At 46.2% G+C, this 117,241-nt stretch overlaps 3 protein-coding genes across 6 annotated transcripts; 2 read left to right on the top strand and 1 right to left on the bottom strand.

The window, feature by feature from the left end:
- Window positions 1-19,434: 19,434 nt before the first annotated feature.
- CIDEA (cell death inducing DFFA like effector a) lies at window positions 19,435-33,467 on the top strand. 4 transcript variants are annotated; one of them, XM_080686775.1, is made up of 5 exons: window positions 19,435-19,800; window positions 25,716-25,860; window positions 26,656-26,802; window positions 31,821-32,002; window positions 32,598-33,467. In XM_080686775.1, the coding sequence occupies exons 1-5, from the start codon at window positions 19,763-19,765 to the stop codon at window positions 32,743-32,745; spliced, it is 660 nt and encodes a 219-aa protein (XP_080542901.1). In that variant the 5' UTR covers window positions 19,435-19,762; the 3' UTR covers window positions 32,746-33,467. The 4 variants fall into 4 exon arrangements, with proteins under 4 accessions (XP_080542901.1, XP_080542902.1, XP_080542903.1 ...); XM_080686776.1 differs by having other exon boundaries at window positions 19,714-19,867; window positions 32,598-33,139; XM_080686777.1 differs by having other exon boundaries at window positions 19,746-19,900; window positions 32,598-33,139.
- Window positions 33,468-55,851: 22,384 nt separating this feature from the next.
- Window positions 55,852-66,567, top strand: TUBB6 (tubulin beta 6 class V). Its single transcript, XM_080686829.1, has 4 exons — window positions 55,852-56,061; window positions 56,438-56,546; window positions 58,484-58,594; window positions 65,065-66,567. The coding sequence occupies exons 1-4, from the start codon at window positions 56,005-56,007 to the stop codon at window positions 66,126-66,128; spliced, it is 1,341 nt and encodes a 446-aa protein (XP_080542955.1). The 5' UTR covers window positions 55,852-56,004; the 3' UTR covers window positions 66,129-66,567.
- A 7,052-nt stretch (window positions 66,568-73,619) lies between these two features.
- AFG3L2 (AFG3 like matrix AAA peptidase subunit 2) lies at window positions 73,620-116,921 on the bottom strand. The gene is made up of 17 exons (XM_080686828.1): window positions 116,550-116,921; window positions 112,365-112,464; window positions 111,902-111,979; window positions 107,343-107,449; window positions 107,034-107,186; window positions 106,268-106,342; window positions 101,848-101,972; window positions 99,293-99,566; window positions 97,935-98,072; window positions 94,340-94,493; window positions 92,593-92,700; window positions 92,374-92,499; window positions 89,346-89,456; window positions 85,686-85,801; window positions 81,085-81,285; window positions 78,348-78,542; window positions 73,620-74,424 (listed from the first exon to the last, which is right to left on the bottom strand). Exons 1-17 carry the CDS (start codon window positions 116,664-116,666, stop codon window positions 74,182-74,184), a joined length of 2,421 nt encoding a protein of 806 aa, XP_080542954.1. The 5' UTR covers window positions 116,667-116,921; the 3' UTR covers window positions 73,620-74,181.
- Window positions 116,922-117,241: the final 320 nt, after the last annotated feature.

Raw genomic sequence — 117,241 nt, 5'->3', positions numbered from 1 at the left:
GGTATGTGGTTTTAGTGTTTTTATAAAAGGGGTTCATGAATAATTTAGGCATACGGCGGCATTTAGGATTCCAATGAAATTACTTTTAGGATGAGTGAGGGATCTCCTCGTGTACTTTTTGGCTTAATGTGACAAATCCTGTAGTTAGTTAAGTTTCCTGCAATAGCTATTATTTGTGAAATCTTAATTATAGTGCTGTCTTCCCATGTATTAATGGAAAGAAAAAGCAGATAGCGAATAGGCAGGAGGGACAAAGGGTTCATATTGGAGAGGAAGATGTGGATCCATGATCTTGGAAGAGCAGTCTGCTTCAGGATGTCATCTGCTTCAGGGAGAACCCCACTGGTCAGTTTTCACTAGATCTCGGGCTGGTGTGCAGTTCAAGGGCCTGGAGGAGCCTTTTTCAACTAACAGCTGTGGACCCAAGGTTCAATCCCTAAAGTCTGGCTGCTATCTGGGTAGTGAGGAGAACCTGGTCTTTGTTCCTTCCAATGAGATTCAAGGGCAGTCTTTCTTTATATATATATATATTTTTTTTTTAATTGATTCAGAGGGGGAGAGAGATAGAAACATCCATGATGAGAGAGATCAGCTGCCTCCTGCATGCCCCGCACTGGGAATCGAGCCCACATGTGCCCTGACCAGGAATCGAACCTGTGACCGCCTGTTCATAGGTCGACACTCAACCACGGAGCCATGCCGGCCGGGCAAGGGGCAGTCTTTCTTAGGTGCTGTTTCCAGAAGACCCACTCTCCCAGTTCTAAGTTGTGGAAGGTTCAACCTTCTGTAGGAGGGTCATGGAAAGCTTCCTTTACCTGATGGAAAGACACTTTGGCAAAATGCATTAAAGCTTTAACTATTGAGTTATATCAGAATTTATGAGTACAGTAGGCACATATGGTTCTATCAAAGGTGTAGGTCTTCCTGCTACTATTTCATACGGTGTTAACTTACACTTTCCCATAGGTGTTGATATAATTGCCATCAAAAACCAGTGGTAGGAGTTTTGACCAGGGCAGTCCAGTTGATTCTGTTAATCTAGCTAGCTTTAGTTTTACATTACCATCTGTCTGTTCAACATTACCAGATGACTGAGGACGGACTGTAAGGATGATGATATTGCCATTGTGTCAGCAGCGCCTTATTTAATTGTTTAGTTATTTATCTGGTGAAATGAGTTCCCCTATCACTGGAGATTTCTCTGGGGATATCCCATAAAGGAAATACTTTCTAAAAGTTTGTCAACCATGGTTGTGGCATCAGCCTTTCTGCATGGGACGGCTTCAGTCCATCCTGAGAACATATTGATAACCCATTGCAGAGGCAATTAAATGAAACCCATTTTTTAAAAAATATATTTTATTGATTTTTCACAGAGAGGAAGGAAGAGGGATAGAGAGTTAGAAACATCAATGAGAGAGAGACATCGATCAGCTGCCTCCTGCACACCCCCCCACTGGGGATGTGCCCGCAACCAAGGTACATGCCCTTGACCAGAATCGAACCTGGGACCCCTCAGTCCCCAGGCCGACGCTCTAGCCACTGAGCCAAACCGGTTAGGGCTAAAACCCATTTTTAAGTGTTCAAATAGCCTAGTAGGTGGTGGGAATGCTCTATCTAATACCTTAATGGTCTTTCCATTAATGGTCTTTCCATTATGAGTTTGACAAGTCAGATGTTGGTCATAAACCAATTTTGCAACCTTGGAGCAGTCACTCTACCAATACTTTTCATAATTTGGGTCATTTTATCTGTGCCATGATGAGTTGCAGAATATAGAGCTTTTATTCATGGCATTTTCAAGGACTCGGCAAGAACCAGGAGGCTACCTGGGCCCTCAGTGAGTCTTCATTTAATATTAAATTTGCACATTGTTGGTGCCAACATTGTTGTTCCAGCCCAGGTGCCTGATTTTGTTTTTTATATAAATTACAAATAGTTTGGCTAGAATCAATCTTATGGAATTCATTCAAGTTCATATTGGGACCATCTTAGTGCTGGCTGATTTACCAGGGAAGTCTGCTAGAGCATTTCCTTGATACTCAGGTTCTATTAGCTTCAGTTTTAATGATTACAGTTCCCTTGGGTGATAGAATGTCAGAGAACAATTCCTTGGAATCCATTGAGGAACTCTTTCTGTTTCTGTAACATATCAAAGGCATATGTGCTATTAGTATGTTTACTGATTTCCCTTGGGATGCTGTCAAGCCTGAGCAAGAGCATGCAGTTCTGGTTGAGTAGACTTCAGTTGGGGAAAGATTGCCCTTTCTAATAGTTCCTGTGAAGTTGTCACAGCATATCCTTCTATGTTCTTGCATTGGACCCATCAACAAAGCGTATCAGATCTGGGTGTTCTAATGGTGTGTCCTGTAAGTCAGTGCGAGGCATCAACCACCGTGACACCACACCTGTACAGTGATAACGACCTGTGCCATCGTCGGGCAAGGGTAGCACGGTCACAGGGTTGAGCAAGTTGCAGTCTTAACAGGGAGGTTAAAGATGGAAGGAGAAGGATCTCCGAAGACGTTAGTTTACTTGCTGAAACATGTAAAGTCTGGTCGGAGTTTAATAGACTCTCAACGGCACGAGGTACTTGTAAGTACACGTCATATTCAATACCCACCTGAATGCCCACCCACTGCTGCAGAAGAAAGAGCACTGGCTTCGGGGCCAACACACCCGATTCGAACGATTCCAACGCAAGCCTCCTCCTGCCCGGCCTCAGATGCCGCCTGGAGACTGCCGTGCTGCCCTCCCAAGGTCGTTGAGGGGACCCGGCGTTTGCGAGAGCCCACTGCCCGTGATGCTCAGCGTGCACCAGCTCACCCCCGGCATCCAAAACTGTATCAGAGCTGCCCTCGACGACTTGAAAGCAGGATACCGTGCGTGCCCAGCAGCAAGCCGTGGCTCCAAGTTCAGGGCATGTTCAGTTCGCTTTGTTAAATGGGTGCTCAACAGCTGCTTTATGAATAGAACCGATTGGACCAGCTAGAGATTAGATACATTTTTTCTGAATTCTGTTTAGGCGAAAATATGACATTAAAAGAATGTTTTGTTTCCCCATTAATCCCAGCAGACTGGTACCTACTCCTCCACAGCCTCTGTCACTAGACAGTGCTCCGGCTCCAGCAGCCCTACATCTAGAGCTCTGAATGGGGCAGCGTTCTGCCTAAAAGAATAATCAGCAATCTGGTGGCGCCTGAACATAAATTCTTTTACTCTCACTTAAGAAATGCATACATTGCCGGGCCAGTGTGGCCCAGTGTTGAGCATCAACCTATGAACCAGGAGGTACAGTTTGATCCCCAGTGTGGGGCGTGCAGGAGGCAGCCAATCAATGGTTTCCTCTCATCATTGGTGTTTCTATCTCACTGAAATCAAGCTAAATATATTTAAAAATCCATACCATTTATTTTAAAAATGCCATTAAACAAAATGTATACAGGCAACAAGAGGACAAATCGAGCTATTTCCAGCGATGAAAGAAAGCCCAGTCTCCTCAAAGATGACTGTGACTTGCCTTTGGAACTAGTCAGAAGCTTGGAAAGACGATGAGGACAGAGTGCTGGGAGGGTGGGGGATTTCTCCAAGGTTCCGGGTCACACACTGGCCAAGCTCTATTTCTTCAAAGACGAAACTGTTACAAAATGTGATGAGACAGGGCTCACCCTAGAGTGGACTTATGGAAGCATGCACACATCCAGGGTAAGTGAAAAACAGAAGGTATTACTCTCACGGCTGGGAAACCCTCGCCCCTTTCCCTGCCAGGAACTGAGGTGAGGCACAGCACTTACTAGGTTCGCAGACCGAAGAGCAGAATCTGGAAAGAGCCCAGACAGCTCCATGTCCTGAAATGATTTGCCCAAGATCGTATGGCTACTTAGTTACAGCCAGGACTTGAACACAGAATTCTGACCTTATCCAGTGTGCACCCCAGGCTTCTGTACAACTTCCATTGAATCTTTAAACATTAAAAAGCTATGCCCAATAATCCACATCAATGTTTTCTTTTTCACCTGAGGATATGCTCTTTATTGATTTTAGAGAGAGAAAGGGAGAAAGAGAGACATCAATTGGTTGCCTCCCGACCGGGGAGCAAACCCAAAACCTTTCCGTGCAGGGGACAATGTTCCAACCAATGGAGCCACACTGGCTAGGGGTCCAATGTTTTCAAAGTTGCAAATGTATGCCTAAAAGATATTAATTTATGTTCAAAATGACATAAATCTTATATTTTGGTATTGCTTTTCTTTAAGCTTCTATTTTTTTCTTCCTATATTGTGGGTTTCACAGACGGCTCTCTTTCACTTCATTTTAATGGTATCTTCATAGCAGAAGTAGGTTCTCTTAAGGCCTTTGGGAAAGCCATGTAATGATTTTTTAGTTAAATGTAAGATGTAAGTTGGAGTTATACTTCTAGAAACTAACATGTACAATTTTGTGATGGTAAAGAGTATTGTCAGTGAAGTCGTTCAAGGACAGGGACGATGGCTTTTATCTTTCCATCTTCCCAGAATACTAAGAAAAATCTTAATTCAACTCAAGTCAACATGCTAACAATCTTTTATTTAATACATCCCAAAACATCACTTACTAGCTGTGTGAGGCCTGAGGTAGGATCCTCGTATTCTCTGTGCCTCAGTTTCATCATCCTTAAAAAAGGGAACAATAATACTTATTCCTAGGGTAAGGAGTAAAAGCTGTGTGTGTGTGTGTGTGTGTGTGTGTGTGTGTGTGTGTGTGCGCGCAAAGCTCTTAGCTCCGTTCCTGGATATACTGAGGGCTCATTTAAGAGTTTTTTATTATTTTCATATTTGCTAGTCAGGTTCTGAGCTCAGTGCTGGACTTATTCATAATAAGACATGATTCCTGTCCTCAAGAAGTTTACAATTCGAAGCAAAGGGAGACAAATGTACACAAACAGGTGTCTAAGGTTATAAAAGACCAATGCCATGAAAACACAACAAAGAGGGGAAATGCATTTGTCGGAGTGGGAGAAGAACTTATGGGAGAGGTTACATTGTGCTAGATCTTGAAGGATGAGTTAGGATTTCGACGGAGGAAGGGAAGTTTTCTTGGTGGAGTTGCATGAGCAATGGCTGAGCTAGCCTGACAGTGCAGGAAATTCAGCAGCAGCCAGTGGACAGCTTGGCTGGACAGTGGGAGACAGAGATGGGATCTGGGGCAACTGCCAGCCAGGGGACATTTGGTGAAGGCTTACCCACTGCCGGGCACAATGGCCTGGAAGAAGACCACGGGGCCTGTGAGCCATGTGGGATTTGTCTGACAGACAATGAGGGGCCATCAAAGATATCTGAGCAGTTCCCTATTTGCAGAAGGATGGTGCACACAGCAGGCTCCTGGCAAATGCCTGTTAAAATAAATTGAACTGGATGGTGGTAAAAAGAGTGTATCTGGAGGCAAGCCCCAGACAGGTACAAAAGGATATAAAATGGACAGCCTAGTACTGGCATCGTCCAGGTGTAGTTGATACCTAGAAGGAATGAGTTGGCACAATATTCAAGATGCATGACTTGTTTTAGAACCGATGAAAACTATGAGGACAGGTAGGGAAGCAGTTTCTCTCCATCCAGGACCCTGGCCCCACAAAGCTTGGACATAAGGAGCACAGAGCATCTGAGTGAAGGATCTTATGTCCGAGGCAGTGGGGAGGAGGAGATTACCCCTGAGCCAGGACAGACAGGGGCCACCCTGGGCCGGAGGGATGTGCATTCCGCATTCCTGTCTAAGGATTGTGGGAAATTTACTTAGTGGAAGCCAAATCCCTAGCTTCCCAGCCAAACTGTGAGTGCACCCGGAGCTGGGGTTTGCACTCTCCCGTGGACTTGGAAGGGAATGTTCAGGGCACAGAAGCTGTACCTGCGCTGGGCATGTGTGCAGGGCAGGCAAACAGGACCTCATCACTACTACAGGCTCCGAAAGGACCCGGATGGTTGGACTACAACCCACCACAATTTTGTCTCCTTTAGAGCTTTACAGAATGTATAGCTTGCAAAGCAACAGACGTAGGAAATAAGCCAGTGCTCCCCAGTGGTGTCACCAATTCACCTATTGACAGCTATGGCTGAAGAATCTTTGTGCAAACCATAGAGTGTAGAAAGATGGGCCAATTCAAGGAAGAGAGGACAGCAGGCCAGAGAAACACCGGCCAGTCACTAGTGTCTCACCTCTCAGCTGGACACCTAAGCCTGTCAGTGTGCCCGAGAGAGTGTCCTACTTACTGCCACCTGGTGGCTGGTGACAGAACCAATCTCCCTGCAGGTTTCCTGCTGTCCTTCCTGATGGGGGTGGAGGGCCATGCCAGGAGCCAATTGGGGCCAGGAGTCAGTGTTGTGTAAGAAAATTAGAGCTACTGCTCCTGACAGTCCAGCAGGGCTTGTGCCTGGCGCATACAAAAGGAGACCTTTGCTATCTTTTGGCTTGGAATTCCCTCCAAGTGTATTTCCACATTGCCTTCAAAGACACATTGTCGCCTTTGAGAAAAACACGAACTTTTGCTCACCCTGGGTCACTGTCATTTTCAATGCTTGGCATGGGTGTCATACATACCCTGTTGCTGCACTGGTCTCTGAAAAACTTCTAGTCATCAGCAATGTCAATGCAGGAGAGAAAAGGGGACAAAAACAGTATGTGACCCTGCTTTTTTATTTTTAAAAAACACGATGCCATATGTATACATCCATGTCCATAGCAGCATTTATTCACAATAAACAAGAAGTGGAAGCAACCCAAGTGTCCACTGATGGATGAATGGATGGATAAAAAAATACATGGTATATCCATACAATGAAATATTAATCAGCCATGAAAAGGAAGGAAATTTTGCAATCTGCTACGTGGATGGATAGACCTTGAGGACATTATGCTAAGTAAAAGAAGCCAGTCACAAAAACACAAATACTGCATGCTTCTATTTATATGGGTTAGGTAGAGTACTCAAATTCACAAAGACAGGAAGTAGAATGGTGGTTGCCAAGGCCTAGGGCAGGTAGGGGGAGGTGGGGGGGTAAGAAATAATTGTTTAAAGGGTATAGAGATTCAGTTTGCGAGATGAAGAAGTTCTGGATATCCATTGCACAATAGTGTGACTATATCAACATTACTGAACTGTACACTTAAAAGTGTTAAGATGGTAGCCGAAACCGGTTTGGCTCAGTGGATAGAGCGTCGGCCTGCGGACTGAAGGGTCCCGGGTTCGATTCCTGTCAAAGGCACGTACCTTGGTTGCGGGCACATCCCCAGTAGGGGGTGTGCAGGAGGCAGCTGATCGATGTTTCTCTCTCATCGATGTTTCTAGCTCTCTATCCCTCTTCCTTCCTCTCTGTAAAAAATCAATAAAAATATATTTAAAAAAATAAATAAATAAATAAAAGTGTTAAGATGGTAAATTTTATGTTATGTGTATTTTTTACCACAATTAAAATATTTTAAAAATTATTTTTAAACATATGCCTATTAGTCTGACTGTTCTCTCTTTTTTGCAGCATTGTTTATTTATTTTATATTTTTACATTCTTTTGTATTGGGGTATAGTTCACATACAATAAATTACATCATTCTTACATGTTCAGTCCAATGAGTTTTGACTACTTCAAACAAGACAAACATTTCTATGACCCCAGACAGTTCCCTTGTGCCCCCTTCCTGTCAGCATCTCCCTCCAGACACTTTCTGACTTCTATCACCATATATATATATATATATATATATATATATATATATATATATATGTATATATATATATATATATATATATATATATAGTTCATTGAGTTTATAATTACATAAAGTACATAATTTGTAGGATACTGTTTGTGAATTTTAACAAATGTCTGTGCCATGTAACCAACACTCTAATCAAGATCTGGGTCTTCTCCACCACTCTAGAAAGTTCCCTGTATCCCTTCCCAGTCGGTGACCTCCCCTGTCTGAGGCAGCCACTCTTCTCATTTCTGTCCCCACAGATTACTGCATGTCTTCTTGAACTTCACATTAATGGAGTCCTGCAATATGTGCTTTTTAATGGCTGGTTTATTTCACTCAGCAGAATGCTTTTAAGATTCAACATATATCAGTGCTTCATTCCTTGGTATGGCTAAATAACACTGCATTGTATGAATACATCTATCGCATTCTGTTTATCCATTCTAGTTTATGGATATTTGGGTTCTTTCCACTTTTTGCTATAAAAAAACAATAGTCATGTACAGATTTTCTGTGTGAGCACGTTTTCAATTCCTTTGAATATGTCCCTAGAAATGACATTGCAGGGGCTCTGGTAGCTCTATGTTTATTTAGCTTTTGAGGACCCGCCAAACTGTTTTCCATAGCAACTATCCCACTTCACATCGCCACCAGCAATGGAGCAGGTTTCCATTTCTCCATATTCTCATCAACACCTATTATTTTCCATTGGTGGTTTTTGTTTTTCATATTATAGCCATCCTAGCTGGTGTGAGGGGGTACCTCATTGTAGTTTGATTTGCATTTCCCTAGTGACTATGTCGAGCATCTCTTCCTGTGCCAATTGGTCATTTGGACATATTTTTTGGGGGAAAATGTCTATTTATATCCTTTGCCGTTTATTTATTTATTTGTTTGTTTGTTTGTTTGTTTGTTAATCCTCACCTGAGGATACTTTTCCATTGATTTTTAGAGAGAGTGGTAGGGAGGGGGAGAGACAGAGAGAGAACACCAATGTGAGAGAGACACATCGATTGGTTGCCTCCCGCACACGCCCCAACCAGGGCCGGGGATGGAGCCTACAACTGAGGTATGTGCTCTTAACCAGAATCGAACCCAGGACCCTTCAGTTTATGGACCCTTCAGTTTATGGGCTGATGCTCTATCCACTGAACCAAACTGGCTAGGGCTATCCTTTGCCATTTTAAAATCAGGTTATTTTTATTGTTGAGTTGTCAGAGTTCTTTCTAGATATTCTGGATAATAAACCCTTATCAGATATATGATTTACAAATATTTTCTCCTATTTTGTGAATTGTCTTTCCATTTTCCTTGTTAGAATCCTTTGACGCATTAAAATATTTAATTTTGATGAAGTCCAGTGTAGTTTGTTCTTCCTTCCTTCCTTCCTTCCTTCCTTCCTTCCTTCCTTCCTTCCTTCCTTTCTTTCTTTCTTTCTTTCTTTCTTTCTTTCTTTCTTTCTTTCTTTCTTTCTTTCTTTCTTTCTTTCTTTCTTTCTTTCTTAGGTGTCCTTAATCAGATTGAGGAAGTTCCCTTCCATTTCTAGTTTGTTGAGAGTCTTTATTATGAATGGGTGTTAAATTTCCTCAAATGCTTTCTCTGCGTCTACTGAGATGATAGTGTGGCTTTTCTTCTTTAATCTGTCGATATAGAGAATTGTCTTGATTAATTTTTAAATGTTGAGCTGCCTTGACCAGTAATGACCGGTAATGCTGAGCACCTTTCACGGATTTACTGGCCATGTTTCATGAAGTGACTGTTTAAGTCCCTTGTCCATTTTTATTTGGGTTGTTCATCTTTTTGTTGTTAATTTGCAGGAGTTCTCTAAACACTCTCGCTAAAAGTTCTTTGTCAGACATATTTTCTTCAAATATTCCCCCCCGGTTTGTAACTTGACTCTCAATGTCTTTAGTTTATTTTTTATTAATCTTAGACAGAGGAAGGGAGGGAGGGAAGGAGGGAGGGTGGGAGAGAGAGAGAGAGAGAGAGAGAGAGAGAGAGAAACATTAATCGATTGCATCCCATAAGCCCAGACTGGGGATCAAACCCACAACTTAGGTATGTGCTCTGATGGGGAACTGAACCTGCCCCATTTTGGCGCACAGGACAATGCCCCAACCAACTGAGCCACACTGGCCAGGGCGCCTATCAATTTCTTGAGATTATTGTTTGATAACTGGAACATTTTTTAATTTAATGATGTCCAATTTATCAAATTTTATTTTGCAATTCATGCTTTTTGTACCATGTCCAATAAATCTTGTCTGTCCTAAGGTTGCAAAGACTGTTTCCTGTTGTTTCCTTCTAGAAGCTGTATGGCTCAGACTCTTACGCTGAGATCTGTGATCCATCTTGAATTAATTTTTGTAGATGAAGTGAGATAGGGGCCAACGTTTACTTTTTTCTATATAAATATTTAGCTGTCCCTGCCTCATTTGTTACAAAACACTTTTCTATCCCCCATTGGATTGACTTGACCCTTCAGTCGGTTTTCTTTCCCTTTTAAGAATTCTCCATAATTATATCTGTATATTCACAGAAGCAACTAAGAACTTTCTGAGATAATTTTTAAGAAATAACTGATTGATTAATATTTTGAATTGGTAATATATGTACGTGGCTTAAGTTAAAAGGTACAGCCCAGCCGGCTTGGCTCAGTGGTTGAGCATCAATCTATGAACCAGGAGGTCACAGTTTGAATCCCGGTCAGGGCACATGCCAGGTTTGTGGGCTCTTCTCCAGTAGGGGGCGTGCAGGAGGCAGCCAATCAAAGATTCTCTCTCATCATTGATGTTTCTCTCTCTCTCCTTCTCCTTTCCTCTGAAATCAATAAAAATATATTAAATTTGAAAAAATATATAGATTCAGTAAGATAATTTCATCTATAGACAACTTTTTTTAAATATATTTTATTGATTTTTTTACAGAGAGGAAGGGAGAGGGATAGAAAGTTAGAAACATTGATGAGAGAGAAACATCGATCAGCTGCCTCCTGCACGCCCCCTACTGGGGATGTGCCCGCAACCAAGGTACATGCCCTTGACCGGAATCGAACCTGGGACCCTTGAGTCTGCAGGCCGATGCTCTATTCACTGAGCCAAACCGGTTAGGGCGTATAGACAACTTTTATTAGTGGGGTCCTGATTTCTTCTCTTCTTTAAGCAATTATCACCTATTCGCATGCTCCTTGGAATCCCACCATTACCTATTTGCTTTAATTATAAAATGAAAAGGTAGGACCTACCTGTCCCTGGGGGCCAGTCCTGGGTGTTATAAAATAATGAAGTAGTGAAGATCCAGGTGGCATTAACGCAATTTCTTTTTTATAAAAGCTACCCTTTTTCTGAATTCTGGGCCACTGAATCCAGACACATCATTTAACAACTGTGCTTACTAATTCATAAAATGAGAGAGCTCGAAACACATGCTCCATTATTGCTCTACTATAAATCCTCCTGAAATGTCAAAACTTCACCCTTTTCACACAAGAACTTTTTGTTTGGTCCCAGAGCAGCAGTCAGTTTGGCTCACCCCACCTATAAAGGAAGAGTGGGTCCTGGGAACCTTACCCAGCCCATAAATGTGCGGGAGCCCTGAGCCCTCACAGCGAGGGTGCATCCCATTTGGAGGGGTCACCTTGAACATGCAGAGGCTCAGTGACCCTGGCCCCCAGGTCACTGCGCTCCATCCACCCGCTAAGTCACTGAACCCTGCCACAGACAGGTGAGACTGGCTTCCAGTTAGGGCCATTCCAACCCGCAGAGGAACATTCCCGCAGAGTGGAAGCGCAGGCGCCAGGGAGAACAGAAGAATGAGTTCGCGGCTGGAGGCAGCAGAGGGCAAGGCCGCCATCAGCACCAAGGCAGGGTGCACTGGAGGGAAAGAAAGGGACAGTTGAGGGGAAGGAGCAAACATTTAGAACCACGTGACCTGGTGGCCTGGACTGAATCCTCCTGATGTTCCAGTTCCATGTGAGAAACACAGAGTTAACAGACTGAGAAGATAAAACCCGCACAAAGGATATTGGTATTTACCAGGATAGATTCTCCGAGGTAGGATGAACAGAACAAAGCTGATGGCCATTTCTCCTGTGTGTGATACATACTCCTGATTTACTTTCCAAAGAGGTAGACCAGTTTATGCTCCCACCAGCAGTAAGAGACTGAATTCCTATTTTGTCACACCCTCATCAGTATTGAGGTTTGTGGGGTTTTTTTTAATTTACTAAAGGCTAGGCAAAAGGTGGCATGAGGTAATGTTTTGATTTCTGTTCCTTTGATCATTAGTGAGCCTGGACATTTTCTCAAGTATATTTCTTACAAGCCACTTGTTTTTCCACTTTTGAAAACTATTTTTATATTCTTTGATAAAGGTAAATTCTAAATAAGTTTTGAAGGAAGCACAAATGACAGCTATCTACACTAATAAAAGAGTAACATGCTAATTGACCATACCTTCACGACACCCACCAGCCAATCAGGATTGAGTATGAAAATTAACCCAACAAAGATGGCAGGTTATTTTGCATACGCAGGCGCTGGGGGCGGGGCGTTCCGCACCACCCCAGCCGCTCCGGGCCTCTGGGCAGCATGGGAAGGCGGAAAGGTGGCTCCAGGCCGGAGCAAAAAGACGGCTCCAACCTGAGTGAAGGCGTGCCAGCAGCCAGGGGAAGGAAAGCCCATTCTTTCACGAATCTTCGTGCATCGGGCCTCTAGTCAAATTATAATGGTGACGATGACAATTTAACAGAAGAGAGGAAGAAGGACATCCCAGAGAGATCTGTCAGCCAGCTTCCCAGTCAGCACAGTCATTGGCAGGGAAAGGGCCTGGTGAGGTACCAGTAAGCCTGCATGCCTGCCAGGAAGAAGCAGCGAAGCGGTATCTCTTTAAAAACTTAAATGCACATACCTGCAGAACCAACACGGTCACTTCTTAGGTTATATTTCCTATCCCAGAGAAACACACAGGCACACAGGGTGCACTTACAGCACTCTTCATACTGAGGAGCAGCTGGAAACAGCTCAATATTCGGCAAAAGGGGAAAGTTAACTATGTTACATAAATGCTATGGAATATTATGTAGCAGCTACAATGTCTGAGTTGAGTTGGATGTGTGCTAAGAGAGGAAAAGCTACATTTTATTCAGTGACAAAGCAATTTTCGGAGCATTAAATAAAATATGCAATTTATGTGAACAAACCGCACAAAGAAATACTCATATTTCGTGTGCATATAATAGCATAGAAAAGGGTGTGTAAGGATTTAGACTGAGCAGAGGAACTGGGCAGGAAAGAAGCCAGAACTGGTGACAGTGGTCTGAGAAGATTTTTCCTTATTCTGTAATGTTTTAAGACAAAAATGTCTCCTAATGACAGGGTATGTGTGTATTATTTACAGAGTTAAAACCTACTGAGAACTATGAAAAGTCCAGCACGCTTCGCAGGAAGAGTCGGTGCTGGGCTCCACAGCCATGCTGTTGACGTTGGCACAGCCGCTTGCGCAAAGCAGAGTTCCGCGGTGCCCTCCCGCCCAGTTGGGAAAGGCCACCGCTCGCCCTGGAATTAGCCCCAAAACGCAGGCTCCTTTGGGCACTTTCTTTGAGGAGAACGATTCACATTGAAGTCAGTGGAAAAGAACACCACCTTTGTTCCTACATTTGGGAGGAAAGAAACATCCGGTAACAACCACCAAAACGAGAGTGGGGCTGGGCCCAGGGCCCATGACCCCAGGTTGCGCACAGCCCAGCACGGCCGGCTCAAGCCAGGGCTGGGCGCTGGGCCGGCCTCCAGCCTGCGCACACGGACCCGGTGATTGCAGGAGCCTTTCTGGAGAAAAGGCCTTCGCTTTCATCACATATTTAGGAGAACTTGTGCCCCAATAGGTGAAGAACCAAAAGGCCTCATTGACTAGCCTAGGCACGGAAGAACTCAATACTGCGTTTTGTTCTCTTCTCAGTCCTCGCGGAGAATGTGTTTTATTGGTGTGGGGGGCGGGGTGAAAGAGAGAAACAGTGACCTGAGAGGGAAGCCAGCGTCTCCCAGGCACCCTGACCAGAGGTGGAGCCGGCCCGAAGGCACCCGCCACCTTTCCCAAGCCCCGGAGCCGGAGCCGGAGCCGCGCCGGCCAGGGCTCACACGGCATCTGCCCCGCAGGCTCCACCTGCAGCTGTGCACACCTGAGTGTGCTGAGCACGATGCCCACTCCAACTGGGAGGCGCTTGCTCTTCATCTACTTGGAGGCTCGGTTGTCCCGTCTGAGGGCTCCTTGCGCAAGTCCCCGGCCCGCCTGGCCCTCGGCGCCGCGCTGCTTCCACGCTCACGCCCAGGGCTCTGCCTGGAGACCCGGTGCGGAGGGAGGGGCGCTGCCACGCAGCCCTTCCCACCGTGTGGCGGCTGAGCCTCAGGCCCACGGGGTGACTTGTCCCGGGTCCAGCCCCAGGTTTCGGGGCTGGCTCCCGCCCAGCTCCGCCGCCGGCCGCCCCGCGTTCTGTCCCATCGGGGCCCTGCGCGGGAGCGAGACCACCGGGCGCTGCTGAGAGACTGTGCGCCCACTGCCTGAGCTCCCCTCCCACCCAGGGTCTTCTCGGCCCCTGGGCCTGCGAAGTGTGGCTCGGCTACTGCCCCCCGCCCATGGGCCCGCCCCTCCTGACTATGAGCTGGGCCCCTAGCTCCTCTTTCCTAATCGTGGTCCCCCGACCTCATTCATTAGTTAACCCATGTGGGGGGCGGGGGGGGAAGACAGCTTAGTCGGTCACAAGCAATGCTCCCCAATTTTAGGAAAATTCACCTCAAATGTTGTTGCTGGGCCCACGACCAAGGCTTCGTTCTGTGTGTCTGTGACTTGGGTTCAGGGGTGCTAGAGCCCAAACCTGCGCTGGGGGAAAGGCAGCCCAGGCCGGGCCGGTGCATAAGCCTAGGCCAAGCCTTCCACCCTGCTCTGGAGAAGTGACTCTCTCAGCAGAACCACATTCCTGAGATCCTTCCACACTGCTCTGGAGAAGTGACTCTCTCAGCAGAACCACATTCCTGAGATTTGCTGTTTCCCTCTTTCCAAATGTGTCCCCTCCCCAACATGTCCTTCTCAAATAAAGAATAGTAACAGCCTTATTGCTGGTGGAGGGCGGGGAGCTCTCCCGGGAAGGGGCCAGAGGGAGCCCACTTGGGTGTTGCAAATATCCTTCCTCTTGATCTAGCTGCTTAGACACACAGACATTTTCTGAGTTGTACACGAAAGAGCTGTGCACGCTACCGTATGTATGTTATTCTGCGACACAATTGTTTTAATTCTTTAAAAAGCCCACCCGTGCTTCTCTTTAATGAAACCAATTGAAGCCAAAGGGCAAGGCGCCTCTAGTGCAATCCCACAGTCTGGGCAGGGAATGGACTGGGGGAGGGGAGGGGAATAATTAGCATCGTGCTCAGTAAACGGTTGCTGTGATAGCAATCATTTACACCTTAGTATGAATAAATATGTAGACTTATTTTAACAGTAAACTTTGCTGGAAAGCAATACGGAAGTAGAAGGACCCCGAGAACTTTGGCTGTGGGAAATTGTGGCGCAAACGGAAAGAAATTCTTTGCCTTGTTGATGATTCTGTGGAAGATACCCTCGGTATGAGGTCAACAATAGCTGAGTCAGTACCTTTCCAGGGCTCTATTCCCTCATCAGTGTTATAACAAGACCTAACACTTGTTAGCGTTGACAGCTTGCAGTGTATTTCAAAAGCACTATCTCATTTAACCCTCATTGCACCCCACTGAGAGTTGCTACGGAATACTGATCCTCGGGGATTATTAGAAATAAAGAGCCTAACAGATTTGGCTCAGTGGATAGAGCGTCAGCCTGCAGACTGAAGGGTCCCAGGTTTGATTCCAGTCAGGAGCATGTGCCTTGGTTGCGGGCACATCCCCAGTGGGGAGTGTGCAGGAGGCAGCTGGTCGATGTTTCTCTCTCATCGATGTTTCTAACTCTCTATCCCTCTCCCTTCCTCTCTGTAAAAAATCAATAAAATATATATTTAAAAAAAAAGAAATAAAGAAATTGGGGGGGTGGGAGTGGCTGGAAGAGGATAATGGGGGAAAAGGAAGACCTATGTAAAACTTTCAACAATAAAGATTTTTTTAAAGAAATAAAGAAATTGAAGCTCATTATAAAAAAGAAGAAATGAAAAGAAAACTTGCCCACAGTCAAAGGATCTGAAAGTAGCAAGGCCAGGGTTCAGACTCAGTGTTCATTGTTTAATCTATTTTGTTCATAAAATACAGAAATAGGTTTAGAAGGTCGGGAAAGTGTCTGAGCTGAGGCAGGTATGTTCTCTGTAACGTAGCCCCATACATGAGAAGCAGTTTCCGTATCAGGTACTCCCCTCCTGGCTAGGAGCTGGAGGCCAGCTGTCCATCACCTGCATGGCAGCCATCTGCACTCTGGGCTGGGCCCTGGGTGAGCCAGCCTGCCCCTCACAGGATTTGATTCCCCCCCATGCAATGAGACAGAGAACCCTGTGCCTTTTTATAGATGAAATCCGAGGCTGCGTGAGGTCACCCTGCTGGAATGAGGTAAAGCCGGGCTAGGAACCCAGGTCTCTGTGCTCCAGAGTATGCACTCTGCCAATCACCTGCCAGGACTCTGAGAGGACGGAGGAAGCCCTGCCTTGGAGAAGGGGCCAAGCCAACTGCAGCATCCACCCACAGACAGCTGCAGGGAGCCGGAAGGTCAGCATGCTGGAAGTCCTCCCGCAGGCACCCTGTCAGCAATCGATGGCTGAATGAAGCCCAAAATCCGGACTCAAGATCTCTAATCTTGGTTGCACACGAACACAGTAGTTGCTGAATAAAGGTACTAGTATACTAAGTGATGTTGAATGAGAAAGGAGTTTGTGTGAGAGCCAGACGATAGACATGGGCTGGAAAGGCACCCTCCCAGCACAGCTGGGCATGCGCTGCCTCTTAACCCCTTTTCTTTGTGGCCGTTTGTTGGAGCACAAGATGCCCTGTCCTCTCTCCCCTCCAGACACCTTCCTGGAGTGAACCAGCCACTCATGTGATACAGATCCCCCCTTAGGAGCAGGCAGGTAGCTGTCTGGCCTTGACGTCAGCTATGGCCTCTCCCCAAGCACCAGCCCACACATCTGAGTGTGGCCCACAGGCCCCTGGGTCCTGCTCCACATCTCTGTCCAGTGTGGCCCACAGCCCCATGCGTCCTTCTCCGCATCTTTGCTGAGTGTGGTCCACAGGCCTATAGCTTTCAACATAATCTCAATCCCAACTACAAACTTGTTTTCCCATCTATATCTATCATCTTAATTAAGGCATGCCACCTCTTCAGTTACCCAAACTGGAGATATTGGAGTTGTCTCCAGCTGCGTCCCTGCTTACTCATCACCACATCCTACAAAATCTCCTCCTGCTCCTTGCTCCTCTCTATGCCACTGTCAGTGCCCCAGTCTGAATCTTGACTCTTTTACTTGGATCACCTACAGGCTTCCCCAGATGTCCTTCTCAAATCTATGTCTCCACAGGCCACCCTGCCTTCCTGGCTCATTCCCCACTGAGAGCAACTCCCACTGTGTGTTCAGGCCTATACAGGTTTGCTCCAACTTGGCTGCCTCACTGGTTCCCACCATTCTCCTCCAGAACCCCTACACCCACCCAGCCCTTCCAGACATGCCATTACTGTCTTTGCCTTTGGTCTTCCTAAAAGCAGTGCAGAGTAGTCACAACCACCCCCACACATCATTCACCTCACTCATCCCTGGCCCTTCCCGGACACCTTTTAGCAAAATCAATTACTTGCTGTTCCCTTTGCAATTTGCATTCATATGTTACTGCTAACATAGGTCCTCATTCATATTCAGCCATTAACAAGCCTTCGAATAGCCGAGGAATTCCTCTCCCTAGGAATAAGTGAACGAATAACACCCATTGCCCTGATTGGTTATTGGTGTGTGAGAATCGTCTGTGATCTTGACCTTCACTGCTCCAGGTCTAATACACTGCATCTCAGGCATGGGTATGCTGCTTTATACATAAGGTGTCAATAAATCAGAATGGTTGGGGAGCTTCACTACAGACTATTGGGTGCTACTAGATCATTTTTATTTTGTTAGGAGTGATAATGTCACTACAGTGTATAGTATATATTTCTCCGGAGATGCAAGTTAAAGGACTTTATGTGAAGGGGTTCAAATAAAAATATTCATAAAAAATAAGCAAACATGTCGGAATGTTAACAGTGGTTGGATCCAGGCACTGGGTGTAAGGGTGCTCATGTAATGTCTTTATATTTGAAAATATTCACAACAAGAAGTTTTTTAAAAGGTGCATTGACTTGAATTGACTGGATCCATTTTCTCATCTATCAAATTGGGGAGGGGGCGCTTAGTCTGATCCGCCTGCTCTAACAGAATACTATAGACTGGGTGGCCTGTAAACAACAGAAATGTATGGCTCATAGTTCTGGAGGCTGACAGTCCAAGCTCAGGTGCCAGCACAGGCGGGGCTGGTGAGGACACTTCTCTGGGTCACAGTTGGCTGTCTCCTCACTGTGTCCTCACGTGGCTGAAGTGCCCAGGACCTCTCTGCAGCCGCTTTTATAAGGCGCTATTCCCATTCCTGAGGGCTCCACCCTCCAGACTTAAGCACCTCCCGAAGGCCCCACCTTCTACCACTATTACATTGGGCCTTGGGATTGGAACGGGAGTGGGGAACACAAACCCTCAGGCCACAGCAGGATATCAGTGGGGGGCAGCTGACACCCCGTCCAGCCCTAGTGCCTCTGGGCAGGAAATGCCCCCCAAGAGCCCTGGAGCTGGGCAGGTCCCAGCAGGCCCCTTGGGGTCCAGGATTCTGGGAGGAAATTGCTTTTGGCTTCAACTTCCCTGCAAGTCAGATGTGGCTTGTTGGCACGGTGACCCTGAAGGGGAAGAAGTGTGTGCTTGTTTCTGTGAGTTCAGTGAAGGAGGAGGAAAAGCAGAAGTGGGCCCGGTTTAGTGATCAAGTCAATGTGCTAAAACCGAGCTGAGTGGGGAGAAGTGAGCTTAGGGAACACGGCTCACCACAGGCAGGCAGTTGCTAGGACCCGTGGAGCCAATCACTTGCTTATGTGCGGGAAGTCTGCATCCTTTAAAGGGCTGGAATTAAGGGTCTGTTCCAATCCTTAACCTGCTCAAGAGACTTCTGCTTCGCTTTTGTAATTAAGGGTTCTATTGGCTCCACCCCTACCCGCCTTCTTCAGAGGTCTGAAACAGGCGGAACTGTACCTTCCCAAAGGGACATCTGTGCAAGAGGGAGATGGATAACCACCACCACCACCCACCACCCCCCTCAGCCCTGGCTCGGTTCCCTCGTTCCTTCCTTATTCTGAGCAAGTCCCTTGCCTTCAGCTAAAAGATTGTCAATGAAGCCCAAACGGTTCCCTTACTCCTTCATTCTGAATGCCTTTCGTACTGCCCCGGAATGTCCAGATGCAGCGGAGGCGACCTAACCGGAAGGAAGCCAAGGCGCCTCCGGCGTGTCCGAGTGTCAGCAGCAAGGTCCTCACCTCTGCAAGGAACTTAGAATCGCGCGTCGGGGCCCAGCCCCAGCGCTGGGTGGGCGCGGCCTGGGGGTCTCCATTGCGCACGTCCTGCGCCTCACTTTCCCCACCTGTGGCCGGGTTCAAACAGCACCCCCGCCTTCCCACAGCCCAGGCCATTCTGTCGGGGCTGAGGATGTCCTCAACTGCCCCAACCTCCAGAAAGCGCAGGACAAACAGGCTGACGCGCGACCATCAAGTGGTCCGTGGAGCATCGCGGGTCCAGGGTCGTGGGCGCCGTCCCCTGCGGCGGCCTCGGAGAGCCGCTCCCTGGAGGGGCCCGTGAGTCTGGGCCCCGGCGCGCTCCCAGGTCGCTAAGCTATGACCTTCGGCAGAGGCGAGGCCATTGCCAAGGCCCTCGCCCTCGTGGTCAGACCGAGGCGGGGCGGGCGGGGCGGGGCGGGCGGCGGCGCTTTAAGAGGCGGCGCGCGCGGGTAGAGGCCGCTGCCCGCTACGGCGCCGAGCGATGGAGATGGCCCGGGACTACGCGGGAGCCCTCATCAGGCGAGTTCCGCATTCGCAGGCTGAGCACCACGCCGGAAGCCCCGCGTCCGGGGCGCCCCGCATCCCGGTGTGCACCGCAGGCTCCTTTGCCCGGCACCCCGTGAGCCCTCATCCCCTCCCCTCCGCGACCCCTCCCCCCTACACCCCATGCGCCCTCATCCCCACGCTCCCCGAGGCCCCGGCTCCCGCGCATTCCCCCACTCCCCTGGCGCCCACGCCGCGGCCAGCTGGGCAGGCGCGCGTCCTCCCGCCTCCAGCTGCAAGTGTCAGGTGTGGCCTCCCGAGTGCGCGGGCGTCCGCGGAACAGGTGACAGTGGTCAGTGCGCGGGTGGCCGCATCTCTTGCCTTAGCGGCGGACACCGGTGAGGGCGCCGTCCCGGGGACCCAGGGCAACTCTTCCATGGTGCATGGGGCAGAGCTTCTCGGGGTCCTGCGGTTCGCGACGGGAGCTGGGGCGTGGGGAGAAGCGCTGGCGGGGGCGCTCGGCGGCCTCCGGGCGGCCCAGGCTACGCTGGAGCGAGCGCGGGCTGTGGCTCCAATGGGGGGCGGGGGGCCTGGTTGGCCCCGGGAGCGGGGTGCGCCGGAACGCTCGCCCCGCAGCCTCTTGGCCCGGCTCCACTCCTTTCCCTGTCTTGGGTTCATTTCACATCCGGACATCCAAACCAATCCTTGCTGATAAATCCTAAAGATTCTGCATGGCAGTAACTTCATAAATTTAAAGGAGAGATCATGTTTCTCGGAAGATCTTTAAAGTGCTTCAAAGAGGATGGAGAAACGCTTGCGGACGCTAACATGCAAGTTTTCAGAGATAATGGATCCCATTTGTACCGAGGGCTAAGGGCAGGCTGAGTGAAAGGGAAGGGAGAATCGCTTTACAAACTAGTCTGACCCATAGGCTCTGAACTTGGGTCCTCACGCAGCTGTGTGTAATACTGAAGGTTAGAAAGACAGCTGCCCAGATGTACGGGGCGATCAGTCTGCACTGTGCTGGCTTTCTCTTTTAAAACAAACTAACAAACAAACAACAAAAAAGGAAGTTAAGTGGTGGGATCCCGGGAAGGTGAGAAATAGACTTGACTCGTGCATCTTCCCCAACATGGTTTAAGCATAAAGGGAAAGCCCTTTGTTTCTCTCCTGTCTTTCTTCTCTCTCCAGTGCCACCCACCCCACACTCCCACTCCCAGACGTAATAACTGGGAACAGTTTGGAGTGAATCCTCCAAACTTTTCTCCCAGGAACATCCAAACACCCACTCTCCAAGTTCCTGGGAGCGCTGAGGAGCTGGAGGGCTGTGTTAGGGAAGGGTGAGAGGGCACGGACTCCTCCTCGCTGGCGCTGACATTGCCTGGGGCAGGAGGAGGAGGCCACACCTGCAGAGCTGAGGCTGGCCCTGCCCTTGCCCCTGACCCCTGCAACAGGGTCCCCAGATCCAAAATGTATCTGTGTGAGGTTTCCACTGAGTCAGGTGTGCGGTGGAGGCCACTGGCTTATGAAATATTGGCAAATCAAAGCGTCAGGAAATGTCTTATCTCCTGAAACATGTTCCTGCTGAGCTTGGCAAGCTCTCGCTGGGACTGGCTCCTTGTTGCCACAGTTCTTGGGAATCAACCTGCTTCCAACTTGAGCTACTATAATTCTTTGTAATCTACCTGCTTCCAAACTAAACAGGAAGAAAACCATCTGTTCTGCTTGTTGAACGGAACACACTTTTCTTCCTGGCCCTTCTGAAACACCACGTCCAGGCTACAGAGCCACGTGAGCCAGGTGGCTGCCACATTTGTAATTACGGTCTCGCAGGACCTCTGTCTCCCCTCGATGCGCCTTCATTCCAACTAGCTGTTAGAAGATGTCCTGACTCTGCCTTTTGTTAGTAAATAGCTGAGTTTTGCCCAGGAAGTAACCTCATCACATCTTCTTCGAAGATCAGCTATGTGTAGGCAGGGATCAGATCTTAAGCCAGTCGTTAGCTCCTGAACCCTGTGCAATCACTAAGGGCCGCCACCAGAATGAGTCTCCTAGCACACTCTGGACTTCAAGGATGCCCGCAGGTGTGAGCTGTCCAGAGAAAGCCAGCCCTGTCTTTGTGTTCTGCCCGTGATAACATTCATGCCACCTCTGACGTTCTTCTAAAGCTGATGTATCATGGTTTGTGCAAAATGGCTCATTTTGTAGCTGTTTGGACATCTTTCCTTTTCTTGAACAAGGAGCTCTCTGTCTAGCTGCCATTGCAGTACAAATTTCTACCACAGTGGTCGGGGATAGAAGCAAGGAACCGAGTTTCCTGCAAGTACATTTCTACAGCTCACGGAGACCTCGCCAGGGCTGATGAAGGCTTCCCAAGCTGCCTCATTTCTCTGCGTTCCTATATTCGCCATCAATACCTCCCTTCTTAACATTGGCTTTGGGGGTAGTACTCAGTTGACTTATATCCTACCCCTGTCTGTGCTTTACTACTTCATATAGATTCCCCTTTTTCCACCTAGCAGCCAAGTGTGGGGTTCCCTTAGTCACTGTTTCACTCTGAATAGTTCCTGGGCAGTGTCTTACCCTCATCACTGCTAATACCAAAGTGTTTCTCTCTGGCTGTGAGAAACCTTGTTCCTGGGCCTGCCTTCTCCTCCGGCACTTCCAAAATGAACAGCAGTCCACGGGGTGCCATACAAAGACTCTTTCCTGGGGCCTGTGGGGTTTAGCTTTGTTTTACTGGAGTAGAGTTCACATCCACTGTCCGTGTGTTTGTTGCTCTATTTCACACACTTGTGTATGTTCAGGACGCCTCAGTTCCCTTGAGGAAAAACCCAAAGACTCTCTGTTTTCCTCACTTCGGAAAGATATGTCCCTTCACAGTTTTCAAGATTAATTCTATGAAGTCTGGCTTCTCTTACTGACTTGATTTCTCCGAAATGATCTATTTCCTTGAACAGGAAAGCATATTTCCTTGTGTGTGTTTTTCCTTTTAGTACGCTGTTTCCCTTCCTGCTTCCTACGATTGCCTGCGCTTTCCCAGGAGTTCGAGGTGACGGAGGTGTGCTGTACCTAAAAGCAGAATTCTCAGGCTTCTAGCGCTCCCGTTTCAACATTGACATATTAAGAAATTGAGGGGGAGGTGGCAACATATTTTCGGCCTGGTGTTAATGGCCGGTGACGTAAATTATTCTACTGAAAGAGAACAAAAAATGAGTTAGATTAATATACAGGGTGGGGCAAAAGTGGGGTTGTAATTGTTTGTATGGAAAATAATACAACAATAAATAATAATGCAAGAATACACTCTGTTTCCCGTGCTCACAACTGTAAACCTACCTTTGCCCCACCCTGAATGTCTTTGCTCATGTGGTAGCTGGTTCGCCCTGCTGTTCATTTAGCTGCAGCAGATAAGCACTCGTGTAGTATTTGTTAAATAGGTTGAATGTGTGTAAAATTTCATTTAACCCCTTTTCACGTTGTATAAGACAGTCTTGATTTTTATATAAGTTGGCACATCAAATCACTCATCCAGTTCCTTGAAAAGAAGGGAGGGATTTCATTTTCATGTCTTCAAACATTTTTTATATGTGCTCTCCAAGCCTTTTCTCCAACAATGACCCAGTTCTTGTGTAACAGGTAAGAAGAACAATAGCCTGTATGTTGTTTTAAAAAATCAAGGATGACTATCTTGAGGGCAGTGTGAAGAGGGAGGACCAGAAGTGACTGCCAGTTCTTGCCTTGTCAGAAGTCAAAGGATAATCAGCACTTTGTATAATCAGCTGTGCTAGGTCCCTGGTGCATCGGTGCTTACTAAGGTGTGAGCGTTTGTGTCCTATGGGGAGATATGGGGCCACAACAACCAGGTCAACGTTGTTCGTGCCCACAAGACATGCCATTGGCCACCAGGGCCTGGACCTACCATTCCAAGACATGAACTTTGCTCTCCCATTTCTCTGATTTTGTCCCAGCCTATCTTTTACTCAGTGACTAGGTCATGTGCCAGCAGGGGGCGAGGTGCTGTGGGGAAATAAAAAATGTACAAACAGACTCTGATCTCAGTTGGCATAGATTCTAGAAGGCCTCGTGGGCAATGGCAATGACTTGCCACTTTGGGTGAGAAGAAGCTTGCGGGTGAGGGTCCAGGGTTCCCCTCTGCTGTACGAGGGTTTGTACCTGGCAGGGCAGACACCATGCTGCGAAAGCACAGCTGGATTTGAAGCCCTGTGCTAGCACTTGCCAATTCTGATCTTACTAATTTCTTTCTTTAAAATATATTTTTATTGATTTCAGAAAGGAAAGAGGGAGAGAGAGAGAGAGAGAGAAACATCAATGATGAGAGGAATCATTGATCGGCTGCCTCCTGCCTACCCCCCCCCCATGGAGGTCAAGCCTGCAACCCGGGCATGTGCCCTGACCAGGAATTGAACCATGACCTCCTGGTAGAGCGTTCATAGGTCAACGCTCAACCACTGAGCCACGCCAGCCGGGCTGATCTTATTAATGCCTTAATGTCCTGAGCCTCTGTTTTCCTCACCTGTAATGCTTGTCCTGTAGAGTTGTTAGGCAATGTGCTAAGGCAGTGGTTGGCAAACCGCGACTCGCGAGCCACATGTGGCTCTTTGGCCCCTTGAGTGTGGCTCTTCCACAAAATACCACGGCCTGGGCGAGTCTATTTTGGAGAAGTGGCATTAGAAGAAATTTACGTTAAAAAAATTTGGCTCTCGAAAGAAATTTCCATCGTTGTACTGTTGCTATTTGGCTCTGTTGACTAATGAGTTTGCCGACCACTGGGCTAAGGTATATAGTATTTGGCACAGAGTGGAACTTGTATCTTTCTCTCTCTCCTTCTCATAGGACTTAGCCAGTGAGTTTGAGTTTCAGGTTGAGAACAAAGCCAGGTTCTAAATGTAAAGCATAATATGGATCATCCTCGCCGCCCTGCCCACCGGGTCAGCAGGGATGAGACTGTGAGCGAATCCTCTGTAGCATCAGCTCAGCAGAATGTGGGCATGTTGTTCATCGTGTTGCGTAACCCAGGGACCTGGTTTAACTCCTGAGAATCAGGGCAAAGGTTCAGAGGCTGATGCCAGTGCCACTGCTGCCTGGGTTCCGGCTCTGACTTACTCAGGGTCTCTTGTCCTTCTGGTGGGGAGCCCCCACCGGAGACCCTGACCTGGCACCATCCCTCGCAGTCGCCTCCCTGGAAACAGAGGATGCAGAGGCTCTGGTGGCCTAAAGGGAAAGGGGCTGGGGGTGTGACCTGGGAACCTGCCTCCTTCCAGCCATGAAGCAGCTCTTCCTCTCATGCTTCCGACTGATGCTTAGTGCTTGAGGTTTGAAGTTCAGAGAGATGACGTCCCACCTTTTCCTTTGTAACTGGGTGTCCCTGAGAAGCCACTCTGAGCCTCGGTGTTCTCATCTGAGAAGTGGGTAATACTTAGCAGGTGCTCAGACACGAGCACTGATGAGGCACTAATGTGATGCTGGCTGAATATATTTCACGCCCGATACTTGCTGATAATCCAGGCTGTTCCCAGAATGCCAGGTTGTCCATGAGGCATCGGGAGGAAGCACAGACACCCACTCTCAGAGGCCCCTCCTGAAACTGCTGGTAGCAGGAACTTAACTGACAACGTTGGAAAACTGGTTCCTTACGATACAACCAGTTTTTCACAGAGCAAATTACTTGGTGCGTCATTGAACTTACACTTATGTTCATTTATAGAACTTCAGTTTAGACAACATACTACGTACAAGTTCTATGCCTCACACTAAGCTAGGTATTATGGGAGATGCAACAAAGAAGGCTTTGTCCATAAAGAAATGCCAATCTAGTTGGGAAAATAAAACATAGATAAATAAATGACTCTGTGTGTGTGTGTCTCTTTAGAGACTCTCTGAAAAAGTAATGTCAAATATATTTTTTTAATTTTCTTCTCCATTTCCAGGCCCCTGACTTTCATGGGTTCACAAACTAAGAAAGTCCTTCTCACTCCCCTCATGCAGTCCCCTCGCCCCTTCCGAGTCTCCAACCACAACCGAAGCAGCCGGCGGGGAGTGATGGCAAGCAATCTGAAGGATCTGCTCAGCAAGGTACCACCAGCGCTGTGTCACCCCACCAGTGCTCAGAAGGCCCAGGCTCTTGGGTAGTAAGCCAGTGCAGAGACAGAGATGTCCATGTCGTGTCCTTGAAAAGCCTAAGCGGGGGTGGGAGAATGGGGAGGGTGCATTTCTAAGGGAAAAGGTGAAAGGAAACATTATTGCATCTTTGTACCATAAGAGATTTAGGCGCAGAGACAAAAACCTTAGAAACAGCCATCAGTGGATAATGTAGCTTTATTGACTTGACAAGAGAAAATATAGGGAGGCAGCAGACCTTGGAAATCTGTTTTTTGTTATAAAAGCCAGGGAAGAATAGTCCTTAATCTAAGTGACCTAGATCACCTAATAAGGAAGATTCTCATGGAGGCTTAATCTAGACGCAGGCGCCCATGCAAAGGAGAAAAGCATGCAACGTGCAGGCTCTGACTAAGAGAGACATTCAGCTATGCCACACAAGACCCACGCTCCTTAAATACCACAGGCGCAAGGTTATTCTTTTTATTTGTCAAAATAAGTAGGCAACTTTAGAAACTATAAATATTATGAAATGTAATCATGTATCTCATGTCATTGAAATCTCTGAAGAGGATAGTTCCCTGAAAAATCTGAACTTCTCTTTTTCCAAGCCAGGACTGAATCATAGACCCCCCATTAAGGTCTATCTTGACCATTAACATTTTATCAAAACCAGCCAGCTCTGCTGAAACTATCATGTAAGCCAGGGCTGTGAGTGGTCAAAACGGAATCCCCCGCTCATTCTGTGTCTCTGATGTGTTGCCCACGCAGACCCTGGACGCCCTGCTCATCACCAGCGGGCTGGTCACTCTGGTGCTGGAGGAGGACGGCACCGTGGTGGACACGGAGGAGTTTTTTCAGACCTTAGGAGATAACACACACTTCATGATCTTGGAAAAAGGCCAGAAGTGGACACCGGTAAGTAAGCACACTCTTATCCAGCTACTGGGTAGACTTCTTACCTACGAAAGTGAATTCCTTACTCTGGCGTTGATTTGCCCACTTTTAAAATAGATCCTTTCTATCCCCGAATAACTGGATCTACTGCCCTCGAAGGGATTCTTATAAATATTTCTAGGAAATGTAGCATCTCTGTGAACGTGGGCTGTTTGACTTAAAGCAAATAATACTGAGGGACAAGCTTTGGGCAGCAAGTAGCTCACGATCCTATTAAAGCCTGTGGATATGACCCAGTGACCATTCACTGTCTCTCTCCTTAGGAGGCCAGCAAGCTAATGAAATTAGGGTGTGTGTGTGTGTGTGTGTGTGTGTGTGTGTGTGTGTGTGTGTATGTGTGTGTGTGTGTGACTACAGTGATTTAGAAAAGTTAAGATATAGAATAAAGTTTTCTATTTCTGGGAAAACTATAGATTACATATCTTGGAAAAGCCTCCCACTAGAAATGTACAGCAAATATGAAAACATCTTTTTATATGCCTAAATGTCCTTCAGGAAAGGGACGTCCTCCAAGGCCACATTTTTTATGGGAGCCAGAATCCAGAAAGGAAAGCAAACACTGAAGCTGGCTCTCCCCTCCGGGGGTCTCACCTGTGGGCCTCCGCTGACCTCAGTGACTCAGAGCTTCAGTTTGATGGCTGCTGAGAGGACAGGAAACAAGTCTTGGAGGGTAACAGAAAGGGAGTCGGGTTAGAGACACCCACATAAAGCAGAGAATGGAACGGTTTCTCCTGAGAGTCTGGCCGACAGCTGTCCTTACTGCTTATAGGGACTATTGATTCTAAAATCACCCAAGCCCGAAGTTTAGTTTACAGAGACCCAGGGAGGAAGCATCAGAGGGAGGAGCTTACTCATTAAATTCTCTTCATTCAATCAGCCTCTCCCAGCCGTCCTAGTGATCCAGGGTTGCTGTGTCCCATGTAACCAGCAGGAGCAAATAGGCTCAGAATGGACATGGACCTAGGCCACAGGGAATCTTTGTTCCTAAAGTTCCAACAAACGTGAATTTACAATAAAACATAAGTACTCCAGGCACTAAATATGAGAGGAAGCAGAAATAACAAAGTCAGGCCTGCAAAACCTCAGATGTGGGATCATCAGAGACAGTGTAAAATAGCTATACTTAAAATGTTCAAAAAGATATAAAAAGTAATCTAAAGTAATAGGGAACGAGAAGCAATTTTTAAAAACTAGATAGATTTGGAAGAATCAATACAATTTCTAGAAACAAAAAAGATAGCAATTCAAGTAAATGAAAACTCAGACAGGATGTAGATGATGATAAAAGACCTGGAAGATATATCTAAAGAAGGTGCCCATGATGTAACACAGAGAGAGGAAAACTGGAAAGCAGCTGGAGATGTGACTGAGGAGACCTAATATATGCCTGTTTGGCACTCTCGGTGTGATATTTTTTAAAAAAGAAAACACAATAGACAAACGATTTTTTTTAAAATGATAAATTCAACTCCGTCCAGAATTCTTTTTATCAAAAGGTACTATCAAGGAAGTAAAACAACAAGCCACAAGTGGGGAGAAGGATTAGTGTTCCACAAATATAAAGGACTCACACAAATCAATCATGGAAACAATAGACAATCCAATGGGAAAATGGGCAAAAACAGGGACAGGCATCTGCACAATAAATGGACAACGAAACACAGGGGCAATATGCAACCTCACTGGTGACTAGGAAAACCTAAGTTAAGACCACAATAAGGTACTTTTTTACACCCTATTAGATTTGGTATTGTTAGGCTTTTAAACCTTTCCCGTTTTTAAGATATGGGACAATGAACTCTCTTTTGCTCCCACCAACTACTATTTAAAACAACCTGCCTTTATCCCGTGGAGTTGAACTGAGTAAGTCCATTCCTAGACATATACCCAGCACAGGATACCCAGCCATGTGCTTCCATGTAAATACACATAAATAAACACCCTGTTGGCCCAGCCAGCATGGCTCAGTGGTTAACATCAATCTATGATGCAGGAGGTCACAGTTCGATTCCTGGTCAAGGCACACGCCTGGGTTGTGAGCTCGATCCCCAGTGGGTGGAGCGTGCAGGAGGCAACCATTCAATGATTCTCTCTCATCATTGATGTTTCTATCTCTCTCCCTCTCCCTTTATCTCTGAAATCAATAAAAAAATATTTTTAAAAATAAATAAAAATATACACATTGTTGTATAATCATCAGATGGAATACCCTTCTGCTGTGAAAATGCACGAAGTACAGCTACAGACATCTATGTGGATAAATCGCATCAACTATGTTGAGTGGAAACATGGCAGAATACTACATTAAGCAAGTGGTCTTCAAACTTTCTTATCTTTCCTTCCACTCTTAAAAATTAATGAAGACCCAAACAGTTTTATTTCTTCTATCAATAGAACCTATAGATACTCATCAATCAGGGGTTCTCAACTGGGGAGTATGTTGCCCCTCAGGGGACATTAGGAAATGTCTGAAAACTCTTTTGGTGTTTACGACTGGCATCTAGTGGGTAGAGACTAGAGATGCGGCTAAATATTCTACAATGCACAGGACAGCCTCTACGATGAAGCCCCGGAGTGGGTAGTTGCTGGGATGCCAAGCTAAAGTACAGGGCGGTAATAGAGTGTATTGGATACAAATAATGATGGTTCAAAGAGAGGCCTGAAGCCGTCTCGGTCTAGTAGTGGTTTGGGTGACATGTGAGCTTGGGTTGGAGTCTTCTCCTCCTCCCCCTCCTCCTCTCCTCCTCCTCCCCCTCCCCCTCCCTCCTCCTCCTCCTCCTCCTCCTCCTCCTCCTCCTCCTCCTCCTCCTCCTCCTCCAATATAGATTGTACGGCCCTAACCGGTTTGGCTCCGTGCAACCGGTTTGGCTCCATGGATAGAGCATCGGCCTGCGGACTGAAGGGTCCCAGGTTCGATTCCGGTCAAGGGCATGTACCTTGGTTGCGGGCACATCCCCAGTGGGGAGTGTGCAGGAGGCAGCTGATCGATGTTTCTCTCTCATCGATGTTTCTGGCTCTCTATCCCTCTCCCTTCCTCTCTGTAAAAAAAAAAAAAAAAAAAAATTATATATATATATAATTGGTAACTCTATTGATATATATAGTATGGTTTCATCTTTTTTAAAAAGCATAATTCTTTTTTTAATATATTCTATTGATTTCAGAGAGGAAGGGAGAGGGAGAGAGATAGAAACATCAATGATAAGAGAGAATCATTGATCAGCTGCCTCCTGCATGCCCCCCACTGGGGGTCCAGCCCACAACCCAGTCATATGCCCTGACGGGCAATTGAACAGGTGACCTCCTGGTTCATAGGTCAGTGCTCAACTACTGAGCCATGCTGGCTGGGCTGGAGCCTTTTCTTGACTTCCACTTTCCATCCATCTTCTCTCAGGGTGGAAATGTGCACCTCCAGCCGATTATACATCCTACCCCACTTGGAAGTGTGTTTTTTTAACCAGTGAGGCCAATAGAACTTCCAGCCCAGAAATAGCCACCAGGGGTCTCCCTTCCTCAGTCTAAATGCCTAAAGCCTGTGAGGAAGTAGCTGCTTAAAGCACGCTCAGGAAGAGGTCAGGGGGGCAGTCATTTCCTCCTTCCTTGGTCAGCAGCACAGAGCTCCACAGGCCCCGGGTTAGGTCACACGCGGATTAGCTTTGTGAGCACGTCTTGATTTTGATTGAAGGCCAAGACTCCAGGCAGACATTTAGGGAAAGTAAGATAAAACCTTTCATACCGCAGGAAGGAACACAAGGCAATAAAAAAGAGTTGTGGCAGGATTATAGATGAAAACTCCTTTTGATTCTGCAATCTTGGTTTTTTAAAATGTTTCCTAAATGATGGAGAGTTTGCACCCCCTAAAGCAGTGATCGGCAAACTGCGGCTCGCGAGCCACGTACGGCTCGCAAGCCGCGGTGTGCCGCTGTGTTGACTAACGAGTTTGCCGACCACTGTCCTAAAGTAAAGAGGCTGCAGGGCCTCTTGGGCCTGAAACATTGGGCAACAACCAGGAACTGTCCCTGTGCATGTTCCGTGTGGGAGGACAGAGTGGCTCCAGCATGAGGGGTTTGAGTACTTCAAGGAGAACTGGGTTTAACTTCAAATATAGTAGATTATTATCATTAGGAACTTAACAGTCATAGTCTCAACTACTCCCAACCCCAGAGGTTCACGTGACTTGGTAACTCTATTGATTTATGTACATTTGAATCCTAAACACTGTAAGGTCCATGTGAGGGGCAAACCCACAGGAAGCGTAGCCCGTGGGTCTGGCATTTGTCCCCCAGGGCAGCTCTGTTCTCTTGGGTTTTTTTTCAAAGCTCTTGGTGGGGGAGATTATATTGCAGTGCTGTTTATAAACACTTTCTCCTCCCAACCTGAAGGGTCTATGATGTTTCGGGGAGACTGCGCGTGGATACTGTAACCAAACAACTTACCCCAGGAACTCAGGGTTCACCCAGGGCAGTTACTGGGAAAGAGGGGGCACCCTAGGAAAGTTCTCACACTGCCCCTGCGGCAGCCATGTGATTCTGAGACTCTCTGCCCAGAAGCCTCTTATCAAATGGAAATAATGCTGCCTGCTTCTCTTTGAACAGACTGTGTCATAGTCATGAGACTGTCCATGTCAATCAAGTAACTGTGGTCACCCTCAGTGACGAGTGTGAGTGCCTCTCAACACCATGTGCCAACAGCACAGCCATTCATTAATGTCTGGGTCCTGGCACCAAGGCCCCACCGCCGAATCACAGTCATCCGGAGCCACTAAACTCAGCGGATTCAGGAAGGATACTTCCTGACGGGTGTGGACCTGGTAGCCACATAAGCATTTTGCTCCGCTGAAAAACATTCCTCAAATAACTAGCAGCTTAGTCACTACCAGATTTTAAACCAACAGCGTGGAAACTAGCATAAAACCAGAATCACAGGACATGCATGTCACAGTGGGATGCTCCTTACCGTCTTCCTCCCTTACTGTCTAGAGCACTAACTACATCACCGCCCGCCAGCAACCAAAGAAATCAGGAATAGCGAGAGTCACCTTCGACTTGTACAAGCTGAGTCCCAAGGATTTCATCGGCTGCCTCAACGTGAAGGCCACCATGTATGAGATGTACTCAGTGTCCTACGACTTCCGCTGTACAGGGCTCAAGGCCCTGGTGAGGTAACAGACTTCGGGGTCAACTGAGGGGTCTGGAAACTGCACGTGGCTCGGTCCACGCCACCCGTCCCCAGGCGGCCTGTCCCCCGCTTGCTTCTATACACTCCCAGGCCCCGCCCCTCGGAGGCCCTGACCTGGCCCGTACCCCGTTGAAGTTCACGCTAATTCACATTGTCGCGCAGCAGTTTAAATCTCACCCCCCGGCTCACCCCCTCCCCTTCACACACCCAAGGCCTCCAGAATAAGCAGGTGGCTGAAGGATAGGACGTGAGGGTACTCCCAGGAGCACAGTCTGCCTCCTCAGCTCTTTCTAGCCGCTGAACAACATTTGGCAGTGGCTAGTGGAAGGGTAGTCCCAGTCAGTGTCATCAGCATCCCCTGGAAGCTCACCAGAAATGCAGAGTTCCAGGTCCTGCTCGGACCTCCCGGGTCCTGTGTGTTAGCTAGCCCAGGCGGGATGGGCGGGGGGAGGGGCGGGGGGGTGGAGTGAGCATTGCCCACTCTGGGGGGAAGGGGTTGTGAAAAATTCCCACTCCGTCTGTTCTTCGCTGGCTCAGACCTCCAAGCCTGACGCGTGTCCTTGTCCCTTCTGTGGCAGAAGCATGCTGCGGTTCCTGTCCCACGCTGCCCAGGTGGCCGGGCACTTCCTCATCTACGCAGGCAAGCACATGCTCCAAGTGCTGGGTGACACGGAAGAGCACACGTCTCCCGGGTTGCGCTCCAGGCATAAGTTCACCATTGGATAGGGCTGCCGTGTGAGGAGCTCAGCCGGCCCTGACGTATATGCTCCTTTGCAAATGACGAATTCTGAAGATGCTTATGTTCACTTATGCATTATACACACACATGTACTTGTAGGCTGTCCATCACTTCTGCTCTGGAGTGGTACCCAGGTGACAGGAAAGGGGCCATCAGCAGGATGCCCGGAGGAGGAGGAGAGGTGTAGGTGCCCCCGGGTGCGGTGGGAGGGACCCAAGAGCAGGAATGTCTTGGGTGGCTAAGGAGCAACACCACATGCATTAGGCCCCTTTGACTCCTCACTTCCTGCAATAAACCAATCACCAGAATTACTTTTAATGTGTGTAATACTTTCTGGTGTCTCTTTCATCTTCCAAAAAAATAAAACTTTTATTTAGAAGCAAAACTCAGCCAGACATTTTTTGCTAACAGATATAACTACTTTTTTTGGGGGGAGGGGTTAATCCTCACTGGAGGATACTTTTTCCATTGATTTTAGAGAGAGTGGAAGGGTGGGAGATGGGGAAGAGAGGAAAGAGAGAGAGAGAGAGAGAGAAACATCGATGTGAGAGAGCCATATTAATTGGTTGCCTCTCCCACGTGCCCCAACCAGGACAGGGAACCTGCAACCCAGGTACATGCCCTTAACCAAATCAAACCCTTCACCCTTCGGTTCTCAGGTTGATGCTCTAACCACTGAGTCACGCCAGCCAAGACAATATGATCACCTTAAAAAAAAATTCTGTATATGTATTTTTATTGATTTCAGAGAGGAAGGGAGAGGGCAATAGAAACATCAATGAGAATCATTGATCAGCTGCTTCCTGCACACCCCCTACTGGGGATCAAGCCCACAAATCGTGCAAGTGTCGTGACCAGGAATCGAACCTCCTGGTTCATAAGTCAACACTCAACCACAGAACCACACTGGCCGGGCAATATCACTTTTAAGTCTTTATTAGTACTTGGTGCAGCAGAAACAAGGAGCTGGTAAATGTTACTGTGGGTGTGTGATTTTTAACGTGGGTCCTGAGTGAGCTCAAAGGGACCCCAAAGCTTAAGGATGGTCTTCAAACAGCACTTTCAGCCTTTTTCTTAAAAAACAAACAAAAACAACTTCCCACCTAGACCTGATGTACGGTGCCAGCGGATCATGTCTTTACTCCCTAATGTCACCTGTGTTCTCAGTTGGGACCCTCGGTTACAAGTGACAGAACTCTGACTGGGGCTGCCCTAAACCCAGAGGCAGGCTGGAGAGCAGAGCTGCAGGCACAGCCAACCCGGGCACTCACCAGGGTGGCCAGGAAGCTCTTCCTCTGCTTTCCCTGAGCTGGCAGCTGGCGTCATTTCCCGCAGGCCCTCCTCACATGCAAGCAAGAAGTCCCATCCCGCTCCGGAGCAGGATGTCCTGGGCTGCTGCCAGGGGACCCTGCACGGGCCCCTCACTGCAGACACTGCAGCTGGTGACACACAGGGACACACACCTGATCCTGCAGACAGAGAAGGCAGCCCCAACCACATGGGGCTCCCCAAGGAAATGGGGGTGCTGCTACTAGAATAAGGGTAGCAGATGCTAGGAAACAAATCTACCCCTGCTCAGATTTGGGGGTTTCCTATTAAGAAATGTTGCCACAGGCCTGCTGGTGTGGCTCAGTGGTTGATCATCGACCAACCTATGAACCAGGAGGTCACAGCTCCATTCCCAGTCAGGGCACATGTGTGGGGCGTGCAGGAGGCAGCGGATCAATGATTCTCTCATCATTGATGTTTCTCTCTCTCTCCCTCTCCCTTCCTCTCTGAAATCAATTAAAACGCACATTTTAAAAAATGTTGCCACAATACCTTTCTCCTTTGCTGGCTGACAGCTCCGACACAGTATAGACACTTACAGGCTGTCCCGGAACCCTAGGGGTTCCCTGCGCCCCAACCATTTCTGCGGCTCCTGCCCCCTGTCAGCCCTTCCCCAGTGAGCCTTGCTGGTTCCTCCCTGCAAACACAGCCCAGAGTCCTGGGCTGGCTCTGTGCAAACTGCCTGCTTGGAGCAGTGGGCGGGACACAGCGGCCCGCGGGCGGGGGGCGCCGCGGGGAACCGCCAAGGCCCAGCCCGGCCTGCGCTGTCGGTCAAGGGAGGTGCACGCGCGGCGCAAATGCAACCCTGTGCTGTCAGGAGCCTCCTTTGTGCAGCGGTTGCTATATAAGGAGCCCGGCGGAGAGCCCGCCCCGGTGCGGGGCGCCGAGTCTGGGACTCAGCGCCCCAGCAGCGCTCACACTCGGGCGGGGCCTCCCGCGGCTCCGCTTGCGTCACTTCCCCGGGAGCCGCATCCCGGACCGCGACCGCCCGGCTTCCAAAAAAGGAATTTTCCCCCAACTGCCCATCCCTGACTCACCGCTGCGCTCCCTTGGCGCCTCCTCTTCCTCGCGGTGTCGGGGGCACCCAGGCGCGTTTTAAGGGGGGTGGAGTGAAAGGAGAATGTGCAAGAGCCATCTCTCCTAGTTCGGGGAAATTAATTCAGAAGGACTCTTCAGAATCGGAGCCTGAGTACCAGCCAGCCTCGGGCCGGGGGCGGGGGGCGGGGGGCGGGGGGAGGGGAAGGCCCCTCCAGAACTCTGAAAAGCTCGCGGGGGGTCCAGGCTCCGGGGCACAGGGAACAGCGGGGAAAGGATGCGAAGGCTGGTTCTGCCGACACCAAAGGCTTTGGGGAGCCCTTCCGAGGCCTTGGATGGGAGAAAACGGGCAGAATTGAAACCTGCCCCATTTACGGGAAGGGTCCCGACAGGTGCTGCTCCCTCCCGCCTCTGGTTCAGATTAGGCGACGTGCATTCCAAGCGTGACACTTTCTGGTGCTAATCTTAGTTTCCCTATAACCCACATTTAGCCCTCTAGCTCAGAGGAAGGCGTGGTCCCGTGGCTGGCGGGGGTGAGGGGTGGGGATGGGGGGCAGGGGCGGGGGGGGGGGGGCGGGGCTGGCTTCAACTACAGTCGCACCAGTTGTGCAGCCAAGGGCAGCCAGGCGGACTCCGAGGAGAAGGCGCTGGGGGTGTTAGGGGTCACCAATAGCTGAGTCCGTGCTGGTGGCATGTGTCCCTTTCCAGGGTCCAGGGTCTTTCTGTGTGCCCTCGAGAGGCCAAGTTCCAGAGCTCCACTTCATTGACTTCTGGGATCGTAATTCAGAAAACACGAAATTGTTCCTATGAGCTCAGTGTTCGTGACCCTTCCAGGTCTGGGTGCACCTTGATGTTTACCAGTGTGCCCCCACATGTCCTGGTGTGGGCTAGATTCAGGGCCACTTTCTGTCGTGAGCTGGGCGCCGAGTACTGGCCTGGCAAGAGCTAAGGGTGTTAGAATGGGATCTTCTAAAAGCCATTACAGGGCTGGTTTGGCTCAGTGGATAGAGCATCAGCCTGCGGACTGAAGGGTCCCGGGTTCGATTCCGGTCAAGGGCACATGCCCAGGCTGCGGGCTCGATCCCCAGTGGTGCAGGAGACAGCCAATCAATGATTCTCATCATTGATGTTTCTATCTCTCCCTCTTCCTTCCTCTCTGAAATCAATTTAAAATATATATAAAAATTTAAAATATATATAAAATAAAAGCCATTACCTCGTGGCCAAAGACAGACTCTGGTTGAAATCATCCCGAACAGACTTCCCTGCCACAAGTCTCCTCCTCCATCTATCAAGTTAGGATCAAAATGAGGTGGTTCAGGAATTCCATCCCCAGATGGGTTTTCTCAGCACCATTTTCAAAAATATAAACAGAGTGCCTTTGCCAGCCTGGTACTCTTCAGCTCTCCCGGGGGCCCAAGTTAATGACATTAGAATCCGAAAACCTGGGATCCATTTCCGCAAAGGGAAGCTCTCCTTCTCCTCACACGGGGCAGCTTCTACCTGCTTTTTTTCCTACACAGAGACTTAAGGTGGGCATATGCATCCACCCTTCAGAGTTGCCCCTCTCACAGAGCCATGGCCTGGCCTTGCCTGTGTGTGGCCCACCTGGTTCACGGGGTTCCCTTCCTTCAGAGTCCTACACCTGCGGGACTGTGGCCTTTCTCCAGGGAGGGGCCCAGCCTGCTCACAGCCCAGGAACCAGCCACAGAGTGACCTGCCTCCTAATCTAAGGAGCGCTGCTCCCACTCAGGGCGTCTATCTCCTGCTCCTACTGCTCTGTGATAAACAGCTCATATGTGAAGAAAACTTTGGGCCTTAGCCAGGTAGCTCAGTGGGTTAGAGCGTCGTCCTGATACACCAAGGTTGTGGGTTCCACCCCCAGTCAGGGCACATTCAAGGATCAACCAATGAATGCATAAATAAGTGGAACAACACATCAATGTTTCTCTCTCTCTCTCTCTCTCTCTCCATCCCTTCTTCCCTCCCTCCCTAAAATCAATTTTAAAAATCTAAAAGGATGCTATTTTGATTCTTTCCTGTACCTAACTCACCGGGGTTCACTCCAAATGGTATTTTGCTTTAGAAATCATCGCCCCTTGCCTGGCCAGTGTGTTTCAGTGATTGAGCATCAACCTATGAACCAGAAGGTCACTGTTTGATTCTCGTCAGGGCACATGCCCAGGTTGCAGGCTCCATCCCCAGTGTGGGGTGTGCAGGAGGCAGCCGACCAATGATTCTCTCTCATCACTGATGTTTCTATATCTCCCTTCCTCTCTGAATATATTTTTTAAAAAAGAAATCAATGATCACCTCTCTCATCAAAGACTAAAACATACCCAGATGGCACAGCATTTGGGTCAGGGGCTCCCAAGGGCCAAGCTATTGCTATAACATGAGTCACAGATTCTGTGTGTGTGTGTGTGTGTGTGTGTGTGTGTGTGTGTGTGTGTGTGTGGTAAAATATACATGACATTTAAAGAAGATTGTCAGTGTACTACTCTTTATTTCAAACCTCCCACCCCACACGGGACCCCTGTGCTCCCTCTAAACCCTTGGCATGAGCACTTTCAGGGGTGACAACCCTCACAAAAGCAGCTCATTCCACTTGTGGACAGTTTTGTTAGTTTGGGGCGGGGGGGCTGTTTGTTTGTTTGTTTGGTCTGGGTCCCTAACACTTCTGCCCACAGGTCCTACTTCTGTGCTCTGGAATGACAAAAAATAAATCCTATCTATTTCCCCAGACACTGCCTTTAATTTTCCCCAAAGTGCCCTTCCCGGTGCCTCCCATCCTCCCACCAGTCGCCTGGGTAGCACGGGGCTCCCTACACTCTCTCCCCCAGCAGCCAGTGTTGAGTCCCTCTTACTTCTGAGCACCGGCTCTCCCTGCTCCACCCTGTCCGGACCCCCAAACTTAAAGGAAGCCTGTCACTCATTTCTTTTGCTTCCCCTGCCATCTCTGCAGTGTGGTGGACACGTTAAGTAACACAAGCTTTCTGTAGGAGCAGAACGTAGGGAGCCCGTGTCGCTGACTGTGGGGGTCCCGGCTCAGAGGGTTGCTCAGGAGGGTCCTGGGTGTGCCACCTGGGGAGGCTGCTGGGGGCAGAGCTGGCCCGAGGCACCTGGCCCTGAGCCAGCAGTGGGGGGAAGGGTCTCCCTAGGATCTCCTCCCTGGATGCTGCACCTAGCTTCCTGCGGTGACCTCCTGGAGCGACCTCTAAACCCTGCGAGGGCAGGGAGATCCCCCGCCAGGCTCCTCCTTCCTGGGACCTGGGGACCCTCACACGCAGGATCCACCTACCTCTGGGCAGTGCTGGGAACAGTGAGGCCCTGAGAGTGTGAACTTGTTTTTTGTGCATGCGTGTGCCCACATGCTGTGCATGCGTGTGTGCATATTAGCAAGTGCCTGTGTTAGGGAGAGACGTGAAACTGCTGAAGAGTTATGTGAGAGGTAGGAGGGGAGGAAAATCCCCAAGAATTCTATTTTTTTTTATTGTCTGAAGTTTTACATATGCCTCCTTCCCCCCCCCCATTAACTCCCTCTTCCCAACTAAACCCCCCCCCAGCCATTCCCACCCCAGGCAAGCCCCCACTGCCCCAGTGTCTGTGTCCATTTGTTATGCTAATATGCATGCATACAAGTCCTTTGGTTGCTCTCTAACCCCCCAGAAGTTCTATTATCTATACAGTCCTCAAACTTTTTAAACAGGGGGCCAGTTCACTGTCCCTCAGACCGTTGGAGGGCTGGACTATAGTTTAAAAAAAACTATGAACAAATTCCTATGCACACTGCGGGCCTGGGACGAGTCAGCTGCTAAGCAGGACAGGCAGCGGCACCCGGCGGGCAGGATAAATGTCCTCGGCGGGCAGCATGTGGCCTGCGGGCCGTAGTTTGAGGATGTCTGATACTAATCTATACTAATAAAAGAGTAATATGCTAATGAGACTGGGAGACCTTCAGGACATCCTTTCAGACAAAGCCATGGTGGTGGGGCCGAGGCAGAGGCAGTTAGGGGAGATCAGGCTGGCAGGGAGGGACAGTTGGGGGCTATCAGTCCAGCAGGGGGGGCAGTTGGGAGTGATCAGGCCGGCAGGGGGGGCAGTTAGGGGTGATCAGGCTGGAAGGGGGTGGCAGTTGGGGGCGATCAGGCCAGCAGGCAGAATGCTTAGGGGCAATCAGGCAGGCAGGCAGGTGAGCGGTTAGGAGCCAGCGGTCTCCTTCCATCCTGCCTTGGAACAAGGCCCACTTTGTCCTTACAAAATACTCTGGTGGTTTAAAGATAGTTGTATTTGATTTTCATAATAATAGTTAAGATCAACATGATCATGATTACACATGAGGAAGCCTAGAATGTAGAATTTAATTGCCTTCCTCAAAGTCCCACCAGTGCCAGCCCAGGGCTCCAGGCTGGACCCACCTCGTCCTGGCCCTTCTGAGCGGGCAGATGCTCTTCCATGATCCCAGCACACAGCCGGGAAGGGGGCTTGGCACACAGCAGGCGTCCATCAGTGCGTGGCAGTAACACCCTTCACCTAAGGAAAAGAAAGGAAGCTGTGACAGAAACTCAACATCCTAACTTCAACGTACTATCAACATAGACCTGACCTGCTTCTCTTCCCATTTCTTCCTGAAAGGAACACATTAAAACAATAATCTGGCACAAACACACCCTTCTATTTTCTTTCCTTTTATTAGGACACAGGTATACTGCTCACATTTAAGATCTGCTTCTACCGTACATGAAGCTGGGGGATGGATACATGGGGCTTCATTATCTATCCTAATCTCCAATTTGTGTATGTTTACCATGTCCTATAATGAAAGGGGGGTTTTATTGATTGACTTTAATGCTTCCTCCTGCCCAGAGCACTGTGAATGAAGTATGCCCATCCTCTAACCACGCATCTGACGGCAGCCTTGCCGAGGCCTGACTGCTCCAAGCTTAGCTTCCAGAGACACCCAGGTCTTCTTACAAGCAGAGGCCCCGGCTTTCGTTGAGGGCCCCGTCTCTGCAGAGCATTTGCAATGCCCTCTCCTCTGGTTGACTGAGGTCAGCAGCTGGCCAAGGTGTCCCACTGGTGCACTGTGCTCCCCTGGCCACGGCAGGGCAGAGCTCAGCTCCTTCTAGAAAGAGACAGTGAACCAAGGGCACACATCACCCCACACTATGACGTATAAAAGGCTTTCTTTCTCCTCGTTATCCTCACACCTCACTTCCAGTGTCCCCAAGACAGCAGTCAGGAGCAGGGCTGGGTGTCCTCAGCTGTCAGGGTGTCGCCCACCTGCTGTGGCATTCCTGGGGCTTGTTGCTGCCTGCCAGGCCTGGTCTGGAGGGCAGATGGCTGCATAAAAATAGTAGGGAGCCCTTGAGGTGCCACTTCTCCAGCTGTTCTGTTGAGTGGGAGCCAGATGAGAAGGTGGAGAAGTCTTGGCCTCTCTCAGGGCCTTGGAGAGAGGCCAGCTACTCAGTGCATCCCCTGTGGGGTGAGCACTGGATAAAATGCTTCTTTCTGTTTCATCAGTTTCCAATCAATTCTGTTGCAGCTAAGAAATTCTGTTGAACTGTCAGTACACATATAGCCCTGCTTCTTCAAGAAATTAGGGTGCATGGGGAGCCACTAATCAGCAAGCATCAAGTCTCAGTTGAGCAAGATGAGTAAGTTCCAGATGTCTGCTGTGGAACACTGTACCTGCAGTCAACAAGCATAGAATGGATGCTTCCTTAAGAGAATAGATCTCATGTTACATGTTCTGACCACATTACAATACGATGTTTAAAAAGAAGAAGGAGAGGCTAGAGTCTGCATGTGTGACCAGGACAAGTTTCTTGGCCTCTCTCAGACTCGGCTTCCTCCCCTGTAACTGTGAGTACTACCTGCCGGGGGAAGGGTGATCATTAAGTGAGATCCGGCTCCTGCCTGGAGCACCGAAGACTCAGCACCAGATTGCTTTGCTTCTGCCCGATTTAACGAATGAGCCATGTAGCTTCTATTTGGGAGCTGGTCATAAATATACTTCAGGAGGGAAGGGCCAAAGCATTGGGGGACGAGCTGCTAGGGCGGGTGGGGAGAGATGTTTTCTGGATCACTGAGCCAGCTGAGAAGGGAGGGAGCGGCTGCCACAGAATTCCTGAGAACAGCTGAGACAGCTGGGAGGGGTGGGCTCAGCCTCAACAGGGTGCAGCTCTCTAAATAGCTGTAATTTTACTGGAGAGGAGAAGTAACAAGAACTTTGCATCAGTTTGGCTTGGCAGTTTGCAATTTGCAGGCATCGTTACCGACATTATCTCCACAGGGAGAGTGCCCACCCACCCAGAACCTCTAGGCTTGTCAAAGGGAAGGCAGGGCTGGACCGGCTCTGGCCTTCCCACCTGCCCCACCGCCCCTGCAATGGAACATTCAGGGCCAAGACTACAACTAGACACAAGACTAGTTCCTGCCCTAGCTGGTTTGGCCCAGAGCATCGGCCTGAGGACTGAGGGGTCCCAGGTTTGATTCCAACCAAGGGCACCTGCCAGGTTGTGGGCTAGATCCCCAGTAGGGGGCATGCGGGAGGCAGCCGATCAGTGATTCTCTCTCATCATTGTTGTTTCTATCTACCTCTCCCTCTCCCTTCCTCTCTGAAATCAATAAAAATATATTTAAATTAAAAAAAAACTAGTCCCTACCCAGACCAGCGGGGAATGATGAGGAAAGGATTCAGGCAAAGAACTGGTTGATCAGAATCAGTCGTGAACCATCATCCTGACTCTGTTTTTAAACCGCCATCTGAATTTATACTTTCCTTGGAGGAAACCCTGGTTTAGGGAGGCAGTAAGACCTTTCTCCTTGTTTCCCACCACAGTACCCGGGTGCTCCTTTCAGAGAGGGGAGTCCTTCTGCCCCGCAAATGCTCTGCCATCCTATTTGCTCACTCACAGTCCCTCGCTAGGTGCAGCTGCACAGCATGTACTGTGCTGAGTATTACGGACAACATACAGGAAGTCTAGTCGCAACCTTAGGAGTTTACAATCTGATCCAGGTAGGATTCCTGAATGTGGCACACCTGGGCAATCTGCTCGCGGGCGGCGCTTAGTGAGGGCATGACAATGTGGTTGGTGCAGACCTGGGGCAGACGATAAGCTCAGTTTTGTCACCTGTAGGGTGATGTCATGTCCAACTGGAGTCTGGGACCAGAACATTTGTCTATTACACACACACACACACACACACACACACAAGCAATTACCTTTTAAATCACATAATCACTTAGATCAGCGGTCGGCAAACTCATTAGTCAACAGAGCAGTAAACCGAGAGCTGCATGTGGCTCTCGAGCCGCAGTTTGCCAACCACTGACTTAGATCAATTTCTATTTTGCTTAATGTGGGGGATTGGATGTTGTCTTTTGTTTTTTTTTTCAGTCTTTCCAATTTTTGTGAAGCTTGGTTGTGACTCCCTTATCCTTTTTTAAAAATTAGGGTTAAAAAGTCCCCTCTTAACCATCTTTAAGTGTACAATTCAGTAGCATTAGTATATTCACATGCTTTGCAACAGATCTCCAGAACTTTTTATCTTGCAAAACTTATTAGTTTCTAATGAAAAATAATATAAAGACTATTTTATAAAATATAAACTGCTCAAGACTAGTCCTGAAAGTTGCCCTGCTTAAGCTTGTCTTAAAAATCCCACGCTGAAGGGCCTCCCCTTCCTTCCACCCTAAATCTCCTGGTGGGGCTATTCCAGACCCTGTTCTCTCTGGGAGGCCCCCTCATGGGGCCTCTGCCCCGCCCCCATCCCAGTCTCCCCCTGGCGTGCCTCACAGCTCCTGGGCTGATTGGTAGGGCTTGGCCCCCAGGCCCGCACAGCCTGTTGTGTGTGCTCAAGATACGGGGCCAGGGTGAGGGGAGGTGGAGGTGGACCGTCCCTGAGCGTGGCCAGGGGCTGCTGGGGAAGCTCTGATCCTACGGGCTGGAGGGTCCTCGCATCTACTCCACTCGACCCCCTCATGTTGCAGAAGAGGAAACTGAGACTCAGAGGTCACACAGCTTGCTAAGGGTTCATCATAGATCCCAGGGTGCTGTCACCTCCTTCAGCACCTCTAGAACGTGCTGAAGGCTATTGTACTGTGCACGGCATCAGAGAAAATGGTCAGTGTTGGACTTGATTCCGTGACTGGGAAAATAAATGAAGAGTTAGGTTGCGCTGAAAAAGGCCATTTGGCATGCTGGCACATTTTTGCCTCATTGCTGTACAACACGGTAACAATTCTGTTATGATCAGATAATTGTCAAATCATATTTGTTATGAACTTGGTTTACTATACTCAGGTCTATGCTTGTGACAAAGAGAAAATTCTGAAATGCCTTATATTAAATTATAGCAAGCCTGAAGGTGGAAGGAAGAGAAAAAGGGGAGTGGGGGAGGATCAAGCTTTCTCCTACCCTCAGGGTTCTTCTGGCTGATCTAATAATCAATAGACATGAGACAGATTAGCAAGAGCAAGCAGCCAAATTTAACGATACCTACGAATGGGAATGCTATACACACGAGAGAGCCGGAGACCCCCCATGCAGGAGCGGTTCAGAGAGAGAAAGGGGGATCGAGGTGTATAGACATTTGAGCTAGGGACGGGGTAAGGCGCCTTGGGCTTCAAGGGCCACTGCAGTGAGAGCGCATGTTGAGAAGGGCGTGGCTTGCCCTGCCACATGTAGAAGACGGGTAAAAAGTCATTCCTGCTGATAACGCTTCTCGTGAGCCAGGCTCCTGATTCACATCATTGAATCTAGATACTCAAGCGGGGAGCAGAGGTTCCTTTTCAACCCGCAGGGTCTCGGTTGCCCCAGCTTAAAATCTTCATAGCACTGAGGCACAGTTCGGGGTGCTCATTCTACAGGTGTCAATCAGTTAACAGCTGAAGCGCAAACCAACAGAAGACTGCTCCCGCTCTTTAGAGTCTGAATCAATCAGTAAAGTAACTTTTCCAGGTGGCTATTTCTGAGATGACCTAAAAAGAGACAACAGCCGAAACCGGTTTGGCTCAGTGGATAGAGCGTCGGCCTGTGGACTGAAGGGTCCCGGGTTCGATTCCGGTCAAGGGCATGTACCTTGGTTGCGGGCACATCCCCAGTGGGGGGTGTGCAGGAGGCAGCTGATCGATGTTACTCTCTCATCGATGTTTCTAGCTCTCTATCCCTCTCCCTTCCTCTCTGTAAAATATCAATAAAATATATTTTTAAAAAAAGAGAGACAACAGGCAGGTGCCCTGAAGCCCCTCGGGCCTCTTTGTTTAGCTCCTTCCAGGCCCTGCTGCAGAGGGTGCTGGCCTGTCCCAGGGCTGGGCCCCTGCCCCTCCCCGCTCCCCTTTGTCTGGAGCTAATGTAAATCCTTTCAGAACGGCTTACATCTCTCTCTCCCCTACTTGACATACAAAAACGCCTGCAAAACTCAGGGTGGTGTGGCGGGTGGAGGGGGGACGGGGTGGAGGGGCGGTCATCTTTCCTGCCTGGCTATGCTGCTGGTGGTTTAGACTCCGCGTCCCATGGCGGGTCTTCTTTTTCGGCCAGCAGTGGCCTAATAGACCCTTTCTATTAAAGACTTTCGGCAGAGGAAGTTAATTTTTTTGTTTAACACATGGATGTTCATTCTTCTTTGTGTACTTCATGTGTATCTGCTCACCACTTTCTTAGAAATAGAGGAAATGGGACCATCAGGGTGCATTTTAGATCAGCTGAGGTTTGCTTCAGTTCGAGCAGGTGTTGATTAGTCACAGGATGTGAGAGCTGCAGCTAGGGAATGTGAAGATCACCGTTCTTCCTCACCGGCTAAGGAGGACACTGATCTCATCTGAGCCTAGAACTCCCAGGATGCAGGGCGGAGTCACAGTTAACTTCCCGATGCATTTCCCCTGCAGAGCAAAACAGCCACACTCCACGTGGGCCTTGCCTGGCACGGATGGGGCGGGGGAGGGGGGGACAAATCCATGACAACAAATACAGTTTCTAATCCAAATCTCTGTGAACTCTTGTCTAGGAAGGGTAAATAAAACAGGGTTTTTCTTTTTATTCCCAACCCTACACACACGCAGCCCCTGGGGCAGCAGGAGGAGGTGTGCCCATCACCACTGTCCACGTGAGCCCAAACACGGAAGCTCAGACGGGTGGGGCCGAGTCCAGGGGCCTCGGTTTTGGGCCCTTCGGTTCTTCACCTTCCCCAGTGAGGCGGTGCAGCAGCTCAGCTTCCCAACCAGAATGGTGCCTGACACACCACGGATGCGCAGTGAATCTTGGTGGGGCTGAATTAGATCCAAAGGCTGTGCCCACCTGCCCAGCAAATATCCTGGGGGCACCTCAGAGCTCAGAAATGAGCAGGGATTCCCACCTTCCTCCCTCTTCACACCTGGACTCATAGTGGGTCCAACAGACCGAGCTCTATGTCCAGAGGCTCCAGCCTATGGAGGCCCTTCCCGCAAGTCCGCCTCCTCCCCTGGAGCCGCCTCTCAGCCGCAGGCCCCGTGCGCTCACCTGTCCCTTCTCCGTCCATGAAGGGAGAAGGCCATTGCCACGCCTGGGCAGCAGCTTCTGACCCACAGAACCTGGCGCTGTAGCCAGGCTGTCTGCGTCCTCCACTCACTGAGCTAAATCATTGACAATTCACTCCATTCTGGAAGTTTTCAAACCTACAGGAAAGTTGAAGGAATAACAATAACAAAACGAACACCTATACCCTTCATCTAGAGTCACCTATTGTTGACATTTTGCCACACAACACACGCATACATCCTTTTTTATGAAGCATTTGAAAGCAAGCTGCACACTATGTCACTTCGGTGTGTATCTCCTACATGGCCCCAAAACCATCACACCTTAAAAAGTCAACTAGGTATCATTTAATTTCCCCAATTGTCCTCAAAATGCCTGTTAGGGAATTTTTTAAAAATTGGGATCCAATCAGGGTTCATGCTTGCATTGGGAATTTTGTCTTGCTTATATGTCTTTTTAAAAATCCTGAGCAGAGCACCCAAATACATAAAAAACTCCTGGAGGATATCAAGGGAGAGACTGACAGCAATACAATCATAGTAGGAGACTTTAATACCCCACTATCACCATTGGACAAATCCTCTAAACAAAAAATCAGCAAAGAAACATCAATCCTAGCCCTAACCGGTTTGGCTCAGTGGATAGAGCGTCGGCCTGCGGACTCAAGGGTCCCGGGTTCGATTCCGGCCAGGGGCGTGTACCTTGGTTGCGGGCACATGCCCAGTGGGGAGTGTGCAGAAGGCAGCTGATGGATGTTTCTGACTCTCTGTCCTTCTCCCTTCCTCTCTGTAAAAAATCAATAAAATATATTTAAAAAAAAAAAAAAAAAAAAAAAAAAGAAACATCAATCCTAAATGACTCACTAGACCAGATGGAATTAATTGACATCTTCAGAACATTTCACCCCAAAGCCACAGAATATACATTCTCAAGTGCACATGGGTCATTTTCAAAGATAGACCATATATTGGGACATAGGCAAAGTCTCTTCAAATTCAAGAAGATAGAAATCATATCAAGCATCTTCTCAGACCACAGTGGCATAAAACTGGAAATCAACTACAATAAAAACAACCCAAAGAAATCAAACACATGGAGACTAAACAGCGTGCTATTAAACAATGATTGGGTTACCAGAGAGATCAAGGAAGAAATAAAAAACATCATGGTAACAAATGACAATGAAAACACTACAATCCAAAATCTAAGCAGAAGGAAGGAAATAATAAAGATCAGAGCGGAGATAAACAACCTAGAGACCAAAGAAACAATACAAAAGATTTACAAAACCAAGAGCTGGTTCTTTGAAAGGATAAACAAGATTGATGAACCTCTAGCCAGGCTCACCAAGAAGCAAAGAGAGAGGACCCAAATAAACAAAATCAGAAATGAAAGAGGTGAAATAACAACAGATCCCGCTGAAATACAAAGGATTGTTAAAAAATACTACGAACAACTCTATTCCAACAAACTGGACAACCTGGAGGAAATGGACATATTCCTAGAAAAATATAACCTTCCAAAACTCAATCAGGAAGAATCTAAACAGCTCAATATGCCAGTAACTATGGAAAAAATTGAAGCAGTCATCAAAAAGCTTCCGGCAAACAAAAGCCCGGGGCCAGACGGCTTCACAGGAGAGTTTTACCAAACATTCAAGGAAGAACTAAAACCTATCCTCCTCAGACTATTCCAAAAAATTCAAGAGGAAGGAACACTTCCAAGCTCCTTCTATGAAGCCAGCATCACCCTAATACCAAAACCAGATAAAGACAACACAATGAAGGAGAATTACAGGCCAATATCCCTCATGAATGTAGATGCCAAAATCCTCAACAAAATTCTAGCAAATCGGATCCAGCAGTACATCAGAAAGATCATACACCATGACCAAGTAGGGTTTATCCCAGGAATGCAAGGATGGTACAATATCCGCAAATCAATAAATGTGATACATCACATAAACAAATTGAGAGATAAAAATCACATAGTCATATCAATTGATGCAGAAAAAGCATTTGACAAAATCTAACACCCTTTCTTGATAAAAACTCTCAACAAGGTGGGAATAGAAGGATCATACCTCAACATAATAAAAGCCATATATGATAAACCCACAGCTAACATCATACTCAATGGGCAAAAACTAAAACCATTTCCCCTAAGAACAAGAACAAGACAGGGATGCCCACTCTCACCACTCCTGTTTGACATAGTACTGGAAGTATTAGCCAGTGCAATTAGACAAGGCTAATTGCATCCAAATTGGAAAGGCAGAAGTAAAGCTGTCCTTATATGCAGATGACATGATACTGTACATAAAAAACCCGAAAGACTCCATCAAAAAAACTAACAGACTTAATAAATGAATTCGGCAATGTAGCAGGATACAAAATTAACGCCAAGAAATCTATTGCATTTCTATAAAAATCCTGAGCAATCTTGGTGGTTTATTTTGAACTGAGTTTTCCAGATCTTCTGTAATTAGGTTTACACAGAAACCCCAGCGGGAACCATGCGGAACCAAGGGGGGAGGGCACTGCCGGCACCTCCAACGGCCTGGCAGTCGCCTCCTTCAGAGCAGAGAGAAGCCCTGAGGCGCCTCTGGTCCTGCCGCCCCGCCGCTCCCCGCTCCTGCAGCAGGCGCTCCCTCTGAGTCTCCTCTGCAGACTTGGGAAAGGGAGGCTGTGCATCTTAAAAGTAAACCGGCAGTGACTCCTGCCCTTTTTTAAAAATGGGAGGAACTAAAACCCCACGGCCTGTGGGCCTGGAGGGGCGTCCTCGCAAAGCAGAGGGGCCTTCTTGCCAGCCAGGTGCTTCTTGCCCTGGACTGGGAGTGCCAAGGGCAGCCGGAGAGGGTGGTTCCTGGGGATGTGGAAGGCAGGGAAGTGGGGTGGGGGCCCCAGCCAGAACACACCTCTTTTCCTCTCCCTCAAAACCCTGCCCTAGCTGGTGTTTCCAGTGGTTAGAGCATCTTCCGTGCACCAAAGGGTCTTGGGTTCGATTCCCAGTCAAGGGCAAGTACCTGGGTTTCTGTACGCTCCTGGCCCCAGTGGGGGAGTGTGTGGGAGGCAACCAGTGTGTCTTGCGCACGTCATGTCTCTCTCTCTCTTTCTCTCTCTCTCTCTCTCTCTCTCTCTCTGCCTCCCTCCCTCCCTTCTTTGAAAAGCAATGGGAAAAATATTCTCAGGGGAGGATTAACAACAACAAAAAACACAAATGGATAGGTTTTATGGCGTGTACACATGCATAAATAAAGGGAGAAGGACAGTTCAGAAATCAATTTCAGAGGTTGTGACAGCATTTAAAGAACGGGATAGACTCAGCAAGAAAATATGGAAGTATGAATAGAGTGCCTAGTAAGGGTTAGATTATTCTGTGAAGCTTCTATTCCAGTTCAGTGTGTGTGCCCATGCGCTGAATCACAAATATGTTTGTTACAAGTGAGTCAAGTCCAAAAAAGCTCAAAAGTCACTGATTAAGGCTGATTTTCTTGGAAGAGTGCTGTCTTCCACTTCAGTTCTTTCTTCGCTTTTCCCAAAGCTTTTGCATCTATTTAGTCATGTTCTCCACCTTCCAGCTCTAGTCCCATCAAGTTAAAGAGATTTTCTGTCCATTCTCAGAACAAGCTGTGTCACCTGGCATGAATATTTGACCAAAGAGAAGGATCCTCTTCTCCATCAGCTCTCTGACAAAAGAGGGGAGGACACCATGGCACTGTGGGAGAAGGACAGTTCAGAACCAGGAGTTTGTTGGGAGCTATTCAATAGCTATGTTACCTGCAATGTTGGCTCTTGGTTCTTGAGTTTAGCAAAGAAAGAACTTAGAGCCAAGAGCTCTAGAGCAGAAGGAAGTCTATGGAGCGTGCAAAGTGAAAGTGCACGCGAGGAGAAGATTCCAGTGGGCTGCTTAGAGAGCTGCCCCGGCCTTTTATTTTTCCGGTGGTCCTTAGGCCACAGCCAGCCTATAGCCACAAGTGGTTTGTTTTTTAATTTATTTTTATTGATTTCAGAGAGGAAGGGAGGGGGAGAGAGAGATAGAAACATCAATGATGAGAGAGAATCATTGATTGCCTGCCTCCTGCATGCCCCCCTACAGGGGATCAAGCCCGCAACCAGGCATGTGCCCTTGACTGGAATCGAACCTGGGACCCTTCAGTCCGCAGGCCAACACTCTATCCACTGAGCCAAACCAGCCAGGGCTGCCCTGGCCTTTTAGAAAGGTTACAGAGGTAGAAGAAGTGAGCCAGCTGGGCTGTGCGGACTCAGAAAACAAATTACAGAGGCAAAAGAAGGGCCCTCAGAGACAGGTTCAGGGGATTAGCCTGGAACGAGCTGCCACTGACCACTGCTCCCCTGGTCTTGGGGACCCTTAGAGTTCAGGAGAAAGAAAGCAAAGATGCATGCCTGAAGAAAGAAGGCATGGGCATGCTCTAGAGACGGAGCACACACTGGGTCCTCTGTCTTAAGGGTTTTTATCTGTTTTCTAAAGGCAGGAATTTTATGGAGAGTCTCAGAGGAGGATCTCAATAGAATATTCATCAGCTTTCCAGGTGTGTCCTTTCATATGCTGATTTCATCAAAATGAGCATATTGGGTCAGCATTGTGGTCTCTACTGATTGGTCAGTACTAGGGTAGGAGGTCATTGGTCATTGCATCTGGTCCTGATGTCAGCCATGTCATCGTTTTGTCTGGTTTTGCTGCTTTTCTGTGTCTGGAGCTGAAACACAACTGAGGCCTAGATGTTATCTCTAGTTTGAACATTACTCTGTCTCTGTGTTCAACAGAACCCAGGCTCTGTTCCTAAGATTATTAGATGCTGATCAGAACCTCATTGTCCTGAGGGCTTAATGCTTAAGGGAGTGGTCGTGCAAGGGAGAAGGAGGCAGGTGAGTCAGGGTGCTAGAAGGGTTGTATGCCAGAGCATGGTGTCTCCAGACGGACCAGGCAGCTGTTAGAATGGGAGTGCCTGAATTGTAACCTTTTAATTCTATTTTAAAACATACTTCTGTAGTTTGTGCCTTACTTCTTATAATTACAACACCCTCCCTGCATAAGAATGTCCCTGCTGCCTCCTGCAGTAATGTCCTAACCTCCCTCATGGTCCCATCCCCTCCATCCCACTGCCACAGTCTTCTTCCTAAAATTCATTCCATGCTTTTCCTAGTTTCTCTCTTAGATGAAATCCCTCATCTGTTCATGTATGTTGCTCACCTTTTCCACTAGATCTTTAATATATTAATCATGGTTATTTTAAAGCCCTTACCTAATAACTAGAGGCCCAGTGCACGAAATTTGTGCACTGATAGGGTCCCTAGTGGCTGCCGGCCAGGGCCTCCCTCCCTTCCCCCTTCCAGCCCCACCCCCTGATTGAACTCCTGGTTGAGGGTACAATGTGCATACTACACTTTTATTATACTAGTAGCCCTGTGCATGAATCCGTGTGCCAGTAGCTCTCTGCCACCCTCCTGTAGCTCTCCACCCGCTGCCCCGCCCTCCTGTAGCTCCCCCAACCCCCCTTCCCCCCCCAGCTTGCTGCCCTGCCCCCTCCTGTAGCTTTTCGCCACCCACATGTAGTTCGCTGCCCCACCCTCCTGCAGATCCGTGATCTGGCCAGTACAGGGTTGGTTGTTACGCCTCAAGGCGTAACACATAATTAGCATATTCCTCTCTTATTATATAGGACTAGAGGCCCGGTACATGAAATTTGTGCACTGGGTAGGGGGGGTGTCCCTCAGCCCAGCCTGCACCCTCTCCAATCTGGGACCCCTTGGGGGATGTCCGACTGCTGGTCCTCAGGGATCGGGCCTAAACCAGCAGTCAGACATCCCTCTCACAATCTGGGACTGCTGGCTCCCAACCACTCGCCTGTCTGCCAGCCTGATCACCCCTAACCACTCCCCTGCCAGCCTGATCGACACCTAACTGCTCCCCTGCTCGCCTGATTGCCCCCAACTGCCCTCCCCTGCCAGCCTGGTCGCCCCTAACTGCCCTCCCCTGCAGGCCCAATCACCCCCAACTGCCCTCCCCTGCTAGCCCGGTTACCCCTAACTGCCTTCCCCTGCAGGTCCAGTCACCCCCAACTGCCCTTCCCTGTCAGCCTGGTTGCCCCAACTGCCTGGGCCCCCTAACTGCCCTCCCCTGCTGACCATCTTGTGGCAGCCATCTTTTACCACATGGAGGCGGCCATCTTGTGTGAGGGCGTGAGGGTCAATTTGCATATTACTTCTTTATTATATAGGAATATAGGATAGGATTCCAACACCTGGGCTATGCCTGAATCTGGTTCTGCTGATTGTTTTACCTCTTTTAAATGAGCTCGGTCCTTTCTTTGACTTTTTGGATACTGGGCCATTCCTGGGCCTGGTTCTACTGATTGCTTTATCTCTTTAAAATGGCTGGGGTTTTCCTTGACTTTTTATATAATTTTTGTAGAGAAGCACAGTAGAGACGGAGGGAAATAAGATTTCCCTTACTATCTTGCCTCAGCTGCAGCACCCCTCTGCCCACTGAGAGGGCATGCCTCTTCTCTTGTCAGGACATTAGTGTAAGAGTTTGTTAAGCTAGTCAGTGGTTGAACTGGGTTTGGGTTTTATTGTTGCTATAGTAACCCTCAGGGCAGCACAGCTTCAAATCCCTCCAGAAGGGTTTTTTAAAGAGCTTTATTGAGATATTACTCACCTAACATACAATTCACTCATTTAAAGTGTTCAGTTCACAGCTTTTCAGTATATTCCCAGAGCTGGGCATCCATTCTCATAATCCGTTTTAGAACATTTTCATCACCCCAAGGAGGGACCCCACTCCTCTTAGCCGTCACCTCCTGCTCCTCATCCTCCCCAGACCCGACAACCACTTACCCACTTTCCGTCCTCCACATAAATGGCATCACACACTATGCGGTCTTTTCGTCCAGCTTCTTTCACTGAGCACACTGTTGGCAGGGATCCTCCACACGGAAGCATGAGTCCGCACTTCATTCCTTTCGACACGGAACACTATTTCACTGTGTGAACATGTGCCAGAGGGTTTTCCTCAGCGTTGCTCCTTCCTCGGCTGTCACGTCCCTGCCCGGCTGCGCCAAGGAGGAGTCTCTGTGCTTCTGCTTGGTATTTGATGTTAGCCTTGTGGTGGGACATGCCCCCGTCTCCTGGTCAGTCTCATGAGCCTGGGCCTTCTGGAGAGCTGCTGGCAGTTTCACAGCCAGCTGGCCTAAGCTCTTCATGCGGGAAGGATCTGGGAAGTGGGTGGCACCTGATGGCGCCCCAGAAAAGAGCGGCAGGTTGTGTTTGGGGCTCCAGTTCCTCTGCCACACCACAGAAGTTATTAACAGAACTTGCTAGCATTTTAGTTACTGGGTTCTTACCTCCTCCTAAGGATGACTGTGACACCGCCCGCTGTGCACCAAGGGGTGGGCCAGGGGTGTGGGTGGGGAGGGTGAGCTTGAGCTGAGGACTGCAGTGTCCACAGGTGTGTACAGCGGACCCTTCCCGGTATGGGGTGGAGTTGGGGGGCGGTGGGGAGACAAAGGGTGGCAAGCTGAACCTTGGGGCTGGAGGCCAGCCTCCCCCACTGCCACTCCTGATGCAAACCCCCAGGAGTCAGAGTCTTTTACCGGAGCCTGGCTTTCCAGATAGGAAGGCCCGTCTTTAAGGTAGGAGGACCGAAGGCACTCTGTGATTTTGTAAGCTTGATCTCTAACTTCCTTAGACATTTGTGCACCCTGGCTCTGGTCCCAGCAATATTAGGGACAGGCCTCAGCCTCCTGATGGAAGCCTTTCACCCCTGCTTGCCAGCAAGGTGGCAGGGCCCGCTCTGGTCTTCTGTTTTGTCATCTGCAATGATACCTACCTTGCGGGGGGGGGGGGGGAGGGGGGTCACTGTGATGACCCCGAGTTCTGTACAAAAGAACCCAACAACGAGCCTTCGTCACGTCAGCTACCTCCCCTCACGGTGTGGATGGCAGGCTGGGTGCCAGCCCACAGGGGGTGTCCACCAGAAACCAAGAGATCAACTTCTCCCACCAAATCCAGCTTGCAGCCACACTGGCACTGCTTCCTGGCACATCCATACCTTGGATTCAAATTCCTGCCCAAGGACTAGCACTGAAAAGGTGGCTGCTTCACAAACCACAAAACTGCTACTCAGTGGCTTGACCCTTCAGGAACCGAGGGAGCAGAGCTGAGGCCCTCCACTCCCCAGGCTCCCCGCACCAGCTGACAGATGAAGGGGGCATGTACTTGGAGTCAATAATTACATTGTGTGACGACAACAGTCTAATCAGAGTGCTGAGTACTCCAAGGACGCAGCGGCTGCATGGGCAAAGCTCTGGCCTCACCTGCTTCCTGGCCAGCGCCCTGTGTATAGAGATGCGGGCCTACAAGAGGGCAGAAAAGCAGCATCGAGGGAGACTCAGAGGGGGACAGGGGCAGGCATCCAAAGGTTAAAGGATTAAGACGTAAAATGGGAAACGTTTGAAAAACTCCAAAAGAAATTTTTTTAAAACGTTCTTCACCTCTTTCCGACCATACACACACTCCTTGGGATTTCCCCAAAGTTTTTGCGTATCTAAACAGAAACTGCTGGTGCAAATGACAGAACTCTCGACCTGCCAGGGGTGCAGCCCGAGGCTCCCATGAGGTGTTCACATGGGAAAGCACGTGCAGAAGTCCTCGGTGGTGCACATTCGGACAGCAGGTGCCCCAGAGCCAGGTCCCTTAGGGAAATCCTTTCATTTTACAGACGAGCAAACTGAAGCCCAGAGAATTCAAATGACTGAACACAGAGCTAACTGGAAAGAGACCGGAATTGAAGTCCAAGTCACCCTGACTCACCAGCCAATGGTCATTCCTTTCTACCACATTAGACCTCCCAGAAGAGGGACTATTGGTCCCTCAGGACCGAATGCATGCCCAGAAGTAGCCATGATTTACACCTGCCAGACATTAAGGATTTGCTGAGCCCCGCCAGCTGGAGTTGCCCATAGGAGTGGGCTGGAGAGCGTTCCAGGTGTCTGAGTGGTGGAGCACACCTGGGGGAGCAGGGCCCAGGTGGGGGAAGGGCACCTGAGCATGGAGCCGAGGGAGCCCAGAACCTGGCGGGACCTGGATGCAAACCACTAAAAATGAAGATTTTATTTACTTGCTGGAATGCCTGCCAGTAACACTGGGAACTGGGAAGGCTGGAGTTCAGAGAGGTCAGGGCTGCATGATGTTATAAAAAACTCTGGAGGCATACTTTGCAGAGCAGAATGGTCCCCAAGTCCTCAGGGAATCACCCCTCTTTCTGTGGCCCCCGGAGGAGAGACAAGAAAGACAAGCTGTGTCCTCACTCCTTCAGCACTGCACTTACCCAAACAGCACTCAGCGCACACCTCCCTGCGAACAGCGAAGGAAGTCCCTGGGCTAGGACTAGGGAAGCCCGGAGCCCAGACCTCTGAGCCCTCCCCGAGGGGTGGGCAAAGGGCGTCCATCGCCGACTCCTGCTGGAGAGACGGCCTAGCCGGCAGTGCAGGGGTGTTCATTCTCAGAGCCGGCCACGGACTCACTGAGCCCCTTTGCAAACGGGCCAGAGTCGGCAGGATGGAATGGTACCTGTATGTTGAGACGGCAAGGCTCCAGGAGGGCAAAACCTAAGGACGTAAGCCGGCGGTGAAGACCCTGGGGGTCAGAGTCACCGTGAAAAACTCCCCTTCGTGTCCCACAGCCCTTCCACCCGCCGGGTTTGAGCCCGGGGCGCGCGCGGGGACCGTGTGCTCCCTCCCAGGCCCGCGGTCCGGGAACTCCTCCAGGGGCCCAGGTGGAGCGCGCCCGCCCGCGTCGTCGGCTCAGCGGGAACTCTGACACCACAGTCCCCAGATTCCCAAGCGCCAGGGGTCTCCGGCCTCCCTCCGGCGGCCGGCAACGGAGGCAGCAGAATAGGGGTGGAGAGGGACCAGGGCGGCGGTCCTTTCCTCTGCCTCCCACGAATGACCCGCTCCGGGGGGCGCTCGAGGGACCGCTCATTTCCCGGCCCAGCCTCCCCGCCAGGGGCCCAGCTGTCCCGTCAGGGCCCCCTTCTAGGACCGCGCAGGGGCGGGGGCCCCGGGAGGCTGGCCTTGGGGAGGGCGAGCGAAGGGGGGCGCAGGCGCCGGGGCAGGGAGGCCGGGGCGGGGAACGATGAGCGGGGCGGGGAGGAGCGGAGGGAGGCGCTGGACCGCGGGGCGGAGGGGACGCGGCCGGGAGGGCGAGGCCCGCAGCCATTGGTCCCGGCGGCGGGGTGGGGGGTGGGGGTTTGGGGGCGGGAGGAGGGTCGAGTCCCCGAGCGCGTCGCCGGCCCGCAGTCGCAAGAGCGAGCTCTCCGAGCGCAGAGCCGGCGCCCGCCATGAGGGAGATCGTGCACATCCAGGCGGGCCAGTGCGGGAACCAGATAGGCACCAAGGTGGGTCGGGCGGGGGCGCGGGCGCGGGCGCTGGGCTTCCTGCGGGGCAGCTTGCCGTCCGGGTGTCCGGGAGGGACCCTCGGTGCGGGCTGCGCGGCCTGCCCGGGTGAGCAGGGGCGCTGGGTCCTCGGCCCCTGCCGCGCAGTCCTGCCCGCGCCGCACCCGGGACGGGCTGGAGCGGGGCGCTGCCGTGGAGGGGCGTCCCAGCGGGGCCTCTGCCCCCTCCCCACTCCCTCTGGGAGCGGCCGCCGGGGCTGGGGCGCGCCTGGAATTCCGGCCCCCGCCCCGCCAGCCCCCGGTTAGCCGCGGGGGGGCGCCTGGGCTCCGGCTCTGACCTTGTGCCCCCACCCCCACCCCCGCCCCGTCCTGCCTGAAGTTTTGGGAAGTGATCAGCGATGAGCACGGCATCGACCCGGCGGGAGGCTACGTGGGGGACTCGGCGCTGCAACTGGAGAGAATCAACGTGTACTACAATGAGTCATCCTGTGAGTAGCGCGGGGCGCCGGGCCCCCGCCACCTCTGGGCCCCCCGGCCACCTCTGGGCCCCGCCCGCCCCTGCCGGAGCCCAGCCATACCCCAGTCCCCCCACCCGCCGCCCACGGTCCCCCCTCGGACCCTGGTCCGCTCCCCTCCTCGACCACGCCCTGCCCCGCCGGAGCCCGGCTGTCCCCTTCCCGGGTCCGGGCCATCTCCTGACCGGACCGCGGCCATCCCCCCTCTGGGACCCCGACCAACTCGGCCCGGCCACCGCCTTCTGGACCTTCCTGTCTCTGGGACCCCGGCCTTCCCTGTCTCCCCCGCCCCGGCGTCCTGCTGGGGCTCGCCTTCTCCGGAGGGTAGTTTGCTGCCGGGAAAGTTCGCCGGGGACTCAGCAGGATGCCCGGCTCCTCCCTCGCTCCCGCTGGGCGGGAAGGGCTCGGTCAGTGGATTTTGAACTGCCCAGTTCCGCGCCGGTCTGAGCTTTTGAACCAGACTACCCGCTAGTGTTGTGAAATCAACTTCGTGGGTGATATCCGGCTTTTTCTTTCTTTCCAGTTTAAGATGCATCTCTCAGTGGAGATTCTTGGCTAAAAATTTGCAAAGGACTCCCTTAAATGACTTTCCGGGCCCTTTGCAGACCTCCAAAAAGACTTGACACTCCCTGGAAACGAGTAAAAATCCAGGCTGTGGTTTATCTCCGTTTGGAAACAGCCCTGACCTGGATACCCACATATGTATTGTAGTTACATGTACACAGTATTGCTGTAACAATTCTTTTTTATTATAAAAGTGATACATGCCCTTCAAAACAACAAAAAACTAAGACATTGAAAGAATGCCCAGAAGGTGACAAATACTACCCTTCCACAAGACATACATATTCCCAGAGATGATCACTTTCGGTGTTTCGGATTCATATGCTGCTTGTCCACATAAGAGCTGAGAAGAGCAGGACGCATAACTCCCCGGGTTTTATTCATTAAGCAGCTATGACAAAAGGTCTGGACAAGTAGGGCCTCGAGGATGAAATTTCTAGATAGCATTTCGGGAAATTCCAGTACATATGGCACTTCCTGTTAACCCTTAGGGCCAGCTCGGTTACAGCCTTCTTCAGTCTGGGTGTGTGCAGAGCAGGCCAGGAGGTGAAGAGCAGACCTATTAACCCCATCCTCACTGGGAACCATTTCTTGCCCAACTGGCACAAGAGTGTACTTTCTAGTATATATGAAAATGCCACACAGTAGCACTCATTCACAAATGAAAGTGTCTTGGAAAATGGCCCATGGAATGTAGCTTGGGTTCATGTTCATGTGTGCGTGAGGGAGGTGCCAAAAAGCAGAAAGAATGTCACGGCAGCACGACAATTTAAAAAATAGATATTTTTACTGAGTTCAGAGAGGAAGGGAGAGGGAGAGAGATAGAAACATCAATGATGAGAATCATTGATCGGCTGCCTCCTGCATGCCCCACACTGGGCACCAAGCCTGGGCATGTGCCCTGACTGGGAATCTAACCAGGACCTCCTGGTTCATGGGCAGACGCTCAAACACAGCCACACCAGCCGGGCACAGCACAATTTGCCACCACAGACAAGGTTTATTTCCGTGGACCTAAAAACGTAAACTGCCCAACAGGAAAGAGGTGTTAGGGTGAACTGGAAAATCCAGGAGGCAGGAAGTCAGGAGACTTGATTTCCCACCCTGCTTATTCCTGGAGCGTCCTCTGCCCGTCCGTGCCTGGGCTGGTGTCCTCATCTGAACAGTTCAGGGGGGGATTATGTTCTCCCCGTGCTAGGAGTCTGTGATTCTAAGAAAGCCAGACACCCTCTCTGAAAGCCTGCCTCATACACGCCAGGCAGCTGAGCTGGTGGGACTTGCTATGGGGAAGTCCGTTACTTTAGAAACCAGAGAATGACCTCTGGGTGGGTTCTGTTCTCTTCCAGCTCAGAAGTACGTGCCCAGGGCTGCCCTGGTGGACTTGGAACCTGGCACCATGGACAGTGTGCGGTCCGGGCCTTTCGGGCAGCTCTTCCGGCCTGACAACTTCATCTTCGGTACGTTCCCTCTTCCCGCTCTCTACTTCTCTCTCAAACGTCAAACTAATCTGTGTGCAAGATTAAAAACATCACATGGCACAGGACATCTTGAATGGAAATGCGCAGATCCCAAACTGATCACAGGCACCTCTTGTAATGCTTGACTTTTTTTTTTTTTAAGGAAAGTAACCTCTGTATTTCTAAATGAAATGCTTATCCTGATAGTTCTTTATTTTAAAAAAATTTTAGACATTAACTTTTCCCCCCTTCATAAATTATTATAATATGATAATAGTAACTTATTTTTGGTTCCTATATTGCTCATCTTTTAACTTCAATACGTTTATGCCTATATTTCTTTCTCATTATCTGTAGAGAGTTCTGCTTTCTTTCTAAAGACTGGGGCCATATGAGTTTTTTCTAGTAGAATGGGCAAATCCTCCCCTCCCTTCCTCTACCTAAAAACAAAACAAAACACACAATAATAGCACCCGCTCTCTGTAAACTTCTAAGGAGAATTATATAAAATTAAATAAATTGTGCCTAGCTGGTTTGGCTTAGTGGAGAGTGTCGGGTTGTGTACTTGAGAGTCCCGGGTTCGATTCCGATCAAGGGCACATGCCCTGGTTTCGTGCTCCATCCCCAGTAGGAGGCGTGCAGGAGGCAGCCAATCAATGATTCTCTCTCATCATTGATATTTCTATCTCTGTCTCCCTCTCCCTTCCTCTCTGGAGTCAATAAAAATATATTTTAAAAAATAATATATTAATTAAATAAAATTAAAGTGGCACCGTTAGTGTTACCAGCCTCCATCACCCTGTAGCCATAGGTTTTAGAGTCAAAGCCACAGGGGGATGGACCATCTCCCATTCATAGACAATTTTGACTCTACAAGAGGACACAGAATCTGGAAGATTTTATTGGTATATGAATTAATGACCTTTTAGCAGAATCAGGCAGTGACTTGTTAGGAAGAAGACAAGTTCACAAAGACTTTATGTGTCCTCTGGGTATCATCCACTTCTTATCACCATGACAACCTACACAACCAATGGGACAGGTGAAGCTTCTAATAATAACTTGTTCAAGAGTTTTCTTTCACCCTTAATATTTCAAATAGATCGGGACTCTGGTGCCCCTTTTCTTATGTTAGAAAACCTAAATTGCCAATATTTTTATTGTTCACAAATGGGAACATTTATATTCTTTACCTTTCACTGAACTAGAGACCATAATTGGCCCCAGGCACACATGAACAGGACTCACACATAAAAACACAAAGGTTCAAATGTAACTGGTAAATCCTGTTCCCATGGTGGTTGGAGAGAAAATAGAAAAAAAGTATTCTATATTGTTTAAATTTAAGATGTTCTCATTTATATATGTTCTATTGGGCTTCATGCAACATTGGTATGTTTTATTTCTTGAAATGGGTGATAGGTAAGTAGATATCCACTACATTGCTCTTCATATCCTTTTACATGCCTTCAATCTGTCATAAGAAACGTCACGGATGAGGCTATGGCACCCGTGGATGCACTTTCTGGGCAAGGTCTCTAGTGGGACGCCAGAGGCCATGCACCCTCTCTGCCTTCCTCTCTTCCTCTCCCAGCCCAGACGTCTGCTCAGGAGTGAGGCCTCGCCCTCAGCATCCCTCCTGCACAGCCAGGGCATTTGAGGTTTCAGAGAGTCGAAACCGTGAACCAATTTTTATGTGATTGAATTATCACAAACGATTGAAGTCGTCATGTTAAACTAGATTCTCAGGGCAGCAAATTTAGCAATTGTGGAAGTTTGCTTTGGTTTTATTTAATTGAACTGAATATTAAAATGTAAGAAAGGTTTGATCTCATCTATGTAAGTGTCAATAAATGGGATCAAAATGTTTAAGAACAAATTAAGATAGACCTATAATAACTATTATCTAAGTTACCTAATTCACTGTCCGTGTAAACTTTGAAAAATGTTAGAAATGATGCTTGGCATTTACACTGTCCCCAGGATTATTTCTTGCATCTTTGCTTCTTACCAGAACATGCATACCTGTCTTTGACTCAGAATATTTAAAATTTTTAACACATTGTACTGATGTGAAATAACGTTATTCTTTAGTAATTTTTAAAAATTGATGTTCTTTTTATTAAGAATTTTGAATTGTTTAAGTGAGTATGCTTACTTTGTTAAACATCTGTTTTGTGGAAGGGAGGGGCGTCCAGAATGTAGGAACATACTATATTGTTTGGCTGAGCAGTTGTTTTCAGGACATTTTCCAGTTAATAAAAGAGGCAGAATTGTCTGAGTGGGAGATGGTTCATCCCCCTGTGGCTTTCTAGCTCATTGTCTCCGAGGTGGCAAATTAAAATAAGCCGGAGTCAGTCCATTTTCAAATATAGTTTGAAATGTTTTCTTTTTAAAAAATAGACTTGAAGTGTGTATAATTCTAAAAGTGAAAATGATCTGCATTTGAGTTTTAAACATGAAAATACTTTTAAAAAAAACACTTTTTTCCCAATGAATTGCTGGCTGCATAGCCATCATGCCTATTAGATAGTGGGAAACAGTCTTGCGGGAGAAGATGAAACGCCATAGAGAGAAACTTTCCTTTAAGCCTCTTTCTGCATTTGCACTTTTTTCTTCAAATTTTAGTGCTAGGAGAGGGTCAGAGAGCGCACACACCACTCACAGTGTGAGCTCTGGAGGTACACCAGAGGGCGGACTCTGAGAAGACCCAGGGGATCTATTGCAACCCGACTGCCAAGCTTCGAGATTGCAGCCTTGTGTTCTACACTCTGGAGCCGCTGATTAATGTCACAACATTGCATTATGGAAGATGTTCAACTCATGACCCCAAATATTTAACTGGCAACGTCTGTTGCTATGAGACAGTGGCAAAATATTTTCAGAAGTCACCAGCTTCCTCCTTTTGACACGAGCAGAGAAAACCTTATGGCTAATTATGTTATAAACACCGAGGGAGCCAAGTGCATGGTGTGAGCTGAAGGAAGAGAAAGGGTCCAGTCAGAATCTCTACACTGACCACTCGGGCAAGCTTGATTCACTGTGGCTGTATGTCTGCCTAAAGCCACCTGCTTCTTTTCATTTACGAGTTTCTAGTCTAGTTTAAGGAAATAAGTCCTCGTCTCTTTGTAACAATTACACTCAGTCTTTCCTTTTACAGGTGTGAGCCCCAGGCGCAAGGCTAGCCCTGAGTAGAAGGCTACCCCGAACTTGTTCTTCCCAGTGCCTCTGCTGTGGTCTGGCCAGCTGCTGGCTGCTGGGTTGGGTGGGGAGGGGATAGACAGGAGTTAGTAGGGGCATAGGAAGGACAATGATCATTTTTGATCCCAGTAAGAGTAGGCAGCCAAGTTTCACTGTGCGACCCAACTGGGCGGGAAGAAAGAGAAGAGAACACAGTCACCTCCTGGCCAAGGTGATGACCACCTGAGGGGCTGAGGGGTCAGTGCCCGCAGGGTCTGAGGCAGGCACGGAGGGAACGTTTCTATAGTTGATCATTAGATAGATAATTTCTGCAATTTACTTTGAGCCACAGGTCCTGTCATGCCAATAGCCTTGGTGCCTTTGACCAGCCAAATGGGGTAAAGAACACAGGAGTGAGGCTGGCCTCGCTTGTAAGGGGGGGCTAGGACATTCAGCACAGCCGTGGTTTCAGACGGGCGGTCCGCTCTCCTGGAAACCTCACTATTTAATATTTAAACATATTTAATGTTTTCATTACAAAGTTAAACTGTTTCCACATGGGTTTTTTTCCTCCTTTAAATATATTTTTATTGATTTCAGAGAGGAAGGGAGAGGGAGAAAGAGATAGAAACATCAACGATGAGAGAGAATCATTGATCAGTCAATGATTCTCTCTGCACGCCCCACATTGAGGATCAAGCCTGCAACTAGAGCATATGGCCTGACTGGGAATCGAACCATGACCTTCAGGTTCATAGGTCAACGCTCAACCACTGAGCCACGTCAGCCGGGCTCCACATGTATTTTTTCAAACAATAAGCAAGTACATAGTGTAAACACAGAAACCCCCATCCTTCCACTGATGGCCCCTGAGGACAACGGAATGCTGTAGACAGTGGAGTGTCCTGCCTGACCTTTTCCATGTATACATGTACCCACGACCTCTCACACACACGCACACACACACAATTGATTTTGTTTTTTGAAAATGGGATCATGCTACACATACTATTTTATAGCTTTTTGGAAAAACTTTATTAACATCTCTCAGACGTCTCCCATGACGGTCACTGCCTATCCGTTGTGTGTGTCTCCTCATTTGGTAATTCCCCACTTATTGGTGACACTTTAGAATTTTCCTTAAAGGCAGGTTTCCATAATTTTCTTTTGATGAACATAAAATACATGTATGTTTAATTAAATTTTTATAAGCGATATATAATGTTGAAACTGAACTGCTTATCATCCCTTCAGAAACAATCATTTATTAGTTCAGTGTGTATTTCTCCAATTTCTTTCCAAAATGCATTTTTAAATGTTTTAATAAAGTTAAGAACATTCCTTTTTGCTAGCTAGCCAGGTGAAAGATGTGCATGGTCCGGGATTCAGCAGGAACCACAGGGTGTACAGTGAGAGCTGGGTCTCCTTCCTACCCACGCGGGTGCCCCAGGCTCCTTCCCAGAGCAGCCACTCTCCGACTCGTGTGTATCCTTTCAGTGCACATCCCAGCAGGAACATGTCTATTACATACATAAGTTGATCGTCAACTATATGCACCGTTTAGTACTCGGGGTTTTTTCCCACTTAGAATATATTTAAGAAAATTTTCCCATCTCAGTACTAGGTTGATGGCTGATAGTATTTGCACAGGTACTAGCCTCTTTTAACAGACACTTCAGTTGCTTCCCTTTTTCTTTACTATTGCAAACTGCTCTTCAGGAAGTACGTGTCTCTGGGGCATTTTGCGCACGTGGGTATATCTATCTAGGAAAACGGATAGAAGTAGAATTGCTGAGTCCAAGGGGACTGATTTGACAGGTATTGCTCCATTGTTCTCCAAAGAGCCTCGTTTTCTTAAGCCTCCAGCAGCTGCCATGTATGAAGGGGCCTTTTCCAAACCCTCGCCAACCAGTGTTATCGAACTTTTCCCCTCTGTCAACTCCATAGGGGAGAAACCGAATTTTCGTGTTTTAATTTGCATTTCCCTTATGAAGAATATGTCAAATACTTGTTATTTTCATTTCCTTTTCTGTGAGCTGTCTGTTTATATCCTTAGCCCATTTCTCTAAAGGCGGTTGTTTTCCTTGCTGATGTGTAAGGCTTTGCGTATTCAAGGAGGGTATCCCTTTGTATGTGATACAAGTCACTAATAGTCCATTTTAAAATTGCTGAAGAATCACACAATTAGGGTTGTTTCTCTTGTTTTAGACTTCCTGTAACGCCACAGTGCTTAGCACTGATAATTGCTATGGAAGATATACAGACATTTAAGACGACTCATTCGCCCTCGATGAAGGCCTTGAGAACAGAATCCCGGGGTGCTCGTCAGCAGACCTCAGTGTGAGGGGCCCCCATCCCCCAAAGTGCACGAGAGCCTCTCAGCTGATGCAGCACCAGGCTGGTCTCAAGGGGGAGCCTTGGTGGGGTCACTGCTGCCTACCTCAGTTTCCCCTGTGGTGTGCAACATCAGGCATGGACCTGTCCACACAGAGCAGAGAAGCTGGTCTTCAGGCTGTGGTTGTGAATTCTTGCCACCAGCTGGGTGTAGGCAAAATTCAAGTTAACTTCTGGAGAAAAAGTGGATATTACCTGGTCGAAACATACGTCCATCTTAAAAATTGATGGGAGTGCCCAGCCGGCATGGCTCAGTGGTTGAGTGTCGATCTATGAACCAGGAGGTCGCTGTTCAATTCCCGGTCAGGGCACATGCCCAGGTTGTGGGCTCAGTCCCCAGTGTAGGGTGTGCAGGAGGCAGCCGACTGGTGATTCTCATCATTGATGTTTCTGTCTCTCCCTCTCCCGCTCCCTTCCTCTCTGAAGTCAATAAAAACATATTTTAAAAAAAATTGGTGAGTATTTAACTTGTCTAAAGAGGTACTAATACGTGTACTCACCAGCAGTATTGGTGGTGCCTGTTTACCCACCTGCTGACTTCGGCTAACACCTTATTATCTAATCGATAATACATCTTTTCCATCACCATTTAAAATGTATCAATATCAATGAGTGGGTCCTATGGTCTTGCCCTATTTATTTATTATATTTCTTTTTATCCTCACCCAAGGAAATGCTTATCAATTTGAGAGACAGAGAAACAATGATGTGAGAGAGAAACATCCATCAGTTGCCTCCCTTATGTGCCCCCAAATGGGGATCAAACCCACAACCTAGGTATGTGCCCTGACTGGGAATCGAACCTGCAACCTTTCAGTATATGGGAGGATGAGCCAAACCAGTTAGGGCCTGTCTTGCCCTGTCTAAATGATATGCTACTCTTTTGCTTATTCCAGGACAAACTGGTGCCGGGAACAACTGGGCAAAGGGGCATTACACAGAAGGAGCAGAGCTGGTGGATTCGGTGCTCGACGTGGTGAGGAAAGAGTGTGAGCACTGTGACTGCCTGCAGGGCTTCCAGCTGACCCACTCCCTGGGAGGAGGCACAGGGTCAGGCATGGGCACGCTGCTCATCAGCAAAATCCGGGAGGAGTATCCCGACAGGATCATGAACACCTTCAGCGTCATGCCCTCCCCCAAGGTCTCGGACACGGTGGTGGAGCCCTACAATGCCACCTTGTCAGTCCACCAGCTGGTGGAGAACACGGATGAGACCTACTGCATCGACAACGAGGCCCTGTACGACATCTGCTTCCGCACCCTGAAGCTGACCACGCCCACCTATGGGGACCTCAACCACCTGGTGTCGGCCACCATGAGTGGGGTCACCACCTCGCTACGCTTCCCGGGCCAGCTCAATGCTGACCTCCGCAAGCTTGCGGTGAACATGGTCCCTTTCCCCCGCCTTCACTTCTTCATGCCCGGCTTTGCTCCCCTGACGGCCAGAGGCAGCCAGCAGTACCGGGCCCTGACAGTGCCCGAACTGACTCAACAAATGTTCGATGCCAAGAATATGATGGCGGCCTGTGATCCAAGACATGGGCGCTACCTGACCGTCGCCACCGTCTTCCGGGGCCCCATGTCCATGAAGGAGGTGGACGAGCAGATGCTGGCCATCCAGAACAAGAACAGCAGCTACTTCGTGGAGTGGATCCCCAACAACGTCAAGGTGGCCGTGTGTGACATCCCTCCCCGGGGCCTCAAGATGGCCTCCACCTTCATCGGCAACAGCACGGCCATCCAGGAGCTGTTCAAGCGCATCTCGGAGCAGTTTTCTGCCATGTTCCGCCGGAAGGCCTTCCTGCACTGGTTCACGGGCGAGGGCATGGATGAGATGGAGTTCACAGAAGCGGAGAGCAACATGAACGACCTGGTGTCTGAGTACCAGCAATATCAAGAAGCTACGGCCAATGATGGTGAAGAAGCTTTTGAAGACGACGAAGAGGAGATCAACGAATAGAGGCGCGTCCCTGTCTCAGATACGACAATTCAGACTTTCTTGCTTTATCTCGGATGTGTCTTAACTCCAACGGTTGTTCAGTGATGCACTGGTCTAAATATATGGGTGCAGGCCCCTCCCAAATGCAATAAAATTGTACTCTCGGTCATCTAGAACAAAGAAAGTACATTAAAATAGCAGAGAATTGGCAGTCCTCCCCAATCAGATCAGACGAGGGACATTTTCTACTGGAGGACTTAAAAGAACGTGTGGGCCATCAGTAAAGGGCTAAGTGAATAAACCTCACCTTCTGTTCAACCATGTCTGAGAATTAGCAGGGAAGTTAGAAACAGTATTTTTTCATCCTTTGTGAAATGAAGCTGTGCCGTGTTGCCTTATCTTGAATATGCAATATTGAACCTTTGAAACGGTTTATTCGTAATAAAACACTAAAACTGTTCCTTCGTCTCTCCCAGCTTTTGCTTATGTTATAGGTTTGTTACTTTGCATCCTTACGATGGTTGCTCAGATCTCTAGTCCGCCCTGAGTGACCTGCCCCTGCAGCTCACTGAAAGGAGAGAGGCTTTTCTTGAATTGCAGGCTTTGCCGGTGTGAGCCAGAATTCTGAGCCTACAGGTTGTGCGTGCATAAAGAAAAGCCCATCAGCCCCGTGTGCAACAGCGTTTAGACTTCCCAGAGAACTTCCCATCTCCCTGGGCTAGTGGGTCCCAGCCTTCGCTAACAACTCCGCTGAGATTTGCCAGAGGAGCCACCAATTACCTTCAGGCTTCCAGCTAGCTCTTGGTGGGTGAGGAGCACCGGGTAGGTGGGCTCTCAGAGCAGGACCCTGGGCCAGCAGCCTGGCCCAGCACAGAGGGTGAAGGCTCTTGTCTGTGTAATAAATGATCACTTTATGGTTCCTGTAAACTAGCCACTTCTGTAACAGGTCTTGTAAAGTCAAATTCCACAGGACAGGACCAGGCTAGTTTTACTAGTAATTGGCCAGCACTGCTAAAGTTAGCTGTGAACGAGTGATTTTGCTTTAGCCAAAAGAACGTGGTGATATGTCACTTCTAGGTGGAAGCAAATGTTAGTGCTTGGCCCTCTGCTCTGACTCCCAAGTGGGGGACCTCGATTCCTCCTGTAAAGATAACCCAGCTTCTCCATCAGTGACTGTGGAGCAAAGCTTCCTGGCCTTTATTGGACAAGAAGGAAGAGAAGTGAGTCTTTGCCATTTGGAGTCACTGAGATCTCGGGCCACCTCAGTGTGACCTAGCCCCACCTGGTGCTGTGATGCCATGGCTCATACCCACTAACTGCATTTATTTGTGTTAAGCCCTAGCCTTTTTTTTTTTAATTTAATAAATCTTTATTGTTCAGATTATTACAATTGTTCCTCTTTTTCCCCCCATAGCTCCCCTCCACCCAGTTCCCACCCCACCCTCTGCCCTTAACCCCACCCGTCCTCATCCATAGGTGTACGATTTTTGTCCAGTCTTTTCCCGCACCCTCCCACACCCCTTTTCCCCCAAGAATTGTCAGTCCACTCCCTTTCTATGCCCGATTCTATTATATTCACCAGTTTATTCTGTTCATCACATTTTTTTATTCACTTGATTTTTATTTTTTAAATATATTTTTTATTGATTTTTTACAGAGAGGAAAGGAGAGGGATAGAGAGTTAGAAACATCAATGAGAGAGAAACATCAATCAGCTGTCTCCTGCACACCCCCTACTGGGGATGTGCCCGCAACCAAGGTACATGCCCTTGACCGGAATCGAACCTGGGAACCTTGAGTCCGAAGGCCGACGCTCTATCCACTGAGCCAAACCAGTTAGGGCTTCACTTGATTTTTAGATTCACTTGTTGATAGATATGCATTTCTTGTTCATAATTTTTATCTTTACCTTTTTCTTCCTCTTCTTAAAGAATACCTTTCAGCATTTCATATAATACTGGTTTGGTGGTGGTGAACTCCTTTAGCTTTTTCTTATCTGTGAAGCTCTTTATCTGACCTACAATTCTGAATGATAGCTTTGCTGGGTAGAGTAATCTTGGTTGTAGGTTCTTGCTATTCATCACTTTGAATATTTCTTGCCACTCCCGTCTGGTCTGGCCTGCATAGTTTCTTTTGAGAAATCAGCTGACAGTTGTATGGGTGCTCCCTTGTAGGTAACTGTTTTTCTTTTATTTATTTATTTATTTATTTATTTATTTATTTATTTATTTATTTTAAATCTTTATTCAGATTATTACAATTATTTCTCCTTTTTCCCCCCATAGCTCCCCTCCACCCATTTCCCACCCCTCCTTCTGCCCTTACCTCCCCGCCACTGTCCTCATCCATAGGTGTATGATTTTTGTCCAGTCTCTTCATGAACCCCCCATACCCCTTTCCCCCTGAGAATTATCAGTCCACTCCCTTTCTATGCCCCTGATTCTATTATATTCACCAGATTATTCTGTCCCTCAGGTTTTTAATTCACTTGATTTTTGGGTTCACTTGTTGATAGATATGTATTTATTGTTCATAATTTTTATCTTTACTTTTTTCTTCTTCCTCTTCTTTAAGAATACCTTTCAGCATTTCATATAATACTGGTTTGGTGGTGATGAACTCCTTTAGCTTTTTCTTGTCTGTGAAACTCTTTATCTGCCCTTCAATTCTGAATGATAGCTTTGCTGGGTAGAGTAATCTTGGTTGTAGGTTCTTGCTATTCATCACATTGAAAATTTCTTGCTACTCCCGTCTGCCCTGCATAGTTTCTGTTGAAAAGTCAGCTGACAGTCGTATGGGTGCTCCCTTGTAGGTAACTAACTGTTTTTCTCTTGCTGCTTTTAATATTCTCTCTTTGTCTTTTGCTCTTGGCATTTTAATTATGATGTGTCTTGGTGTGGTCCTCTTTGGATTCCTTTTGTTTGGGGTTCTGTGCGCTTCCTGGACTTGTAAGTCTATTTCTTTCACCAGGTGGGGGAAGTTTTCGGTCATTATTTCTTCAAATAGGTTTTCAGTATCTTGCTCTCTCTCTTCTTCTGGCACCCCCATAATTCTGATGTTGGTACGCTTGAAGTTGTCCCAGAGTCTTCTTATATTATCTTCAACATTTTGGATTTTTTTTTTTGCTTTTTGCTTTTTCGGTTGAGTGTTTTTTGCTTCTTTGTAATTCAATTCTTTGACTTGATTTTTGTGTTCCTCTTGTCTGTTTTTGGGTCTCTGTATAATATTTTTTATTTCAGTCAGTGTATGTTTAATTTCTAGTTGGTCCTTTTTCATATCTTCGAGGGTCTCGTTATATTTATCGGCCTTTTCTAGGATATTCTTAAAAAGCCTTATAACCGTGGTTTTGAATTCTATATCCAGTCGTTTGTTTTCCTCCATTTCTTTCGTTTGTGATCTGATTCTTTGACGCCGCATTTTCACTGCTTCCCTGAGTTGGTAAGGTAGATTTGTGTGCTAAGTTTCCAATATGGCCCAGTGGGTCTGCCTCCCCAGTTAACCTGAGGTGGACACTCTTGGTGCACCCCTTTGTGGACTGTGTGTACAGCCTTGTTGTAATTAAGTCTTTATTGTTGTTGGTATCACTGGGAAGAAATGACCTCCAGGCCAGTTGGCTGTAAGGATCAGCTGTGTCTATGCTGGGAGAAGTTCGGTGCTGGAGACAGCCTTATAGGATTAGACTTGCCAAATTGCAAAAGCCTCTGTGCTCAGCTTGGAGGGGTGGAGTCTCAGTCTTGGCTTCCCGTCAGCCTTGCCCTTGCGCGCACGTGCGTGCCTTCAGACCTCTGCCTTCCCAGCTCCCAAGTCTCCGCCCGAGAGTCCAGACTCCCCCCACAGGAGCATGGGTCCCCAGGGGCTCGCCTGGAACTGGGGTTCACTGCAGTCAGAACTGGGGCTCAGTGCATTCAGGAGCCTCTGACTCCCTTCCACTAGGGAAAGCCTGTGGCAACTTCCGCAGCCTTTGTGCGCACTGGCGCGCGCGCGCTTTCAGTCCTCCGCCTTCCCCGGCTCCCGAGTCTCCGCCCGAGAGTCCAGACTCCCCCTGTAAGAGCGTGGGTCCCCAGGGGCTCGCCCGGAACTGGGGTTCAGTGCATTCAGAACTGGGGTTCAGTGCGGTCGGGGGCTTCTTTCCCCCTTCCGCCAGAGAAAGTCAGCCAGGCTCTCAGCCGCCCTTCCTCTCTGCACGCACAAAGACCCTTTGCCGTACCTCCAATTTTCTGTGAGCTTTTCTCTTTCCTTCTAGTTGTAGAATTTTCACTCAGCCAGCTTTCCTGTGGTTCTGGATGGTGTCCGTTCTGTCTTTTAGTTGTAGTTTTGAAATTGTTGTGCGAGGCAGCAGTTTAGGTGTTTACCTATGCCGCCATCTTGGTTTCTCCCTGTTTTTCTCTTGCTGCTTTTAATATTCTTTGTCTTTTGCTCTTGGCATTTTAATTATGATGTGTCTTGGTGTGGTCCTCTTTGGATTCCTTTTGTTTGGGGTTCTGTGCACTTCCTGGACTTGTAAGTCTATTTCTTTCACCAAGTGGGGGAAGTTTTCGGTCATTATTTCTTCCAATAGGTTTTCAGTATCTTGCTCTCTCTCTTCTTCTGGCACCCCCATAATTCTGATGTTGGTACGCTTGAAGTTGTCCCAGAGGCTCCTTACACTATCTTCATATTTTTGGATTCTTTTTTTTTTTTTTTTTTTTTTGCTTTTCCAGTTGAGTGTTTTTTGCTTCTTTGTATTTCAAATCTTTGACTTGATTCGTGCGATCCTCTAGTCTGCTGTTAGATCTCTGTATATTATTTTTTATTTCAGTCAGTGTATGCTTAATTTCTAGTTGGTGCTTTTTTATATTCTTGAGGTTCTCGTTAAATTTATCGGCCTTTTCTAGAAAATTCTTGAAAAACCTTATAACTATGTTTTTGAACTCTATATCCAGTGGTTTGCTTTCCTCCATTTCTTTCATTTGTGATCTTTTTCTTTGTCTCCGCATTTTGGCTGCTTCCCTGAGTTGATAGAGTGGCTTTGTGTGCTAGGTGTCCTATAGGGCACAGTGGCTCAGCCTCCCCAGTCACCTGAGGTGGACACTCTTGGTGCACCCCTTTGTGGGCTGTGTGCACAATCTTGTTGTAGTTAAGCCTTGATTGCTGTTGGTATCACTGGGAGGAATTGACCTCCAGGCCAATTGGCTGTGAGGATCAGCTGTGTCTAAGATGGGAGAACTTCTGTGCTGGAGACACCCTTATGGGAGAAGACTTGCAAAAGCCTCTGTGCTCAGCTTGGATGGGGCAGAGTCTCAGGGAGGAGCAGACAACATTGGTTTCCCATCAGCCCTGCCCTAATAGGCCCCTGGGTCTCAGTGTCCCGTGATAATTGCTGCAAGCGCCTCTGAGAGAAAGCCGCCCTCGAGTTCTGCCCGCTGCCAGACAGTCCAGTTTCTCCCCGAATGAGTCTGGGTCCCCAGTGTCACATGGAACTGGAGTTCAGAGCCGTTGGGAGCTTTTGTCTCCCTCCCACTTGAGAAAGCCAGCCACGCACTCAGTTGTCCACCCTCTCGGCGCACGCGCCTCAGTACCTCTGCCTTCCACAGTTCCTCTGAGTCTGTGTGCTTTTCTCTTTCCTGACAGTCCAGTTTCACCCCGTATGAGTCTGGGTCCCCAGAGTCTCGCCCGGAACTGGAGTTCAGCACAGTTGGGAGCTTTAGTCTCCCTCTCGCTTGAGAAAGCCAGCCACGCACTCAGTTGCCAGTCCTCTCCGCGCACGCGTCTCAGTACCTCTGCCTCCTGCAGCTCCTCTGCATCTCAGTGTGCTTTTCTCTTTCCTTCTAGATGTAGAATTTCCACTCAGCCAGCCTTCCTGTGGTTCTGGATGATGTTTGTTTTGTCTTTTAGTTGTAGTTTTGAAATTGTTGTGCAAGGCAGCAGTTTAGGTGTTTACCTATACTGCCATCTTGGTTTCTCCCCTAGCCTTCTTTTAAGGGTTTTTGTTGTTAATCCTCACCCGAGGATATATTTCCACTGATTTTTTTAGAGAGAGAGGGAGAGACAGAGAGAAAAAACATCGATGTGACAGAGATACATTGATTGGTTGCCTCCTGCCTGCAACCAAGGTACATGCTTTTGACCGGAATCAAAGCCGGGACCCTTCAGACCATGGGCCAACACTCTATCCACTGAGCCAAACTGGCGAGGGCAGCCCTAGCCTTTTTTTTTTTTTTTTAAGTTTTTATTTTTAGAGCGATAGATAGAAACATTGATGAGATATATCCTGCATGCCCCACCCTGGGGATCCAGCTCAAAACCCAAACATGTGCCCTGACCCAAATCGAAACCAGTGACCTCTTGGTTCATGGGTCAATGCTCGACCATTGAACAACACCAGCAGGCAGCCTGACTGGGGTAGACAGCATGACTTGAACTGAGGTGAGAACATATTTTTTGCAGAAGTCTGAACTATTTTGTGAGACTACCATTCCCATCTAACCTGGAAATGTGCTAGGTTTGATTTTCCCAGAGCACCTGCTGTGGGCCAGGCTCTATTTAGGCCGCAACATAGGTAACGCTCACTACAGTGCCTAGAGTGCAGGTGTGACCACTCTGTGCAGACAAGTCCTGCCGAGTTGTGGGTTACCATCCGAGTCTCCCACACAGCTCTGTCAGTTTTCTTACTGAATCAAACATGACTCATACTTGGCACACCCCACTTTATTCTGCCCAGACAGAACCGCACACACTGGCGCCTCTGCAGTGGGAAGAGGAAGGAGCACTGAGCATCTCGTCACTGCTTAAGTGGAGCACAGCACCTTAACACCCTGATGGCTGAGTCCTCCTACAGCCTTAAAACAAGTCTTCACTCAGCTGCTTCCCACAAGCATCCCCTGAGGGAAGAGGGCAGTGTGACTTCTGCAGTCACCGCCTGAGCCACCTCCCATCCCATCAGCCCAGTGCCGCTCCAGATGCCACTGATTCTGTGTCTTAAGAGTCACTATTCCCACAACATACTTAACTACATCAAGGATACACAGGCAAGTGGAACATTAAAGGAAGCTGCTAAAAATATATATTAATAAATGCAAAAATGTATGGTACTTCCAAATCCAAATAGTGGCTTTGTAAGGTTTAATCCATCTACGTTTGCAACATTACAAACCTCCACTTTTCTGGACCCACACACCCTTCTAATAGTAATGGTCACAGCTTACAATTCAGAGCAGGCAAGTCATGGGAGACCCAGGGCACAGGGGCCTCTCCAGCTTATTGTCACTGCCCTTCTCTGAAGTCCAGGTAGGTGATGGCTTGGGACAGCCTGCCACACCTGCTATGACACACCGACTCCCAGTCCCGACAGTGTGACCAACACGTGGTCATGACTGGTCTAGTAAGGGTGTAAATCAGATTCTCGCCCTGACCGAGCTGGTATCCGAGTTCATCATTCCAGGACACACAAACCTAGAAGTTCCTCATCCTCGTGTAGGAGATGAGAACCAGAGACTAAAAGAAAGTATCCCAAGCATAAACAGTGGCCCTGTGTGTGGTCAGGAGAAAAAAGCAAAATGTTTACACTTTATTTCTGATGTAAAGAAGCCGTATTTACATAATACATTCATATTTTTTAAGTATGTTACAACTCTCTGTAGAAAATCATTCCAGTAAAACAGCAACATGTGGTCTGGATTCGATCTTCAAAGTACTAGTCAAATTTAAATATTCTTATCAGGAATTCAATTTAATTTCACAGCCTCTGAAGGGAAATGGGAATGAAGGGTAGGGCGATGGAAAGTGAAATACAGGCCTCTCTCACGCTGGCAAGCTTTCCGATTCTCTCCCCGACATGTTCTGCTGGCTTCACTGATGGTGCAGCGGGACCAGTGCCAGGCACCAAGTTCCACTCTCCCAGCCACTGTCCAAGAGCCCAGGGCCTGGGGAGATCACCCCGCAACCCTACTGGGACTGCTGAAGCTGAGGATTAAGTACTCCTCTCCCCACCACTTCAACTGGTCAGCAGCTGGTTAAGATCAACTTAGCAGTGTTCTCATTCTTCTGAGAAAGCCAGAGTTGAAAATAACGTGCAAACTGAACCCACTGACACAAGCTAAAACGGCCTCCCTCCTCGGATCTGATTGGCGATTTTCTCCTCTGGGGACACCTCCTTCTCCTTTTCCCGGTCTTTGTTCCAGTCCTTCAGGCCCTCTGGAAGCGAAGTGTCCTCATCCAAGCTGCCAGTGCCTTCCACAAATTCTTCATAGGTAGATTTTTCCGCAAATGGTCTGGGGCCCAAAAGTTCAACCATATCATTCTTATCTAATACTTCTTTTTCTAATAATAGAAGAGCAACCTGAAATATGAACAATACAGTTACTCAACAACGTTTATAGACAACCCCACCCCAAAAAGGGTTTAAGAACCACTGAAAAAGATATGTATAAGGTCACATAATTTTCGTGTGCAAAATACTATAAAAACAAATGTCCAGCACTAAGGGAGTGGCTAAATACATTTGGTATACCCACACAATGAAAAGTGAGATGCATAATGTCTGTAGTTTACAATATTTGTTTTTTAAAAGAGGGAAAATACATCTTTCATTGATGAATCACCTTCTATTTTTATTTTTTAACTAGAGGCTTGGTGCACAAAATTCAGCCCAGCCTGCACCCTCTCCAATCTGGGACCTCTCAAGGGATGTCCCTCTCACAATGCAGGACTGCTGGCTCCCAACCACTCGCCTGCCTGCCTGCCTGATTGCCCCTAACCACTTCTGCCTGCCAGCCTGATCATCCCCTAACCACTCCCCCTGCCAGCCTGATAGCCTAACTGCCCTCCCCTGCCGGCCTGGTCACCCCTAACTGCCCTCCCCTGCTGGCCTGGTCACCCCCAACTTCCCTCCCCTGCCGGCCTGGTCACCCCTAACTTCCCTCCCCTGCAGGCCTGGTCACCCCTAACTGCCCTCCCCTGCTGGCCCGGTCACCCCTAACTGCCCTCCCTTGCCAGCCTGGTCGCCCCTAACTGCCCTCCCCAGCAGGCCTGGTCACCTTATATATTTTTGTCTACATCTTTAAGGGATAAAATCTCTTAAAAAAACATAACCAGAATACTAAAATGATCTAATTCTTTAATATATTATGTATAGAAGATTTGAAGAAATAAAAGCTTTAGGATTTCTTCTTAGACCATCTTTAATTCTCAAATTTGCCTATTTACAGTTACGAGAAACCACTTAAGTTGTGATATTTTACTTAACCCAATATGTAAAAAACATTGTCATTTCAGCATGTAATCATTTTAAGAATTGATATATTGTACATTCTTTTGTTCATTCTAAGTCTTCAAAACCAGCATGCATTTTATGCTCATAGTCCATCTCAACCTCCCAGATCAGTCACACTGACAGGTACAGGCTTGGTTAGGAGTTAATGGCAAGGGCTCTGCAGACTGGACGTCTGGGTCCGAATCCTGGTCCTGCCGCTTACCAACTACCTGCCTGCCTGATGACCTTAAGCAAAGTTAAGCAACATTGTTTCTTTTGTTTCTTTAGGTATTAGTGTCTTCATTTGTAAAATGGGGATAATAATATAGTTACTTCATGAGGTTGCAGGGGGTTTTAAAGAAGTTAGGCAGTAACTGGTATACATATTGATACTAAACTAAGTGAATGCTAGCTGATTACTCTTATTCTCCTAAATCTTGGCCCTTAGATGGGTAAACTGAGGCCCAGAATTTGGAAGGCATTTGCTGTAGCAGCAAAGGCTCCAGCCACTTCTCCTTTTGATGGCTGCTGGCTGGCTACACATTATTCTTTTTTTTTAAAAAATATATATTTTTATTTATTTTTTACAGAGAGGAAGAGAGAGGGATAGAGAGTCAGAAACATCGATGAGAGAGAAACATCCATCAGCTGCCTCCTGCACACTCCCCACTGAGTATGTGCCCGCAACCAACGTACATGCCCTTGACCGGAATCGAACCTGGGACCCCCAAGTCCACAGGCCAACGCTCTACCCACTGAGCCAAACCAGTTAGGGCCACATTATTCTTAATGGACTTAATTTTCTGATGGACCAGGCAGAATTTCAGAACTCTACGGTGTTTCAAGATCTGAGGATTACTTTTCCCTTCACAAACAGTTACTTCTTTGTTACCACTGTCAGTACACATACTGCACATATGGAAGGGTAAATAACTGAGTATAATTCTCTGGACCCATTTGAGCATCTATGGTGTGCATGTGGAATCCCCGAGCTGGTCATCTCATTTTGGTGAGCACTTCCACTCTCTATTGTCTTTTACAGCTCATTTTTCTCTTTAACCACTGGCTGTAGGGGAATAACCAACAAATCCTTTATCTGGTCTGGACCTCCTATCCATATATCACTTGCAAATGCCTACTGCTTATGTCCTCTTGCATGTCAAGGCTGAATCCCTCCCCGTTCCCACCCCAGGCTGTATTTGCCAGTAGGAGGAGCCCTGGAGTCATTCCAAGGGCTTCCCTCCCATCCATTCTCCACTTAATAAATCTTACTAACTTTAATCAGCAACTCTTGGTTTTTTAGATGTCACCACCAGCATCATCTCAGGAATGTTACACATGCCTGCAACAGCTCTGAGCTGGTCTCTGTTCTAGTCTCTTCCATCCCACTGCTGTCACATTCTCCTTTTAAGTGATGAACTTGAATCATTTCTACTTAAGATTCTTTAAGGACTCCCTCCCATAAAACAAGGTGGTTAGATTAGACCATTTTGAAAGTCACTTTTATGCCTAAAATTATGTTTCTAAATTTTCAACCTGGCTTTTGAGGACCTGGGTACTGTAGTCTCCCTTTCCCCCATTATAGGCTCCAGGCAGGCCGGCCCACTCCTGCCTTCCTCCCCATACCCTTCTCTGCTCAGCAGGCCTCCATGCTGAGCTCCTTTCCCATTGACCGGAACCTGACTATCCCTCCAGGTAAAATTAAGCCCTGTGTTCCATACAAAGCCTTCTCTGACCACTGTTCTCTCTCAGAGCTTCTGCTGCTTGCTTTCTGGTGTTTCACAGATACAAGCTCTCTCCCAATTACACTGTGCAGTTTTGTGAAAAGATGTCATGGATTTTGAGAATTGCACAGCACAGCGCAGTCTCACAGAAGGCCTCTCTGAAGACTTGCTTATGAATAGTCTACTTTAGAATATTCTTTTATCTGTGTCAATCCCTTATCAGGCTTTTTCATCTGTGTTTTTCTCATTAGAGTGAAGAATGTTCAAAGAACAAAAAATTATAATTTTGGTGGCATGGAGTCTGAATAATTAAGAGTTTACTAGAAGCAAGAAATCCACTGAATTAAAAAAGGATCCGTGCCCTAACCGGTTTGGCTCAGTGGACAGAGCATCGGCCTGCGGACTGAAAGGTCTCAGGTTCGATTCCGGTCAAGGGCATGTACCTTGGTTGTGGCACATCCCCAGTAGGAGGTGTGCAGGAGGCGGCTGATCGATGTTTCTATCCCTCTCCCTTCCTCTCTGTAAAAAAATCAATTATATTAAAAAAAAAAAAAAAAAAAAAAAGGATCCGTGCCTTTTGCAGGTGCTATCCAAATGAGGAACAATGAAACACATGAAGCATGCTTATCCATGGATGCTTATAATTAAGCCAAATGTAGTCTTCATGTGTTGACTTCCTGCTTATCAAGTTTAGCTAATTCTCTATGTGCCCTTTCATCTGTCACTTACTACTTATTCCAGAGGTGAGAAACAATGGTAAATTTCTATTAGTCCATTGTGTTCCTTACTTAGGAGTACAGCAGGGCCTCAAATAATGTTGTTTCGTTCAATGCTGTTTTGTTATAACGTTGATATGAGGCCACAGGAACTTAACTCTTGCTTATATTAATTAGCCTATGGTAAAACTGGTTTCATTATATGTCATTTCACTTAAGGTTGCAGAAACTATCAATGATATTAACCGAGGATTTAATATATTGGTAAAATAGCTGGTGAGGAAGAGTACAGATTCAATTGTTTATTGGGTAACTATTAATAGACTTCATGAATCCCTCACTCATATTCTTAAGAGCCACAAGAGCTGGGATCATGCCAACTTTTGCTTATCAACATATTCCTACCACCTCAGAAGCAAAAGAGACACAGAAACATCAGAATGAAGGAAGGAACCCAAGAGTTAGCCAGATACAAGAAATGCTGACTTCTATAAACCCACCAAGCGTCAATATCACTTTGAACTTTTCCTGCAAAACTGTGTTCAGAATTATTTGTACGATTGGCACCTACCTTCTCCACATCGGCTTTCTTTTCTGTGAGAAGAGCTACTGTTCTTTTATAAGCATCATTAATAAGTATTCGTACTTCATCATCTATCAGTCTTGCTGTGGCTTCACTATAAGGTTTCTCTAATACCATGTCACCCTGACGTGGGAGGTCAAAGGAGATTTGCCCAACCTTTTCATTCATGCCAAACTGAACAATCTGAAAAAGAATACATGATTAGTGGTGGACATCCATTTTTGCTGACAGGCTAACACAGCCATGGGCAAACTACGGCCCGCGGGCCAGATCCGGCCCATTCGGCTGTTCTATCCGGCCCGCGGAGCCGAAAGAGCGGAGGGTTCTCTTGCTCTCCCCTCCGCTCCTTTACTTTGAATTTATATTAGTTCACACAAACACTCCATCCATGCTTTTGTTCCAGCCCTCCGGTCCAGTTTAAGAACCCATTGTGACCCTCGAGTCAAAAAGTTTGCCCACCCCTGGGCTAACATATTTTCAAAAAATGCCCGTAAGTCTTTAGAATTAACTCCAAACATTTCATTGTAATCTACTCTTTAACCTGGCAAAATCTACATGGAGCCTGAAGTAGGCTGAACGTTCTGTGTGCAGTGGCAGCAATGAATAGTGCTTCAAATTCCTCAGTAAGGAATACCAGACCAGAAGCCCATAAACAACAACCTACAACAAAATCAGGTGAGAAAGAGGTGGGGACAAATCCCAAAGCTGTAAGACCTGCATGGTACTCTCTGAACGAGGGGAAGTAGAAAAGAAGCTTCTGACAGACCTGAGAGAATAAGAACCCCAAACCCTCCAGGTTCTTCCTACAAAGAGCGTCATGTCAACCTGAGAACAACTGACCCTGGAAAGGGCATTGCATTTCCTGTTCCCTGAGCCCACAGGGCCAGAAGACTGTGTGAAGTAGTCGGTCCAATCTGGGCCATAAGAGCCCCAAAGCTAACAAGAAGAAGCCCCACGTTAAGAAGCAGCTTCGGGATTATTAACAAGACAAGTAATAACAAGTAATGGAGAGGCTGTGGAGAAAAAGGAACCCTCATTCACTTCTGGTGGGAATGTAAATGTATGGAAAACAGTATGGAAGTCCCTCAAAAAATAAGAATAGAATTACCATATGACCCAGCAACCCCTCTTCTGAACATCTATCCGAAAAATTTGAAAGCATTTATTCACAAAGATATATGTACCCCATGTTCACTGCAGCATCACTCACAGTGGCCAAGATATGGAGACAAAGTGTCCTTTGGTAGAGGACTGGATAAAGAAGATGTGGTACTTACATGCAATGGAAGACTATTCAGCCATAAGAAAAGATGAAATACCGCCATTTGCGACAACATGGATGGACCTTGAGAATATTATGCTAAGCAAAGTAAGTCAGAAAAAGCTATGAACCATATAATTTCACTCATGTGTGTGATATAAAACTGAAACTCATAGACACAGACAATAATATGGTGGTTAGGGGGGAGTCATACAGGGTAAAGGGGGCTAAATATACGGTAATGGAAAATGATTGGTCTTTCGGTGGTAGGCACACAATGCAATATACAAATAATGTACCACAGAAATGTACATGTGAAACCTATATGATCCTAGCAACCAAAGTCACCCCAATAGATTTAAATTAAAAAAAGAAAAAAGAGCCCTAACCAGTTTGGCTCAGTGGATAGAGCGTCGGCCTGCGGACTCAAGGATTCCAGGTTCGATTCCGGTCAAGGGCATGTGCCTTGGTTGCGGGCACATCCCCAGTGGGGGATGTGCGGGAGGCAGCTGACTGATGTTTCTCTCTCACTGATGTTTCCAATTCTCTTTCCCTCTCCCTTCCTCTCTGTAAAAAATCAATAAAAAATATATTTAAAAAAAGAAAAAAGCAGCTTCTAGAAGTAAAATCCAAACTGACTAGAAAAGGGAAGGCCCAGATAAAAGTGAGGAGAAGGAACTGAGCCAGGAGGACTCCGAAAGTAGTAGGCCATGTTTTTTAGTATATGTGCTGCCGAAGCAAGCACAGTAGGCCATGTTATTAAAACTTCATGAAAATATCAGAAAAGGGAATTCTAAAGCTATCAAAATAGAAAAGCTAGCTGTCCTAATCTTCCTCCTTCCTAAGAGGCCAGGAAAACAAATTTAATGTAAAAACAAACAATAGGAAAATCCCTTATGAAGTTATTCTGAGAAGAAAAAAAGAGCAGCAAAATAATGTCTCCATAGATAAGAAAAGCAAGATGGAAAGACGTCCATAAAACAGATGAAAGCTATAGCCTAGACTCCAGAAAAGGCTAAATCAGAAAAATGATAGAAAATGTAGAATACCATAAATCAGAATCAGAAAAGCTCAGATGAGGTGCTAGAACAAAGGAAAAAAATATAAAAGAAAAATTATTTTAAAAACAAAGATTATGCCAGAAACAACACGAGCAAACAAATATAACAAATAATGTCCTAAGAAATAGAAGGTAAAGACAATAGGAAAAAAAATTATATGCATCATTAAAAGGATTTGAGAAAGTGACAGACCCAGAAGAGCTGACATATGAGGAACAGGAGTGCCCCCCAAAAGTCATTTCTTTTCTTAAGTTTTGATTGCTTTACAGTGGATTTCTTTTAAGAAATAATCTTGGCCTAAGAAGCCTAAACCAGTCAAACACAGTGTTAATTGTTTCAGAGCCATTCATGACTATTTCTCATGCAAACGTGAGATGAGGAAGAAGCACCATTTCATACTTACTTGGGCATATGCACTCTGAGTCACTTTTTTCAGGTCATCTTGAGCACCAGTTGTAATTTTTCCAAAGAAGATTTCTTCCGACACCCGGCCACCCAGAGTCATGCACATCCTATCCAAGAGCTGCTCTTTGGTGTACAGGTATTGTTCTCTGGGTAAGTACTGAGCGTAACCCAGACCTTTGCCCCTTGGGATGATAGACACCTGACAAATACAAAACATAAAAACTGTTGGAGATTCCACCACCAAATGTAGACTTGATCACAGCATTTACAGATAAATAAACTCACTTCGGAAAAAAAAGCACAGCAGTTGGGCAATCCATCAGCTTTGGCTAAATGAGATCGAGCAGGAGTGACTGTGCGGAAGTATTTTCTCTTAGGATAACTTCACCTTAAGAGTTCTAGAAACTGTCTTTTTATAAACTCAATTGAAATGATTCAGTCTTGACAAAAAGGCTGCTGGCATGTGGTGACTCCTCCTGAGAGCCTGAATACAGTGAAGGCTCCATTCAACTTGACTGTGAGCCATGGCCATGCTCTCTTTGTACAGGAGGCAGGTATGGCTGACCAGGGCACTCAGCAGCTTTCATTTTCTTTTCTAGACCTCTTTTTGCAATTGAGTAAATTCCTTTAATTTTCAAAAAATCCACTTTATTTAAGGGATGATTTACATGTAAAAAAAATGCACCCATTTAAAGTATACAGTTCAATGTGTGCTTTTTTTTCCCCATTTTGGAAGCGCTTTTACTTATTTTTCTTTTTAAACATTTTTATTGATTTCAGAGAGGAAGGGAGAGAGAGAGAGAGAGAAATATCAATGATGAGAGAATCATTGATTGGCTGCCTCCTGCATGCCTCACAGTGGAGATCAAGCCCGAAACCCGGGCATGTGCCCTTGACCGGAATTGAACCTGGAACCCTTCAATCCAAAGGCCGATACTCTATCCACTGAACCAAACCACCTAGGGCAGTGGTTCTCAACCTTTCTAATGCCGCGACCCTTTAATACAGTTCCTCATGTTGTGGTGACCCCCAACCATAAAATTATTTTTATTGCTACTTCATAACTGTAATTTTGCTACTGTTATAAATCGTAATGTAAATATCTGTGTTTTCCGATGGTCTTAGGCTCTACAGCATTGGCCCACAGGTTGAGAACCGCTAGCAGGGTCGCCTAAGACCATCGGAAAACACAGATATTTACATTACAATTCATAACAGTAGCAAAATTAGTTATGAAGTAGCAACGAAAATAATTTTATGGTTGGGGGTCACCACAACATGAGAAACTGTATTAAAGGGTCGCGGCATTAGGAAGGTTGAGATCCACTGAGCTAGGGCAACTTTTACTTATTTTAAACAACTCTTCAGTTTCTGAAAAATTTGGGTGGCTCTAATTATACCTGAATACTGACATATAAAACATGAATTGTAAGGCCTGCAGAGAACACATCAAAACTGATGGAGCTGCTTATTTAGAGGTATCCTATATAATAAAAGAGTAATATGCAAATTGACTGTCACTCCAACACACAAGATGGCTGCCCACAATGTGGTCAAAGATGGCCACACTGCAATCAGGCCTGCAGGGGAGGGCAGTTGTGGGCAATCAGGCCAGCAGGGGAGAGCAGTTGGGGGGGACCAGGCCTGCAGGAGAGAGCAGTTAGGGGTGACCGGGCTGGCAGGGGAGGATACTTGGGGGGGACCAGGCCTGCAAGGGAGGGCAGTTAGGGGTGACCAGGCCTGTAGGGAGGGCAGTTAAGGGCGACCAGGCTGGCAAGGGAGGGCAGTTAGGGGTTACCGGGCCAGCAGGCGAGGGCCGTTGGGGGCGACCAGGCCTGCAGGTGAGGGCAGTTAGGCATCAATCAGGCTGGCAGGGGAGTGGTTAGGGGGTCATCAGGCTGGCAGACAGAAGCGGTTAAGGGAAGGCAGGTAAGCAAGCAAGAGGTTGGGAGCCAGCCGTTCTGGATTGTGAGAGGGATGTCCGACTGTCCGAGCAGTCGGACATCCCTCAAGGGGTCCCAGTTTGGAGAGGGTGCAGGCTGGGCTGAGGCACACCCTCCCGTGCACGAATTTCGTGCACCGGGCCTCTAGTGAATTAATAACATGCAGTAGTGCAAAAACTTGCTCTTGAGTCATCAATTTCTAAGATCAATGCGTTTTGACAAATTTAACCTCTTACCACAATGAAGGTACAAAATACTCTTCATTCTCCCAAAGTTCCCCTGTGCCCCTCTGTATTCAACCCTTCCCCCACTCCCAGGCAAACTGCACATATCCTTTCAGTCCTTGTGGATTAGTTACAATTTCTAGAATTGCCTATCAATGGAAGCATACAGTATGTGCTTCATTGTGTCTGGTTTCTCTGTTTCTGAGATTCATCCCCACAGTTGTGTGTTGTTTCATTTTTACTGCTGTGTAGCACTACATTGACTAATCATACCAAATATACATTTCATTCTTGAACATCAGGATTGTTTCCAGTTTATTGCTATTATGAATAAAGAGGTGTAAGTCTTCGTGTGGACATTATGTTTTAATTTCTCTTGGGTAAATATCTTTGATCATATAGAAGCATTTATAAGAAACTGCCACACTGTTCCCCAAAATGACAGTACCATTTCACATTTCCATCAGCACCATATGAGTGTTTTTGTTGCTCCACCTTCTTACCAATCCTTCAGGACGGGATTTAAGATTATAACCATTTGGTATTTCCTTGAGGTTTAATTTGCACTTCCCTGATGACTAATGATATCGAGTACCTTAAGGTGCTAATGTCTATTCATATACTATCTTTTGTGAAGTATATGCTCAAATCTCTTGCACAATTTATTAGGTTGCTTGTTTTGTTATTATTGAGTTGGTGTTTTTTTAATCCTCACCTAAGGATATGTTTATTAATGTTAGAAAGGAAGGGAAATAGAGACAGAAAGAGAAACATTGATCAGTTGCTTCCTGCATGTGCCCCAACAGGGGATCAAACCCACAACCTAGGTCTGTGCCCTGACTGGGAATCAAATTCACAGCCTTTTGGTGTATAGGACGATGCTCCAACCAACTGAGCCACCCGGCCAAGGCATTATTATTGAGTTTTAAGAGGTTTGTTGTTTTTTTAATATATTCTAGATACAATTCCTTTTTCATATGTGTGTACTGCCAAGTATTTTCAGAGTGTGTAGCTTGCCTTTCATTTTCTTAATGGTATCTTTCAAAGACCAAGTTTTTAAGTTTGATGAGATTCCATTTACAACTGTTTTTGTGGCTCATGATTTTGTGTCCTATGAAATTTCTGACTACCCAAAGTTACAAAGACTTTTTCCTAACTTTTTTCCCTATAAGTGTTATAGTTTTAGTTTTATGATCTATTTCAAATTATTTTTTTACATATGATGTAAGGGTCAACGTTTACTTTCTTTCATATAAACATTGAACTGCCAGAACCATTTGTTGGCAAGACAATCCCTCCCACCTTCAATAACCTAGGTATTTCTGTTGAAAATCAATGAACCAATTATGTAGGAAGGTCTATTTCTGGACTCTATTCCATCTCACTGATCTATGTGTTAAATTCTCTCATCAATACTAGTCTTCATTGCTGCAGCTGTATACAAAGTCTAAAATCAGTGAGTGTAATCCCTTCAACTTAATTGTTCTGACTATTTTAGCTGATACCTTCAATTCCATATAAATTCCTACCCTGTATTTTGATAAATTTATCCCTATGTATTTCATGCTTTTGGATACTGTGTAAATGAAATGAATTTTTTAAATTTCATCTTTCAATTATTCATTGCTAATATACAGAAATACATTTGAACTTTGTATATGGAACTTAAATTCTGCAGCCATGATAACTCCACTTATTAGTTCTAGCGACTTCTTTTAGATTATTTAGGATGTTTTGTGTACACTTTTAATGTTGTCTTCTCTGTGGTCTCGTTTCAGGGACCCTCTCCCACTCAATTTCCAACTGTCCCAACACAGGAAGTCAGTTGCGTTGTTTCCTGTTATCCATGCAGCACCAGTTTGGGGAATACACTCAGTTGAAAAAGCAGAAAACGTAACAGTGTTACTTGGTGCACCACGGTTTTGGTCTCTGCTTACTTTCCTAGGCTCTCTGGGAATCCCTCTGCAAACATAGTTTAGCAGTCAGCCAGGGCATTTTTACTTGGGTTTCAGTCTCACCCCCTCTGTAGTGTCCTTGCTTCCAGGATTTCCCTGTTAAATTTCAAATTTTCTTCAAATCCTGAACTTTCTCCTCTGGCACCTCAACATGGTAAAGCCAGCATTTTCCAACACTGGTTGTGGAAAACCCTCAGGCAAGAAAGCCACAGCACCCAATTCTAAGCCATTGTAGCTGCTACTTTCTGAAAGTAAACTCTCCTCAGTTTTAGTCTGCTTTTGGAAACTTTTCAGTCCCTGTGAATAGTAGTTTTCTTTCCAAAACTTTATAACTTACCTGTGGGAGAGTTTGTGTAACCACTTTGTTCCTCTGTTATTACTAGATGTTTTTGCTAAATTTCTTTAAATTTAAACATCTCATCTATTTATCCTTTGAGGGAGTGCAATTTTCTCCTACTGTTCAAACAACTTCTTTACCTTTAGAAGTGGGTCTGCATGTTCCAGATACCAGCCGGCAACCGCGTGGCCTGCCTCATGGTAGGCCACAGTTTTCTTCTCCTCGGGCTGCAGAACCTGGGTTTTTTTCTCTAAGCCTGACAAAAACCAAAAACCAAAACCACTTTTATGTTAGTGACACTGACATAAAAAGAGTTATTCAATATTTCACATTGCCTTATCCAAAAGGTGATTTAGAGATTAAGATGCTTTAACAATCCAAAATTTATCCATCAAGGTCAGAATAAAAATAAAGGATCAACTTCAAAATAAATCCAGCTACAGGGAAAATGCAGTCACTACCCCTACCCCTAGGCCCACTTTTTTCCTAACTTTCCCACTCTTCTGAGCCATATACATTGTTTAGGGACATAATAAAATTCAGCACTTAAGTCAACGTAAAACACACAATTCATAGAACACAAAGTCCAGGAAGAACTCACTGATATTCAGGCAAAGTGCCTGCTCTGTTCCTGATGGAGGGTAGACGACAGATCAGGACACACTGACTCAGAGTTAGTTAGGCTGCAGCACCCAACACACTCAACAAACAGCCCAAGGGGTTCCAAGAGCCAGACACAGCAGCAGCAGGGTAGACCAGAGAAGATGAACCCCAGGAGACCGGAGCTGGGCCTGTGTGCCCACTACAGAGCTGAAGGGCCCCTAACCTATGCACAACTCTTCTTTGGCCTGGATAAAAGTGGGTGCTGAACCTCGTGTGCACCTCTGTAACGTAGAAACTAACTACACAGTTTGTACTAATACAGATCATCACACCAAGACAGAAGTAGTTTTGTTGTGTTCAAGATAACTGGAATTTCTCAACTGATAACACATTAATGAGTCTAAATGATTAAAAAAAAAAAAAGAGCTATGTTCCTGATAACACAACATAAGACAAGTACATATACCACAGGTGGAAAGTATATACAAGGATGGGAAGTTATAAAGGCTGTGTTAACAAGGCCTTTGTTTTCCAGAGATAAGCAATTCTTACTTACCTGAAAAACAAAAACTCCCCCCATAGTTTATCATAGGAATTTTTCATTTTTAGTATATTATTACAGAACAAGGACTGTCCATGGCTGGTTCACAGTGGCTGAACTTGAACCAGCATCCACCCACCTCAGAGCAAGGCCTCCTACTCCACCTGCCACAGTTTTCTTTCACACTCTCACTTTGTACTAAGCACTGATAGCATCGCCCTGACTTAAAAAGGCACAAATAGCCCTAACCGGTTTGGCTCAGTGGATAGAGCGTTGGCCTGCGGACTGAAGGGTCCCAGGTTCGATTCCAATCAAGGTCATGTACCTTGGTTGCAGGCACATCCCCAGTGGGGGGTGTGCAGAGGGCAGCTAATTGATGTTTCTCTCTCACTGATGTTTCTAACTCTCTCTCCCTTCCTCTCTGTAAAAAATCATTAAAATATATTTTTTTAAAAATAAAGGAACAAATATGCAGGTTTCACATGTTTCTGTAGTAATTTAATTCCATCTACAACTCTACATTTTAGATTTTTTGTTTTCATTAACACATTTCTAGAATATATGGTCTACTTATTCATTCAATAGTTATTTAGCACGTAACCCAGGTTGAGCACAAGGCTATTCTAAATAGCTCTAGATCCTCACTGTAATCTCCATTAATATGGCTTTGTATTCTACACTCAATTCAAACTGTCACATCAAAAGTCACCAAGAACAGTCTTACTGCCAAATCCCAAGGTCTGTCTCCCTAACATCCCATCACTCAATCCTGCTGCCAACCCTTCCTTAATAAGTAGGTCCTTGCCCTTGGCTCCCTTCTCCTCCACCCGAGTCTCCTTTAACGGTACGTCTCCCTTGTCTTATGCGTCGATGCACCTTCTGGGTCTGTATCATACAGCTCTGGTGACTTTGCTGACTCACTTTTCTCCCCTCTGCTACCAAATGTGAACATCTGGCCATGCTTACTATGTGGGTCCCTATTCCTCCGAGGCACCTGCTCCCTGAGCCTCTCATCCACCTTTGCACCACAGGAACACGGCCTGAACCCATGTAGTGCTCCAGAATTCCACTGGAAACCCTACAACTCAGACTCAGCACATCTCATTTTCTGCCAAACCAGCTGCCTGAGCCCCTGCAGCCTGTCAGGCTGTCCTTTTCTCCTGCCTCTGTCCACTGGGACTACCCATGCTAAAGCCTGCTATCTCACATGAATGACTCCAAGGTTCTGTCCCCAGATGCTTCCCTATTCTTCAGAGTCAGACTCACTTTCCTAGACTACTATTGATTATCATATTACTCAGTGGCTCAAGAAAAAAACCCAACTGGCTATAGGGTATTTAAAAAGTCCTTGAGGGCCGAAACCGGTTTGGCTCAGTGGATAGAGCGTCGGCCTGCAGACTGAAGGGTCCCGGGTTCGATTCCGGTCAAGGGCATGTACCTTGGTTGCGGGCACATCCCCAGTGGGAGGTGTGCAGGAGGCAGCTGATCGATGTTTCTCTCTCATCGATGTTTCTAGCTCTCTATCCCTCTCCTTTCCTCTCTGTAAAATATCAATAAAATATATTTTATAAATAAATAAATAAATAAATAAATAAATAAATAAAAATAAAAAGTCCTTGAGGTTAACATTCAAGGCTTTCTAAAATCTAGACCAGGGGTGGGCAAACTTTTTGACTCGAGGGCCACAATGGGTTCTTAAACTGGACCGGCGGGCCGGAACAAAAGCATGGATGGAGTGTTTGTGTGAACTAATATAAATTCAAAGTAAAGGAGCAGAGGGGAGAGCAGGAGAACCCTCCGCTCTTTCGGCTCCGCGGGCCAGATAGAACAGCCGAACGGGCCGGATCCAGCCCGCAGGCCATAGTTTGCCCACGGCTGATCTAGACTTAAATAACGTTCTTCAACCTTGCCTTGCTTTCCACAGAAACTTGAGTCTGATCAGTTTACTTTCCCTCCAGGAAACACAAGGTGTATATAACACTATTTCCAAACCACCGTCTGTTCATGCCACTTTCACACCGTTTCCCATTTGTCTACTGAACCCAGTTTAAATCCCACCTCTTCTGTGCAGCCCTCTTGACTGCAGTCTTTTCTCTCCTTCAAATGCCTAAGTTTTTTAATTGCTAATTATGTTTTTATGAATATTACGTTGCAAGCATTCTAGAAAGCAAGGAAAACATATTATATGCATCCCCCACCGTGCTGGCAGGGTGAGCATTTCCTGATTAAGTCATTGGAGCTGTTTATACATCACCTATATCTAGCATAGAACACATTTAACTCATGAGATGAACTTTTTGGAAATAGGAAGGTTGTAAGCATTTATAAAAAACTAGATTGGAAAAAAAAACAAGAAAAAAACAACAACAACCAGATTGGTATAATTCAAGGGAAGACACCTCATTCACTGCTAGCTGCCCGTGTGAGTGAGGCTGCCATCGCCATCTCAGACTCACCCAACACCTACACCACCCATCTCCTTGTAGACCGCAGAGGAGGGAAGGGGTTTGCAACACCAAAGGAACACAGCAAGTGCACGGTGAGCTCCACAGCTAGGGAAATATACCTTTCTTTGCTTCTAGATCTTGCCAAAAAATCCTTGGCCTCAAATTCATCTTATCAACCTTTTGACTTAAGTTACATTCAGTTGCCTTACCACCAATCACTCTTTCAATTGCTTGTTCAAAGTGTTTCTGGTTTATGGACTCTGAAAGGTGTCTCGCAGCAATCAAAGCAGCTTCATTACAGACATTAGCCACATCAGCTCCTACAAAATGAATATACAGAATAGCTTACCCACCAAATGTGTATACTCAAACTGATTAGTCACACATTACAGACAACCAAATCCACAGTCAATTTCTCAACCAGCAGATTGAATAAGGGTTTTATGTAAATATATTTCAGTTTCATTGATGATAACCCTAAGGTATTCTAGCATTCAGTAACAGCCTGATAACCCTGGCCCACTGAATTAAGGTAGAAGTATTAGCAGTAGTTAAATAGCTAATGATAGGCAAATATTTACCTTTACCAGTATAAACAATATGGCTCATATAAACAAAGATAGCCCTCGCCGTTTTGGCTCAGTGGATAGAGCATCGGCCTGCAGACTGAGGGGTCCCAGGTTTGATTCCAGCTAAGGGCACATGCCTGGGTTGCAGACTTGATCCCCAGTGGAGGGCGTGCAGGAGGCAGCCGATCAATGATTCTCTCTCATCATTGACGTTCCTGTCTCTCTAACCTCTCCTTTCCTCTCTGAAATCAATAAAAATATTTAAAAAAAAAACAAAACAAAACAAAGATAGTATTTTAAAATGCTCATTAACTAACTTAGTCCTATCTCTGTTGGGAAAATTACTTATGTGGATATTACAGAGTATGATGACATAAAATAAAAAACAAAAGCATTAAAATAACCTAGTGCATTCAAACAATTTGCTCAGCAAATAAATATTAAAATGCTATAAACTGCAAAGTCCAAAAACAAAAAGCAAATAAAAAGTTAGCACCCTGAGACGTTTGAGATATCTATCTTCCTCTAACAATGAACTTGTTATAATCTCCTCATACTTTTCAAATGTTCCTTTTTGAGTTTGGAAGAGGGAGATAGGGAATCATTCTTGCATAAATGTTTTAAAAACATTTTGCATTTAAGAATTCTTGGAAAAAGCACATTAAAAGATGCTCAACATCATCTTTACTACACATTACACAAATACACATCAAAACCTTGAGATACCACTTCACACCCACTAGGATGGCTATAGTAAAAAAGACAATGACAAGTGTTGGTGAGGATGTGAAGAAACTGGAACCCTCATACACTGCAGGTGGGAATGTAAAATGGTGCAGCTGCTGTGGAAAACAACTTGGCAGTTTCTCAAAAAGTGATTCAGCAATTCTACTCCTAAATACATAATCAAGAGAAATGAAAACGTATGTCCATATAAAAATACGTATATAAATTTTAATAGCAGCATGATCCACAATAGCCAAGACAAAAAAAACCCAAATGTCCATCAATTGATAAATGGATCAATAGTATGTGGTAGCCCTAGCTCAGTGGTCGGCAAACTCATTAGTCAACAGAACCAAACATCAACAGTACAACAACTGAAATTTCTTTTGAGAGCCAAATTTTTTAAACTTAAACTTCTTCTAACACCACTTCTTCAAAATAGACTCGCCCAGGCCGTGGTATTTTGTGGAAGAGCCACACTCAAGGGGCCAAAGAGCCGCATGTGGCTCACGAGCCGCAGTTTGCCGACCACGGCCCTAGCTGGTTTGGCTTAGTGGACAGAAGGGTCCCAGATTCAATTCCAGTCAAGGGCACATGCCTGGATTGTGGGCTCAATCCCCAGTGGGGGCTGTGCAGAAAGCAGCCAGTCAATGATTCGCTCTCATCATTGATGTTTCTATATCTCTCTCCCTCTCCTTTCCTCTCTGAAATCAATAAAAATATATTTTAATAAGTGGTATATCCATATAATGAAATGTTATTCAGCCATTAAAAAAAACCATGAAATTCTGACATGTGCTACAACATGTATAAAGTCTGAAAACATTATGCTACATGAAAGAAGACAGATACAAAAGATCATCCTATATAATAAAAGGCTAATATGCAAATTGTTCCCTCGACTGGGAGTTCGACCAGGGAGCGGGGCTGGCCGGCCAACCATCTGTGGCCCCTTCCCCTAGCTAGCCCCCCCACATTGGGGCTGATCGGGGGCGGGCTGGCTGGACCCCACCCGGGCATGAATTCGGCACCAGGCCTCTAGTCCTATATAATAAAAGGGTAATATGCAAATCAATCAAATGGCAGAACAACCAGTCGCTATGACGCGCACTGATCACCACCGGGCAGATGCTCAATGCAGGAGCTGCCCCCTCGTGGTCAGTGTGCTCCCACAGGGGGAGCACCACTCAGCCACAAGCCGGGCTGATGGCTGGCGAGCACAACGGCCTGCCTCCATGGCAGCACTAAGGATGTCCGACTGATGGCTTCCAAACTGCGAAAGGGCGCAGGCCGGGCTGAGGGACCCCTCCTCCCCCGAGTGCACGAATGTCATGCACCAGGCCTCTAGTGTTATATAATTCTCTATATCTGAGAGTCTAGGGTAGAAAAACCTATAGACACAAAAAATAGATTAGGGGTTGCCTAGGGCTAGGAGTGGAAGGAATGGCTGGCTGCTTATGGATTCTTTTGGGGTGATGAAGATGTTTTATTAAGTTATAGTGATTGGCTTCAAACTATACTTAGTGAATATACTAAAAACCACTGAATTGTACACTTTAACAGAGGTGAATTTGATGGTATCTTAATTTTATCTCAGTAGTGAGTTGTTTTTAAAAAACCCAAATAATTTCTGTAACATTAATGGATAAAATGATATGCTGTCAAGGAATTTGTCACAAGTTATCCAGAGACAGAGGGAAGAGGGTGAAGGTATAGACAAAGTTAGATATGAATTAAGAATTGTTCCCAAAGCTAGGTGATGGGTGCAGAGGGATTCATTACACTATTTTCTCAACTTGTATGTTTGAAATTTCCCAAATAAAAAGTAAAAACATACACCTAGGAAGCCCCAAGATGTGAAGTAACAGAGTAAACTGGTACTTGGCAACTGTCATTGATTTAAAGGACTTAGAAACAGGACAGCAGGTTATTTTCCACTCACCTGAAAACCCTGGGGTTAAGGATGCAAGTTTTCTTGCCAGCTGATCCCTTTCCAAGGTACTGTCCAGTTTTAGTGGTCTGAGGTGAACTTTGAAGATAGAGGCTCTTCCTTTTATGTCCGGTGGTCCTTGAGAAATTATTTTTAAGAGGGGAAAAAAAAAATCAGTGAAACAGTGACATCTTCACAAAAACTAGACTAACCCAACGAAAACCATCTTACCAATAAAGATTTGCCTGTCAAAGCGCCCTGGCCTCATCAGTGCGGGATCTAGGATATCTGGTCGATTGGTGCCTGCCAAAATGACTACATTTGTTGTTGTGTTAAAACCTGAAAAGATAACAAAGATGCAATTATTAAATGACATGAGGCGGAAAGTAACAGTGTGCCTGTGAAGAATGTATGAGCACTACAGACATATGCCACTTAATATTTTTTCCAAACTTATTATCCAACGTCTTTTAAGTCACAAACATAAATGATCTTTCTTACTATTCATCTTGTCCTTAATGATACTACTCATATATACTAGTAAGACTCAAAATATTAAGATCAAATTTCTCAAGACAAATGATCAAAGATTTTAATTTAACTAAAAATTCAGATTATATTGTTAATTTTTAAAATGTTTTATAATCAGTAAGATTAAAATTTGCAAATGATGTGTCTAAACTCCCTGGGCCATGGGACAGCCATTGCATAATTGAAGACACCTCCAACGACTTCTACAGGCTAACCTTGCTCAGTTTTACTGGCCATTTCTCAAATGTCAAGGCCATGGCTGCAGAGCCTGTCAAGGACATAGCTGCAGGACCTTGGCACCTCAAGTTCAGAAGCTAATTTCCCCCAAAGATGGCTCGCTGGTTGAAATATGTGGTGCTACTCATGGACTGACCACCTTCTGATTCTGGATACAATGCCCACTCAGTAATGCAAACTGGCTCAATACTCGACACTGTGCCTCCCCTTTCCGAACACTCAAGAGCATCCACATATCTTATAGCATGAAGGAACTGGCACATCCTAAGAATTGGCTTTCCCAAATAAATTTTAAAAAGCTTACTACCATGGAAAGATTGCTACTCTCTAAGTAAAAGCATTCAAAATTTGCCAAATTCACATGTGGTTACAAATGGGTTTTCCTGATGCTTCAAAATCATAAATAGTTTTGAGAATGAGACTATAAGTCTTTTGTAAATCATTTCACCAATTTTTCACTTATTCAGCCCAGATACAAATATCAGCCTTTAAAAAGAGCCTTTAAAAAGGCTATTTCTTAAAGAAAATGCTTTTTATCTTTTTGGTACTCAATATGAGCACAAAGATTCTCCTTTGAGGTACCATATCTAATAAAGAGGGAATATGCTAATTGACCATCACACTCTCACAAAGATGATGGCACCACAGCCAATAAGGAGGGAATATGCTAATTGACTGTCACACCCTCAAAGATGGCAGCACCCACAGCCACCAGATGGCAGCGCCCAGTCCCCTCAGCCCTGCCGGGGCAGCAGGCACATGGCATGGCTGGGCCCGCCCCCCGGCAGGTCTGGCCACTCTGCGTGCCTGCCTCCAGAGTCCCCCAGTCCCCTCAGCCCCCCAGCCGCCCAGGGCCGGCCCGAGGCGCAGGCAAGCCTTGGATGTTGGCTGCCCAGCCGCCCAGGGCCAGCCCGAGGCACAGGCAAGGCGCCAATGGCGGCTTCCCAGCCACCCAGGGCCGGCCCAAGGCTCAGGTAACCAGGGCCAGCCGAGGCTTGCACTGCCAGCAGTGGCAGCAGCAGAGGTGTGATGGGGGCGTAGCCTTCCCCTGACGGGCTGGGTTGCCTCCTGCCCCTGAGGGCTCCCAGACTGTGAGAGGGGGCAGGCCGGGCTGAGGGACCCTCCCTCTAGTGCATGAATTTTCATGCACCGGGCCTCGAGTAATATATAAAACAGCGTAGTTTAAAATCCAAAAGACTTGAAAATTCACCATCCATTTCCACAAGCAACTGATTAAGTGTATTCTCCTGTTCACTCTGCCCGCCAAAGTTGCCTCTTCCTCTCTTCCTTCCCACGGCATCTATTTCATCAATGAAGAGAATGCAAGGGGCATTCTTCCGAGCAAGGGCAAATAAGTCTCGAACCTGAGTAAAAATATAAATAATAGAGTCAGTTGACAAATGAATACTATTTATCTTCCTAATAAAAAATAAACATCAAGTTTCCTGTCCCACAGGAAGAAAATTTTTTTGTGTGTGCTATACTATACAGAACGTATTTTAAAAGTTACAAGCAGCAAAGAAGTGGCAAGTAACTTGGTGGGTAAATGATTTAAGGTGAGCAAATATTATTTCTATAATCTCATAAATTCTTTTATATGTAATAAGCACTAACAATATCTGCTATTTTTATAATACCAGCAAATTAATAATACATGGTTTTGGCCTACAAAAAGATAACATAGTAGCGCTGTAAACTTTATATTCAGTTTGAAAGTTCAAACTACTCTTGAGGTTCACATATCATGCTTGAGGCCATTACTAAGAAGCAGGGACTTACTAAAAGATCTAGGCAAAGTTTACACAGAAAGCAAAGGGCCGACCTACCCAAGTACACCCACAATCGCCCCAGGGTGTCTGACAGTGCCCTCCCTTCCGCACTGCTGCAACAGGAGCAACTGCAAGGTCCCTGCGCCCACATTCTGTCCTGCAAAGCATGACCCCTCAGACCACTAGTTTAGGTGGATTGAAGAAGGAATAGCCATCCCCATGCCTCACTATTGCTGAGAGAATTCAGGGTCTCACCCTATTACCTGCCCCTATGGAGAGATTCAGAGACAAACTCCCTATGCCTCATATAACTTTTACTTCCCTCACCAGAAGTCCAAGTCTCCCATCATCCTCCCTGGCCTGGACTTCTGGGATTTTCATGCCTACACTGCTCTGAGCATATCCCTTAACATAACTCATGTCCCTCTACAGCCTCCCCTCTGAACTCCAGATCTGTGATCAACAGGCCCCACCCTCTCAAGCTCTTCCCTGAATACTTCCCTCACCTCCTTGTCTAAACGGAAATTTGGCTGTCCCTGCAAAGCTCTCAACTATAAGGGTTTTTTCTTTGTTTATTTTTAAATATATTTTTATTAATTTCAGAGAGGAAGAGATAGAAACATCAATGATGACAGAAAATCATTGATCAGCTGCCTCCTGCACGCCCCACACTGGGGATCAAGCCCACAACCCAGGCATGTGCCCTGACCGGGAATTGAACTGTGACCTCCTGGTTCATAAGTCAATGCTCAACCACTGAGCCATGCCAGTCAGGCTCAACTAGAAGGTTTTTTATCTTTCCCTCCAGGCCAGGCGGAGTCAGGGATCCACTTCATACCTCATCACTACTGCCAAAATAATTCCTGATTCCCTACTTCCCCATCCACACACCCCACCAGAACTCTTTTCCTAGTGATTTCCACATTCTTGTGGGTCTTGGTCTCTCAGTTCCCTGACCCACCTCTTCGATCACTTTTGCTCCACTCTGACATGATCAGCAATGGCAAGGTCCCCTCTAAACAACCAGCCTCAAGCAATCTACTCTCTAACCACCCACCCTCCTGATGACCCGGCCCACCCAGATACTCAAGCACCTACCACAACCAATTCTTCACCTACTTCTTAGCTCTCCATCCCATTGGGCCCACTGCTTCCCTTCCACAGCTCCTCTCTAATCTTTAATTCCCTCCTTGCCCATATTAGATTACATATAAATACTAAACTCCCCCATGCTCCCCTATTCTACTAAGACTTATCTGCCTTACAAAACCCATATGAATCCACCAACTCCACTTATCATACATAGTTCATCTAATCTAAAATGCCAATAATGGTAAGACCCGTCATTACTCTGCTTACCACTGAGAACAGAAAAAAATGCTGCCCACTGATAACACAATACTTTATTATTGATTGCAAGTTGTATCCCAATGATTAGAAAAGTAATTATGATAGCACTGAGCATTTCTATTTGCTTTAAAAAAAGTCAACATTTTAGACACTGGTAAAATACACAAGAGTAAAAATTTAAGTGTTTCTTTAAAAATTAATCTACATTCACATTTCCTTATTTCAAAACTTACTACAAAGCAAAGTAATCAAGACAGTGTGGTACTGGCATAAAGACAGCCATATAGGTCAACAAGGTAGAATTGAGAGTCCAGAAATAAACCCAGGAATCTATGGTCAAGGATGCCAAGACCATTCAAAGGGGGAAAGAACAGTCTTTTCAACACATGGTGCTGGGAAAACTGTATATAGAAATGCATAATTAAGTTCGACCTTTTTATCACATCATATTAACTCAAAATGGATCATATTGATTTGAAATAGATCATATATCTAAATTAAACCATTAAAACTATAAAACCCTTAGAAGAAAACATAGGAAAAATATTTACAATCTTGATTTGGCAATAGATTCTTAGTTGACACTAAAAGCACAAGCAACGAAAGAAAAAACCCCCAGATATATTGGACTTCATCAAAATTTAAAACTTTGGTGCTTCACTCTCAAGAAAGTGAAAAGACAACACACAGAAAAAAAGAAAATATTTGGCCCTAGACGGTTTGGCTTAGTGGATAGAGCACTGGCCTGAGGACTGAAGGGTCCCGGGTTTGATTCCAGTTAAGGGCATATGCCTGGGTTGCTGGCTCAATTCCCAGTGTGGGGTGTGCAGGAGGCAGCTGATAATGATTCTCTCATCACTGATGTTTCTATCTCTCTCTCCCTCTCACTTCCACTCTGAAATCAATAAAAATATATATTTAAAAGAAAATATTTGCAAATCATGTATCTGACTAGGCAGTTAGTATCCATAATATATAAAGAACTGTTACAACTCAACAAAAAGAGAACCCAATGGCCCTAACTGGTTTGGCTCAGTGGCAGGCGTCCTCAAACTACGGCCCGCGGGCCACATGCGGCCCACCAAGGACATTTATCCGGCCTACCAGGTGCCGCTGCCTGTCCTGCTTAGCAGCCGACTCGTCCCGGGCCCGCAGTACGCATAGGAATTTGTTCATAGTTTTTTTTTTAAACTATAGTCCGGCCCTCCAGCGGTCTGAGGGACAGTGAACTGGCCCCCTGTTTAAAAAGTTTGAGGACCCCCTGGGAGCATCAGCCTGCGGACTGAAGGGTCCCAGGTTCGATTCCAGTCAAGGGCATGTACCTTGGTTGCTGGCACATCCCCAGTAGGGGGTGTGCAGGAGGCAGCTGATTGATGTTTCTAACTCTCTATCCCTCTCCCTTTTTCTCTATAAAAAAATCAATAAAAATATATTTAAAAAAAAAAAAAGAGAGAGAGAACCCAATGAAGAGACTGCAATCATGGTCAGAGTGAGGGAAGGTGGGGTGAAGTCACAGGCCTTGCTGAGGCTTTTCCCTGGAAGAGTGTGCAAGGCACTGACTGCGGAGGGGTCACTCCACAGGACTCCAGGCAAAGGGCCATCTTTACCAAATCCCCACTTCAGGGGAAGAAAGGAGGAGAAGGAGGAGGAGGAAGTTGCACCATCAGAATAAAACAAAAGACTTACTCTAGCTGGACCCACACCAACAAACATCTCTAAAAACTCGGATCCACTAACGGTGATGAAAGGGACATTGGCTTCTCCGGCTGTGGCCTTAGCCAGCAGTGTTTTCCCGGTGCCTGGAGGACCAGTAAGAATGGCACCCTTCAGATATAAAAAAGAGAAAGTATATTTAACTAGAATTTCAGAAAAGTTAATTCCACATCTATAGATAATTCCTAGGTAAAATTATTTAAAATTTTAGTGATATACACTAAATATTTCTTAAACATTTGAAGGTAGAATATTAGTAAGAAGAGGAAGAAAAGGATTATTAGACTACATTACTTTTAAAAATTTGATCAGAATGTGAAACCTTAGATATTTCCCTTATTTTATAAGATGTTTAGTGTTGCTTTTTAGACTTTCTAACAGTACATAAAGGATGACTTAAGCTAGGAAACTACTAATAAACCAACTAAGGTTTACTTAAATAATTTAAGGAGACACAAACATTACACTCCCAATTTACATTCTACTTATTTTATTCCCTTCAAAATTTCACAAATGAAATAAAAATTTACTGACCAATGGTGAACTAAAAAAGAAAAAAATGTTTAATTAAACACTATAATTATTTAAGTTGTGAAGATGACTAAGTACAATGTATATAGGTAATTAAGTTAATAGCAAATTATAAAATTACAAAAATGGCTTTTTATCCATATAGGTAGGATATAAAATCAAGGAAACAATGATTCCCTTTTTTAAAGGTTTCCTTTAAAGTAAAATGTTATTAATGGATCTTTACAAGAACTAGTTAAAATTTTCTGATTCATTTACTTAATGACTGAGGCTGGCCCTGGGAGTATAAAGACTGCAAGGCCAGCTGATCACCAGCTGTGGTCACAAGGAGTCTGGTAAGAAGAGGGAAGGCAAGAATTCGTGCTGTCTGGCTCTTGTCCACTGAGTCCTGTGCCATGGATCTCAGAGCCAAGCCCAGGAAGAGGATCTATTCAGACCTGCTGAAGGAAGGGCAACTGGGTGGCAGCAGGGAAGGATATGCTCAGGGCACTACAGCTGCTAAGAAATGGGGTATCTAAAGCAGGCTGGAGGGAAAAGGAAGGCAACTCAAGGAAAGCTTCCAAGAGCAGAAAATACAAATCTTTTGGAATATACATGCAAGAACACACATTCTCACAGACCAAACAACCCAAAAAAGACCCTCGAGTTAAGCAGAGACTAGTAAGTTAAGAGAAAGGAGGAAAACAGCTTCTTTATAATGAGTAATCAAACTTCATAAAATTATAACTTCAGAGATCAAGAAATAATTCAAGATTTTGGGGTTAATGAGTTGGAAATAACCTTCTGAAAGTTTACTTTACCTTTGGGATTTTTGCTCCTAGGTCTTGATACTGCTTTGGGTTTTTCAAGAAATTTACAAATTCCATTATCTCTAGCTTGGCCTCCTCACAGCCAGCCACATCTTTGAACTTCACATCTATCTCATCCTTTAAGACCTTGGCAGTGGTTTCTCCAACACTGAAGAGTCCACCCATACCACGGCCTGTTCGACCAATACCAGCAGGCCCCCTTCGTATGGTGTACAGTAAGAAAGCGATGATGAGCACTGTAGGCAACATGCTCAGGAGGAAGGAACTAAAAAGGGAACCATACACAAGAACAACATACTTTTAAGACTGTTAATCACTAGCTTTTTTAATGTTTTGCAAGATATACTTTTTTGTTGTTGTTAATCCTCACCTAAGGATATCTTTTTCCACTGATTTTTAGAGAGAGTGAAGGGAGAGGGAGAGAGAAACATCGATGTGAGAGACACAATGAATGATTGCCTCCCTCATGTGCCCTGACTGAGACCAGAATCGAACCTGCAAGCCAGGTACGTCTCCTTGACCAAGAATCGAACCCATGACCCTTCAGTGTGTGGGCCAACGCTCTAACCCAGCCGTGGGCAAACTACGGCCCGCGGGCCGGATCCGGCTGTTCTATCCGGTTCTCTTGCTCTCCCCTCCGCTCCTTTACTTTGAATTTATATTAGTTCACACAAACACTCCATCCATGCTTTTGTTCCAGCCCTCCGGTCCAGTTTAAGAACCCATTGTGGCCCTCGAGTCAAAAAGTTTGCCCACCCTTGTCCAGGGCAGCATTTACATATTGAAATTCATACCATTTTATTATGAATTACTTTCTTTTTCTTTCTCCTTCGTATTACAGTTCTTATACTGATTTCTTTTCCAAATTGTGCATGTACTTAATGATTGTAAAGGGGATATTATGAAATCTTGAAGGAATGGCATCAAAATGCTAATAGTATTTATCTCTGGGTGTTGAGGTTATAAATGCTTTTTATTTTCTTTGTACTTTCTTAGTTTTCAACAGAGAACACATACTGCCTGCTTAACAGACTTTATGTTGAACTCTCAGATATGGATATAAGATTTTTAGTCCCACTATTTATGCAGTAGCATTAATTACTGTGCTGCTTGTGCTGTATCAGTGATGATGTACGCTGCACAGCCACTCTGCCCAGATTGTGCGGTTTGAGAGATTCACAGGAGAGCTGGTTAGCCCTCCAAACCTCGTGTCTGCTCTGGGGGGGATGTGCTCAGAAATGACTTAAAGCATGGGGATGCCTTTTGTCTATTTGTCTTAGGTCAGTGGTCGGCAAACTGCGACTCACAAGCCGCAGTTCGCCACTCTGTTGACTAATGAGTTTGCCGACCACTGTCTTAGGTCAAAAACCAGTATTTACTTCTTAATTTTTCATCCTTTACAATATGTTAAATGCTCCTACAGCAGGCAACAAGAACCATGAAAAATTTACATTTGGTTTATTTCTGGAGGACACGACAGCACTGACAATAAAAATATAAAGAATGGTGCAATAATACTTTTGTAATGTTTCAACACCAGCCAATAAAGTTAAATAATTATACTATAGCCTGTGAAGCCATTTCAATAGCTCTATAGGTCTAAATACTGCAGGTAGATTGTAGGTTTACATAAACCAGGATTCAAGAAAGCCCCTAATGAGCAACCTATCAGCTCAACTAACACACCAACTCTCCATTTTTCTGCTCTTTCATATACAAAAAAATGAACATTTATTTCTATTTTCACTTTCAAATTCGTAACTCTAGAGCAAGGTATACCTTCAGTATTTAATGCAAATGGAGTAACTGCCAGGTGATCTATCTGGCTGTACCCTGATGACCCCTCAAAGGCAATATAATTCCTAAATAAACTTAAAGAAGTGACTTTTGAAATCACTTCTTGAAAGACTCAGACTTCTAAGTGGCTTTGTTAAAGACAAGTAACCCCTAAGGCAGTGGTCGGCAAACTCATTAGTCAACAGAGCCAAATATCAACAGTACAACGATTGAAATTTCTTTTGAGAGCCAAATTTTTTAAACTTAAACTTCTTCTAATGCCACTTCTTCAAAATAGACTCGCCCAGGCCGTGGTATTTTGTGGAAGGGCCACACTCAAGGGACCAAAGAGCTGCATGTGGCTCGCGAGCCGCAGTTTGCCAACCACGGCCCTAAGGGAAGCAGCAGCTTTGACACTGATTACTTTAAAATCTTGGAAAACTATGGAATATAAAAGTGAATGTAGTTAAAAGGTAGGAATGCCACTCTTTAACACAACATAGCTCTTTATGCTAAAATCCTACTAAAAGTGCAATGGTTATGAATACCCCAAACCACTACTTAATCATTATAAATGTGTAGAAAATCAATCAGTTACTAGCAAAAACTAGTAAATTACCAATGGTTTTAAAAAAAATCTGGCCAAACTGAAAAAGGCCTATTTGACAATGTAATGTGTAACCGGCCACTTGGTGACAGAACATACAGTGAATCATGTAGAGCATGGTGAACAGTCTTCAACATGTTTATGTATTTTCACTGCTTCTTACCCATCACTTTCAGCAATATAGACAACAGGTACCCGATGCTCCCCTTCTATGCCCAATTCCTGCTGTAAAGTTTCCAGATTCCGTTCAAAGGTGTCCACACTGCCAATATTAAACCAGACGTATTGCTATAAAAACAGAAAAACAAAATATCCTAAGAATGAAGGGGAAATAAGAGTTTAATTCATTAAAGGGTTCAGCTTTTAAAGAATATTTCAAGAAATACTAAAAGTTTACGAATTAAAAACCCAACAATAATAAAAGACTGGTTTTAATGACACAGTGATTAAGTTTCACTCCGTAAGAACACCTGGCAATCCTTGGCAAATAAGCATTTCTTAAGCAATATTCCACAGTGGTTCTAAAAGTATAAACTCAAAAGAATAAAAAAATCTATTTGAAAACACAACGCTTTTTTATCTTTTCATAAATAAATATGCTTCATTTTACCTCTTCTCCACTTTGCAGTTACTTCTCAGCTACCTATTCCCAAACTACTAGTAAAAGCTAATGTGACACAGTAATAACAACCAAAGTTTATTACGCACTTAAACGTCAGCATTGTTCTAAGCCCTTTAGATACATTAACTCATTCAACCTTCAGAGCCACTCGAAGAAGTAAGTACTATCACCAGGGGTGATAATCAAATCTGCACATTAGGAAGGGACCCTCACAGTTACCTGCCCTCGGGAGGAACACCTGAAGGGCCCGAGGCAATGGCTATTTTACCCCCAGCACAGAAGAATTACATACAGTGCTATGTCAGCCCTGACTATTACTGTCCCCGTTTAATAGATGAGAAAACCATAGGGGTGACTTCACTTTCCCATGATTACACACATCTAGTAATAAGAGGCTGAATCTGAATCCAAGCAGTCTGACTCCAGAGTCAATGATTATAAACAGCACATCATACTACCTCTCTTATACTACAAAAACAGTAATCATAAGCCCTAGCCATTTGGCTCAGTTGATAGAGCGTCAGCCTGTGGACTGAAGGGTCCCAGGTTCAATTCCAGTCAAGGGCACGTACCTCAGTTGCAGCTCGATCCCAGGCCCCAGTGGGAGCTCATGTGGGAGGCAACCAATCGATATGTCTCTCTCACATCAATTTTCTTTCTTTTTCTCTGTCTCTCCCCCTCCCTTCCACTCTCTCTAAAAATAAATGGAAAAATATCCTTGGGTGAGGATTACAACAAAAACAACAATAAACATTAATCATAACAACTCACATTTATGGAGTTTTACTATAAAGCAGACCCTGTTCCAGCACTCTGCAAGTATTAGCCACATTTCACAGCACAAAAAAGACCTTGTTCATCCTTGTATATGCAATTGCTTTTCAAAATATTTTTTACATCAGCCGAAACCGGTTTGGCTCAGTGGATAGAGCGTCAGCCTGTGGACTGAAAGGTCCCAGGTTCGATTCCGGTCAAAGGCATGTACCTTGGTTGCAGGCACGTCCCCAGTAGGGGGTGTGCAGGAGGCAGCTGATCGATGTTTCTCTCTCATCGATGTTTCTAACTCTCTATCCCTCTCCCTTCCTCTCTGTAAAAAATCAATAAAATATATTTTTTTTAAAAAAAATATTTTTTACATCAAAACAATGTCTGTGACATAAAACTGAGACAATTTAGGCCTGGCCGATTTGGCTCAGCGGATGGAGCGTTGGCCTGCAGACTGAAGGGTCCCGAGTTCAATTCCGGTCAAGGGCACATGCCCGGGTTGCAGGCTTGGTCCCCATTGGGGGACATGCAGGACACAGCCGATCAGTGATTCTCTCTCATCACTGATGTTTCTGACTCTCTCTCCCTCTCCCTTCCTCTCTGAAATTAATAAAAATATATTTAAAACAAACAAAAAACCTGAAGATAATTCAGAAGTGTACACGAAAGAGAGTAACATTTCATCCCATATTCCTCCCACCAACCAGTATTTCTGAGTGGGAAATATCACTGGTATCTCTCTCCACATATCAGAAAAACAAAGATGGAGAGTAAGTTCACTGACAAGTCCAAAATTCCTGTGGTTACAAGCCTCAAAACATGACAATAATAGATTAACCACATGTGATCGACAATTCCAAATTAGAATCTACTATCAACTGGGCAATATGCTAAATGCACGACTCACATCAGAGAATCAGGGAGGACCAAGACCAGCAAAGCAGCATGGAGATTGTGGGGACAAAGTCTGGATAGACCCTCTGGGGATGGGTCCCAGTGCTCCAGATGATTCTTACGCACCCTGGAGTTTGAAAACCACCACTTTCACAATTCTCATTTAAACACTAAGCCCTAAAACAATATTACTGTTGTTCCCATTTTAAAGATGAAGACACTGAGGTGTGAGGAATTAGGCCGTACAGCTAATAAAGAGTAGAGTTAATGTCAAGCCAAATCTGTCAGACTCCAAAGCCTGTGTTGTATTTATACAGAGCAGTAATTAATGTTGCTACTCCATAAGCAGGACACTAAAAATCTTATATCCATTTCTGAAAGCTCAATATAAGTCTGTCAAGTGGACAATACATGTTCTCCATTGAAAACTAAGAAAATAAAAAGCATCTATAACCTCAACACCCAGAGATAAACACTATTAGCATTTGATGCCATTTCTTTAAGACTTCATAATACCCCCTTTTACAATCTTAAGTACATGCACAATTTTGAAAAGACAGTAAAATAAAACCTTAACTGCAATATGAAGGAGAAAGTAATTCATAATAAAATGGTATGACTTTCACAAGTCAATGCTTGTGCCTGCCAATACTAACTGTGACCCTTGCCCTCTGGGAAGAACACTGCCCACTGAGAGCCCCACTGCAGCAGAGGGATTAATGCTCCAGGGAAGTGAGGAGCCCTAATGGGAACCAGGGCCTAAGGTAGACATTTATCTATGGCTAATTTTTGCTCCGCAAACAATGATTTGGAGAATATCCTTATACAGACATCTTCAGATGCATCTTTAATGATTTCCCTAGGATTACTACTACAGCAAAATTACTGGGTGTGTGCATACTTTCAAAACTGCTGACATGTACACTGCCAAACTGTGCTCTTGAAAGGAGTGCCAATTTAATTCCCAACACTAAAAGTCTGAAGAACAGTTCACAGGAAAACAAAAAAGCAGCATGGTTATTAATGAACATTCCACCATAAGGTGAAAAGAATGGGGGGGAAATTAAATCCAATAGCCCAGGCCAGTGTGGCTCAGTTGGTTGGAGCATCGTCCCGTACACTGAAAGGTGGTGGGTTTGATTCCTGGTCAGGGCAAGGAACCTGGTTGTACGTTTGATCCCCAATTGGTGCACATTCGGGAGGCAACCATCAATGTTTCTCTCTCTCTTCCTTCCTCTCTCTAAAATAAATAAAAATTTTAAAAAATTAAGACAAATTGCCCTAACCAGTTTGGCTCAATGGATAGAGCGTTGGCCTGTCGACTGAAGGGTCCCAGGTTCGATTCCGGTCAAGGGCATGTACCTAGGTTGCGGGCACATGCCCAGTACGGGGTGTTCAAGAGGCAGCTGATCGATGTTTCTCTCTCATCGATGTTTCTAACTCTCTATCCCTCTCCCTTCCTCTCTGTAAAAAAAAAATCAATAAAATATATTTTAAAAAATTAAGACAAATAAAATAACTTTCCTAAAAATGACAAATACCAGTCATATGACTTCACAGATATTCTTATATTTATTAATGCTTATCAGAGAGATGGTCACCATCAGCTCTAGTTTCCCTTAAAATATTGCCCCATCCAGGCAGGATGACTAGGAAATGGTTAAACAAAATCATCCTATCAGAGAAGGGAAGCAGCCTGGAGCGAGGCCTGGCACTCGGGGAGGGTGGTAACACTGTAAGACTGAAGGACTAGGGAGGGGCAGGAGGGAGGGGTCAGGCCCAGAGGAGGCCTGGGATTCACCTGGGAACCTTTCCTCCCCCCAAAACCTCCTAAGTCAGTCTAGGGTCTCTGGAATAGAGTTCAAATCGCTGGACAGGAAATCAAAATTATTTTAAAAACAAGAAATGAAAATATAATAAAATGGTTGGGAGAGATATGAGCAGAATGCTTCTTAGACTGATTTTTTAAAAAGCTGTCTCAAGGCAATTCAGATTTTAACATATTTTTCCTCAACAAACAATTGTTTTCTCAATCTTGAAAACATTGGAATACTACTAAAAAGTGGGATTTCACTCACTGTTTCCTAAATGTACGGACAAAATGATTACTAAAACCAAAACAATCCTCAGATCACAATTACGTAGGCAACACACACATTCTCACCTAAGGTGGTGAAGATTACAACTGCTGCACTGCCCAATGCTGGCATGTCCAGTGTATGTGAGGGAATGTTTGCTTTTCAGCTTTAAATCTGAAAAGTTAATTTACAGCTAATGCACATCAATTAATAAAATCATTTACCCCATCAACAGGAGTTTTTCCTGGTGTAAAAGTCACTCGAACAAAACGCTTGTTGACGACTTCCAGTCTGTCTACCTGGAATTTTAAAAAGTTAAATATTCAAACATAAGTGTACAGAAAAGACCTGAGATATTCTTTTAAGCTCATTTAAAATGCATATGATATTTCAGGCATACAAAGAATAATGATAAATAACAAGGATGCCCCATTTCTCCCTTTTGGCGAGAAATAAAACATCACACATTCCTGAAGCCACCAGTCTCGCCCTCTCCTGCAGAGGTGGCCACTCTTTGCATTACATGCTAACCATCCCAAAGCACATGTACGATGCACAAAAGTAACCCTAAACAGCCCTAACTGGTTTGGCTCAGTGGATAGAGCGTCGGCTCCCAGGTTCAATTCCGGTCAAGGGCATGTACCTTGGTTGCGGGCGCATCCCCAGTAGGGGGTGTGCAGGAGGCAGCTGATCGATGTTTCTCTCTCATTGATGTTTCTAATTCTCTATCCCTCTCCCTTCCTCTCTGTAAAAAAATCAATAAAATATATATATATTTAAAAAGGATTTTGTAGCAAATTTGGGGATTGCTGGGTCAAAACAAACAGGATTTTTGGTTGCAGTACTTTTCAGCATTAAAAAAATCCAATATGAAAATAGTAACTCTTCGATGGACAAGCTTGGCTAACTTGTTGACTGTCACTTTATTGACCTAACCCACTGATTTTACCTTTTTAACCACAGTAGCCACCAATCCCATAAAATACTTACTACTCCTTTGGAAAGATAGTTATTGACAAAGTCCTTCCATGTGATTTCTCTTCCAGAGCTCTTGAACAAGAAGTAAAACATGACTCCACCCCAAAACAGAGCAGTCCAGAGAAAGTACATCCTGAATTCCCTGTCATCCCATGGAAAGTCACCCTGGGCAAAAAAAGAGACTGTTTCTGTGAAGAATGAAATGTCACAATACGACCTATGTTATGTTAGACACAAATCTCTCCCAATGCCATTAACGCCTCCTAACTTTCCTGGGGCCAACCCAGGTCCTCAAAATTAACAAACAACTTAGAATCAAACCTTCTGAAATCTGGACCACCAATGAGAATCCTCTTTCTTGCCACCTCGTTTTCCACCGCCACCAACTCCTCCTCCAGAAGGTCGTGGGGTAGCAGCTGGCTTTGATTCTGTTCATAAACAAAGAGCATATACAGCAGCATAGCAGGTTTTTATATCTCTCAACAATGTTTCCGTTAATAGTTAATAAAAGATATATTACAAAACACATTATGGCAATTGATCAGTTACTAAATAAAGTACTATGAGGAAGGATGAGACTAATACAAAGAGAAAACATTTGCCCTAACTGGTTGGGCTCAGTGGATAGAGCGTCGGCCTACGGACTGAAGGGTCCCAGGTTCGATTCCGGTCAAGGGCATGTACCTTGGTTGCGGGCACATCCCCAGTCGGGGGTGTGCAGGAGGCAGCTGATCGATGTTTCTCTCTCATTAATGTTTCTAACTCTCTATCCCTCTCTCTTCCTCTCTGTAAAAAATCAATAAAATATATATATATAAAAAAAAGAGTAAACATTCAAGGATACTTGTCAGTGCTTTACGTACATTATCTCATGAAATCTGCAAAATAATCCAATAACCTGGTAATTACACCCATTTTCCAGATGAAGAAATTGTAGCTTAAAACTTGAATTGTCTGTTATAGTGTTAAGTGATAGTAAGTGACAGAGAGGGTGTGAATGCAGGATGAATTCCCACTTGAGGGTAAAAAGGACTCTGCTTTCCCACTCCCATGAAGTGAAAACAGTTAACAGGTTTTTCTGTAGGAAAGACAAGATTCTGAAAAATGGCTCTAAAAACAAAACATGGAGAGAAACCAAGAAGGAGGCATAGGTAAACACCTAAACTGCTGCCTCGCAAAACAATTTCAAAACTACAACTAAAAGACAAAACGTACATCATCCAGAACCACAGGAAGGCAGGCTGAGTGGAAATTCTACAACTAGAAGGAAAGAGAAAAGCACACTGAGACTCACTGGAGCTGCAGAAGTAAAGGCAGAGGTATGGAGGCGCACGCACAGAGAGGGTTGGCAACTGAGTGCGCGGCTGGCTTTCTCAATCGGAGGGAGAAAAAAGCTCCCGACTGCTCTGAACTCCAGTTCCGGGTGAGACTTTGGGGACCCAGACTCATATGGGGAAAAACTGGACTATCTGGCAGCGGGTGAAACTCGAGGACAGCTTTCTCTCAGAGGTGCTTGCAGAGATTACTGCAGGACACTGAGACACAGGGGCCTCTTAGGGCAGGGCTGACAGGAAGCCATTGCTGTGTGCTCTGCCCTGAGATACCACCCCAGGAAGCCATTGTTGTTGGCTCTGCCCTGAGACTCCGCCCCATTCAAGCTGAGTGCAGAGGCTTTTGCATATGAATAGCCTGGTCCTTTGAATTCTAATATTACCTAACAAACTGCAGCTGAGTCAGTGAGACCCAGAACATCCAAAAGAAGGCCCAAGGCCCCACAGCAGCTTGCACTGCTTCAGAGCTGGGCCTCATCTGGGCACCTCCAAAACCCAAACAAAGAAGAGGAATCTGCAGATCTCTCCATAGCTCCTGCTGGGTAGCCTCAGGCAGAGGCTAAATTAGCAGCTCCTTGGAGATCCAAGAGCCAGTGTACCCAGGGGTCAGAGTGGGATCATCCAGATTACAGCTCCTCAGATCCATAAGGGACACACTCTTGTCTCATAAAGGTGTCTCCAGCACAGAAGTTCTCCCAGAGTAGACACAGCTGATCCTCACAGCCAACTGGCTTGGAGCTCAATTCCTCCCAGGGATACCAACAACAATCAAGGCTTAACTACAACAAGACTGTGCTCACAGCCCACAAAGGGGTGCACCAAGAGTGTCCACCTCAAGTAACTGGGGAGGCTGAGTCACTGGGCCCTAGAGGACACCTACCACACAAAGCTACTCTATCAACACAGGGAAGCAACCAAAATGCGGAGACAAAGAAACAGGTCACAAATGAAAGAAATGAAGGAAAGCAAAGGACTGGATATAGAATTCAAAACCACGGTTATAAGGTTTTTCAAGAATTTCCTAAAAAAGGCCAATAAATTTAGTGAAACCCTCGAGGATATGAAAAAGGACCAACTAGAAATTAAGCATACACTGACTGAAATAAAAAATATTATACAGAGATCCAACAGCAGACTAGAGGATCGCAAGGATCAAGTCAAAGATTTGAAATACAAAGAAGCAAAAAACACTCAGCCGGAAAAGAAAAAAGAATCCAAAAATATGAAGATAGTGTAAGGAGCCTCTGGGACAACCTCAAGCGTACCAACATCCAAACTATGGGGGTGCCAGAAGAAGAGAGAGAGCAAGATACTGAAAACCTATTTGAAGAAATAATGACAGAAAACTTCCCCCACCTGAAAGAAATAGACTTACAAGTCCAGGAAGTGCACAGAACCCCAAACAAAAGGAATCCAAAGAGGACCACACCAAGACACATCATGTTACCTATAAGGGAGTACCCATACGGCTGTCAGCTGATTTCTCAACAGACACTATTCAGGCCAGACGGGAGTGGCAAGAAATGTTAAAAGTGATGAATAGCAAGAACCTACAACCAAGATTACTCTACCCAGCAAAGCTATCATTCAGAATTGAAGGGCAGATAAAGAGCTTCACAGATAAGAAAAAGCTAAAGGAGTTCATCACCACCAAACCAGTATCATATAAAATGCTGAAAGGTATTCTTTAAGAAGAGGAAGAAGAAGAAAAAGGTAAAGATAAAAATTATGAACAACTAATACATGTCTATCAACAAGTGAATCTGAAAATCAAGTGAATAAAAAATCTGATGAACATGCCGAAACCGGTTTGGCTCAGTGGATAGAGCGTCGGCCTGCGGACTCAAGGGTCCCAGGTTCGATTCCGGTGAAGGGCATGTGCTGTGGTTGCGGGCACATCCCCAGTGGGGGGTGTGCAGGAGGCAGCTGATCGATGTTTCTCTCTCATCGATGTTTCTAGCTCTCTATCCCTCTCCCTTCCTCTCTGTAGAATATCAATAAAATATATTTAAAAAAAAAAATCTGATGAACAGATTAAACTGGTGAATAGAATAGAATCAGGGGCATAGAAAGGGAGTGGACTGACAAATCTCGAGGGGAAAGGGGTGTGGGGGGTGCGGGAAGAGACTGGACAAAAATCGTACACCTATGGATGAGGACAGTCGGCGGGGGGGGGGGGGCGGGGGGGGTAAGGACAGATGGTGGGGTGGAAACCGGGTGGAGGGGAGCTATGGGGGGGAAAAAGAGGAACAATTGTAATAATCTGAATAATAAAGATTTATTAAAAAAAAAACAACAAAATATAAAAAACCCTACCCACATAAAATTAGTTTGCAAGAATCTGAAATTAGTCACTGTTATGGATTGAATTGTGTCCCTCCTCCCCTAATTCGTATGTTGGAGTCCTAACCCCCAGTGGTCATATTTGGAGATAAGATCTTTACCGAAATAATCAAGTTAAAATGAGGTCCTATGGGTGGGTCCTAATCCAATATAATTGGTGTTTCATAATGCAGACTGGTGCAGCCACTATGTTAAGTAGTATGGAGTGATCCCACTTCTAGGAATGTATCCTAAGAATCCCAAAACACCAATAAGAAAGCATATATGCACCCCTATATTCACAGCAGCATTATTTAGACCTGGAAACCTTTTGACCTGGAAACAGCCCAAGTGCCCATCAGTAGATGAGTGAATAAAAAAGCTGTGGTACATTTACACAATGGAATACTACACAGCAGTAAAAAAGAAGGATCTCTTACCCTGTGAGACAGCCTGGAGGGACCTGGAGAGTATTATGCTAAGCAAAATAAGCCAGTCAGAGAAAGACAAGTATCACATGATCTCACTTATATGTGGAATTTAATGAACAAAACAAACAAACAAACAAAATAGATCCAGAGACACAGAAGCATGGAACAATCTGAAAAATCTCAGAGGGAGTGAGGGGAGATTAACCAAAGAACTTATATGTATATAATGCAGTGAAGGTCTGGAGAGGGAATGGGAGTGGGGTGGAGGAGGTTAATGGGGGAAAAAGGGGGACATCTGTAACACTTTCAACAATAAAGATAAATTTTTTAAAAGAGTGCGGGGGGGGGGGGGGGGATTTGGACACAGACATGAATAAAGAAAAGTCCATGTGAAGACACAGAAAAGACAGCCATCTGAATCCCTGCAGACAATGAAGAACAATTTGAAAAAATGCACTATACCACCGTATGTGTCAAATAACCTGCCTGTATTAGGTTTCTAAGATTTTTCTCAGTGACTTAAATTATGTGTCAAATATATTCATTAAATATGATTGCTATTGATCAGTCAATATCTCTAAGGTGACCTTAAATTAATTCAACTTGAAAAATGACAAGAAAATGTAAAGAGAAAATTAAAGGTAAAATAAGACACCAGGTGTAATGCTGTATGTACTTGTAACCTACTAGTTTCAGAATTGCCTTAAAATAACACTCTTGTTCAGTGAAAACTATCACCAACATCATGTGTTAGAGGAAAATGGTAAGTTCAAACATAAATCTTTTTAAAAGGTACCTTTTTTTTCTCCGGTAACTTCTTTAGGTTCACTAGCTTTTTTTGCATTTTTTCCATTAGGAAAGTATTTTTCAAATCCTGTTAGAAAAGGATAAAAAAATACATATCCTCAAACTAAAAGTCATCAGGTTTGGTGTATGTGTGTTCATTTTTAAAGCAACTGATACATCATTAACAGGCATAAGCTAAAAGTATAACATTTCTTATGTAGGAGTAAATCAGTCAAATACAGTTCACAACCCAGGGGTGTAAAAGGAAGAAGTCTCATTTGCATGCCAATTTCATTATCTTCACATGTGAAGATGACACATTTTCATCACTGCAATCAGACAGGAGGAGGCAGGGGTGAGTTACAGGGGGAGACAACCTGAAACACCACCTATACACCTGTGTAATAAACACCTACTGGGGCACGGCTCTTTAACAAGAAGGTAGAACATTATGGTCACATGGGAGTGTTTACCTTTCGGAGGACGAGAACAGAATCTTTGATAAGCAGCAATTACATCCGTCAAAAGAGAATTTCTGCTGGTCGTTGCTTGAGTTGTAGCATAGCGATAAAGCTGGAACATGATATATGAAAGCATGAATTATACTAAAGAATTTTTTTAAAGAGCTTCATTTCCTAATATCATAAAGTGGATGAAATGTTTCTCCCTTCAACAGGTGGTCACAGACTAGCATAGAAAAACCCTTTCTAGGGTACCTGCTACTCTATCCAGCAATAGACATAAATCACGATCCGGAACACAAGAATACTTCAAAATCACACATAAGTTAGAATTGTAGCCCAACTACAACTCTCTGGCAACACATTCTCTTGGGTATTGTTTACTTAATTTGCAGCATTCAAAAGACAAACTTGGACACAGAAAACCTGCTGCTTCATGTTGAATAATCTGCAGGGTCTATAATACTGAAAGGTCTTTATCTGAAATTACAGAACAATGCTGCTTGTAAACAATTTACCTTAGTTCAAAGATAGTTATAGTCCAACATCACTGATAATACTTATACTAGTAACAGTTGATAAAGATATTTAATATACTGTCATCCCAGTGAGAACCTTTGTTACACATTACAGATACATCTGTTTTAAATAACATTTGTTGCTAAAAAGTTGTGTGTAATTATAGTCGAGGTAAATAAAAGTATAATGTAAACCAACTGAAGAAGCTTCCCATTACATTTTTAGCACAGTTAAAAGCAATCAAAGGTAAGGCATATTGAGGGGATATATCCAAATTTGGGAGTGAAAAAGTTCAAGTAATATTATCCTTTTGCAAAGTAAAAATTCACCACCATTTTTTGGGAGGACAAGCTTTTAAATACAGATGAGAATGTTTAAAGTAAAGTGCATCTATATTAGCATTCCTCGTTGTTAGCCTCCTTTATGGTCTGATGAGAAAAGTAAAGCATCACAAAACCACTTCACGTTCACTAGAGTAGCAATAATCAAAAAGACTGACAAGAACAAGTGTTGGTGAGGATGTGGAGAAAAGTGGAATCCTCATACACTGCTGGTGGGAATGGGAAGTAGTGCAGCCACCTGGAAAAGTTTGGAATTCTCAAAATGTTAAATGTATCTCTGGCCAGGTGGCTCAGCTGATTGGAGCATCGTCCCATTCACCAAAAGGTTATGGGCTTGATTCCTGGTCAGGGCACATACCTAGGTTTCAGGTTCGATGTTTCTCTCTCACATAGATGTTTCTTTCTCTCCCTCTCGCTCTCTCTCTCTTTAAAATCAATGGAAATATATCCTCAGGTGAAGATTAAAAAAAAAAAAAAGTGGTACATTCATATAATGGAATATTATTCAGCCATAAAAAGAAATGAAGTACTAATAAATGCTACCACATAGATAAGCCTTGAAAACATGATGCTTAAGTTCAAGAAACCAGACACAAAAAGTCACATATTATGATTCCATTTATATGAAATGTCCAGAATAGGTAAATCCATAGAGAATGTAAATGAGTAGCTGCCTTGGGCTGGAGGAACGATTGGGGAGAAATAGGGAGTGACTGCTAATGATTACAGGACTTCTTTTTGGGGTGATGAAAATGTTCTGAAATTAAGACAGAACATTTGATGTTATAAATATGCCAAAAATCACACTTTAAGATAATAAAGTTTATGGTATGAGAAAAAATATCAATTAAAGTTATCACTGTCAGCACAGAGGACTTCCTTATATCTCAATATGGATGATGCACAAGGACAATAGTGTTATTCCAAAGAAAGGCCTTTGAGGTAAGATTCCTGACATAAAAACTGCAATATAAAAGGCAGATCCTACCCACTCATTATATCTAAGTCCAATAATCTCTAGAGGCAAAAAGAAAGGAATTACAGCAAAACAAAACAGGGAAATGAATGCAAGAAACTGAAAAAGGGCTAGTACAGGGCAGTACAGAGTAGAAAAGAAATGAAGATAATTCAAGAATGGTGAGGGAGTTTCAAAGAGTAAAAACCATGAATACAGGTGTGGATGAAAAAGAAAAGCTGTAATAAATCTAAAGGAAAGTAACCTTATGGAGTAATCTGATCATTAAATTCCAAACTGGGCAAGTCATGGTAGGCAGCCACACCCCACGCATATAACTTCAAGTAAAAGTTTTATCTTCCTTTAAGCAAGTCCTGTCCTTTGCTTCTGTGCATCTAACACACTTTTGAAATGCCTCTTTTTCAGACCCCTCAGAAGCATAACCACCCTCAAGAGAACTCATAATCTTGTTAACCATCCTGTTATCCAATCCCCACCTTGCCTTCTCCCACCTTCATGTAATCTAGCTTGTGTTCCCTCCTTAATTTTAAATGTATAAAAGAAACTGTAAATTGCCATTCTCCTGAGCATTTGAGATTTTGTTTCTGTCATCAGTTTGGTTCAAATAAGTTCATAAAAATTCTCTAAGGTTTAGATGTGTCTTACCTCCACACAGGTACTGTCAATAGCCCCTTTTAAGTGCAGCGGCTCACTCCAGGGCCTTAACCCACCACACTCCTTTGCCTCTCTATGTGTACCTCCAGGTCAGTGGTCGGCAAACTCAGTCAACTCGTGAGCTGCAGTTTGCCGACCACTGCTCTAGTAAACCAGAACAACGCTGGGTCCTAAGGAACTGACAGCAAGAACCTGTGTCGCTGAAATAGCAGACATCCACTACTTACTACATGCACCTTTACTGGAGACAGACTGAGGCCAGGACAAGAGGACTAAGGAAACTGAGACAGATAACTTGAACAAAGTGGCCAAGCAATTTACAACCAGATACAGAAAGGTCACCTCCCTGGAGATAACATCTAAGCCTCGGTTGTATTTCAAATCCAGGTCCAGAAAAGCAGCAAAACCAGGACCAGCTGAACCGACCCCCGGCCCCAGCACTGACCAATCAGTAGAGACCACACCCTGAAAGAATACACTTGGAAAACTGATGAATATTCTGCTGAAACCCTCCTGAGACGAGACCGGCCCTAAAATTCCCAGTGGCAAGAGAGAAAAGCCTCGAGAAAAAGGACCCAGCCTGTGCTCTCCCTGGGGGAGCATGCCTGAGCCCGCCCCTTCCCTCTCAGAAGAGGCATCCCCACAGGCACGCATCTCCAAAACTCTAAGAACTCCAGGAGACTTGTAACCAGGGCAGCAATGGCGCAGTTCATTCCAGACTAACCCCTGAACCTGGTCCCAAGGCCCCCTTTCCTCTGACTTCCTAGTGAGCTAAAGCCCCTGCCTGTTGCTTCTACTACGCGAAGCCCTTCCTGTTTTACTACGCCCGGCTTTAGCGGACGGACCTTCAAAGTCACCTGGACTCGTGCTGTGACATTTTCCCTACACAAGTCAAGAACCCAGACGCTAGGGCTGGACCTGGGCAGACCTGCTCAAGCCCAGGTCCCCTGCCCCGCACCAAGATGGCCGCCAGTTTGTCAACGTGCAGCCCTGCATCTATCTGCTGGTTATCACCAAGAGAAACAACCTTCTACTGAGGACAGGCAGGCCTCATGGCACCTGAAGAGGGGCATTATCTATAACCACAGTTAATATTTACTGGTGCGTACGATGTGCCAGACACAGAATGCCAGCAACAGCCCCACTCAACAGATGGGAAAGTGGAGGCTCAGAGAGGTTACCGAACTTAACTCCAAAACCTGTGTTTTTATTACATCATGCTCAGGTGCAGACTCTTAAAACGCACACACAACACATGCATCCTCTTTTCCAATGTCATCAAAGGTAAAAACGAAGGCAACCGACGCCGAAGATATGACAGATAAGTTCCTCTTAACCTTTTTAGGTCTCAGTTGCCATATCTGTACAACATGTTCACCCTGAATGAAGTCACAGGACCTTCGAAGATGATCTTTTGAAGTTCCCGGATACAACGATGTGATTCCATCGGAGAAACGTTTTCAAAAATCCAACACGATACTCAGACCAGCACAAGAGTGCTTACGAGAACCACGGGATACACGACCAGGAACGCAGGGCGACCAGGTATCTCGAGGCAGCGCACGCGGCCTCATTCACCAAGGAACTCGCTCCGGACGCCCGGCGGTCCACGAGCGTGCCCAGGGGCCGGTGACCTTGACGCCCAGCTCTCCGGACCCGGAAGCGGACCCGGCTGGGGGCGGAGGGCACAAAGCGCCCGGGACTCACCGTCCGGAGGTAGGCCTGTTTGTTGGGGCCCACGCCGCCGCCAGTAACGAGCAGCGGAGGCAGGCCGCGGGGCCAGCAGCCGCCCCGGCCCCACAGCAGCAGGCAGCGGTGCGCCATGGCTGCCGGCGCAACCCGCACGGGCCGGGGGCGCTGCGCAGGCGCGGCTCTGCGGCCGCGGACGGACAGCGACCGGTGGCTCCGGCCTGCGGGGGACCGGTCGAAACTGATAAGAGCACTGAACAGCGTAGTGGGCCCGCCGCTCTCGGGCAAGCCCACGTTCCCGACGCGCGCTTTTCCCGACCCCGGCGCGCTGACGTCACCGTAAGGCGGGCCCCTGGTCGTGGCCGCTCAGGCCGCTCCGCAACGTCACTCAACCGGAGCTGGAGGTGTGGCCTCAGAAGAAGAGCGTGGAGGGCGCGCGGAGGGCGGTGGGCGGAGCGGAAGGGAGAAGGGAGAACGGGGAGTGGAGGGCGGGGCTGGAGGCGGGGCCTAAGGGGAGGAGCCTGGGAGACGGTGGGCAGTGCCGTGCTGGGGCGGGACCGAAGGGGGCGTGGGGGGGCGGGCCTTAGTTAGAGGGCGGGACCAGCAGAAGCGGCGGGGTGGGAGTAGGGAAGGCTGCTGGGGCCTCAGACCTAGGAGGCAAAGCCACCTTAAACATTTTTGCCGGTCACTCTCTCACTGGTCAAATATTT

This window comes from Plecotus auritus, assembly GCF_963455305.1.
Source record: "Plecotus auritus genome assembly, chromosome: 8".
Classification (NCBI taxonomy): Eukaryota; Metazoa; Chordata; class Mammalia; order Chiroptera; family Vespertilionidae; genus Plecotus; species Plecotus auritus.
Note: the sequence above shows the minus strand (reverse complement) of the source record. Positions and strands in the feature narration are given on the sequence as shown.

Excerpts from the sequence above, each read along its gene's own strand:
- CIDEA (XM_080686774.1), top strand. The coding sequence starts at position 19,948 with ATGCGCCCTCATCCCCACGCTCCCCGAGGCCCCGGCTCCCGCGCATTC. Across the intron at positions 20,163-25,715 it reads TGCCTTAGCGGCGGACACCG|GCCCCTGACTTTCATGGGTT; the intron begins GTGAGGGCGCCG and ends CTCCATTTCCAG. Across the intron at positions 26,803-31,820 it reads AAGGCCAGAAGTGGACACCG|AGCACTAACTACATCACCGC; the intron begins GTAAGTAAGCAC and ends CTTACTGTCTAG.
- TUBB6 (XM_080686829.1), top strand. The coding sequence starts at position 56,005 with ATGAGGGAGATCGTGCACATCCAGGCGGGCCAGTGCGGGAACCAGATA. Across the intron at positions 56,062-56,437 it reads GGAACCAGATAGGCACCAAG|TTTTGGGAAGTGATCAGCGA; the intron begins GTGGGTCGGGCG and ends TCCTGCCTGAAG. Across the intron at positions 56,547-58,483 it reads GTACTACAATGAGTCATCCT|CTCAGAAGTACGTGCCCAGG; the intron begins GTGAGTAGCGCG and ends GTTCTCTTCCAG.
- AFG3L2 (XM_080686828.1), bottom strand. The coding sequence starts at position 116,666 with ATGGCGCACCGCTGCCTGCTGCTGTGGGGCCGGGGCGGCTGCTGGCCC. Across the intron at positions 94,494-97,934 it reads TTGGTGTGGGTCCAGCTAGA|GTTCGAGACTTATTTGCCCT; the intron begins GTAAGTCTTTTG and ends ATTTTTACTCAG. Across the intron at positions 74,425-78,347 it reads AGAAAGCCGATGTGGAGAAG|GTTGCTCTTCTATTATTAGA; the intron begins GTAGGTGCCAAT and ends TTCATATTTCAG.